The following is a 125,297-nucleotide window of genomic DNA, read 5'->3' on the forward strand; positions in this document are numbered from 1 at the left end:
ACCGACAGCCTTTTTTGCCAAAGGTTTAAGAGCGCTTTACTGGCATGATGAGACTTCAACACCATTAGTTAGAACACCTAATTCTCGTCAGCAAAGCAAGCATTATTCTACCTAGTACCTGACTTATGCCTTACGGTATATATATATATATATATATATATATATATATATATGGCGTCCTAGCTTCATCTCTTCTTCGTATATCAACTGACATATTTCTCTCTTGTGTCTCCCCTGATGATGCGATTATTACACGAAAGTGCACTTGTTTCATTTTCCCCGTGGACTCTTAGGTATATATATATATATATATATATATATATATATATATATATATATATATATATATATATATATTCAGCAGCAAAACACCGGAAGCTTAATGACATTGATGGCTTGAAAATCCAGCTAGTTTTCATTTGAGATGAATGCTCGCGACATGCATGTCCTCCAATCCAATCTGTAATCTGTTCAGGTGAGACACTGACAGCCTTCTCTACTCCAAATCAGGCACTAGCCAAAGTTATGACTTAAATATACATAATAATGTAATTCAGTATTCATACCAATTCAACTACGATTATGTTTGTAATCTGTCTGTTTAACCATACATTGTATTTCCACCTCCGTCAATCACAAAATAATAGGACCATACATTGTAACTCCGCCTCCGTCAATCACAAAAAGATAGAATTTGTAATCCACGATTTGGAAGAAAAAAAAAATTTCCCCAACCCCCTCATTTCGAAATAGGGTTTGCTTACCTGATACTGCGACGATGAACAGTAATACTGATATTCTCCAGATCCATGACACCCAGGGCCGCTCGTGGGCACTCATACTGACCAGCTAGTCCACGCTAACACTAGGTCTTATCATACTTCTGTCACATCCCATGGGATTGTGTATTCACATCTGGTAGCGTAGCCCAGGAGAGCCAGAACCGTAAGCTCTTACATTACGAACAATCTTTTAACTTTCCAAGCTAGCCATGTGGTCAACCACACTATCTACACTAAGACCTTATTCTTCCACTTTACTGAGCTGTATTCATTCGCTGTGGTCTTTTTATCTCAATGTATTAAATCACTGTGAACGCAAGAAAAAAAAAATCACACTTCAGACTTGTCGCACACAACCTCTCATCTTGGACTTTTCATCGGCACTGACGTCAAGGGGGCAGGCAAGTAGGAATGAGTAGGTTGCCAGCTCTCGTGAGAGACATATTTGCAGGTCGTAGAAAGTGAGCCCAGCGCCATAATGTCGTGTTACTCTATCTTTACTGACCTTTCTACGACATCCTTATCCAACTGTAGTGATAAGGATGTCACAGCTACTTTAGAATGCATTCTACTGTGATTTTTCAATCATAGAGGAAGAGGATTCTTGACACATGAGAATAGAATTTGACAGCATTCCCTAGGGATATATGTTAGACCTGCGATGTTTATATCTCTCAATCTTCCTCATGATATAGCTACCGTTCAACTCGTTGATGAAGAGTTATAGTAACAAACTACTTAAGGTGAAGGTTACTATGTGAAAATGTGAAATAACATCACTCCCCCCTTAAAGGTCAGAGCGTTAACAAAGGTGTTGCCGTGTGGACATGGCAAGCAGTGATCGGCGACTTCCAAATATCGCCAGCCATACAGCCAGGTGGGTAATGCTGTACCTGTTTGGCTGCGGAATATATATGAGGTTAGACGAAAAAGGCGGGAGGAAGGGTTCAGTAGACTCGAGTATGCGGTTGCCAATGAATGGAATGTTTCATAAAACCAATATCTATCATGTTTGTTTCAAATGATTTACCGTTTTCTGTAGGTGGACAGGAAACATGGGATTTCTTATAATGGATCCGTAATGGGATTTGTACGTGTGATTAGACTTTTTCCAATCGTTTTTAGCTCTTATAGCTGGTTCATAAGACTCAGAAGATATACGGGCTTACGAGGGCAAGTTTATGACGTGTTATTAATCACAGCTTAATAGAATTCCTCGTTACCCTTACAATTCCCCACATCACTGGACACGCTACAGTGTACAGGACTGCAAGGAAAAGAAAAACTTATCTTTGCCTAGCTACAGCCTATGTGAAATGCTCCGCTTTTGTATAACCACAAAAAAAGCGTCATTTGAGCTTCCCTAAGGTAAAGCGTAATTATAGCAGCCAGCAATAAACATCAGCATATCAAAACTGGACACAACTAGTGGTTTAATTATTTTCAGAACTGATACCTTGAGAATTCAGGAATAAAAAGTTCATGTTACATGAAACTCAGAGAGTTCTAACGTTCACAAGAAAACGTTACAAGAAAAAACAAATGAGATACAGAATAAAAAAATACCAAATGATTAATCTGAGGAAAACAAATCACAAGGAAAAGGAAAACACTGGATGAAAATTCTGAGGGGAAACGAGAGCCGTACGTGACCCCAGTAATGTGAGCAACACCACCATCTTGCACCAGCGAGGCGGTTTGCAAAGCCCGGTACCGCCCTAAGCCAGGGCCAGGTGCTCGGACGAGTATAATAACAGACTTGATAACTAACGCCCTGAGGGTCATATTTACAGCATTTTCATTGTCGTCTGCGGACGACATAATACTCTGAAGACTTCCCCTGAAAAGACATTTTCCTCGTGAGCAGAGAACATGGGGCAGGCGAGTTAGATGTGTATTTTCATATGAATTAGCAGCTTGTGTACCACAAACTCAAGAATTCTAGGTCAAGTCACTGAGTATCACAGGCTTTATACAGCTCCCTGGTGCACTGTGAGAGGAGGTTTTTAACTTTTCCCCCAACGAACAAGTGGCTAAAATACGGTGAAATGCGAAACACAAGCTGCCCCACCTGAAGACAGTTATCAAGACGCACTGTATTTTGCATATATATATATATATATATATGCCTTTGTACAATGGCACTATGCACGCATTCCGCCAATCCTCAGGCACCTCACCATGAGTCATACATACATTAAATAACCTTACCAACCAGTCAACAATACAGTCACCCCCTTTTTTAATAAATTCCACTGCAATACCATCCAAACCTGCTGCCTTGCCGGCTTTCATCTTCCGCAAAGCTTTCACTACCTCTTCTCTGTTTACCAAATCATTTTCCCTAACCCTCTCACTTTGCACACCACCTCGACCAAAACACCCTATATCTGCCACTCTATCATCAAACACATTCAACAAACCTTCAAAATACTCACTCCATCTCCTTCTCACATCACCACTACTTGTTATCACCTCCCCATTTGCGCCCTTCACTGAAGTTCCCATTTGCTCCCTTGTCTTACGCACTTTATTTACCTCCTTCCAGAACATCTTTTTATTCTCCCTAAAATTTAATGATACTCTCTCACCCCAACTCTCATTTGCCCCTTTTTTTCACCTCTTGCACCTTTCTCTTGACCTCCTGTCTCTTTCTTTTATACATCTCCCACTCAATTGCATTTTTTCCCTGCAAAAATCGTCCAAATGCCTCTCTCTTCTCTTTCACTAATACTCTTACTTCTTCATCCCACCACTCACTACCCTTTCTAATCAACCCACCTCCCAAAGGCAAAGGGGATAAGAGTGAGTGCTCAAATTACAGAGGTATAAGTTTGTTGAGTATTACTGGTAAATTATATGGGAGGGTATTGATTGAGAGGGTGAAGGCATGTACAGAGCATCAGATTGGGGAAGAGCAGTGTGGTTTCAGAAGTGGTAGAGGATGTGTGGATCAGGTGTTTGCTTTGAAGAATGTATGTGAGAAATACTTAGAAAAGCAAATGGATTTGTATGTAGCATTTATGGATCTGGAGAAGGCATATGATAGAGTTGATAGAGATGCTCTGTGGAAGGTATTGAGAATATATGGTGTGGGAGGAAAGTTGTTAGAAGCAGTGAAAAGTTTTTATCGAGGATGTAAGGCATGTGTACGTGTAGGAAGAGAGGAAAGTGATTGGTTCTCAGTGAATGTAGGTTTGCGGCAGGGGTGTGTGATGTCTCCATGGTTGTTTAATTTGTTTATGGATGGGGTTGTTAGGGAGGTAAATGCAAGAGTTTTGGAAAGAGGGGCAAGTATGAAGTCTGTTGGGGATGAGAGAGCTTGGGAAGTGAGTCAGTTGTTGTTCGCTGATGATACAGCGCTGGTGGCTGATTCATGTGAGAAACTGCAGAAGCTGGTGACGGAGTTTGGTAAAGTGTGTGGAAGAAGAAAGTTAAGAGTAAATGTGAATAAGAGCAAGGTTATTAGGTACAGTAGGGTTGAGGGTCAAGTCAATTGGGAGGTGAGTTTGAATGGAGAAAAACTGGAGGAAGTGAAGTGTTTTAGATATCTGGGAGTGGATCTGGCAGCGGATGGAACCATGGAAGCGGAAGTGGATCATAGGGTGGGGGAGGGGGCGAAAATTCTGGGGGCCTTGAAGAATGTGTGGAAGTCGAGAACATTATCTCGGAAAGCAAAAATGGGTATGTTTGAAGGAATAGTGGTTCCAACAATGTTGTATGGTTGCGAGGCGTGGGCTATGGATAGAGTTGTGCGCAGGAGGATGGATGTGCTGGAAATGAGATGTTTGAGGACAATGTGTGGTGTGAGGTGGTTTGATCGAGTGAGTAACGTAAGGGTAAGAGAGATGTGTGGAAATAAAAAGAGCGTGGTTGAGAGAGCAGAAGAGGGTGTTTTGAAGTGGTTTGGGCACATGGAGAGAATGAGTGAGGAAAGATTGACCAAGAGGATATATGTGTCGGAGGTGGAGGGAACGAGGAGAAGAGGGAGACCAAATTGGAGGTGGAAAGATGGAGTGAAAAAGATTTTGTGTGATCGGGGCCTGAACATGCAGGAGGGTGAAAGGAGGGCAAGGAATAGAGTGAATTGGAGCGATGTGGTATACCGGGGTTGACGTGCTGTCAGTGGATTGAATCAAGGCATGTGAAGCGTCTGGGGTAAACCATGGAAAGCTGTGTAGGTATGTATATTTGCGTGTGTGGACGTATGTATATACATGTGTATGGGGGGGGGGCATTTCTTTCGTCTGTTTCCTTGCGCTACCTCGCAAACGCGGGAGACAGCGACAAAGTATTAAAAAAAAAAAAAAATATATATATATATATATATATATATATATATATATATATATATATATATATATATATATATATATATATTTATTTATTTATTTATTTATTTATTTATTTTGCTTTGTCGCTGTCTCCCGCGTTTGCGAGGTAGCGCAAGGAAACAGACGAAAGAAATAGCCCAACCCACCCCCATACACAATGTATACACACACACACGTCCACACACGCAAATATACATACCTGTACATCTCAATGTACACATATATATACATACACAGACACATACATATATACCCATGCACACAATTCACACTGTCTGCCCCCATTCACTCCCACCTCGCCACACATGGAATACCATCCCCCTCCCCCCTCATGTGTGCGAGGTAGCACTAGGAAAAGACAACAAAGGCCCCATTAATTTGCTCTGCTTTTTCTAAGAATGTATAGTTGGCATACTGGCTCAAAATCTTATCTGTCAAGAAAAAATTTGCAGCTACCTGGCTGGCACATCTGGCAGTGCTATTCATCCATAATTCTTTTTTCACTTATTATACTTCTCTAGAGCATTCTAGTTTATAAAAACTCTCTACTTACATTATTTCTTGTGGCAGGATATCCTTTACAAAACAATATTTCAAACAGTTTTCAGATCTTCCTTCCTTCACTATCATTTCAATCCTCAATTTGCCACACTAAAATGATATTTACAAGAGATATTTAATTCAGGGATCCCTTGTCATTTCACTCCCCTCTTCCCTGACAGGCATTAAGTAGGTCTGGGAAGTTGAAGATCCTCAAAATCTTGGTACATCATGACAAGCTTGTCTGCTGCTGCTGCTGCTGTTGTTGTTGCTAAAACCTGTGTGTGCAAGAGTAATTACCTATTTTACTGTATGTTTGCAGTGTTAGCATGCATGTATATATGTAATGACTCATATTGCATTGAAACAAGAGAGCTTTACTCTCATGTTGCCCAATCTTTTAACCTTGTACATCTACCTTGTATACTCTTTTGTATATACACATACATCCACACACACACATGTTCAAGCTAAGTATCCATTCATCTACCAACCCTGAGGTGAGGATGAACAACTAGGTTGGCTGTGGGCCAATTGCCATGCTTACAATCTGAACCTATGTGGGCCTATGCATGATTCATGGTTGGCATCATAACCATTGTGTGTGCATGTAATTACCTATTTTCACTGTACAGGATCCCATTTTCTTATCCTTTATTACCATAAAACTTCTTGAATTTATGCCTTCAGTCACTTACTCCATTCATATACCGTTTTCATACCATAAAAGGACTTCCTTATATCTTTCTTAACAAGTTTTTAGCTAAATTCAAGCCATTCCTCTGGTTGTCATATCCCTAAACCATTCAAAGAACTTTTTACTGCACATCATCAATCCATTAAAAATCTTAAAAGTTGTGATCAGGTCACCTCTCAAATTTTTCTCTTCCAAAGTTGGCATGTTTAAAGCCTCTAGCTTTTCCCTGTAACTCAACTTTCTTAATTCTGGTGCTATTCTTTTTGCTTTTCCCCAAACCTTCTCTCCTAGTTCTTAGTGCTTCTTTGGGTGAAGTGAACAAACTCATGTTACATATTCCATCTATCTATCTATATCTCTGATGCCCATTCCATCTGGAAACTCCCATCAAGGGGTTGGCCATGGCAAAAGAGTCTCCACTTACCTCTGTCCTTACATACCTTCATCACATACACCATTTCATGCATTCTTCCATCTCTTTTCTCTCCAGTATGCTTCCACTCTATTTCCCAATGTCACAAGTGGTCTTCCTCTCACACCAACCCCTTTAATTGTACTATCATACGCTATCCTTGTAAACTCCCTTCTTTCACTCTTTCCATATCCCCAAACTACCTAAAAGTATAATGCTTCACCCACTCAACCACTCAACAATTCATTCCCTTTGCATTCCCTGCCATACCAAATCAGTCATACCTCAAGCTCCTCTCAGACATCTCATTTCCTCAGCCTGGATTCATGACCTCTGTGACTCATTCTATGTCCATGTTCCAACTGCATAGTTCAAAGTCTGGAGGACTATGCTGTCCCTTAATCCTTTCTGCATTTCCATACTTACACCTCTACTCTTCAAGAGACCCAATCACTCTTCTACCCTGTACTGTTCTCTCCCTTACCTTTCCTTCCATATCACCAAACTTGCCCAAGATAGCTCTAAACTACATTAATTCTCTCACTTCCAGTCTTTCTTCCCAAATATCTATAACACAGTTTAACACACTTTCCTCTTTCATTCTGTAGGGTTTTGCAAAGTCTATACTTGCACAGTGTTTCCTTTCAAACACCTCTACTTTACTTTTACTTATATTTACCTTCAACTTTCTAGGATTACACAATTCATAAAACACACTTACAACCTTCTGTAGCTCCCCTCTACTCTCAGCAAACAACACAGTATCATCCACAAACGGGCTTTTGACTAGCCATCAAACCTCACCACCACACTCCATCTCCGCACCCCTTTCCCTTAGTCTCACTTTCACCTCTCTTATCACTCCATCCACGTTGATAATAAAAAGCCACGGTGATATACGACAGCCCTGCCTTAAACCTGTTTTTATACCAAAATTGACGCTTAACTGTCCATCCACTCTTACACATGCATATGTCCCCCTACCCCATGTATCCTTAACACATCACATAAAGCATTCCATTCAACTTTGCCATATACTTTCTCTTGATCCATAAAAGCTGAAAGCAATTTTCTACCTTTTGCTAGATACTTTTCCAGGGTCATTTTCACCACAAAATTCTGATCCACACTTCCCTTACCTTTCCTAAAACCCCCATGCTCCTCACTTATTCTAAATTCCATCACTTAATCAACACTCATGCATACACTTTTTCCTGGTATACTTAACAGACTTATTCTCCTGTAATTGCGCCATACATCCTTTGCACCTTTCCCTTTGAATAAAGGAATAGAAAAAGCTTTCACCCAATTTTCAGACAATCTTCTGTTTTCAATCTAAATTATATATCAAATGCATCCACTTTATCACACTTTCTCCTCCATACTTCAGCATTTTAGTTGTAATCTCATCCACCTCAGGTGAATGGAATCCTTTCTCACCTTCAACCTCATTATTGCCCTTTTTACCTCCCTTTTTGTTATAGATGCATGCACTTACATCCTTTTCCTCCTGTCCTTCATACCCATGCACGTAAAACTGCTGCCTCATCTTCTCCCACATTCATCATTTCTTCAAAATACTCTTTCCATCTTCCTTTCATTCCTTCCTTTTGATTCAGAAACTCCCCTTCTTTACTTCCAGTACAATTTTCTATTTTTCCTAAACTTTTCACTCATATTCCCCCCAAAATCTTCATCTCCTCTTCCTTTGCTTTCCTCTATCACTATCTTAACATTCCACTTACACATCTTATATTCTTCCCTCTTCCTTTGCTGAACTTCCACTGGTACATTCCTTCTGGACTATCTACCATATGCCTTTTTCTTCTCTTCCACAGCATTTCTAATCTCATCTGACCACAATGCATTTCCCCTTTTATCCCTATATCTCATTACATTTTATCCAATCACTGATTCTACCTTTAACAGTCTTTCTCTAAACATTTCAAACACCTCATTCACAAATGACTGCATCCATCCATCCACATGCATGTAGGGATGCATAGCTTGTTGAGTTTCTTATCCACGAACTTGAATGTTATTCTGATATTTGCTGGCAGACAGTTGGTCTCCTTAACAATTCCCCTAAGGTGGAACTCTGGTGACGTGACAGGTTAGGGACTCTCTTTCACACACACATTCCTGCAGCTTGATTTCTGCTTTATAATGATTATATCGATGCCCTCTCCCACAGTGCATGATTCTCATTACTTTACATTTACTTGGATTGAATTCATCAACCATGTAGCAGAACACCTTTATGGTCTATCTGCATCCCATTGAAAGATGATGCAATCCTCCTTGTTTTTCACCTTCCTCATGACATTTACACCATCCGCAAACATATTCTGGTTGGAGTCCACACCTAGCAAATTATTCATAAACAAGAAAAGTAATGGTTCCAGAACAGAACCCTGCAGCACTCCAAAAGTGATCTCCATCTAATGTGTACTTGTATGTAATTATTTTTGGTGTTACTGGACTACATCTGCTTAGGGTAACACTGCAGTTGACATGTCACCTTTGTCGGGGCTGTATCACTGAGAGTAGAGTCTTGTCAGAAAACTTATCACACTGAAGAAGTCTACATTTCCCTGTAACTGAAAGTATCACAACCATGGGCTGTAGGAGCCTTTGGAATGTTCCTGGGTAACACCAGGACCCTTTCATGGCAATTGGCCCTGTGGTAATTACAGATAAATGAATTACCTATTTTTGTAATTACTTATTTGTAATGAATAGGGAAGGAGTTTTACACTTGTGATGCCCCATCCTTTGAACATTCTCTACTATCATGAAATTTCTTTACTTTCTATATGATGTCTGCATTTACTAGTCTTAAGTCATCTAAGCTCATTCATACACCATCTTATACAATAAAAGTACTTCTTCACATTTTTCTTAACTTATTTTTAGCTTACTTTTAGGCTATGTCCTCTTGAAAAACTGTTCACCGCCCATACCATCAATCTTTTGAAAATTTAAAGATTGTAAGCAGGTGATCACCTCACTCTTCTCTCCTTCAAGGTGTGCAAAATCAAGGCTTCCAGCCTTTCTCTTTAAGCCAGTTCCCATAATTCTGCTACTATTTGTGTTTCCCTTCTCTGGACCTTCTCTATTAGTGCAGTGACCAAAATTTTCTTAAGTTTGGTCGCTGCATATTCTAGTTTGTTTGTGTGAGTGTGCGTGTGTGTGTGTAATTATCTAGATCTATTGTATGGGGAGAGAGTTTTACACTCTCTTGAGCATTCTCTATCATATATTCTATCAAATTTCAGTATGCTGTTGGCATTCACCATTTCTTCAGTTATTTCATTCTGTACATCCACCACTCTTATACTATAAAAATGCTTTCTCAAATCTTTTTTTAATAGGTCTCTTGTATAACTTCAAGTTGTTCTCTGGTTGTTCTGTCCCCATGACTCTCAAAGAACTGTCTACCGTCTATGTCATCAATTTTTTTTTAAGAAATTAAAGGTTTTGATCAGGTTACCCTTTACTCTCTCTTCCAAGGTGGGCAAATTTGGAGCCTTAAGCATTTGTCTGCAATTCATCTCTTAATTCTTACACTATCTTTGTTCCTCTACTCTGGACCTTCTCTTTTAGTCCTTTGTGCTTCTTTAGATATTGTAATCAAACCTGAGAAGCACACTCTAATTCTATTGAATATTTCCTTCTCCATGACCTTAAATGCTATTCTAAGGTTTGCTAGCAGGGTTTTGTTCACTGTACTTGTCCCCATTACTTTACATTTACTCAGGGTGAATATCAAAAATGCATCAGACCAACTTTGAAGTTTGTGAAGGTCCCCTTGTATGCTGATGTAATCCTCCATGCTTTTTACTTCCCTCATGACCTTTGCATCATCTGCAAACATATTCAGGTGGGAAACCACACCTTCAGGCTAGTCATTTAGAATGAAGATCAATGGTCCCAAAACAGAACCCTGTGGCACTTAGCTAGTGACCTCAACCCATTTTGAGAAAGCTCCTCTGACATGCATTCGTTGTTTCCTTCCCCTTAGGCAATCTGACTTTTGAAGGAATTTCCCTTTTAGCTTCTTAATCAGCCTCCCATGCAGTACAATGTCAACTGCTTTTTAATTACCTATTTGTACTGTAGATGGAAAGAGTCTTATGGGGCCCAATCTCTTGAACATTCTCTATTATCACATAGCTTCTTAATTCTATGCATGCTGTCTCCATTAACTATGTCCTCGGCCATCTTATTCTAATCATCCACCACTCTTATACAATAAAGTACTTCTTTGCATACTTTTGATATAGATTTTTGCTTAACTTAATGTCTTCAAGTTGTTCTATCTATGCTCTCTTGAAGGACTACGTCAGTTTGTTTTGAGAACTTAAATGTTGCGATCAGGCCACACCTCAATTTTCTATCTTCTTAGGTTGGGAAATTTAAAGCTTCTAGCCTTTTTCTGTTTCTCAGCTCTCTTGATTCTGGTCCCATCTTTCTTGCCCTCTTCTAGAACTTTTCTATTAGTTCTTTGTGCTTATTTAGGTGCAGTGACCAAACTTGAGAAGTATCTTTTAGTTTTGGCCTTAGGTAGGACATGAAGAGCATGCTAAATATTTCCTTACCCATTTATTTGAAAGGTATATTAATATTTCCAAGGGCCTTAACCTTTCTCCTAATGTGGGACTCCGGCAAAAGGTTAGGGTTGATGTTTACTCCCAAGTCCTTCTCACAAACAGAATCCTGTTGCATGTTTCCTCCTTGATAATTATCATATTTAAGGCTTCTTTTTCTCTGTCCCATCCTCATTACTTTATATTTTCTTGGGATGCATTTCATCAATCATGTATCAGACCAACTTAATATCACCTGCAAACATGTTTATTCAGGTAAGAGTCCACACATTCAGGAACATCATTAACATGGATCAAGAAGACTAATGGTCCCAGAACAGAACCCTGTGGCACCCTGCTGGTCACCTTAACCCATTTGGGGAAGGCTCTTCTGACATGCTTTCTTTGTCCTCTGCCTCTGAGATTATCTTCTTTCCTTTGAAAAAGTTTCTCCCTTATTCCTGGTCCAGCTTCTTAATCAGCCTCTCATGTGGCATAATGTCAAATACCTTCTGGCAGTCCAGATATAAACGGTCCATTCAGCCTTCCCTTTTGTTTAAGACATATCTCATTTTCATAGAGAGCTAAGGTTATTACACATGACCTCCTACTTCTTTCCCCTAAAACTGTGCTGTCTCTCACTTAGGTACTTTCTCATTTGTTGAGATTCAACCATTTGCTTTTCAGTTATCCTTTTCAGAACCTTACAAACCACCCCTGTGAGTGTGTAATTACCTATTTGTAATGTATGGGGAAGAGATCTTACACTTGTGAGGCCCTCTTGAGCATTTTGTTCCATCACCTAACTTCTTTATGTATGCTGTCTGCATTAACTATCTTCTCATTCATTTCATTCCATTCATCCACCACAGTTATACAATAAAGTATTTCTTTACTTCTTTTTTTAGCAAATTTCTTGCCAAATTTCATACTGTGTCCTTTGGTTGTTCTGTCCTTACATCTCTTGAAGAAATGTTCTCTTTCTAAATCGTTAATCTGTTTTAATAACTTCTCTATACAAAGGAAAAATTTAAAGTGTTCAGCCTTTCCCTGTAAATCAGCCCTCCTAATTCTGGTACTACATCATCTTTGTTGCCCTTCTTTGGACCTTCTCTATCAGCTCATTATGCATCTTTAGGTGTGGAGGCCAAACCTGAGAAGCATATACTATCTTTGGCCTTATATAGGATATGAACACCATGCTAAATAATCTATTACCTTGGTACATGAAGGCTATTCTAATATTTGTTAGCCAGTAGTTTTTTTCCTTCACTATTCTCCTAATATGGAACTCTGGTGACAGTATGTAATAACCCATTTGTACTGTAAAGGTAGGGAGTTTTACACAAATGGAGCCCTATCTCTTGAACATTCTTTGCTATCATACAGCTTTTTAGATTCATATATAATGCCTGAGTAAACCATGTCCTTAATCATTCTTTTCCATTCATCTACCACTCTTATGCTATAAAAGTACTTCTTTATGTTTTTTTAATAAGCTTCTTGCTTAATTTCATGTTATATCCTCTGGTTACTCTGTTCCTACATCTCTCAAAGAACTATTTACTGTTCATGTCATCAATCTGTTCTAAAAAATTAAAGGTTGTGATCAGGTCACTCCTCACTCTTCTCTCTTCCACAGTGGGTAAACTCATAGCCTCTAGTTTCTCCCTTTGTGCCTCAGTTTCTTAACTCTGGCACCATTTTTGTTGCCCCTCTGTGTTTCTTTAGGTGCATTGACCAAACTTGGGAAGCATATCTTAGTCTTTGCCTATGTAGGATATGAACAGTTTGTTAAATATTTCTATTTCCATATACTTGAAAACTATTCTAATATTTGCCAGCAGATAGTATGTTTCCTTAACTATTCTCCTAATACGGGACTCTAGCAACAGGTTAGGAATGATGTTGACTCCCAAGTATTTTCACACTCAGAATCCTTACACTCATTTCTTGCAAGATACTAATCATATTCAGGCCTTACTTCACTTTGTGTGTGTGTGTGTGTGTGTGTGTGTGTGATGCATTTATATGTGTATCTACTATGGGAACATATCTAAAGGCCAGCAGGTGCTTCAGTGCTATAAGGAAAACCATTGCTGATAGTCATATAGCTGTAAAGAGTGAATAAGTAAAATAAAACTGTGGTATTATGTAAGCCTACTGCTAAGTAATGCATACATGAATAATTTAGTGCCTGGATGTCACAAGGAGTGACTGAACTGTAAGAACAATCAGGAGATAATGCCTTTTGTAAAAATAAACTAAAGGGCTGGACAGACAGTGGCAGATTACATAATCACATAACTAGTTGGCTCTAGCTTCATCAAAGACTGTAACAATCAGTTTCATGTAAAAATCACATGAGAAGAAAATAAGCTGAGTAAATGGGATAAAACATAAGTATAATTCAAGTCCGTGAAATTTACTTCATTCTTTCCATGCAAATTTTGCACTAAACACTGCCCAATCTTACTATATGAAAGGTTCTGTGAAAAGTACAGGTTGTACATCTCTAATCTGGTGCTCTGTGGTCTGGCAACCCCCATGGTCTGGTGCATTTTGAATCAACCACCATTAGTTATTAGTATGTGGATCTACTACCAGGGCAGTGCTGTGAGCAGTGCTAAGGAGCCAAAATCTGTTTACAGTGCAGCTTAGCAAATTAAATCCTGTTAATTTATATTCAGCTGTATTCTAGCCCTTCTGGATGTCACCCAAGAGACCAAGAGGTGTAAAAGATGGTGCTAGTGCTAATAAGCATAAGCATAGATCAATATCTATGCTTGAAAATATGGAGTTACTGAAAAAATTAGATAAAGGAACTTCTGTAAAGACTTTGTGGAAGTACTGAGATTGGATCATAATTGTGTATGATTTAGGGGTCACTTTCTGTTTTCTGGCATTTTCTGTGGTCTAGCAATGGCCAGGTCCCAAGGTTGTCAGATTAAAGAGGTACAACCTGTATTCTCGAACATGATTATTTACAAGTAGTGAAGAGAAATATATGGAATTGAAGTAAAACCCAGAAATTATAAAAATTACTTGACCTAGCTCAGCAGGAGGACAATCATATTTACTATGCAAAAAAATGACAAATATATACAAACACAAAGCTGAGACAAAATATTATGAAAACTTAAAAGACTAACCATGATCAATCAATCTTCGATTGCCCCCCCAAAATACAGATTTTTCAGTATCAAGAAATCATAAGTGGAGAACTGAAATATGTCAGTATGACTGAATTTCTAAACACCAGAAGTGATGCTTGACATGCGGAATATATTAACACATTAATATAATCAGGTTGTGATTAATCATGTACACAAAACAGAGAGTTGTTTAAGACAGTCTTTCCAAAACTTAGAACAAAAAGTGAAAAAAAAAAGTCTCAAAGAAAAATGATATACACAAAATTGCTCATTATGCAGTCATTAAAGAGACAAGTTCAATTACCCACACCATCTACAAATCCAACAGTTACATAGAAAACTTGTAAGTTTAAAGCTCTGTTGTGCCATTATATAACATTACTTACATTAACAACTGATTTCAAGTTCTGCAAAATTCTCTTCTAATTAAGATATCCTACCATCATATTCAGTGTACGAGATAACTGAATACTAACACACAACAAATAAGCATTCACACCAAAATATATGTTCCACTCATATTTACTTCTGCCAGATTTACAGAAAAAGGTACAGCATTGTCATCTATACAAACACTTATCTAATGGATCACACATCAAGAAAAGCTTAATTTTGCAATATTACCATTAACAGTGAAAAAAATCTTCCATAAGATTCAAATTTAGCTGCTTTAGACCTTCAAAGTAAAATCACTTAAGAGCTTTAACCAGATTTTCTGGTTAGATAGATTCAGTGGTTGGATTTCATAACTCTAATGCAGCAATTGATCTAAGAGCTAAAACATTATGTTTTTAGTATTCAAACAGTGCAATCATGTGTTCATTAAAGCTCAACTGCTTTTATCATTCAAACTTATTGGCCTTGAAATGCAAGGATATAGAAGCTACCGCATTTACTGTCTACAGTTCTAGACTTTATATATGACAGGTAGATTTTAACAATAGAATAGAAAGCTGAACTTTCTAGGATTAATAAATGAATTAAAAATACATGCAAAGAGAGAGAATATGAAAAGAGAGAAATGTTACTACAGACACAGAACACTTTGGCTTCTTTCAACTGATCTTTTATGCAAATAATCTTGGCCTTTTCTTTCTATCAAGGATGCAAAATAAACAAAGCAAACACAATTCATCAGTTTCCTTCAGTGTGAAGAACAGTAAGATGAATACAAAATCCTTCCCTCAACTACCACAAATTTGCTCACTTGTTTAATGTTTTGGTGCAAAACTGTCATCCTAGTCCTGTTACCTAAATTTGGAAAATTTAGTACAAAAGTACGTTTTGCTTATAACCACCTTCTGGGAGTCACTGGAGCTTTACAACAGATGATATCCCACACCACATTTTTTTTTCAAAGACCATTTCGCTCTGAAAAAATTCTGAGAAACTGATATAACCCCAAAGAAGAATAAATGAGTTTATCAATAGCTAAAGAAAGATAATTGATCTAAAAGTGACACAAAGTATCAATTCAAAAGAAATATAATATCTAAAATAGAGAGGGGCAAACAACTTTGGTTTACAAATTCCTATAACATTAAAATCGACTGACTTCCACCTGAAAGATTAAGAATCTTTTATCTGAGAACAGTCTTTGCTTCCTCAGCACTATGAGACAAACAGTAACTCTCACAGGGCAAGTGAATTAGTTGGTATCTTTGCAAAGCAAGCAATGACATTTCTGAGGTCTTTATTTAGTGACACCCAAAGTTACAAGGCCAAAATGATCCTTTGCTTTCAACTGGGAAATTTCTTTAATTTCTGGCAAGTAATTTTTATCTCTCTCAGAAATGTTCACTAGACAAGGGTATTTGCAAACCCCTTAATCTTCTTGCAAACTGTTATCAGAATGCTCTCTATCTGTCAATGAAATTCCACACTATGGTTACTGGGTAACTGATAAACTCCACACAAATCATAAAGAATACCCTTGTTATTTCTCAGGATAACACTATCCACACTGAATTCCTCAAACTGATGAGATATCATTAGCTTTCTTAGGTATGTTTAATATTAGGTTATAAATATATCAGTCCTAAGATGCACAGGCAGCACTTTTGGTTCAAAAGTACATGGTAAAATGTAGCTTCTTGTACTGATTTACTACTAACATTTTAGAATCTACTTTTAGAAGAGTTAAAATATAAGTGACTTTTCACAAACGTATTCCACATTCATAACTTTGAAGTGAAAAAATCAAAAAATGGCATTGTGGTTGAAATTTTTAATGTGCAGGACTTCCGTCTGAACAAGAGTTGAACACATTAACTCATGCAAACATGATGCAAAATTGCACATAACTTACAACACTGGGAAACATAAGATTGAAAAATATTTCATACAGCAATCTTAATGAAATTATCAATAATTTAAAGCTTCTGGGTGCATAAATTTGAGGTGGATCACATGTACCACTCAAAATAGCAGTAGTTTTATCATATAAAATTCACACACAACTTCATGCATAATAAAATATTTGTGCTATAATTCTTTTCAACAGGCACTGAATAGACAGGTAGAGTACAGCTCATAAAGAAAATTATATTATTTCAAATTTGTAAAGATATCTATCTTTTTAGCAAGACTAAGACTTACATAAGAACTTATTACATTACTCATGTTTTTAGTTGGATCATTATCAATAATCTCATACGCAGTAACTTGAAATATTCTCTATCCATCTTCATATAAAAGATAGAATCCATCCATTTACTTAGAGAAATTCATTTAGCAATAGTATCTCATTACATAAAGAAAAATTTGTCCTACAATTTTCATATTCTCTAGAAAGTTTGAAGTTCCACAAAGTATGTAAAGTTTATCTGCATAATAATTTTTAAAGGAAAAATGCAAAATGCCTTCACTACTCAATAGCTTCAATAATGTACAAAAAAAAATCTGCTATTTTGAAAGTAAGACCAATGATATGCAAAACCTCAAATTACACCCCATATTACCTTTGCAGTAGATACATCCCAATACTACAGGCAGAGGCACTTGCCTGATAAATATCATTAGATCCTCACATATTTAGTATACATTATAAGAACAGCATTAAAAGGACCATGGAAACAATATTTAACCATGGGAATATGCTTAGTACCAGCATACACTGCTTGGACTCTCAAAATTACTTATAAGGAGAAGTTTGAGGAACTGAGGATAGCCATAAACACATACACAGTAAACACAGACGATTTTTAATACATATTCTTATAAACTTCTACGAAGATTCATAACTAAGTTCATATAACACTGATGTATACAAGATGTGACACTGCTTTCAAGTTAAAGAAAAAATAATGCTGGTTTTAAAACATTTTCTCTTAACTTCAGTGGAAACAATCTCTGTAACACCACAAATTTCCCCATTTGTAACAAGAGGAGGTAATTTAGATTATATGTAAGTCTCTATATATATAGTCTATTTCCAATGAAATATTATCTATGTTATGAAGCCAGTAATAATCCTTCACCTCTGTAATTCATCACAGTGCTGTATGAATTTTGCTGAGAATTATGAAAAGCAGAAAATATGTAATATCAAGCTGGCACAAAATGAAGAGTGATGAGAAACACTGGGAATACCCAATCTGAAAAACTTACTATCACATTAAGCCTTCTTGCCATCGAATGTGTTGAGTGCATGGCACAGAATAATCAATTAATTATCAACATCTTAAGATTCAGGCACAAATAAACTTTTTTCTCTTTTTTTTACATTAAGAAATCTCAGTCTACAAAGTAAGTAGTTAGCAGTCTATCACCTTGACCTACAACACTGATCAACCACTTTTATGATTAGGCCAAGTTGATGCACAGCAGATAAAGCCTGCCAACATTGCCTGGCCAAGGGAATAGCAAGCATCTCATAAGCTGAGAGTGCAAAAAGCTACTAATGTGCAATAATATCATTTGAAACTTAACAGAACATAATATCATTATAATCTCAGGTCCAAAGAGTGGCTAACTAAAGAAAAGTACACATTTTGATGAAATTATCTATGATTTTGTATGGTCAGAACTTCGACTTTTGCTGCATTCTGCTATAACCAGGACACAATGTTCACAGCATTAACACAACCTTAAAGAGAATGTTTACAATGAAACAGGTGCTTCATGAACAAAATCAATAACAGGGTTAAGCAAGATTAAGAAAGAATCTAAATCTAAATTCTTTGAATCCATAAAAATAAGAGATAATATCTATACAATATCTATATCACAATAAGGTTTTATCATAATTACAAAATATTTTAAAAAATCATTCATATCTTTTATGCCTACATCAATACACCTAGAGCAAGATTTCAGTGTGTGACAATTAATAAATAACAACTAATGCGAGGATATGAAACCTCCACTATTCCCAGTCCCTCTGAAAATACATATACTAACAGAGAATAATTAATTACACTGGTTGACTGTGATAACACCATGCATAACTTTCACTGTTTATGGTTCATATTATATTCATGGTACAAAATGAATCTTACATAATGAATACTTAGAGAATGAACAAAAAGAACTTTCAGTATTCACACCTCGTTTAATCATAACCTTAAGTATTCACACCCACTAAACTTGGACCTTGATTACATTTATATGTAAGCAATGACTTTATTGTCTTAATCAACTGAATGAATAAATTGATTGTTTAAGAACCAGTCAGTTTACCATTTGATTACTGTTAACCAAATCCTGAATAACAAACATATCAAATCAAAACCTTGGCTAATATACCTATTTCAATCAGGATCTTAAGAAGATGCAATTGATAATCCATACTCTGATTACACAAGCCCAAATTCAATGAGAATATTCATGCGAGTGACCTATTACTATTATTCATTGCAACTTTGTAGAATATTCAATACAGCTTCTAATCGGTGTACTGTTTAACTAAAAGTTTTACCAGGAATGATTATGTTGGCAATAGTGCTCTAAAAGTGTGGATGAAGACATGCACACACCTAAGGTTCATCCTGGATGCAAGGCAGGGATGACAGAATTTACACATTTTTCCTGTGTACTGTGCTGGCTACTTTTATATCTAAACCACAGTCCAACTACTCTGTAAGTTTTTTGTCAGTATACTGATCAAAGAGTTCTGAAATACTGATCAATGACAGCTCACATATTTGTCATTAACTAATTTAAGTATCTATACAACCACAAGACCCCTTATGTATGGCTTTTGCAACTACAAGGCTGCACTCCAATTAAAAACAGGGAAATGATGGACACCTTTGGAGCTAGAAGTTTCTTGACAAGAATGAACTTTTTGTTCACTGACGATGATACAGCCTCGTCAAAGAAGACTTCTCACTCATGGTGTAACAACTTGAAGGATAAATCCAGTTACACAATTGACTTCTATGTGTCTTACTTGCATCGTTATCAATAAGTACAAGTACCAAAATTCTGTATGTCCAACCATTAAACTACTTTCTAGTTCTAAAGCAAGTGTTTGTATAGCATTTTCTCAAGACATTCATCAACTAACCTCCTAGCAAAGTCCCTTACACTCAAATCTCAACCACATCTCTGTCACCTGCATCCTGGACAATAAAGGTGAAGGTAATTCATGCAAACTGTAAACAAATAAATATCTTTGGCAGTGACTATTACAAGAGTTGCTGGGCCAGAGACTTCCTCTCTAGCTACTGACACACTATGCAGCTCCATGATTTCCGACAAAGCTTAACAGTTACTGTGAGTACAGAACCATCAAAAAAAATTTACATTAATGTTACAGATAAAATATTGATGTATATAAAATCACAGAGTTCATTTCAGTATATACAAAATAATATGCCCAACTGACGTTACATATCTCTCAAAGTCAGATATCTTATCTGGTTAGGTTCAAGAGTAAATTACTCATACTGAATAACCATGACAGCATATCCTAAGCATTAATCAATTGTATGTCATGTTCAAGCTCAAGGATTATACTGTCAGAATTGAAGAGAAATCACTCCAAAAATTGCCAATACTCACCTTCAGTTTCTTCTCAACATGGCAAAAAATATAGGCTTAGAGGATGCAACATACTGACAATTCCATCTCCCTTTACCTTTCCTATAATGAGAGTGAACCTACAAGATCTATTCTGGTGACTCTCATATCAATATGAAATTAAAGAAGGCACCTTACTTTTTCATACCGAGATCCCAACTCAGTTTCAGCAGTCTCTTCTAGTGTCTCCAAATTTTCAATCTTATGAAGTAGAGAATTCATTTTGTATTGGGACCATGCTTGCATAAGTTAAAGAAACTACTTTTTTCACTATACCAGGTTTCACTGGATATAAAATTACCAGATCTCAAAATTAGGCTAAAAGTGTCCACCAGCCATTGTGTGACAGGCCTCAGTGTTCAGCCTATCAGGAATTGCCACCTTCCATTGCACACGCTGATTTTTTTTTTTTTTTTTTTTTTTTTTATACTTTGTCGCTGTCTCCCGCGTTTGCGAGGTAGCGCAAGGAAACAGACGAAAGAAATGGCCCAACCCCCCCCCCCCATACACATGTACATACACACGTCCAGACACGCAAATATACATACCTACACAGCTTTCCATGGTTTACCCCAGACGCTTCACATGCCTTGCTTCAATCCACTGACAGCACGTCAACCCCTGTATACCACATGACTCCAATTCACTCTATTTCTTGCCCTCCTTTCACCCTCCTGCATGTTCAGGCCCCGATCACACAAAATCTTTTTCACTCCATCTTTCCACCTCCAATTTGGTCTCCCTCTTCTCCTCGTTCCCTCCACCTCCGACACATATATCCTCTTGGTCAATCTCTCCTCACTCATTCTCTCCATGTGCCCAAACCATTTCAAAACACCCTCTTCTGCTCTCTCGACCACGCTCTTTTTATTTCCACACATCTCTCTTACCCTTACGTTACTTACTCGATCAAACCACCTCACACCACACATTGTCCTCAAACATCTCATTTCCAGCACATCCATCCTCCTGCGCACATCTCTATCCATAGCCCACGCCTCGCAACCATACAGCATTGTTGGAACCACTATTCCCTCAAACATACCCATTTTTGCTTTCCGAGATAATGTTCTCGACTTCCACACATTTTTCAAGGCTCCCAAAATTTTCGCCCCCTCCCCCACCCTATGATCCACTTCCGCTTCCATGGTTCCATCCGCTGACAGATCCACTCCCAGATATCTAAAACACTTCACTTCCTCCAGTTTTTCTCCATTCAAACTCACCTCCCAATTGACTTGACCCTCACCCCTACTGTACCTAATAACCTTGCTCTTATTCACATTTACTCTCAACTTTCTTCTTCCACACACTTTACCAAACTCAGTCACCAGCTTCTGCAGTTTCTCACATGAATCAGCCACCAGCGCTGTATCATCAGCGAACAACAATTGACTCACTTCCCAAGCTCTCTCATCCCCAACAGACTTCATACTTGCCCCTCTTTCCAGGACTCTTGCATTCACCTCCTTTACAACCCCATCCATAAACAAATTAAACAACCATGGAGACATCACACACCCCTGCCGCAAACCTACATTCACTGAGAACCAATCACTTTCCTCTCTTCCTACACGTACACATGCCTTACATCCTCGATAAAAACTTTTCACTGCTTCTAACAACTTGCCTCCCACACCATATATTCTTAATACCTTCCACAGAGCATCTCTATCAACTCTATCATATGCCTTCTCCAGATCCATAAATGCTACATACAAATCCATTTGCTTTTCTAAGTATTTCTCACATACATTCTTCAAAGCAAACACCTGGTCCACACATCCTCTACCACTTCTGAAACCGCACTGCTCTTCCCCAATCTGATGCTCTGTACATGCCTTCACCCTCTCAATCAATACCCTCCCATATAATTTACCAGGAATACTCAACAAACTTATACCTCTGTAATTTACCAACCTAAATTTTCCTTAACTCACAAACTGTTACAACACAGAAAAAGTCTTCCTTCATCATATTACTTTTTTATACTGGACATAAAATGTAGGAAAATTGCTTGCCCTTGTAATCTTAAAATTTTATGCAAGTTGTTACCTTACAAAAAATTTCACCAAGGATCTAATTTGCCATAGACATAAAGGGTGAAGACTCAACAGACCGGTGAAAGATGGGACTGAAAGATGGAGATGTCCATACACATGAAAATACGTCGATGGAAAAGACCCAAAAGGAAGTACAGGACATTGTGAGGGACTTGGGAATATGTGTGTAAGGAAGAGGCTGAAAATATATGCTAACCAGGGAATGAGGATGATGATTAAACCAAATACTTCATATTGTATGACATGAACAGGCAGTGAAAAGCTGGAAAAGGATTAAAAATTTCCAGTATTAGTGGAATATTACTAGTGATAATGGAGGAATAAATGCAAAGATATCTGAATGATAAAAGAAAGGCAAGCTGGAAGCAGTCTCAAATTGGCCTTCTCACTGCAGCAGTCACACTATCCAGGAACACTGATATTCTTAAATATCCCCTTAATTTTGTTATTACAGCTAAAAAGTAATTCTCAAAATAAAATGATATCAACTAAATCCAGAAAGACAGTGTTTATGTCTGCAAAGCATTCTTTATGCTATTCCACTACCAGGAGTATGAGGTACTCCTGGAGTGTTTTCAGGCATATGTAATGAGATATGTGGTATCTTTTCAGCATTTTTGTCACAAACAAATATGATTACCATGAGTTTTCATTAGTAATATCTATTCTCTTGTAAGAGTGATGGAAAATGAAAATTATTACACAATGCAAAGGTGTAGATCCCCACCAAGCTTCTTTAATACTTCTGCATACCCAGATCAGTGTATGGGAAAAATTTAGGCTGTGGTGTCTGGAAAAAATGCATGGGACTCCAATATAAGCTTTAATGGCAATATATATATATATATATATATATATATATATATATATATATATATATATATATATATATATATATATATATGCCCTGACTGCTGTGAAAAAAATAATTACCATGGTGTACATACTCCAGCCGTAGTGAACAGGAAATAGTTTCTAAGGCATGTTTACCCCATCTGCAACGAATGGGTTGTGAAGGGTAAAATTTCAAGTCAAAAAGTGAGCAGAGCTTGTTCAAGGATACAATTCAAGCTACTTTTATGTGTGGAAGTGAAATATGGCTATGGAGTAACAACGCTGGTGCAGTTCAGACAACCATAATGAATACGAGTTAAACATAAATAGGAAGAAATAGAGCAATGGGAAGAAAGCAAGCCACAGAGATGGATTTCCTATGATTGGAACATAGAGTAATAAGAGTGGATACAGTAAGATGTGAATATGGGTAGATACAATGAGAAATGAACAAACAGTTGTGAAAGACAAAAATGGAATTTATGAGTGGTTAAGTTATACAGAAAAAAAGGTTGTGGAAAAAACGAACAAGAGAATATATCTGTGGGGAGACGGAGGGAGAAGCGGGTTACAAAGCAAGCCACATAGATGGACTTCCTATGATTGGAACACACAGTACTAAAGGTGGACACAGTAAGATGTGAGTACGTGCAGATACAATGAGAAATGAACAAGCAGTCGTGAAAGACAAAAATGGAATTATGAGTGGTTAAGTTATACAGAAAAAAAGGTTGTGAAAATGATGACTGAGAGAATATATCCAAGAGGAGAGGGAGAGAGAAGAAGGGTAAGACTAGGCAAGAGGTCCAAAGACAGAGTTTGAGAGTATGGAAGCGAAAAAGGCACAAGTAAGTCTAGGCTAGAAATCAAAAGACAGAGTTAGAGAGTATGGAAGAGAAAAAGGCACAAGAAAGGAGGGCACAGATTTGTAGAGGGACAAGTGTAAATGGAAAAGCCTGCATGTGCTACTATGCTTGATAATGAATAGACAAACAGACTGATAATCATGAGAAAATATTTTCAGATTATACAAAAAATTTGTTTTGAATATGACAGACATTGCTAAACTTTCACTGACACTTTTGAGATGATACTCCACCAGAGAAACTGATTGTGTCACAACTAGCTTCTTGCAAATACAGAGATCTGTAGCAAAGGCCAAATGTTGGATATCAAAGACTTGATTAAATTCATAAAAAATATCAGTCAAATTACAATATTACTTTTGGATGTACCAGAGGCATTATTACAGATTGTAGTTTTAAAGACAATTTTTTTTTCTTCTGTCACACTTATCCTAAACAGGATGTATAGAAAGTAAGAATGCATATCTTACCATTTTTTGGTTGAAACAATATGACACATACAATATTGTTTGAACTACTATTCCTTCACACATACCCATTCTTACTCCGAGATAATGTTCTATTCTTCCACACATTCTCTATCGCTCCCAGAACCTTCGCCCCCTCCCCCACTCTGTGACTCACTCACTCTTATCCTACCCCAAAAGTCTCTTCTATTTTTATGAGGCTGCTGCAGCTCTCAAGAAGCTGGCCATATCCGCTGACTGGGAACATAGATTATAAAGTGTTGTGATGTGTGTGCATATATGTACAGAGTGCAGCACAATTAAGAAGTAAGTGATCAATGTCTTCCTTATTGTAGCTGCATCATGGGCATGTATGATCTTAGGATACGTTGAAATGGGGTTTCTAATGTTGTAGAGACAGGTAATGTCCAGAGCTCAGATGTGATTATATGATTCATGTTTATCTGGGAAATATGGTTTCTGAGGAGTGCATGTCTGGTGGGTTGGAATTGAAGACTGAGTTTTCTAGTGCTTATTGGGTTACTTCATTGTTATAAACAAGGAGTAGGTTCCTGTGCAATGAGTCCTACATCCAATTTGGCTTTACCAGCATCACTCTAAAGGTTGGCATAAAACTTCAGGATGTTGATGCATGCCAATTCTGCCTGGAATGGCACCTGAAAACACATCCTGAACTGACAGATTAAGACACTGCATTTTTTGAGCCAAAAGAAGAGAACGTAAAGTGGCATTACTAACCAATAAAAGTTTAAAGCAAGTTAAAAGATCTGTCTTCAGGTGTAGAAAAAGAAGAAACATCAATGCAAAAGGGTTTAACGTTTATACAGCCAAAATTATGGTTTACAACATTCTTGGTGAGTGGGAAGCTCAGTTATTGGACCATGTCCATCAGAGCAATTTCACAGTAAGCCAACTGATCAAAGATATAAGAGGGGATATCAGGGAGTCAGTGATTCAGGAGGCCTATCCTGCTAAAGTATGGTGCATTCAATGTCTGCAATTCCTTTTGCACCAGGAACTATTGTGGAGAGAGTTTTACCTCATTCTCTAAAGACAATTTTGAACACGTTTATGAAGACTACAAACTGCACCACAAAGCATCCTTATTATTGCAGCTGTTTGGCCTGCTGGGAGATGAATATGAGACATTCCTCATCCACACAGCAATGTGCTGATTTTCATGATGCAAGGTTCTTGACTCCATTTTTGAGCTCCATGCTGAGGGAATGCACTTCCTGAAGGAGCAGAAGATGGAGTTGCTTTCAGACTTTGAGAACATGACATGGCAGTTGAAATTGATGTATCTCAGCAACATTCTTGGTAAATTCAACCTATTGAATATGATGCTGCAGGAATGAGAGATGACCATTCATGCTTTCAAAGAAAAGATTGATCTTTAGGTAATGAAAATGATGTCCCATTTTGCAACTTTCTCTACCGTGGTACAATTTACATTAGAGGCTGAGGTGGACCCAAGCAATATCTAAACTCATTTTTTTGTGTGTGTGTACTTTGGTAAACTTGGAATGGAATTGAAGTGCTTCTTTCTAGTGGCCTCCAAGTTTCAAAAACCTACTCTCTTATTCTAAACCCATTTCAAAGCTTAAACAATGCTGTGGAGGACAACAAAATGCAGCATGAATCTAGTGAAAGTTTGAGTTCAGACTGAAGGTGAGAAACAAATTTCTGCAAACTTGCAAGGTAGTTACTTAAAATCATAGTGTTGTTCCCAATTTACGTAACTGAAATAGCATTCTTAAGCTTAAAGCCAATTAAAATTAAAGCCTGAAATAGGCTGATCAATGTTGAAAGTGAGCTATATTGCTTGCAAAGAAAGATGAGACCCAACATTTACTTGTTCTGAGCAAAATGGAAGTACAAACGGCCAGATTCAATCTTTTAGTTTTCACCCCATAGTAGTTAGTTGTGGAAAAAAACTCATTCCTGTTCATTTACCTCTACAGGAATGAAAAGGGGTCATAACAACTATAGATCTCGGGACCATCAGGTAAATATGACTGAGAAACACTGCTGTAACCTTCCATCTCCCTCTTGACAATCCCCTCTTACTCACAAATTCAGCTTTCAGCAAAAAGATTCCCTTTGTCAGCTTCTCTTCACATATCTTTTCCATATGCTGACACCATTTCAGCATAACCTGGTTGGCCTTCTCATGCAGACTATGTTCACTAACATACTTCTCCCTGACACTCAATTTTCACATGATCAACCTGCCTCATATCACATATCAGGAATTTAATTTCCAGCATATCCAACCTCTCCCCTTCTTTTGCATTCAAGGCACATGACAATCCATACAACATTTTTGGGATTTCTATACTTTCAATCACACTTATCTCTGTCCTCATGGAAAATGATCTTTCATTTTACACACTCCTTAATGTCCCTAGAGCCTTAACCCTATCTTCCATCCGATAACTACTTCAGCCTCAACTGCTACATCTGCTCCTGTACCCACTCCAGGTACTTAAAGCATTTCACTTCTTCCAGGTCCTTCCCATTTACATTCATACTCAAACCATCCTGTCTCACACTTCTGTTTCACCTTATTACCTTATTTTTGTTTACATTAACTTTCTACATTCTTTTATACACCCTCCTGAACTCTAACTAACCTGTGATGTTTCTCTCTGGAGTCTGCCACCAGAGCCATATCATATGCAAACAGCAACTATCACTTATTCCTTTCTCCACTCTAACTTCCACTTCCAGCAAATGACACCAAAAGACTTCACCTTGCCACCTAGTCCATAAATAGATCAAACTAATATGGTAACATCACTTTGTTAACAAAGACTCTCCTTCATTGGGAAACCTTTCATCTTCCTTCCTTCCTACTAATCACTGCATAGGGCAACTATTCATTTGCCTTTCCATTATAAGCATTCTCCTGATCCATAAACACAGATTATATCACTCTCTTTCTTCAAATATTTCTCAAACACATAATTCTGAGCAAACACTCAATCCACACTTCACCTACATCTTTTCAAACTACAGTGCTGCAACCCAATCAGATGCTCTCTGCATAACACAATTCTCTTAATCACCACTTTCCCATTCTCTCTACAAAGTATATTTAACAGACTTTTACTTCTAAAATCTGAACACTCGTTTTTGCTCTTTGCTTGTGTATAATAGAGCTATACACATCCTTTGCCAGCCCTTGAGTACCTCTCCTTGGACCATATACACTTTAAACAGCTTGACTAACTCCCAACATGGCCAACTTTTTTCCCAGACAAGCAGAGTACCTTCTACTTCTGAAGTTTTTTCACCTTCCATCTAGCTCAAGGTTTCTTTTTACCATTCCAATCAACAAGGACTCTCACACTCCACATTCTACCTCATTCCAAACACAACACATCCACCTCCCGAGCATTCAACACATTCATCAGTCCTTCAAAACACTCACTCCACACATTCATCAGAGTTCTTCAAAATGTTCACTCCATCTTCTTTTCTTACCTTTGTTTGATCCCTTCTCCCCATTTATTTTCCAAAGTGTCACCTATGCTTGTCCAGCTGTTCTCACACTATTCAGCCAAACATTTTCTTAATCTCTCTGATTGTCAACAGTATCCTCTCTCCCTCTCTCTCTCACTCATTTGTCTACTTTTACAGCTCTTGTACCTTTCTCTTCTGAATGCTTTCTCTTGCACTCCTCTTAAATACTTCCTACTCTCCAGAAGATAATGACCATACACATCTCTCTTGATCCATTAGCAATTCAGCATCTTCAGTCCATCACTCAATATACTTTCCTGTATATCTATGTCCCAACACCTGGATACTACATATTTCACCTGAACACTTAAGCAATGCTTCCCTTAATACTTTCCACTCCTCTTTCTACTCTCCAAATCTCCTTTCCTTTCACTTTATGCCATTCTTCCCTCATAATTTCCTGGTTATCTCTGCATACAGGTCACATCACCAAGCTTCACATGAATATCATTAAAAGGTTTAGATTAAATCTAATCAGAAGAAATATCCAATGAATCCAATGAAGATAAAAAAAATTTGGAAACTACTATATTTCATATTTTAAGCCACATTTACACTGCATTGCCACTAATAGTCTTCCATGTCCTCTTAAGGTCTACACTCTCTTTCAAATACGTCATTGCAGTATTCTTACCGATCGGTCCTTTATTCATTGTTTCTTTCCCCCTTGGTATTCTAGGATCTCTAATGATTCAACAATAATTAGTTACTGTACATAATTAGTTATTTGAACCTCCTTTCAGCTGTGGGGTTCTCCCTAGAATGAAAAAAAATCCCACGAATTCTACAAAATTTAGCATGAAGGTATACATTAAATGTTAAAGGGTACCTAAAAATTATTTCTATCTATTCATATCTCTGATGCTCATTCTTTCTGGAACTCCCATCAAGGGGTGGCCACGGCAAGAGAGTCTCCACTTATTCTTGTCTTTACATGCCTCCCTCTCACACACCATTCCATGCATTCTTCCTCTTTCTCTACACCATTCCATGCATTCTTCCTCTATTTCTCTCCCTACAGTATTCCTCCACCCTATTTGCCCATATCACAGGTGGTCTTCCACTCACACTAACCCCTTCAAGTGTACTATCATACACTCTCCTTGAACACTTCCATTCTTGCATTTTTTTCCAATGGCCAAACCACCTCAAAGGATTACATTTTGCCCATTCTACCACTCCCTTTACATTCCTTTCATTTCTTTATTCCATCTAGTCACATCACGTGCTCTTCTCAAATAGCTCATTTCCAGAGCCTGGATTCTTAACCTCTCTGCCTCATTCCATGTCCAAGTTTTGGCTGTATAGGTCAGGGTTGGGAGGATTATGCTGTCCCTTAATCCTCTCTTCACTTCCATACTTACACCTCTACCCTTCATTATTCAATTAAGGGACCAATGACTCTTCTACCTTGTGACGCTCTTTCCCTCACCTCTCCTTCCATATCACCACAGTAACCCAAGACAGCTCCCAGATACTTAAATTCCCTCACTTCTTCCAGTCCCCCCCCCCATATCCATAGCACAATTTAGAACACTCTTCTTTCACTCTACATGGTTGTACAAAATCTATACTTTCACTGTGTTTCCTTTCAAACACCATTACTTTACCTTTACTTGCACTTACCTTCCATCTCCTATGCTCACATACATCATAAAAGTGAAATGAAGCTTAAGGGTAAAGGGGAAGAGTGGTTTGGAAATGTCTTAGGTGTAAAGTCAGGGGTTGGTGAGAGGACAAGAGCAAAGGAAGGAGTAGCACTACTTCTGAAGCAGGTGTTGTGGCAGTATGTGACAAAGTGTAAGAAAGTAAATTCTAGATTGATTTGGGTAAAACTGAAAGTGGATGGAGAAAGATGGGTGATTATTGGTGCCTATGCACCTAGTTATGAAAAGAAAGATCATGAGAGGCAAGTGTTTTGGGAGCAGCTGAGTGAGTGTGTTAGCAGCTCTGATGCACGAGACTGGGTTATTGTGATGGGTGATTTGAATGTAAAGGTGAGTAATGTGGCAGTTCAGGGGATAATTGGTGTACATGGGGTGTTCAGTGTTGTAAATGGAAATGGTAAAGAACTTGTGGATCTGTGTGCTGAAAAAGATCTGGCCTGGTGATTGGGAATACCTGGTTTAAAAAGAGATATACTAAGTATACGTATTTGAATACGAGAGATGGCCAAGGGGCATTATTGGACTACCTGTTAATTGATAGGCATGTAAAAGAGAGACTTGTGGATGTTAATGTGCAGAGAGGGGCAGCTGGAGGGATGTTTGATCACTATCTTGTGGGGGCAAAGGTGAAGACTTGTAGAGGTTTCCAGAACAGAAGAGAGAATGTTGGGGAGAAGAGAGTGGTGAGAGTAAGTGAGCTCGGAAAGGAGACTTGTGAAAGGAGGTACCAGGAGAGATTGAGTGCAGAATGGCAAAAGGTGAGAGCAAATGATGTGAGGGGAATGGGGGAGGAATGGGATGTATTTAGGGAAGCTGTGATGGCTTGCACAAAAGATGCATGTGGCATGAGAAAGGAGGGAGGTGGGCAGATTAGAAAGGGTAGTTCGTGGTGGAACGAAGAGGTAAGGTTGTTAGTGAAAGAGAAGAGAGGGGCATTTGGACGATTCTTGCAGGGAAGTAGTACAAATGACTGGGAGATGTATAAAAGAAAGTGGTAGGAGGTCAACAGATAGGTGCAAGAGGTGAAAAAGAGGGTAAATGAGAGTTGGAGTGAGAGAGAATCATTAAATTTTAGGGAGAATAAAAAGATGTTTTGGAAGGAGGTAAATAAAGTGTGTAAGACAAGAGAACAAATGGAACATTGGTGAAGCGGGCAATTGGAGAGGTAATAACTTGTAGTGATGAAGTGAGGAGGAGATGTAGTGAGTATTTTGAAGGTTTGTTGAATGTTTGATGATAGAGTGGCAGATATAGGGTGTTTTGGTTGGGGTGATGTGCAAATTGAGAGGGTCAGGAAGAATGGTTTGGTAAACAGAGAAGAGGCAGTGAAAGCTTTGTGGAAGACGAAAGCTGGTGGGAGGCTGGTTTAGACGGTACTGCAATGGAATTTATCAAAAAAGAGAGTGACTGTGTTGTTGATTGGTTGATAAGGATATTCAATGTATGTATGGATCATGGTGAAGTGCCTGAGGATTGGTGGAATACATGCATAGTGCCACTGTAAAAAGGCAAAGGGGATGAAGGTAAATGTTCAAATTACAGAGGCATATGTTTGTTAAGTATTCCTGGGAAATTAAATGGGAGGATATTGATTGAGAAGGTAAAGGCATGTACAAAGCATCAGAATGAGGAAGAGCAGTGTGGTTTCAGAAGTGGTCGAGGATGTGTGGATCACGTGTTTGCTTTGAAAAATTTACGAGAAATACTTGGAAAAACATGGATTTGTATGTAGCATTTATGGATCTGGAAAAGGCATGTGATAGGGTTGATAGAAATGCTTTGTGGAAGGTCTTAAGGATATATGGTGTGGGAGGTAAGTTGCTAGAAGTAGTGAAAAGTTTCTACCTAAGATGTAAAGCATGAGAACGAGCAGGAAGAGAGGAGAGTGATTGGTTTCCAGTGAATGTTGGTATGCGGTGGGGGTGTGTGATGTCCCAATGGTTGTTTAATTTGTTTATGGATGGGGTGGTTAGGGAGATGAATGCAAGAGTTTTGGAGAGAGGGGCAAGTATGCAGTCTGTTGTGGATGAGAGAGCCTGGGAAGCGAGTCAATTGTTGTTCACTGATGATAGAGCGCTAGTGGCTGATTCGGGTGAGAAACTGCAGAGGTTGGTAAAGTGTGTGAAAAGAGAAAGTTGAGAGTAAATGTAAATAAGAGCAAGGTTATTAGGTTCAGTACGGTTGAGGGACAAGTTAATTGGGAGGTAAGTTTGAACGTGGAGAAAAACTGGAGGAAGTGAAGTGTTTTAGATATCTGGGAGTGGACTTAGCAGCAAATGGAACCATAGAAGCAGAAGTGAGTCACAGGGAGGGGGGTCTAGGAGCACTGAAAAGTGTGTGGAAGGCAAGAATGTTATCTCGGAGAGCAAAAATGGGTATGTTTGAAGGAATAGTGGTTCCAACAATATTATATGGTTATGAGGCATGGGCTATCGATAGGGTTGTATGGTGGAGGGTGGATGTGTTGGAAATGAAATGTTTGAGGACAATGTGTGGTGTGAGGTGCTTTGAGCAAGTAAGTAATGAAAGGGTAAGAGAGATGTGTGGTGGTAAAAAGAGTGTGGTTGAGAGAGCAGAAGAGGGTGTTTTGAAATGGTTTGGTCACATGGAGAGAATGAGCGAGGAAAGATTGACAAAGAGGATATATGTGTCAGAGGTGGAGGGAACAAGAAGTGGGAAACCAAATTGGAGGTGGAAGGATGGAGTGAAAAAGATTTTGAGTGATTGGGGCCTGAACATGCAGGAGGATGAAAGGCGTGCAAGAAATAGAGTAAATTGGAATGATGTGGTATACCAGGGTCAATGAGCTGTCAATGGATTGAACCAGGGCATGTGAAGCATCTGAGGTAAACCATGGAATGTTTTGTGGGCCTGGATGTGGAAAGAGAGCTGTGGTTTCGTTGCATTATACATGACAGCTAGAGAATAAGTGTGAACGAATGTGGCCTTTGTTGTCTTTTCCTAGTGCTACCTTGCACGAGAGCAGGGGAGGAGGTTGTCATTTCATGTGTGGTAAGGTGGCAACGGGAATGAATAAGGGCAGCAAGTATGCATTATGTACATGTGTATATAAGTATATGTCTGTGTATGTATATATATGTATACCTTGAAATGTATAAATATGTATATGTGCATATGTGGACATGTATGTAAGTGCATGTGTATGTGGGTGGGTTGGGCCATTCTTTCGTCTGTTTCCTTGCGCTACCTTGCTAGCGCGGGAGACAGTGACAAAGTATAATGAGTAAATAATAAATATATATCCTTCACTCTCGTTTTTATGTTTTTTCTTTTTTAATTTTCCAAAAGAAGGAACAGAGAAGGGGGTCAGGTGAGGATATTGCCTCTAAGGCCCAGTCCTCTGTTCTTAACACTACCTCACTAATGCGGAAAATGGCGAATAGTATGAAAGAAAAGAATATATATATATATATATATACATACGTAATTCATACTTGCTGCCTTTATTCATTCCCATTGCCACCCCACCACACATGAAATGACAACCACCTCCCCCCACATGCGCACGAGGTAGTGCTGGGAAAAGACAATAAAGGCCACACTTGTTCAAACTCAGTCTCTAGCTGTCATATATAATGCACCGAAACCACAGCTCCCTTTCCACATCTAGGCCCAACAAAACTTTCCATGGTTTACCCCAGACGTTTCACATACCCTGGTTCAATCCATTGACAGCACGTTGACCCCAGTATATCCCATCATTCCAATTCACTCCATTCAAAAAATCTGGTCCACATGTCCCCTACCTTTCGTAAAGTTCCCTTGCTCTTTACAGCCTTCTGTTTCCATACTAAATCACATATAAGATGCAATCACTATATCATGCTTTCTCCTCCATGCTTCAACATTTCAGCCTTAAACCCATTAACCCCAGGTGCCTTTCCTACCTTCAAACTCATTATTGCCCTTCTCAACTCCCTTTTTGCTATAGGCTCATGCATTTGTATCCTCCTCCTTCCCTTCTCCATACCCATGCATGTAACAATTGCTGTATCCCCTTCTCCTATATTCATCTGCTCTTCAAATTGCTCTTTCCATCTTCCTACTTTTCATTCAGCAATTACCCTTCCTTACTTCTCACATAACCATTTCCACTCTCACATCCACCTCTTTCTTTTTTCACCTCCTTACAATATAATTTCATATTATCCAGAAACTTTTCGCTTCACTAACTTTCTTCTAAAATCTTTATCTACTCTTTCTTTGCTTTCTTCTATCAGCTTCTTAACATTCCGCTTACAAATTTTGCATTCTTCCTTCCTCCTTTGCTGAACTTCTACTGGTACATTCCTATTGAGCAATCTACCATATGCCTTTTTCTTCTCTTCCATAGCATTTCTAATCTCTTCTGTCCACAATGCATTGCCCTTTTAATTCCTGTATCTCACTACCTTGTATCCAACTACTGATTGTACAACCTTTACTAGTATTTCACTAAACATTTTAAACACCTCATTTCTGTGTAAAGTTGGGTTGAATTTCTGATATACATGTTCCTTCACCAGTGTTCCTCAGAGTGAGTCATGTAAGTCAGGCACTGCCTCTTCATCATTTATATCATTGAAGGACTCCCCATAATACTCCTGCAATAGGGCAAATCTCCACTAGATTCAAACAATATGTTTTTGCAACACAAGAATCCCAATCTACTCCATTTCTAATGACTGATGTAAGAGAATTTTTGGCAGCTTAAAGTAAGTGGCTGCTGATATATGGCAACTTATAAAACTAAGAGAACCATCCACATTTAAATTAGTGTGGGAGCTTCAAAGAAGTAGCTTTTAGCTTAATGCTGCTCATGGGTGAGTGTGGCAGATTAGGGTCAGTGTCAGTCACAACCATAAGGTTAAAGTTGTCTGATTCTACTGAAGAATGAGAAGCTTATGGGTCTAAAAGGATAAAGAAACCCTCGGCTAACTTATAAAGTAAAAGCTTTACAATTTATTTACGTTTTCTTAGGAGTTATGTTGTAAGCATTCATTCATCCTGAGAGATATCAATGAAATAATACAAAGTAACATTAAGGTGGTGTGGAGGCACTTAACCCTCTCACTGCACCCAGCACCTACCTCCTGTACAGTGGATTTTTGAAAATTAAAAAAAAAAATCACATTGTAACAGTGGCACCAAACAGATTATCTAACCCTGATTACAGAAATACAGAACTCATTTGGATGCAACTATTTATACTGCTGCTGTGTGGTGTCGAAGGGTGCAAATCAACTGGCATAGCAAATTTAGCACTGCCATGAATGCAAGTCTGATACTGCATTTTTCTTGCTTTTAGCACACCAGCTCAATAGTATATATCAGTGTTTAAGTTAACACATCAATTATCTTAATGACTATTATACATGAATAATCATAATGAAGATGTGTAATGAATCAATGAAATCATTTGTCTTTTTCTTCTACTGCTATGGCTGTGCAAAACTGTTATATTGCTCCCTTTAAAATTTTGAGGGCAACTAACCCAAATGTAAAAACAGATGATCTACTGTTTAGCAACAATGGTAGATTGTAGCAGACAACAGTAACAGTAATGTCTACATTCCAATACCTCGTGAAACATTTTTGAAAGCACAAATCCCTATTTGTACCACAAAAGTACATCAATGAAAATGAAAGATTGAATATGTATCATCTCCAGTATGAAGGTTTAAGATTGCATCAACAAAGGCTGCCAAACAGGAGTGCAGCAGAGTGATTAGAATATCAATATCATTCATGAAAGTCACACATTTCCCCTACTTGCTACATTATACTGTTGATTGTGTTTCTTCATAATACGTATATACAGTATCATGTATACAAATAATGACTTTCAAACATTCTAATTACATTAGTTGACTTCTTTAGATCTCACTCTGTAAAAGCACTAAAATATCTCATTTCTGGTAGATATGATGAATCAAATGGAATTAGTAATGAGCCACCTAAATCACAACATCCCTACTGTCTCAGAAAACAATGGGGGTAATATCTAGACTGTAATGGTCTTGGGCCAAGCTGACATATTTTTCTGAAGAATAAACATAAAACTCCTTTCAACCAGTAAACATATATGTTGCATATAGCACATGATAGCTAAAAACAGGTGGAAGCAATCTCTATGCATGAAAGTATTCTCCATGCAGTGGAGGAATTCACTGTGGCACGACATTACAAAAGTTAAAGACCCATCAAAAAATTCTAGGATGTTAATGCCATTTTACTGGAACTTACATAAACAGTCTTTTCATACTTTTTTAATTCTTTTTTTCTTCAAAAATAATGAAATCAATATATACACACCCCTAAATTAATCAAGGTGGCACGCAAAGTGTAAAAAGTGAGTATATGAACACAGAAACACATGTCTCAATAGAGGATTTGGCTTTCTAATCCTTTGAAATTTCTGGGTTTTCTGAAAAATAGGTATTTTTTCACAAAGAGGGATTCTTTTCTTCTTTTGCTTATGAAATACATGCACTTTAAATAAAAACAACAACATAAAAGTAAAATAGGCAACAACTTGTTTCTGGAGTAAAAAGAGATCTAGTGTGCAAGTACTGCTGAGGCTGTGCTAAGAACTACACAGACTGGTGTCAACATGACTGTCACCATCCTGCATAAACAACATTTAGATGCACTTGGTTCTTTTTATCATTATCAATTAGATTTCATCAATACACAGATTATCATTTGGATCGCTTGATTCCTTATCACTACTGAGCAATTACCATATAATGTCATCTCCATTTAGCAGTCTAATGTAATATCCTCACCATGCCATGGCTGAAGGGAAACTGAAGGACTCGTGTAGCTGCTGTATTAGGAGGCCTTTGGCATTTCATGCTACCGTCAAAGATCAGCTGAAATATGACTTGGCACAAAAGCATGAAATTAAATTTATGTGAGGCTCTTTACCCTGGCAATGTAGACTAAGTATGGTCTGGTTAAAGGCTAAGGATAATGATACATTATGAGTCAAAATTTGTTTCTCCTGAGTTAAATGAGTTACAAATGAGACTACCATGTATTTCATACAAATATGAAAAACAAACTTTTAAGTAGACCTATAAATGACACCAGAAACTTACATGAACCAACCAAGAGATATAAGAATTAATGAAAAAAAAAAAAGCGAATATAAAAACCCAATCATTGTAAGTCCATCAGCAGAAGACTGTTCAAATTTAGTTTTCTTAAATGTTTGTGACATCAGAAACTTTGTAGGAAAATCAATATTACAAGATATAAGAAAGTGAAGAAAGTGTACATTCCTAACACAAACTGTTTTTTCAGTCTTTCTATCGAAAAAAAAATTGATAATTCTAAAGGCTGTGGCTCTACAGATTCGTGAGAGCATTGCTAAGACTGTAATAAGCACTACACAACCTGGTACTGACATATCTTGACTGTCACCATCCTGCTTACAGAGTATTTTGGTTCCTTTTATCAAACAGATTTAATTATCACACAGGGTATCATCCGGATTGCTAGATTTCTTATCACTAATGAGCAAATACCATATGATGCCATTTCCTCTTAGCAGTCTAGTGTTATATCCTCCCCATGCCATGCCTTAAGGTAACGGAAGGACTCATGCAACTGCTATACAAGGAGGCGAAAAGCATTTCATGCTACCATCAAAGATTAGCTGAAACACTACTGTTAGCACAAAAGTATAAAACAGACCTATGTGAGGCCCCTTAACCCTGCAATGTAGATTTAAGTTAAAGGTTAAGGATAACGATACATTATATATCAAATTTCTTTTACCCAAGTTGCATGAGTTACAAATGAGATTCCAATGTAATTATGTACAAACGTGAAAAACAAACTTTTACTTGGTCCTTCAAATTAAAGTGGAAACTTACATGAACCAACTATGAGATTCAAAGACAGGCTAATGTAAAAACCTTACCAATGTAAATCTATCAGCAGAAGACTGTTCAAGCTTAGTCTCATCTTGTTAAATGTATGTGATATTAAAAACTTTGTAGGGAAACCAATTTCACAAGATACAAGAAAGTGCAGAATGAATGCATTCCTAACACAAGCTGTCTTTTCAGTCTCTGCATTCAAAATGAAAAGATAACTTCAAAGACTATGGCTCAACAGATTCCCTAATCTAAATAGTTACTTGCATGTTATGGTAAAAGCTGTTTTACTACTGTTTTTCAGCAATGTTTACAAAAAATGGAAGCATTTGATAGTCAACTTTTTTGAAATAAGGTAAAGGCAACTGCAAAGTCTAATGAGCACTTTCATAAAAACTGTCAAAAATAAGGTGTGAGGAACATGGACGTCATGTTCTGAAAGGCCAGAGCACACAGAGAAAACACGAACAGATGCATAAAAGTATGAACTTTGCCCTGTAAGACAGGGATACGTGGTTGAGTACCACTGTGGAGGCAAACCTTGTGTTGTGTGGAATAAACACTCCATTTCATGGGTACTGAGATGACAACAATTACTTTGCAAAACAAAATGTAAACACACTTTTATCCATGTTCATGCATTCATTAGTTATGTACCTGACGGTGTAAATGACATCCTAAACAGCATTTTGAAACAAAACCTAAAGTGCTACACACTTTTCAACTGAAAATGAACTGATCATCAATGGAGATCTTAATTAGCATCAGATAGTTATGAATGTTTAATGTAATTACCTATTTGTACAATCTGGACAGGGAGTTCAATACTTGTGGGGCTCTTTTTCTTAACTTTCTCTACAGTCTTATGGATTGTTTAACTTTTGTTCATTTAGCACACAATTTCATCACTACCTTTCTTCCTGTCCATACATATCTCATGACATCCATTCCCTTTGTGAACTCCCTCAAGGTGGTGGCATTGGCAAAAGTCTCAATAACTGGTGAACTCCGTTATTGCATTCATCCACTACTCCGGTACTACAGAAGCGCTTCTCAAATTTTTTTTGCAACAGGTATCTATGCTATAATCTATGGCTGCTCTGTCTCTGCACCTTTCAAGGAACTGTTCACTATCAACATCTTCAAACTTGAAGGTTGTGATCTTGTAACCCATTATTCACCTCTTCCCTGTTGGCAACTTTATGGATTTTTACTACTCACCATAATTTAGCTCTTTCAATTATGGTTACATTTCTGTTGAAAATCTTATTCCAGTTATGACTAACATGTGAACAATTTTCTAAACATTTCCATAACCATGTACTTAGATTTTATCATATGCAAGCAGACAGTCTATCTCCTATACTATCCTTCAGAGGGTCTGATGGCTAGTTTTCTTTGTTGCCAGGTAAGATAAAGGACAATGCCAACAATATGCAACTGGCAGATATAATTTGATTAAAAGATGGTCATAATTAGGGAGTTCATCTTATCATCAGTGAAAGTTCAACTGGGGAGAACCTTTCGAGACAATGTCTTTCATTTGTCAACTTGATTTGGACCAACAGAAGATGAAAAGACAGTATCACAATGCTGTACAGTATTTGGCTGGCAGGATTATTGGTATTGTTGTTAGACCTAAATCAGAACCAGTATGTGAAGGCACTTCCATTTTGTTTACCACATCAGGTAATAAGTGAACTGACCTACTCTAAAACAGGCCTCATCTCTCTTTTTTTTTTCTATATATCTATTTACTCTCTCTTCATGATGCTACCTCACTACAGCAGGAAACACTGAACAGGTGTTTTTTTCTGAGTACTCACCCAGAAAACACTTCATCTTTCTGGAAGAGATCAACAAAGAGAAAGACGATTTCCTATTTCAAACAGAGCTGAAAGAATAGCGTTAAACAAGGTGTGCAAACAGTTACGATGCTTTGGCCTAATTTTGGACTCTCTGCCTACCATTGTGGATAATTTGCAAGACTCTGCAGGCATCCAATCACTAGAGCAGTAGATAGAGACAATACATTATTACTGTCAAACTCAGTATCTGTTATACTCAGAATCTGCATATGACGTTCTGTATGTCCGATCACAATCCATTAGGCAAAAGAATCCACCAGATGTAAGGTAAAACATTCAAGACAGAAACTTTAACAAAAGTAGTTTATGCAAATTGCTTTGAAAAAAGTAAATGGCAAAAAATATGGATGGTGATTTAGAAAAATATGTATATGCATGAAACATACAGATCAAGAAAACATACAACCAAGATGGTCTGACAGTTTACTAACACAAGACAATTACGATACCACTGTCTGATCATTTACTCTCTAAACTGGCAAACAGATTTACCATCCTACTTTGCATGAATGTGCTTCTAATGTAATTCAGCTGATAACTACAATAATAATTCACCTGCCAGATGTGCATGATTTCTACATAGTAAAGGCTTACTTGTTGCATAGCTGTAAAATTGACACAAGCTATATTAAAATAAGATCAAAGCATGGATCCATAGATCATACAAGAAGCAATTAAGGAATGTGATGTGCATTATCTTCTGAAAGAATTCATAGAATTATATATCTGCACTATATTTCCTGTAACTAGTAATGAATGTGAATGGAGTACAGTATGCTAAGCCTGTGTAGTCCGACTCTTGCTTGTGGTTACACTGCAAGTGAAAAGTCACACCCTCAGCAAGGCTGTATCCTCATCAGTTGTCAAAAGGGAATACAATCTCATTGATAAACTGCTTCTGACTGTAGCACAGCCTCAAATCTGCATGAAGGCCTAAAAGAGGTCCTTGAATTACTATCATTTTTTTTCATACTTGATCGCTATTTCCCCAGATAAGTAAGGGACATAAAAAAAGAAAGGCTGCATTCATTCACATCCATTCTCTAGATGTTTGCGTGTAATGCACTGAAACCATAGCTCCCTATCCACAACCAGGACCACTGGACTTCTCCATGGTTTACCCAGGATGCTTCGCATACCCTAGTTCGGTCCACTAACAAAATATCATTCCAATTTACTCTATCCCAAGCATGCCTTTAAGTCTCCTGCATGTTATGGCACCAATCACTCAAAGACTTTTTCATTCCATCCTTCCATCTTCAATATCGTCTACCCCTTCTCCTTGTTCCTTCCACTTCTTACACATATATCCTCTTTATCAACTTCTCTCTCATCTCTCCATGTGTCCAAACCATTTCAGAACACCCTCTTCAGCTCTCTCAACAATTATTTTAACTACTACACTGCTCTCATTCCCTTTTATCACTTACTTGATCAAACCATCTTACACCACATACTGTCCTCAAACATTTCATTTCCAACACATCCACACCCATACATACTCTTTTCCACATATTCTTCAGGGCTCCCATAACCTTTGCCCCCTCACCCACCCTTTGACTTGCTTCCTCTTTAATGGTTCCATTTGCTGGCATGTCCACTCCCAGGAATCTAAAACCCTCATTTCTTCCAATTGTTCTTAATTCAAAATCACACTCCAACTAACCTGTCCCTTTGCCATCCTAAACTTTACTTATGTTCATATTTACTCAACTTCCTCCTTTCACACACACTTCCAAACTTAGTCACCAACTTCTGCAGTTTCCCATTCAAAACTACCATCAGTGCTGTATCATCAACAAACAACTGACTCGCTTCCCAAGCCCCTCATCCTGGAAATAAACAATGATAATACAACAATATGTTACAGCTTTTGAAGCCTTTATCTTAGATCTTCCATGGGAGAGGAAAAGATGACAGCATTTGTGCTCATTATTTACTTACCTCTTTAGTCAATTGAAGATGATGTAAGCCTTGCTTAAAATGCCTATTCACTCGCTGTACTCTCAAACAGGTGAAGTCCTTCATGCTTATGTAGATACAAATAACTGCAAAGTTGACATTTAAAGAGCTACATCAGAATTTGAAAAGAAAAAAAAACACACCAGATGCTTTGAATATAGACCTAAAATGAGTTTATGGTGTGCTAAGTTGGTCACTAATGATTTTTTCAATATAAAAATATAACAGTTAAAGTGTCCAGTCTGTACTTTGGGAAGTAGACCTCACCTGAAATTCTAGTATTATACTTTAAAGTATGAAGATTATAATCATGCAATTTAGGATAACAATACCTCAATATTCTAATGTCTTACTATACAAATCATCAATTTTCAGGAGCTTATTCTAGTCAGTATGGTTGAATATATTCTATGATCTACTGTGGATCTCTCAAGCATGTCTTAATTCTTGTTGCAACAGGGGAAGTAACTACTAACAATGAAACATCACAGCAGACAATTACATAATGTGCTTCTGGATCCACCTCTGATAGCTATACTAAAATCACAATAATACTCACATCTGTGAAGTCAAGAGTATGATCAGCTCTGCATTTCAGCACATTATGTCCCATATGTACTGAATGAAGCTAGGAACACAAATAGTTTGCAATATTATCTGATCAGCATTATCAGTGTTGGTGTTCTGCTGAACCTTGAAAATCAACCACTGCATTATCAACAGATGAAAGTATAAGCCAAGCTACCCATCATGAATGAGGCTCAGCTGCAAAAACCATAAGTCAAAATGAGATGGCTCTTGACTAAACAAGACAAGATATTTTCAGTTTCCAAGACTTGCTCACTTTTCCTCAAATTCTTAAACTTTGTTAAACTTTCCATATGCATTTAAGGTAATTTCAAATAGCATTCAAACCACACGGGCAATCAGGTTTTCATCATTTCCAAACATACGTTTTTTGCTTAATATCATATACTGCAATAACCAGTACTTGCCTAAGAGTTAGGATGAAACCTGAATGAAAAACTTGTCTCTTTACAAGAGAAATGAGAAGTTTGATGTGGCATGTGAAATCATCCCAAGGTGGTAACTCATGATAAGCTGAGTCCTGGAATAAGAGCAAATTCTTTAAGTCCAATGGATATGATGTCCAACTAAGCCTCCCTTAAGCAGTCAGGCATGCATTGCTTTGACTTATTTGTCAAGTACAAATATAGTACAAATTTTCCCTAATACAGAGTATAAACCAGTTGCCAAATATTGAGCAACTGCATACAATGGCACTAATCAAAGTCATGAGATTCCTATGACATGAGCAGCCAACTACCATCAGGAGCATAAAGTCAATAACAACAGCAGTATTATTACATCAAGTGAAGAAATAATAATATGGTGTACTTAACTTAAGTCATAAGCCTTCCATGTTACTGGCTGATCACCCTAACCAAAAGATATTTGTACAATTTCTACTTTTTGAAAATAAGTAGTTATTTACAAGACATAAATCCGTGCTATACAGTTGAAAATAAATATTTTGTACAAAAATGAGTTGTACACTCCTTCTATTAAAAATATTTACCAAGTTTATGAAATGGAAGAAAGCTGTATTTGAAAATACAGTTACCTGTGATATCAAAACTAATCTACATACAGTTGTCAACAAATTAAATATAAACACCACATATGGGCTGCCACAGAAGAATACATCACTGCAGCAATCAGGCAGACAGCACTGAGTGCAAACATCTTTGCTAAAGTATTTCATTCTGCAAAGAAATCCATACTCTTGACTACCAAGTTAGGGCACATGAGTTACACAGGCTAGAAATGTGCTGCTGCACCTTCAAGCAGCAAGAATAATTTTACATGCTGTAATCACTGTATGCATACATACATACATACACACACACATACACACACACACACACACACACACATACACACACACACACATATCGTACCTTGTTAATTCAATAAAAGAATCTATCATCATTCACGAAGTTCTGAAAAACTAGGTGAAGAAAATTAGTGACATACAGTTGATGCAATATTTCAGTACATATTTTCACTACCAGCTGCAACAGTATATATGTAAGCTATTGACAAATCTACCAAGGTAATCAACTCACTTTACCCATCAATACAGTAAGAAAATATATATTTTACACACAAGTCACCAGGTCCAAAGGTCCATATTACCAACTGTCAACTATGGAAAATATGAACACACATATATCTCTTGATATGCAAACATATATTTCCATGAAATCAGTTCGAGAATAAAATTTCAATAAAAAATATACCTATATGAATCCAAACAACATTCACTTGGAGGTAGTAATAGTGCACCAGATCAATGTGTAGGAACCCATTCCTCTCCTCGTCTCAACTGCCATCCAACCCATGACATATTCTATCTACCTCAAGGCCCTCAATGATGTGCCTACCACTTTATGAAAATGCTTAAGGTGCAGATAACTTTAAGCTACTCTGTCAGTGCCAGTAGGAGTTGAAGCTGGGTTGAAATGACAAATTATAAGGATGTGTTACATTGCACTAAAACTAGCAGTTGCCAACAACCACTTCATGTCAACACCACAATAGAGTTCTACAAGTTGAAATGTAGCAACAAAACTTTCCATTTATGTTACTCCACTTAAAATCATACATGGGATGTTTCAAACTATTCAATATTAAGCATTATATGCAAGTTATAATTTGAAGAGAATTCCTTAAATTCTGAGAAATCAACTGTATCATAGCAGATCTTTCATACAGGTACTTTGCGGAAAGAAAATGTAAATATAAATATATATATTTATAAAATGGGCTACACCTCTTTCACTTTCATTCTCCTTCTTAATTATATGAATCAGATTTGCAAACAGTTATTACCAGAATTTGAAAGAGACTGTGGTGTACCTCCTTAGATTATCATATCAGAGAGAGGAATGGGTGTAAATGGGTTGCAAGAAGAGAAATACAGTATCCTTGGGCAAAAAAGGTGATTATTCTTGTATCTCATTGTATCTTTAAAAATCAAATGACATGTTTATAAAATTCAATTTTATAGCTATGATTCACTAAGCTGATGTAAAGTACTATATCAACAATCCAGAGTACATGCCTCTTAGCCAAAAACATACAGCAATTATGAAATTTATTCAATTTAATTTAAACTGAGAAACTTCTTCTTGCAACAGACAACATATTCTAATGGATAGAAGGTAATGTTTCGTGCAGAATAAACATATTTTGTATATGCACCTACACAATACAAATATTGTGAGAACAACTAAATCTAGATCAGGTTTTCTTCATAATATCATTATTTATGTAAATAAAGCTCAGAGGATTTCTGGAAAATACTTCCTTTCGCTCTACATAAATCATTTATCGAAAAAATAAATCAACTAAATCAAGACACCAGATATTCCATTATGAACACTGACTCTCACTACTCTTATGATGACATATGAATGATAGCCTCACCTACTGTACTTCAGATTTTGGCAAACTAGATGATTAGCTCAAGTAACCATAGTACAGTCTTCATTAATATTTACAAAATAACCTGCATGGCATTTTCCAACAGCCAGTTTTTCCAATTTTTTGAGAAAATCACAAATAAATCTTTAAATATCAAAGGCACATCTATCCTCAACTTATGTTAGGATAAGTGCATTTTCACTTTCACCACAAGCATCACTGATTCCAACATATAACGGAATACATGGCACTATGACTAGATAAAAAATTTGCTCAAAATCTATCAAGGGGTTAAACACCAAAACTGTCAAAACTATAAACATTTAATGTTCAGCTTAAGCACACAAGAAATGGTTAATACCTACAATTGGACAGACTTAATCTGCTGCACCATAACACTCTTGGGGTTGATGCTGCTGTTTTCCTGGTAACACCGAGAGCAATATCCACTTGTTGAACAACTTCCATAAAACTTGCAGTCTCGTGTCAAGCACGGCTGGCAGGGACTCTCTGACCTGTCTTCTCCTTTGACACTAACATTCACATCATCTATAGCTACAGGTGTAAAATTTTCAGAGCTCTGGCTGGCCATTGTGGTTGTGGTAATTGATGAGGAAGAGAGCTGTAAGGAGGGATCTGTTCCTGGTAACTGATCACTGGCTTCTACTGAAGGATCATTTGTAGGAACAGAGGACTGCGATTTAACCAAGTTATAGCTTGGAACAGCAGAACTGTCACCATAAAATGTAGAGTTGGACAAAAACAGTGTGCTATCTTTTTTTGAAGATAGTGCTTGAATAACTGGGATTTTGGATGCATCTGATGCAGAGGTAGAATCTAACTCAGCATAAAATTTTGACCTCCCAGCCCCATACTGTGGTCCATCAGCCCTAAAATGCTGAGATTTTGGAGAACCAAGATTACTTGATGTTTGTCGCTTGTACTCTTGCTCTTGTTCTCTTTGTTTGGCAAAACACGCTGAACACATATATGATGTAAGGGCTGTGCCATACATATTACAGCCAGGATTGATACACTCCACTGGTCCCTCCATTTCTGCTTGATGTTCAAGCTGTTCCAATTCTAGCTGTTTCATCTCCTCCTCTTGCCGTTTTCTCAACTCTATATCTTTTTCAAACCTACGACGAGCAGTATTGAGATAGTTACGCACCATTTCTTCTTGGTATGCATGTCTCTTTTCACTGTGTATCATAGCTGCCAGGATATAATTTTGGTGTGTCGAAATCTTCAGCATGCGACTATTTTTTGCCATACTACAAGTTTTGATATATTCATCTTTTTTCTTAAATGAACCAGTTCGACCCAGTTTTGATAAAGTACCAAAATTCTTCTTAATCTTCTTTGACATTGTCTTACCAATGCTGCCAAACTGTTTTGCAACAGTCTGTAACTGCTTAGAAGCCTTGCTTTTGCTGGCAAAAATCCCAACTGTTCCATCAGTATAAGGAGGGCCTTCATCCGAATCAAAACTAGATTCAGATGATTTTTTTTCAATTTCTGGATGATAATTCTCTGGTGACTCTGCCTCATCTACTGCCTGACAAGCTTCTAGATAACCTGGAGGAATTGGCACCTGCAAAGAAAATTTTTCATGTAAGCAACATATTTTTCTACTTAAAATACACATGAGCTGTCAGGATATGAACAAAAACTAATTAAGAAATAAACATTCAATTAATAGAAATCAAATTACCAAAAGAAAGTGAGCAACATCTTAAGTGATGGGCTAACAAAACTTCAACCATGAGGGATATCAAGGCACACTTACTAAAAGTGTTGCAACAACCAGACCTGACAGATCAGGCGAAGGTGAATTTTGTGACCAATATTCAAACCCTTATGGAGTACACCAATCCAAGCTTAGACAGTCACACAATTGGCTTGCTATCAATAACTTGTCAAGTACTGGACACAAAAAAATTACAAAATGGGGTAGATGGGGTGGAGATAGGATGGTAACACCATGTCTCTTCACCTGATACAAGTTTAATTAAAAAAAAATCATGTTAGAAACATTAAATGTAATTTAACTAAAATCTAATTTCTTCCTAAATCCCCTCTGCCCAATTTCAAAATACAATTCATGCCTGCAATACCATAGCATGTTGGGTATATCTGTATCGTCAAATCTATCCTGGAAGCCCCCACATAATCAAAGCTGCACACATATTTGATATGGCTCTTCCATCCCATCTTTAAAGGCTAGAAAGAAATCAAAGCCTTAAATAGCAAAAGTGAAATCAAAAGCTTATACAATGACTGTCATAATAATAATACTAGATTTGTTTCTACCTGAAATTGGACTTCATAATGATAAAAATTTTCAATTTGGTCAAAATGCTTGAACTTCAAAAGGAAAAGCAGCAGAGAAAGTACTGAGGGGTTTTTTACTCAATCATTAGCCTCCCACCCCGCCATCCAAACACTTACTAGAGTAAACCCTTGATTTAATGGACCAATAGGGGGGAAGGGATGTCTGTTAATGCCAAAAGTCTGTTCAACCAAATGCAACCTATTTTTATGCCACATTTAAGTTCTGATGCTTTCTTTTAACTTTTCTATCTCTATAGGGTTTAGTCTGTGATATGATAGTTGGGCGGCAGCAACCATCAGCACGGAAATGCTCGCCGGGCAGTTGGGGGCACGAGTCAGATTAAGATAGATGTGATGCCACCCCTCTCCAAAGAAAGAATACTTTTTTCTAATAACAAACTCTTTTCTAATAAAGTAAGGACGGACTACCTCCTTTCACTGCACCTCTTACACATGAGAGATAGGGCGCACCCAAGGAAATCATCTTGGATGGGGGAACCAATCTAGACAGCATGGAGATGGAAGCTTTCTACAAAAAATGGGGAATCATGGCCTGCATCTCCTCAGCCCACTTACCCCAGTCCAATGGACATGCCAAAGCAGTAGTAAAGGCAGCAAATGGGTGTTGAGGGGCAACACAGGAGTCGGAGGTAGCCTGCACAACAGCAAAGTGACTCAGGCTCTGCTCCAATAACTCAACACCCCCCTAAGAGAGGAGGATAAGTCACCTGCACAGCTGGCAGCAGCAAGACATTTGTGAAATGGTGTCCCGGCACCCTGGCAACATTATCCGATAAACCAGCAATGGAGAACTGCTCTGTAAAACAGAGTGTGAGCAATAGCAGAGAGCCAGGCTCGTGTGTTAGGAGGCTCAGCAAGTGATGCCACTATGCTGCCCCAGCATGCAGGACATCGCTTCAAACGTGTGGGAAAGGCTGGATATGGTAGTGGAGATGAAGCTGCATAGATAATACTCAGTGAAGCTGGATGGCAGTGGCCATCTGTCTTAGTGAAACTGACGTCACCTACTCCCCCGGGTTTTGCCCATCCCCACAACACGTGGGTCAAAGGGAGTACCTACCAGCAGCGACATCACCCCAAGTTGTGGTGTCACCCAGCTTCAGGCAGTGGCACCCTCACCCTGTGCCATTTGCTAGATTATGTTTGTGGTGGCTCCTCTGAAGAGTGAACACACTAATTTATGTTATTTTTGTTCTACTCACATGTAAAGGACGTATATTGTTGCCAAGCAGTGACTTGTGAGCTTATTTGCCTAATGCCTTGTTGAATTTCAATTTCACTCTTTTTTTCTTGTTTTTAGTTTTGTTTTTGTTGAGACAAAATGTCACATTTAGTTACCAAAATCTCATGTGGGGATGCAGGGTTTAGTGTGTGGCATGATAGTTGGGCAGTGGGCACCTGGCAGCGTGGTAATGCTCACCAGCCTGCCGGGCTGTTGGAGGCAGGAGTGAGACTGAGACAGAGGTGATGCCACCCCTCTCCTGAGAAAGGATATGCCAATCCACCCACATACACATGTATATACATACACGTCCGCACACAGCACATATACATACCTATACATCTCAACGTATACATATATATATATATATATATTTCTTTTCTTTCTTTCAAACTATTCGCCATTTCCAGCATTAGCGAGGTAGCGTTAAGAACAGAGGACTGGGCCTTTGAGGGAATACCCTCACCTGGCCCAATTCACTGTTCCTTCTTTTGGAAAATTAAAAAAAAAAATGAGAGGGGAGGATTTCCAGCTCCCCGCTCCCTCCCCTTTTAGTTGCCTTCTACGACACGCAGGGAATACGTGGGAAGTATTCTTTTTCCCCTATCCTATATATATATATATATATATATATATATATATATATTTCCCTGGGGATAGGGGAGAAAGAATACTTCCCACGTATTCCCTGCGTGTCGTAGAAGGCGACTGAAAGGGGAGGGAGCGGGGGGCTGGAAATCCTCCCCTCTCGTATTTTTTTTAATTTTTCCAAAAGAAGGAACAGAGAATTGGGCCAGGTGAGGGTATTCCCTCAAAGGCCCAGTCCTCTGTTCTTAACGCTACCTCGCTAATGCGGGAAATGGCGAATAGTTTGAAAGAAAGAAAGAAATATATATATATATATATATATATATATATTTTTTTTTTTTTTTTTTCATACTATTCACTATTTCCCGCGATAGCGAGGTAGCGTTAAGAACAGAGGACTGGGCCTTTGAGGGAATATCCTCACCTGGATATATATATATATATATATATATATATATATTCTTTCTTTTCTTTCTTTCAAACTATTCGCCATTTCCCGCATTAGCGAGGTAGCGTTAAGAACAGAGGACTGGGCCTTGAGGGAATACCCTCACCTGGCCCAATTCTCTGTTCTTTCTTTTGGAAAATTAAAAAAAAAACGAGAGGGGAGGATTTCCAGCCCCCCGCTCCCTCCCCTTTTAGTCGCCTTCTACGACACGCAGGGAATACGTGGGAAGTATTCTTTCTCCCCTATCCCCAGGGATATATATATATATATATATATATATATATATATATATATATATATATATATCAGATTGGGGAAGAGCAGTGTGGTTTCAGAAATGGTAGAGGATGTGTGGATCAGGTGTTTGCTTTGAAGAATGTATGTGAGAAATACTTAGAAAAGCAAATGGATTTGTATGTAGCATTTATGGATCTGGAGAAGACATATTATAGAGTTGATAGCGATGCTCTGTGGAAGGTATTAAGAATATATGGTGTGGGAGGCAAGTTGTTAGAAGCAGTGAAAAGTTTTTATCGAGGATGTAAGGCATGTGTACGTGTAGGAAGAGAGGAAAGTGATTGGTTCTCAGTGAATGTAGGTTTGCGGCAGGGGGTGTGTGATGTCTCCATGGCTGTTTAATTTGTTTATGGATGGGGTTGGTAGGGAGGTGAATGCAAGAGTTTTGGAAAGAGGGGCAAGTATGAAGTCTGTTGGGGATGAGAGAGCTTGGGAAGTGAGTCAGTTGTTGTTCGCTGATGATACAGCGCTGGTGGCTGATTCATGTGAGAAACTGCAGAAGCTGGTGACTGAGTTTGGTAAAAAGTGTGAAAGAAGAAAGTTAAGAGTAAATGTGAATAAGAGCAAGGTAATTAGGTACAGTAGGGTTGAGGGTCAAGTCAATTGGGAGGCAAGTTTGAATGGAGAAAAACTGGAGGAAGTAAAGTGTTTTAGATATCTGGGAGTGGATCTGGCAGTGGATGGAACCATGGAAGCGGAAGTGGATCATAGGGTGGGGAGGGGGCGAAAATTCTGGGAGCCTTGAAGAATGTGTGGAAGTCGAGAACATTATCTCGGAAAGCAAAAATGGGTATGTTTGAAGGAATAGTGGCTCCAACAATCTTGTATGGTTGCGAGGCGTGGGCTATGGATAGAGTTGTGCGCAGGAGGATGGATGTGCTGGAAATGAGATGTTTGAGGACAATGTGTGGTGTGAGGTGGTTTGATCGAGTAAGTAACGTAAGGGTAAGAAGAGATGTGTGGAAATAAAAAGAGCATGGTTGAGAGAGCAGAAGAGGGTGTTTTGAAATGGTTTGGGCACATGGAGAGAATGAGTGAGGAGAGATTGACCAAGAGGATATATGTGTCGGAGGTGGAGGGAACGAGAAGCGGGAGACCAAATTGGAGGTGGAAAGATGGAGTGAAAAAGATTTTGTGTGATCGGGGCCTGAACATGCAGGAGGGTGAAAGGAGGTCAAGGAATAGAGTGAATTGGATTGATGTGGTATACCGGGGTTGATGTGCTGTCAGTGGACTGAATCAGGGCATATGAAGCGTCTGGGGTAAACCATGGAAAGCTGTGTAGGTATGTATATTTGCGTGTGTGGACGTATGTATATACATGTGTATGGGGGTGGGTTGGGCCATTTCTTTCGTCTGTTTAATTGCGCTACCTCGCAAACGCGGGAGACAGTGACAAAAAAAAAAAATATATATCTTTCTTTCTTTCAAACTATTCGCCATTTCCCGCGTTAGCGAGGTAGCGTTAAGAACAGAGGACTGGGCCTTTGAGGGAATATCCTCACCTGGCCCCCTTCTCCATTCCTTCTTTTGGAATATATATATATATATATATATATATATATATATATATATATATATAAGTGATTGGTTCTCAGTGAATGTAGGTTTGCGGCAGGGGTGTGTGATGTCTCCATGGTTGTTTAATTTGTTTATGGATGGGGTTGTTAGGGAGGTGAATGCAAGAGTTTTGGAAAGAGGGGCAAGTATGAAGTCTGTTGTGGATGAGAGAGCTTGGGAAGTGAGTCAGTTGTTGTTCACTGATGATACAGCGCTGGTGGCTGATTCATGTGAGAAACTGCAAAAGCTGGTGACTGAGTTTGGTAAAGTGTGTGAAAGAAGAAAGTTAAGAGTAAATGTGAATAAGAGCAAGGTTATTAGGTAAAGTAGGGTTGAGGGTCAAGTCAATTGGGAGGTAAGTTTGAATGGAGAAAAACTGGAGGAAGTAAAGTGTTTTAGATATCTGGGAGTGGATCTGGCAGCGGATGGAACCATGGAAACGGAAGTGAATCATAGGGTGGGGGAGGGGGCGAAAATCCTGGGAGCCTTGAAGAATATGTGGAAGTCGAGAACATTATCTCAGAAAGCAAAAATGGGTATGTTTGAAGGAATAGTGGTTCCAACAATGTTGTATGGTTGCGAGGCGTGGGCTATGGATAGAGTTGTGCGCAGGAGGGTGGATGTGCTGGAAATGAGATGTTTGAGGACAATGTGTGGTGTGAGGTGGTTTGATCGAGTAAGTAATGCAAGGGTAAGAGAGATGTGAGGAAATAAAAAGAGCGTGGTTGAGAGAGCAGAAGAGGGTGTTTTGAGATGGTTTGGGCACATGGAGAGAATGAGTGAGGAAAGATTGACCAAGAGGATATATGTGTCGGAGGTGGAGGGAACGAGGAGAAGTGGGAGACCAAATTGGAGGTGGAAAGATGGAGTGAAAAAGATTTTGAGTGATCGGGGCCTGAACATGCAGGAGGGTGAAAGGCGGGCAAGGAAAACTGTGAATAGGATCGATGTGGTATACCGGGGTTGACGTGCTGTCAGTGGATTGAATCAGGGCATGTGAAGCGTATGGGGTAAACCATGGAAAGTTGTGTGGGGCCTTGATGTGGAAAGGGAGATATGGTTTCGGGCATTATTGCATGACAGCTAGAGACTGAGTGTGAACGAATGGGGCCTTTGTTGTCTTTTCCTAGCGCTACCTCGCACACATGAGGGGGGAGGGGGATGGTATTCCATGTGTGGCGAGGTGGTTTTAACTTGAATTCAAGAACAACTATCAGAGTTAATTATATAAAAAAGCTGAATATGCATAACTGACCTCTATACCAGATACGAGAGGCCAGAGTGACCTGTTTGGTTTATTCGGATTTCTCAAATATACCTACAAGTATGCCAAATTTGAGCAAATTCTGGAAAAGGCAACATTCTTTTTTTCTTTTGTTGGAAATGCCCTAAAAAAAATGTGCAGAGATAACATATCAGAAGGCAGGATGCCTATGCCTCTTCAAAAAAACATAAATGAAAATCAACTTCTGTACAACACATAATACTCTAACCAAAAAAGCTGACCTGTGATACATCCAAATATTCATTTAGGAGCCCAATTTTATCATGAGTGGTTATAGTAAGCTTCTGTATGACAGCTGGATTTTGGTCATCATGCCCCCAAATGAAGTCTTCACCAGGATCAATCACAAACTGGATGGGCAGCAACTCATGGCAGCAGTCAGTCAGGGGAATCACGGCTGTATCACAAAGAGGATGCAGAAGTGAATATAACAAATCCATGTGAAATAATACTTTTATGGTTTAATGAGCATTATGGAGTCTAGGAAAACTATGATACAGGGATAACTTATTCATATACGAGAAAACCTTGGTATCTCATACGTAGGCAATGTTATATACTATAATGTGATTTGAATAACTCATACAATCAAAAGGTCTCTCCTACTAAGTAACTCATTTTCACTAAATAATTCACTTGAACTCAAGTGTGATATGAAAAAATAAGAAAAATCTAACAACAATGTTTACCATATCTATACAGTGCTTTCCTCATCAAATCTGTGTGGCATGTAAATGATCTTCCCTGAACGAGTACTCTTACCTTTATCTCCAGCAACAATGCAAGAAATATCAATTGAATTGCACTTAATCTTATTCAACTGTCTTTCCTGGCTTAATGAGGTATGACTTTCTAGATGCTGCGTATACTGCACTGAAACCAGAGCCTACCATCCACAGATAAGCCTTACAAGACTACTTCATGGTTCACCCTGCCCACTTCACATGCCCTTAAGTAACTGATATAAAAAGTTGTGCTTATAAAATTCACCTGGTAGTTGTGAGGCACAGCCATCAACTTGTGTTTCCATAACAACCAGAGCAGAGAAGTGAGCAGCATCATAAGTTAAGAGCAATGGAGATCGCTGACACTCACGTGGGGGGCACTCCAGGGGAAGGTAAACTCCACCAAAAGGGATAGGAGCTAAGGGCTCACCACTGACATCCTGATGGAAATGAGTTCAAAATTAAGCTATTAAATGATATCCTGCCAGAAGACAACATTATCTTCCTCTTCAAAAGAATGCTTGCAACAGAAGCTGTCTTTTATCTTTCAATTGTTTTAAAGAGAAATACCACTACTGAATGAATATCAGTATCAAAAATACATTTTAGATAAAACCAAAATACATTTTAGATAAATAAGAATAAAAATAATTTCAATTTATCAAGAAAGACAGAAAGCAGGTTGAAGTATTACATCAACACTGAAAGACTGGCAATTAGCTAATACATCTGTAGTTTCCATAACATTTAAGTTAATGGCTGTTTATCATGAAAATATTCTAAATAGAGGAAAATGTCCAAGCTTCACTAGGAGATAAGATCTTTCACAGAATGTACATGTGTCACCAGACGTTAATGGAAACTTAGTCCTGTCCTCAACAGCAGTGCTCATAAAGTATAGGGAGGACAGTTACAATCCATTTCTATACAAAAAAAATACCTGAAGTGAATGGAAAAGGTAAAGGGTCATCCATATTTTTTTCACAATTCTCTGTTTCAAACATTAGCAAGGGAGTGCCTGGAAAAGATGAATAAGGGCCCCCAACATGTTGACATTCACTCTAGCTGTCACATATAAAGAACCAAGCCTACAGCCCTGTATCCAGAGCCATGTGCAAAGACCTTTCTGTGGTTTTTCCTTAACAAAATCATATGCCATGTTTCAGCCTACTGACAGCATGTCCTCCAGTGTATATTACATCACCTCAGTTCTCTCTATCCCATGCACACCTTGCACCCCCTGCATGTTCAGACACTTATGTTAAAGCCTCTTTCACTTTATCCTTCCACCTTCTTCTTCTAGGTCTCCCCCTTCCCCCTGCTTCCTCCACTTCTTGCATCTATATCCACTTCCTCAGTCTCTTCCTTCATCCAACCCCATATGTCAAAATCATTTCAGCACACCCTCTTTATCTCTCTCCATCATTCTCTGCTAACTACAACACCTCTTTCTTACACTGTAATTCCTTATATGATAAACCCTCCTCACACCACTTACTGTCCTCTGGCATTTCATTTTCATGGCATCCAATCTCTTACATTCTTTTGTATTTAGGCCTAAGATTCACACTCACATAAAAATGATGGGAATGCTATACCAACAAACATGACCATCATTGTCCTCACAAACACTGACCTCACTCTCTACACATTCCTCAATGCACCTAACACTTATGAATCCAAAAACAGGTGTAATAGTCCAAAGACAACTAATTCAAAGATGACAAAGGTGTTGAGAAACGGCTATATCAAAAATTGAAGAATGGAACACTCTTTCTCTCCAGGGCCATCAATGATGTATTAGATGATTTCAGGACCCAAAAGCCAAAACTATTCTTGTTCCCCCTTTGGATGATTTTTGATAAGTTTTATTTTTATTTATAATTATTCCAGGACCCATTTCTAATCAAGAGACCTGGTGTTACTCAAGACCTTTCTATAGGCTCCCATGGCCCATATGGCCCATGCCTGTGCTACTTACAGTAACAGGAAAGTGAAGAATCTTTTACAGTGGGAAGTTCTATGACAAAACTGACTCCCAATGATACAGTCTTACTAAAGGTGACTTTTCACACTCAGGGTGCAGCCTCAAGCAGATGGAGTCCGTTTACAACAACTGTTATGAAGCCATATATAGTATACATCCATATAACCTTCTAATAAATACTTTACAAGCTTTAAACATTTAACCCTGACTGTGGCTTCTCTAAATATTTACTATACCCTCAGTGTGGCACTTTTCAATAAAATGAGAAAAAATTCCATCAGTTATTTATATTTACCATTCAAAAGACTTTTCAAACATGACTGCTGTTTACACACATTCAAGGTAGAGCTAAGAACTGATGAAGAATGGCCACATACACTAACATCCATGCTATGGCTGTCATGTGTAATGAACCCAAAACACAGGTCAATTGCTACGACCAGGCCCTACAGACCTTCCCAAGGTTTACTTCAGATACTTTACATGCTTGGTTCAGGCCACTAACAGCACATTGACCCCTGTATACAACTCATACAACACTGTTCCAATTCACTCTATCCTGTGCTCATGCATGTTAAGGTCCCGATCACTCAAAATCTTTATCACTCCATCCTTCAATCTCCAGTTTGATCTCCTGCTTCTCCTTGCTCCCTCCATTTCTGACAAATATATGCTCTCTGCCAACCTTTCCTCACTTATTCTCTCCATATGTCCAAACTATTTCAGCACACCCTCTTATACTCTTTCAACCTCACTCTTTTTATTACAACACATCTTTCTTACCCTTTTAATACATACTTGATCAAGCCACCTCACACCACAGACTGTCATCATACATTTCATTTCCAACACATCCATCCTTCTCCACACAGCCTTATCTACAGCCCATGCCCAACATCCATATAATATTGTTGACACTACTATTCCTCCAAAGATATCCAATTTTTGCTCTTCTGGATAATGTTCTCTCTTTCCATACATTCTTCAGCATTCCCAGGATCTTTGCCCCCTTCCCCACCCTATGACTCACTTCTTCCATGGTTTCAATACATGTGAAAATATTTCACATTGCACTAGCACTGCACTGCAGCAATTAGTGCACCGATCACCCAATGTTTTGAGGTGCTGATTATAGTCTATCATCTACCTCGTGCTTTCTGGTGTGGTATTTGTGTTGCTCTTACAAGTTTGTGTATTCTATGCATCAAGGATGGTAAACTATGGTGGACAAAGGCCTTTTCAAATGTCATCAGCAACTGCCTAATAGGTCCTCGAAGCCAATTATATATCAAACGAGGTGCAAGAGGAGCCAAATAGCGTCCTAGCTTCGTCTCTTCGATGTATATCAACTGACTGTTATATTTCTCTCTTGTGTCTCCCCTGATGATGTGATTATTACACGAAAGTGCACTTGGGAGCTTTTCATGTTTCATTTTCCCCGTGGACTCATAGGAGCACATGTACATATTCATACTTGCTTGCCTTCATCCATTCCTGTTGCTACCCTGTCCCACAGGAATGATGATTTCACTCACCATGAAAGTATCACATGGTTGTACCCACAATACACACCATGGCCATGTATTGCCTTTGAAAATACATGTATGGGGGAGACAGACAATGTTTCTTCTGAAAACTGTAAGCGCGAGGCAAATTACAGTAATGGTATTTGAAAGCAAACAGAATGAAAGTCTATATTTTGCAAAGCCTTATAGAATGAGTGAAGAAGTGTACTAAACTTTGTTATAGATTTTTTTTTTTTTTTTTTTTTTTTTTTATACTTTGTCGCTGTCTCCCGCGTTTGCGAGGTAGCGCAAGGAAACAGACGAAAGAAATGGCCCCCCCCCCCCCCATACACATGTACATACACACGTCCACACACGCAAATATACATACCTACACAGCTTTCCATGGTTTACCCCAGACGCTTCACATGCCTTGATTCACTCCACTGACAGCACGTCAACCCCTGTATACCACATCGCTCCAATTCACTCTATTCCTTGCCCTCCTTTCACCCTCCTGCATGTTCAGGCCCCGATCACACAAAATCTTTTTCACTCCATCTTTCCACCTCCAATTTGGTCTCCCTCTTCTCCTCGTTCCCTCCACCTCCAACACATATATCCTCTTGGTCAATCTTTCCTCACTCATTCTCTCCATGTGCCCAAACCATTTCAAAACACCCTCTTCTGCTCTCTCAACCACGCTCTTTTTATTTCCACACATCTCTCTTACCCTTACGTTACTTACTCGATCAAACCACCTCACACCACACATTGTCCTCAAACATCTCATTTCCAGCACATCCATCCTCCTGCGCACAACTCTATCCATAGCCCACGCCTCGCAACCATACAACATTGTTGGAACCACTATTCCTTCAAACATACCCATTTTTGCTTTCCGAGATAATGTTCTCGACTTCCACACATTTTTCAAGGCTCCCAAAATTTTCGCCCCCTCCCCCACCCTATGATCCACTTCCGCTTCCATGGTTCCATCCGCTGACAGATCCACTCCCAGATATCTAAAACACTTTACTTCCTCCAGTTTTTCTCCATTCAAACTCACCTCCCAATTGACTTGACCCTCAACCCTACTGTACCTAATAACCTTGCTCTTATTCACATTTACTCTTAACTTTCTTCTTCCACACACTTTACCAAACTCAGTCACTAGCTTCTGCAGTTTCTCACATGAATCAGCCACCAGCGCTGTATCATCAGCGAACAACAACTGACTCACTTCCCAAGCTCTCTCATCCCCAACAGACTTCATACTTGCCCCTCTTTCCAGGACTCTTGCATTTACCTCCCTAACAACCCCATCCATAAACAAATTAAACAACCATGGAGACATCACACACCCCTGCCGCAAACCTACATTCACTGAGAACCAATCACTTTCCTCTCTTCCTACACGTACACATGCCTTACATCCTCGATAAAAACTTTTCACTGCTTCTAACAACTTGCCTCCCACACCATATATTCTTAATACCTTCCACAGAGCATCTCTATCATCTCTATCATATGCCTTCTCCAGATCCATAAATGCTACATACAAATCCATTTGCTTTTCTAAGTATTTCTCACATACATTCTTCAAAGCAAACACCTGATCCACACATCCTCTACCACTTCTGAAACCGCACTGCTCTTCCCCAATCTGATGCTCTGTACATGCCTTCACCCTCTCAATCAATACCCTCCCATATAATTTACCAGGAATACTCAACAAACTTATACCTCTGTAATTTGAGCACTCACTCTTATCCCCTTTGCCTTTGTACAATGGCACTATGCACGCATTCCGCCAATCCTCAGGCACCTCACCATGAGTCATACATACATTAAATAACCTTACCAACCAGTCAAAAATACAGTCACCCCCTTTTTTAATAAATTCCACTGCAATACCATCCAAACCTGCTGCCTTGCCGGCTTTCATCTTCCGCAAAGCTTTTACTACCTCTTCTCTGTTTACCAAATCATTTTCCCTAACTTTCCCTAATTTCACTTTGCACACCACCTCGACCAAAACACCCTATATCTGCCACTCTGTCATCAGACACATTCAACAAACCTTCAAAATACTCATTCCATCTCCTTCTCACATCACCACTACTTGTTATCACCTCCCCATTTACGCCCTTCACTGAAGTTCCCATTTGCTCCCTTGTCTTACGCACCCTATTTACCTCCTTCCAGAACATCTTTTTATTCTCCCTAAAATTTACTGATAGTCTCTCACCCCAACTCTCATTTGCCCTTTTTTTCACCTCTTGCACCTTTCTCTTGACCTCCTGTCTCTTTCTTTTATACTTCTCCCACTCAATTGCATTTTTTCCCTGCAAAAATCGTCCAAATGCCTCTCTCTTCTCTTTCACTAATACTCTTACTTCTTCATCCCACCACTCACTACCCTTTCTAAACAGCCCACCTCCCACTCTTCTCATGTCACAAGCATCTTTTGCGCAATCCATCACTGATTCCCTAAATATATCCCATTCCTCCCCCACTCCCCTTACTTCCATTGTTCTCACCTTTTTCCATTCTGTACACAGTCTCTCCTGGTACTTCCCCACACAGGTCTCCTTCCCAAGCTCATATTTATTTATTTATTTACTTTGCTTTGTCGCTGTCTCCCGCATTTGCGAGGTAGCGTAAGGAAACAGACAAAAGAAATGGCCCAACCCACCCCCATACACATGTATATACATACACGTCCACACATGCAAATATACATACCTATACATCTCAATGTACACATATATATACACACACAGACACATACATATATACCCATGCACACAATTCACACTGTCTGCCTCTATTCATTCCCATCGCCACCTCGCCACACATGGAATACCATCCCCCTCCCCCATCATGTGTGCGAGGTAGCGCTAGGAAAAGACAACAAAGGCCCCATTTGTTCACACTCAGTCTCTAGCTGTCATGCAATAATGCCCGAAACCACAGCTCCCTTTCCACATCCAGGCCCCACACAACTTTCCATGGTTTACCCCAGACGCTTCACATGCCCTGGTTCAATCCACTAACAGCACGACAACCCCGGTATACCACATCGATCCAATTCACTCTACTCCTTGCCTGCCTTTCACCCTCCTGCATGTTCAGGCCCCGATCACTCAAAATCTTTTTCACTCCATCTTTCCACCTCCAATTTGGTCTCCCACTTCTCCTCGTTCCCTCCACCTCCGACACATATATCCTCTTGGTCAATCTTTCCTCACTCATTCTCTCCATGTGCCCAAACCACTTCAAAACACCCTCTTCTGCTCTCTCAACCACGCTCTTTTTATTTCCACACATCTCTCTTACCCTTACATTACTTACTCGATCAAACCACCTCACACCACACATTGTCCTCAAACATCTCATTTCCAGCACATCCACCCTCCTGTGCACAACTCTATCCATAGCCCACGCCTCGCAACCATACAACATTGTTGGAACCACTATTCCTTCAAACATACCCATTTTTGCTTTCCGAGATAATGTTCTCGACTTCCACACATTCTTCAAGGCTCCCAGGATTTTCGCCCCCTCCCCCACCCTATGATTCACATCTGCTTCCATGGTTCCATCCGCTGCCAGATCCACTCCCAGATATCTAAAACACTTTACTTCCTCCAGTTTTTCTCCATTCAAACTTACCTCCCAATTAACTTGACCCTCAACCCTACTGTACCTAATAACCTTGCTCTTATTCACATTTACTCTTAACTTTCTTCTTTCACACACTTTACCAAACTCGGTCACCAGCTTCTGCAGTTTCTCACATGAATCAGCCACCAGCGCTGTATCATCAGCGAACAACAACTGACTCACTTCCCAAGCTCTCTCATCCACAGCAGACTTCATACTTGCCCCTCTTTCCAAAACTCTTGCACTCACCTCCCTAACAACCCCATCCATAAACAAATTAAACAACCATGGAGACATCACACACCCCTGCTGCAAACCTACATTCACTGAGAACCAATCACTTTCCTCTCTTCCTACACGTACACATGCCTTACATCCTCGATAAAAACTTTTCACTGCTTCTAACAACTTGCCTCCCACACCATATATTCTTAATACCTTCCACAGAGCATCTCGATCAACTCTATCATATGGGGGAGAAAAAAATGAAAGAAGTGCTAGAATTTGAATAATTGGGAGCTGTCTTGGGTAACTTTGGTTATATGGAAGGAGGGATAAGCAAAAGAGCAGTAAAGGGTAGAAGAATTGTTGTGTCCCTTACTAAGTTAGAATAATGAAGGGTAAAGGTATAAGTGAAGAAAGGATTATGGGACAGCAAAGTCTTCCTGACCTTGACCTATCCTGCTAAAATATGGACTTGGAATGAGTCAAAGAGATCAAGAATCAAGGCTGTGGAAAAGAACTTTTTGAGAGGATCCAAGCTGTATCGCTAGATGGATATAAGAAACAAATGAAGGGATGTGTGTGAGATTTGATATAGCATGGAATGTAAACATAATGAACTGTGAAGTGGTAGAGTGGGTAACACATTATACTTCGATCCTGTCTGGGCTTGTGGAAAGAATGCAAGATGGGGAGTTTAAAAGGTGAAATTATGATAGTATGATTAAAGGGACTGGTTTGAAAGGAAGACCGCCTGTTACATGGAGAAATAGTGGAAGAGTACTGGAGGAATAGAAATGATGGAAGAATATTTGGAATGATGTATGTGAAAGGGGTTTGTAAGAACAGGGAAAATTGGAGACTCTTTTGCCATAGCCACTCCCTTGATGGGAGTATAGACAGATAAATAGGCACAGGTCCTAACTGATAGCTTCCTGAGGCAATGCTCTTTGAAGATCTCTGTTTGCTGACAAAGTTTTGTTTTCCAAGAATATCACTTTATAGGCCTCCAGCCTTACCCTATCAATGCACTCAAGTGTAAAGCTGAAATTTCCCTAATGAATTCTAGCTGAGGCCTAGGCAATATAGTCTGGGACTGAACATTTAAAAGTGTTTGTGTGGTCTAAGGCTTTGTCCCCTAAGAGAAACAGAGAGCCCATCTAGGACCACCAATTTTTTTCCAGGACAAGAAAAAAAAGGAACTCTGGCTCAGAATTAAACAAAAGTGTTCTGGTTATGATATGACCTTCTTCTCAAACAGTATCAAAAATTCCTTAAGGTAGCATCAACAAACAGACAATGGCTTTGTTTGCACATGTTAAATTTCTAGCTCTCATGTGCACTGTACTGAAACCAAAGCCAAGCCCCAAAGAATACTTCATGGTTTTTCTTGACCAAATCATATGTTCTTCTTCAGCCAATTGACAGCACGGTACCCCTAAACCATATCAATCTAACTCAATCTCTCCAATGCATGCTTGCCCTTCTGAATGCTCTGGCCCTAGTACTCCCAACCCTCCTGCACTAAAATTTGTTAACATATTATAAATAGATTCAGATGTCCCTATTTCAAGAAAACTTCAAATAGATGTTCTACATAAAAGTAAAATTCTTACCTGGTTCAAATACATTCACCCTCATGAGGGTTTATTGCATAAATGAGTGAGTGAGGAATTCAAAATAAGTCAAACGCAGTATAGTTAGGTGTTTCAAATACAGATATAGAGGTATGAGCATTATGGCATAACACAATGGAAAAGGGTTAGTAATGAGTACAGCTGGCCATATTAGAGGGTGTTCTACAGTTCATGTGGCCCTACACATACAAACCTCACTTTACCTTACTCAGTGGGATATCACATAAATCTTTCAGTATTTGAAGCTAAACTGGGACACACCAGTGTCCTGTGATGTACTCTTTACCTTGAGGGTAACATCTGCCACAACAATAATGGGGCGTCGAAGTACATGAGCCAATGCCAGTACATGTATTTCTTCTAAACTCTCATAAACTCGTCCTGTGCAGTCTTCACTTTCACTGGTTCGAAATCTGTAAATAAGCAGTCTTTGTCATAAAGTATCAAGGAACAAATCTTATTCTATAATTCACTTTTCATTGGTAAATAAGAGAAATAGTACTGCAAGAATACTTCCCATGTATTCCCTGCATGTTGTAAAAGGCGACTAAAAGGGGAAGGAGTAGGGGGCTGGAAATCCTCCCCTCCAGTTTCTACTATTCCAAAATAAGGAACAGAGAAGGGGGCCAAGTGAGGATTTTCCCTCTTAGACTCAGTCCTCTGTTCTTAATGTTATCTTACTAACATGGGAAATGGCAAACATGTATGGTATTACAGTGGAATTTATTAAAAAAGGAGTGACTGAGTTGTTGACTGTAACGTGGGAAATGGCGAACATGTATGGTATTACAGTGGAATTTATTAAAAAAGGAGTGACTGAGTTGTTGACTGGTTGGTGAGAATATTCAATGTATATATGGACCATAATGAAGTGCCTGAGGATTGGCATAATGCATGCATAGTATCACTGTACAGAGGCAAAGTGGATAAGGGTGAGTGTCCAAACTACAGAGGCATAAGTTTGTTGAGTATTCCTGGGAAATTACATGGGAGGGTATTGATTAAGAGGGTAAAAGCATGTACAGAGCATTAGATCGGGGAAGAGCAGTGTGGTTTTAGAAGTGTTAGAGAATGTGTGGATCAGACGTTTGCTTTGAAAAATGCGTGAGAAATACTTAGAAAAACAGATTCATTTGTATGCAGTATTTATGAATCTGGAGAAGACATATGATAGGGTTGCTAGAGATGCTTTGTGGATGGTATTATGAGTATATGGTGTGAAAGGTAAGTTGCTAGAAGCAGTAAAAAGTTTTTACCAAGGATGTAAGGCATGTATACAAGTGGGAAGAGAGGAGAGTGATTAGTTCTCAGTGAATGTCGGTCTGTGGCAGAGGTGTGTGATGCCCCTATGGTTGTTTGTTTATGGATGGAGTGGTTAGGGAGGTAAATGCAAGAGTTCTGAGGAGAAGGGCAAGTATGCAGTCTGTTCTGGATGAGAGGGCCTGGAAAGTGAATCAGTTTTTGTTCACTAAGGATACAGCTCCAGTGGCTGATTCAGGTGAGAAACTGCAGAAGTTGGTGACTGAGTTTGAGAAATTGTGTGAAAGGAGAAAGTTGAGAGTAAATATGAATAAGAGCAAGGATATTAGGTTCAGTGGAGTTGAGGGACAAGTTCATTGGGATGTAAGTCTGAATAGAGAAAAATTGGAGGAATTGAAGTGTTTTAGACAGTCTGGGAGTGGACTCAGCAGCAGATGAAACCATGGAAGCAGAAGTGAGTGTTCATTGGGATGTAAGTCTGAATAGAGAAAAATTGGAGGAATTGAAGTGTTTTAGATATCTGGGAGTGGACTCAGCAGCAGATGAGTCACAGGGTGGGGGAGGGGGTGAAGATTCTGGGGGCAATGAAGAATGTATGGAAGGGGAGAACATTATCTCATAGAGCAAAAATGGGTATGTTTGTAGGAATAGTAGTTCCAACAATGTCATAGGGTTGCAAGATGTATAGGGTTGTACGGAGGAGGGTGGATGTGTTGGAAACGAAATGTTTAAGGACAATATGTGGAGTGAGGTGGTTTGATTGAGTAAGTAATGAAAGGGTAAGAGAGATGTGTGGAAATATAAAGAGTGTGGTTGAGAGAGCAGAAGGTGTGTTGAAATGGTTTGGAAATATGGTGAAAATGAGTGAGGAAAGATTGACAAAGAGGATATATGTGTCAGAGGTGAAGGAAACAAGTAGAGCGGGAGACCAAACTGGAGGAGGAAGGATAGAGTAAAATAGATTTTGAGCGATCGGGGCCTGAACACACAGAAGGGTGAGAGGCATGCAAGGAATAGAGTGAATTGGAACGATGTGGCATACCAGTCGATGTGCTGTCAATGGACTGAACTGAGGCATGTGAAGCCTCTGGGATAAACCATAGAAAGGTCTGTGGGGCCTGGATGAGGATAGGGAGCTGTGGTTTTGGTGCATTACATATGACAGCTTGAGACTGAGTGTGAAGGAATGTGGCCTTTTTTGTCTCTTTCCCAAGCGCTACCTCGCTGAAGTAAGGGGTCATGATGCTGTTTCCTGTGGGGCATGGTAGCACCAGGATGGATGAAGGCAAGCAAGTATGAACTTGTAGGAAGGGGTTATATCAAGAGATAACATGGTAACGCTGACATTACTTAATGCACACCTTTGCACCATATAAAAATTGAAATTGTGTGAGAACATAGGGGTTGATTTTGTTTATATGCTGACCAAGTGGATTCTTATTCCAAATGGGCACTCAATGACGAAGTTTTGTTTTGTATAGTATAAAGGCCTGTACTTGTATTAATCATGGCAGATAAGAGTGTTATCAGAGCAGCATGTGGAAACACCTCAGCATAGCTGAAAAGCTTAAAATGATTGAGCATCATGAGTCTAGGGAGAGTAGTTTGCACTTCATGGACACCCAACTTCTGATGAGGAGGTGAATCAGGTGACTACAGGTGACCCTGGAACAAACATCTGCTGAGCTATAGCAGCCTTTGCTATTCCCTGAACACCTCATCTAAGATAAGTTTCCCTTACACATCTGAATACTTCATTTATCAATCTTCTTTGAAAAATTAAAGATGTATTGGAATTTGGCTAATAACAGAACACCCTATCCCCCAATCAGTACATTGGAAAAGGGATTTACAGTATTGAAGGACCATTTAAGAATCCCATGGAGATAAGCAAATAGTCAGATAGCTGTGTGTGTGCCTCCCACCATTTTAAGGGTATGGCAGGGAATGCAAAGAAAATGAATTGTGGAGTAGTACAGTGAGTGAAACATAGTATTTCAAGATTGTTTGTGTATGTGGAAAGAATGCAAGAACGAGAGTTTTATAAGAAGAGTGTATGACAGTATGATTAAAGGGGTTGGTGTGAAGGAAGACCACTTGTGACACAAGGAAATAGAGGGAAAGAGTACTTGAAGGAGAGAAATGGAAGAAGAATGCATGGGATGGGGTATGTGGGATAGACAGGGATAAGTGGAGACTTTTGCCGGGGTTAACCCCTTATTGGGAGTTCCAGGAGGGAATGGGCATTAGACATATAGATGGACAGATAGACAGAACTACATTAAGATAGGGCCTTAAGTAGGAAACAATAACAGGTTTTTTAGGTAACAACATTGGGCATGCTTTCGAAGAAGAAATACTGTTTCGGATATTTCAAAAGTAGGTATATAAGATACACGACTTAGATTAGGAATAGAGAAATATGAGACACTGAGGGGACTATGATGAGAAATACCCAATGACTGAAAGGAAAATGGACAGGAAACCTGAGACTGATGAGATACATATCATTAAACACAAAACTACTGAAAGGCAAAAGACATCGTCTTAACCATAAAACATATTTACACGTGTTGTTTCATTTTCTCTAAATGTAAAATCAACTCCACTTGTACAAAGGGTACCATATTTGTTTGAAACCTCTAAAATGGAATTATTTTTGTAATGTAGTTAATCATATTTTTTTGTCTCTCTCTCTCTCTCTCTCTCTCTCTCTCTCTCTCTCTCTCTCTCTCTCTCTCTCTCTCTCTCTCTCTCTCTCTCTGAATTATCTCTCACTCACTGAAACTGAACAAAGTCCAATTTCTATACATGTCTCTTGGGGACCATAGGGATGGTTACCAATGCTAAGCTTTGTTGGATCAACCTACATATATATGGAGGCTGGCTGCAACAGATCTATCCAAGTCCAAAACTGAAAAATACGTTAAACAAAATCTAATATTTTACTATTCATAGCACCTTAACTTCAGCTCATAGGTAAGGTTTAAGATTCAAAACATCTTCAAGTAACCACTTAAGTAATCAATCTCCTATAATGGGTCTAAAGTCTTATTACTTTGCTTCCTCTACCCAGCACTTATTCCACTCTATTCCAACTTCTAATTCAGTTGTACTTATGGCTACATCTCTTATACAGTACCATAATCTCCAATCAGTTATTCATTATTATTTCATCTCTTACAAAATTCATCCTACGTCACAAGTAGTCTCGCAGACTTGTCTAACACATTCTCAAACCACACACACATACCTTCCTTCTACATCTCTCAACTGCCTTAACCACCTTGTTATTCTCCTTTAAGTCATCATTCAATACTCTGAACTCTAAATTTGTTTTTCTTGTATTCATGTGCATATTTTTTCTAACTTTTCAAATTTTAGGACATCATATTCCACACTCTTTGCTCTCTATTCAACACCATTTTCTGAAATACTCAACTTTAAACTCTCTTTTTCTAAACAAACTTTTAAAAATTTTCATTCCACCTTGCTATTGCTCACTTCTCATGACCAATAATTACAATACTGCAAACCTCTCAGGCAACATCTTTTAATAAAATGTTTCATGTTATCTCTCATCTTCTCACTCATATGTTAAGAGTTACATTTTCATTCCTCATTTTTTACTTTCATCCTATGCATTGTTAGTTTTGTTTACTAAAATAAGACAATACATTCAGAATTTGTTTTTCTTGTATTCATGTGCATCTTCTTCCTAACTTTTCAAATTTTAGGACATCACATTCCATGCTCTTTGCTCTCTATTCAACACCATTTTCTGAAACATTTAACTTTAAACTTTTTTTTTCTTAACAAACTTTTTAAAATTTTCATTCCACCATGCTATTACTCACTTTCCATAACCAATAATTACAGTACTGCAAACCTCTCAGGTAACATTTTTTAATAAAATGTTTCATGTTATCTCATATTCTCATTCATCTTGGATTTTAAGAGTTGCATTTTCAGGCCCCATTTTTTACTTTCATCCTATACATTGTTAGTTTTGCTTACTAAAATAAGACAATACATTCAGAATTCAGAGTGCTATGATGTTTAAAAACTGTTTTAATGATTGCACAATTTATATCATCCGTGACCAAAAATAAACACATTTACATATCCAGTAAGCTACAATGTAACTTTCACCTTTGTTTAATAAACCTTTTTTCTATTATTATCATTATTATACTTTGTCACTGTCTCCCGCGTTAGTGAGGTAGTGCAAGGAAACAGACGAAAGAATGGCCCAACCCACCCACATACACATGTATAAATGCCCACACACGCATATATACATACCTATACATTTCAACATATACATACAATGTTATATGGTTGCAAGGAGTGGGCTATAGATAGAGCTGTGTGGGGAAGGGTGGATGTGTTGGAAATGAGATGTTTGACGACAATATGTGGTGTCAGGTGGTTTGATCAAGTAAGTAATGAAAGGGTAAGAGAGATGTGTGGTAATAAAAAGAGTGTGTTTGAGAGAGCAGAAGAGGGTGTTTTGAAATGGTCTGGTCACATGGAGAGAATGAGTGAGGAAAGATTGACAAAGAGGCTATATGTGTCAGAGGTGGAGGGAACGAGAAGTGGGAGACCAACCTGAAGGTGGAAAGATGGAGTGAAAAAGATTTTGAGCAATCAGGGCCCTGAACATGCAGGAGAGTGAAAGGCATGCAAGGAATAGAGTGAATTGGAACGATGTGGTATACCGGGGTCGACGTGCTGTCAATGGATTGAACCAGGGCATGTGAAGCATCTGGGGTAAACCATGGAAAGTTCTGTGGGGCCCGGACGTGGAAAGGGAGCTGTGGTTTCAGTGCATTATACATGACAGCTAGAGACTGAATGTGAATGAATGTGGCCTTTGTTGTCTTTTCCTAGCACTACCTCGTGCACATGCGGGGGGAGGGGGTTGTCATTTCATGTGTGGCAGGATGGTGACCGGAATGAATAAAGGAAGCAAGTATGAATTATGTACATGTGTATATATGTGTATGTCTGTGTATGTATATATATGTATACATTGAAATGTATAGGTATGTATATGTGAGTGTGTGGACGTGTATGTATATACATGTGTATGTGGGCAGGTTGGGCAATTCTTTTGTCTGTTTCCTTGCGCTACCTTGCCTACGCGGGAGACAGTCACAAAGTATAATAAATAAATAAATAAATACATACACAGACGTATACATATATACACATGTACATATTCATACTTGCTGCCTTCATCCATTCCCGCTGCCATCCCACCAAACATGAAATGGCACCCTCCTCTCTCCGCGTGCATGCAAGGTAGCGCTAGGAAAAGACAACTAAGGCCACATTCCTCCACACTCAGTCTCTAGTTGTCATGTGTAATGCATCAAAACCACAGCTCCCTTTCCACATCCAGGCCCTACAAAACTTTCCATGTTTTTTCTTATAAACTCAAAAACTTACAGCAAAATTTTAGTTTTTCAGGTCTGTCAATTAATTATGATGCTAGCACTTTTTTCTAAGGAAACATTAATATTCTTACCCATTGCTTAGTCTCTTGCTTTCATGTGAAGAATCAGTCATAGATTTCGAGTTGGTCTGGCCTTTACTTTTTTGGCTGGTGTCTGAACACACTTCTTTACTAAAGTCTTGGCCACCTCGTGGAGCACTTGAGGCTAAACGAAGAACATTTGCCCACTCTGTTTCCCATTCTTCATCATTATACACTAAGCCTGAGACAGAGAGAGAAAAGAAAGAACTTCTTAAATACAGAATATGCAAGAAAATATGATATCAAAACAATAGTAAATCATGAGAAATTACTGTTAACCCAACAACCATTAATAACTGCATATTACCCCTGGCCAGGAAGAATGGACAGGATACTATCTAATATGGTATATACTCCATTTCATTAGGGGAGGATTGTGTGAGAGTGTAAGAAAGTGAGCTCTGGACTGACGTGGGAAAAAATAAATAGATAATGGGAGATGAGTGGTCATTAGTGCTTATGCATCTGGCAACAAGAAAGATGAAAAGAAACAAGTGTTTTGGAGGTAGCAGAGTAAGTGTGACAGTAGTTTTGATGCAAGATACTAGGTATTAATGATGGGTGATTTAAATGCAAAATTAATAATGAGGGTATAACTGGAGGGAGGTATGGAATATCTAGTATGGTGAATATGAATGGCAAACAGCTTATGGAATTGTGTGCTAAAAATGACTAATGACTGAGAATACCTAGTTTATCAAAGAGAGGGGCATACATAAGTATATGTGGGTGAGATAGAAAGATGGTTAGTGGGGATTACTGGATTACATACTAAATGAGAGGCATGAAAAAGAAAGACTCTATGATGTAAACATGCTGAGGAGTTGCTGGTGGGCTATCTGATAATTACCCGTTGGAAGCAATTGTGAAGATTTATAGACACTTATAGTGAACATGCATGACAAAATAACTTTTCTTTTTCATACCTGATGGCCATTTCCCACATTAGTGAGGCAGTGCCATGAACATATGAAGAAAAGCCTCATTTGCTCACATCCATTCTCCAGCTGTCATGTGCAATGCACTGAAACCATAGCTCTCTATCCACAACCAGGCCTATAGACCTTTCCATGGCTTATCACATCCACTTCTTGTGCCCTGGTTCTGTCCATTGACAGCACGTCTATCTCTGTATACCACTTCATTCCAATTCACTCCATCCCAGGCATGCCTTTCATCTTCCTACACGTTCAGGCCTCAATCACTCGAAACTTTTTTCACTCCATCCTTTCATCTTCAATTTGGTCTCCCCTTCTTGTTCCCTTCGCTCCTGACACATACAGATGCTCCATGACATACGATGGGGTTACATTCCGATAAACCCATTGTAAGCTGAAAATACATTTAATACAGCACATGTAATCTACTGAACATCATAGCTTAACCTAGCTTACCTCAAACGTTCTCAGAACACTTACATTTCTCATCCACAATTATCCTATTCAGTTCTTCCTTAAAAGTTTCGGCACCCTCAGTATCGGCACTTGCTGCCTCAGCAAACCTTTACATTATGAGAATTATGACCCCTTTTGAAGTGTTGGAACCACCCATGACCTGCAGTAAACATCTGCGTACACATAGGATCATCAGCACACCATTTTAGAGTATTGAAAAGACTTTCTGCCTTAGCGTGGATCTTTACGAGGGTTAGTGACATCTGCTTAGTGAGCCAGCACTTTAGTGGTTTTCAAGTTGCACTCCTGTGACCAAGGTAGCTGTCTTTTCTTTCTACCTCACTAACATGTGGACTACTGGCATTCTGTCTACAAACATACAATCTCTCCTTATCATATGTAACACTTGACAATACTTAACTCAAACAGCTAATTCTTCATAACTAGATTATCCTGAGGTTAGCACTGTGTGCTAGCCCTGCCTTTTGGCAAAATGGTAGGAGCAGTAGAGAGAAGTAGTTGGTAGGAATATTTAAGCAGGAGCATTAGGTAGAAACATCAGGTAGAAGTAGTGGGTAGGAGCATTAGACAGAAGTAGTCATTAGGAACATTAGGTAGGAGCTTCTGCAAACACTGCACTAGACGTGCCCCCTGCCAGTGGTCTATCAGGGGTGAGACACTTAACGCTAAGCAGCAGCACAGGAGTTCTTTAGTTAAGGAGAGTCTGTTGCCACGGCCACCCCTCTGAGAGAGTTCTAACTGGAACAGGCATCAGAGATATAGGGAGATAGATAGATAGCCTGGATCATTAGTAGCCTAAGAGGTATGTGCTTCTGTATCTGGTCTTCCATCCACGCAACAAGTGAATTTTCCATATCATCAATTAGCCCAACTCTTTTCTTCGTGATGACAGTGAATCTAATTGATGCTGAAGATTTCATTGTATCACTGATTCACTTTTTATCCTTTAAGGTGGTCAAGATCATCAATTGCAAAAGTCCTAACTCAAGTGCAATGGCCATTACTGGCTTGCTACCTTAATGCAGGGCAATTACCACTTTCATCTCAAGAGTAATTGCCTTCCTCTTACTCTTCTCACCAGAGGCAGGATATTCAGTTAGGCTTTTTGTAAACATGAAGGGATGCAAAAGCACAAAACACAAAACCCATGAAATGCTGGCAACACAGTACACTATAGAGTAATGGTTGTATACACTCATGAACGTGTAGCTGACTGGAAGCTGTGGCTCGCTGCTGCTATGCAACATCACGAGAGAGTATTGTAACACATATCAACAACCCGGAAAAGATCAAAATTCGAAGAACAATTTCTATGGAATGCATATCACTATCACACCATCCTAAGTTGAAAATTCATAAGTCGAACCATTGTAAATCAGGAAGCATCTGTATTTCCTCTCTGTCAACCTCTCCTAACTCATTCTCCCCATATGTTCAAACGATTTCAGCAAACCCTCTTCAGCTCTCTCAACCACACCTCTCTCTTACCCTTTTATTACCTACTTGATCGAATCATCTCACACTACATATTGTCCTCAAACCTTTCATTTCCAACACCTCCACTCTTCTCCATTACTTCTAAAATACCCATTTCTGCCCATCTATATAATGATCTCTCTTTCCACACATTCCTGAGTTCTTCCATGCTGCCATGTTCACTCCCAGGTATTTAACACTTCACTTCCAATTTTTCTCTAATCAAACACAGCCCCAAACTAACCTGTCCTAATACTTTTCTAAACCTAATAAACTTGATTCTATACACATTCACTCTCAACTTCCTCATTTCGCACACACTTCCACCCTCAGACACCAACTTTTACAATTTCTCACTTGAATCTACCACCAGTGCTGTGTCATCAGCAAGAACTGACTCAACTCCCATGCCCTGTCATCCGCTATAGTCTGCATACTCACTCCTCTCTCCAACTCTTGCATTTACCTCCCTCATCACCCCATTCATAAACAAATTACACAACCATGTAGATACCACACATCCCTGACACAGACCAGCCTTCACTTGGAACCACTCACTCTCCTCTCTCCCTACTTGTAAACATGCCTTACACCCTTGATAAAAACTTCTCATTACTGTATTCTTTCCAATCACTACCCTTTCTCACTTGCCCACCTTCCATTTTCCAGATGCCATGCACTTCTCTTGCATATGCCAACAATGTTTCCCAAAATACCTCCAATTCTTCACCTACTCCCCTAGCTTCATTCACTCTCACTTTTCTACATTCTTCATGCAATCTTTCCTGGTATTTCTTCAAACAAGTCTCTTTTTCATGCTCACTTACTCTTACCACTTTCATTTCATCCAAAAATTTCCTCTTTTCAAAAAAATAATATCTATATATTCATTTATTATACTTAGTCAGTGTCTCCCGCGTTAGGGAGGTAGCACAAGGAAACAGATGAAAGAATGGCCCAACCCATCCACATGTATATACATAAACGCCCACACATGCACATATACATACCTATACATTTCAAAATATACATACACAGATATATACATATATACACATGTATACATCCATGTTTGCTGCCTTCATCCATTCCTGCCACCACCCCGCAACACATGAAATGGCACGCCCCTCCCCCCGCATGCATGCGAGGTAGCACTAGGAAAAGACAACAAAGGCCACATTTGTTCACACTCAGTCTCTAGTTATCATGTGTAATGCACTGAAACCACAGCTCCCTTTCCACATCCAGGCCCCACAGAACTTTCCATGGTTTACCCCAGACGCTTCACATGCCCTAGTTCAATCCATTAACAGCATGTCAACCCTGGCATACCACATTGTTCTAATTCACTTTATTCCCTGCATGCCTTTCACCCTCCTGTATGTTCAGGCCCTGGCTAATGCTTCCCTGGCTAATGCTTTTGATTTTGTACCTACAAAGGGAAACTCAAAATAAAACAACTAAGTAAAATCCATTTTCCTATGTGAATCCATGTAAAAATGCTAGTTAAATTATGCAAGACCTACTTCAGTAACATTTTCTATAACAAAAGACAAATATATGTACTACATATATGTACTACATGTAAAGGTTATTTCAACCCTAAAATTGCAACTACCAAAGTATGGGGAGGATCTTTGTTTCATTGTGAATGTGTTGAGTGTTTGTGATTGCAAAGCAGCCAGTGATTGTTATGAATGCAAACTTGTGTGGTTACCTGGCAACCTGGTTACCACTGTATGCACAAAAGACAGAAAAAAAGCTCTTAAAGTCATAATATAGTCAAATTAAAGATATGCATGCTTAATTAAGAAAAATGAAAAATTGAATCCTTAATCTACCTTAGTTTAGCTGTGATGAAGTGGCACAGATAAAATAATTGTATTCTTATGAAATTAGACATGCATGTAATGGTATGGAAAACATAAAATCAAATCCTTTACCCAACCTTGTTTTACTCTGGTGAGATGATGTTTACGAATGATTTGAAGAATGCTACCTCTAGAGAGCAAATTCAAACAATGGAGCAGAAATATTTTCTCAGGTGATGATGTGGTACTATCAAAAGATATATGTCCCTAGGGATAATGGAGAAAGAATACTGCCCACATATTCCCTGTGTGTTGACGAAGGTGACTGAAAGGGGTTGGAGTTGGGGGGTGGAAATCCTCCCCCAATCCTCAATTTCACTTTTCCTAGAGAAGGAATAGAGAAAGGGACCAGTGAAGATTTTTCCCTCTTAGGCTCAGTCATCTGTTCTTGACGCTACCTCGCTAACACGGGAAATGGCGAATATGTATGAGAAAAAATCAAGTGCAAATAACATGAACATTTACCAAACAGTCATCCAAAAACTTGTAGAAATAAGTGGGTGGTTTAAGTTGATAGGGTAGCGGTAGAGTATGGCTGATGAAGTGGTAAGATCTGGAGCACCTAACCACAAAACTTGTGCTGGATCCAAGCTGCTGAGTTGGGACAATTGTTAACCCGACCAATGGCAGCCATAGTCCACTTGGCATTCATCTATTAAAGCTTGGATGGTCTTGTCCTTCTTGTAAATACTTATCTAAGACCTTGTCAAAATTCTCCACTGTCATCCCATAGGGTTCCTGATGTCCACAAGCAATAAGCAGAACAGCCTTAGGACCTGAAGTTTAAAGTATTTTCTTTTTGTTCCTACTTCACCTTTTAATTTTTGTGGTGATATTATATCGAGTCTTTCAAGCCTGTCACGTCAACTGGAAAAAATTCTTAAATATTTTTTGGACCATGCTTTACAAGGTTTTCCAAGCATAAAAGATGATATATATTAATCTCCTGTTTGCATTCCAGAAAGTAGAGCCTCAGATAATTTCAGTCATTCCCAATATTAAGCTCCTTCATTGCATCAATACAGGCTGATTCCCAATAGTTAGCTCCTTCACTGCATCAATATGGGTTGTGAAGGATATCTGAATGCTTTCTAATCCTGCAATTTTGGCCACCATGCACGGTAATGTCAGAACATAGCAGCATTCTATTTGTAAGAGTATCAGCACTTTGAACAGCACCCTTAGTGATTTTTCTTCTCTTCTTGAAATCCAAGAGATTCATCCAGCAATCTTCCCTCATTTTCTTCACTGAAGGCAAAGTAATCCAAGCTCTTTCTTGCAGTTCAATCACGGCATGAAAGAACCTGTGTCCATCTAGCATTGTGTACTGTTCTAAATTTCTTCATTCTCCTCTTACCAGAGAAGTCAGAACTTATCCACATTTAAAAGTTTTGTCTTCATATGCCCAGTGGAAGATACTGTTTATGTTAGTTGATTGGTTGGTGAGGATTTCAATGTATGTATGGTTCGTGGTGAAGTGCCTGAGGATTGGCGGAATGCATGTATAGTGCCATTGTACAAAGGTATAGAGGATAAAGTTGAGTGTTCAAATTACAGAGGTATAACTTTGTTGAGTATTCCTGAGAAATCTTATGGGAGGGTATTGATTGAGAGGGTCAAGGCATGTACAGAACATCAGATTGGGCAGGAGCAGTGTGGTTTCAGAAATGGTAGAGGATGTGTGGATCAGGTCTTTGCTTTGAAGAATGTATGTGAGAAATACCTAGAAAAGCAAATGGATTTGTATGTAGCATTTATGAATCTGGAGAAAGTATATGATAGAGTTGATAGAGATGCTCTGTGGAAGGTATCAAGAGTATATGGTGTAGGAGGTAAGTTGCTAGAAGCAGTGAAAAGTTTTTATCGAGGATGTAAGGTACGCGTACGAGTAAGAAGAGAGGAAAGTGAGAGGTTCCCAGTGAATGTCAGTTTGCAGCAGGGGTGTATGATGTCCCTATGGCTGTTTAATTTGTTTATGGATGGGGTTGTTAGGGAGGTGAATGTAAGAGTTTTGGATAGGAGCAAGTATGCAGTCTGTTGTGGATGAGAGGGCTTGGGAAGCGAGTCAGTTGCTGTTCGTTGATGATACAGCGCTGGTGGCTGATTCGGGTGAGAAATTGCAGTTTGGTAAAGAGTGTGAAAGAAAAAAAGCTGAGAGTAAATGTGAATATGAGCAAGGTTATTAGGTTCAGTAGGATTGTGGGACAAGTCAACTGGGAGGTAAGTTTGAATGGAGAAAAAATGGAGGAAGTGAAGTGTTTTAGATATCTAGGAAAAGATTTGGCAGCAGATAGAACCATGAAAGCAGAAGTGAGTCACAGGGTGGGGGGGAGGGGGCAAAGGTTCTGGGAGCATTGAAGAATGTGTGGAAGGTGAGAACATTATCTCAGAGAGCAAAACTGGGTATGTTTGAAGGAATAGTGGTTCCAACAATGTTACATGGTTGTGAGGCATGGGCGACAGATAGGATTGTGTGGAGAAGGGTGGATGTGTTGGAAATGAGATGTTTGACAACAATATGTGGTGTGAGTAAGTAATGAAAGGGTAAGAGAGATGTGTGGGAATAAAAAGAGTGCGATTGAGAGAACAGAAGAGGGTGCATTGAAATGGTTTGGTCACATGGAGAGAATGAGTGAGGAAAGATTGACAAAGAGGATATATGTGTCAGAGGTGGAGGGAACGAGGTGAGGTGGGAGACCAAACTGGAGGTGGAAGGATGGAGCGAAAAAGATTTTGAGCATTCAGGGCCTGAACATGCAGGAGGGTGAAAGGCGTGTAAGGAATAGAGTGAATTGGAATGATGTGGTATACCAGGGGTCAACGTGCTGTCAATGGATTGAACCAGGGCATGTGAAGAGTCTGGGGTAAACCATGTAAAGTTTTGTGGGGCTTGGATGTGGAAAGCGAGCTGTGGTTTCGGTGCATTACACATGACAGCTAGAGACTGAGTGTGAACAAATGTGGCCTTTGTTGTCTTTTCCTAGCACTACCTCATGCACACGCAGGGTGAGGGGGTGTCATTTCATGTGTGGCGGGGTGGCGGTGGGAATGGATGAAGCCAGCATGTATGAATATGTACATGTGTATATATGTATATGTCTGTGTATGTATATGTATATATATGTTGAAATGTATAGGTATGTATATATGTGTGTGTGGGTGTTTATGTATATACATGTGTATGTGGGTGGGTTGGGCCATTCTTTCATCTGTTTCCTTGTGCTACCTCGCTAATGTGGGAGACAGCGCCAAAGTATGATAAAAAAAAAAATAATGTACCTTCTATTAATGAGATTTTCATACCTGCTCTAATATCAATTGCAAAAGATGATATGACACTGTGATTCATATGTGTCCATGTCAGATGGCAGACTGAGAAACAGAAGGGGAGCATGTACTGTTCCTTTGGAGACTGAAACTATTCCCATGGAGACACTGGATATAACCTGGTTTAAAATAATGGGTTGAGATCTATTAGTTAGGAATTTGTATGCCTAATTGATATACAAAATAGGGGGATGGATATCATCATTCATAAAACTTTATAGGTTAACCCATCTTTTTGATCTTGTATGCTATGACAGCACAGTAACACTTATTGTATGAGATCCGAGTGTATCATGCTTACATTTTCTCTGTTCTTCATTCATTCTACATTCTCATCATAATGGTCAAATACAAGAGGCAGGATCTTCTCACTGTAAACATTCTTTTCCTGACTTATGTAGACTGATTCCATTAAGTCAGTCAGTTTACACTTTAGGACACTGAAAATTTTTAATAATATGCAATGTCAGTCAGCAGTCTTGGAACTGCTTTGCCTGCTTCTTCCTTTGAGAAGTGGGGTTGTCAGTCAGTTTCAAACTCTCAGGGATGATTCCAGAGTCAAGACTTTTTCCACAGGATATTCAGAGCTTTTGCCAGTGGTATTTGGCATTTCTTTAAAAAACTAAGATCTAGGAGTCTGGTTCTGAGAAGAGTGCATATGCATAATCTCAATGGCCCTCTTGAAATCCTGTGGCAAGGAAATGAGATCCACTAAGTGTGACATGGTGATCTACTGTTTAGGAAGAAGTTGGTTGGAATTTTTATCTTAAGAGAGTTTACTGGCTCAGTGAACACCAATATTCATTGCTTTCTTTTTCAATATCTCACTCATCTCCCAGCAATCATTCATGTAAGTACCCTTACCGCTTTCTGTGGGTCAATGGACTTTGATATCCTTGATGTGCATTTTGTATACGAATAAAAGTGGAGCGTATTTTTGTTTTTTTCCTATTTCAATGATGCCCAGTGGCATATCCAAAGTTGTAGGGATAGAAGACTACCAAAGAGTTCACCAGGTATTACAAGGTATCTCCAATATAATTTGGGACATCTGAAACCTTCATGTTTATGCTGTATATATTTCAATGGGAAATTAATTCAAATATCTTACAAAGATCGATGTGACATTTTCTGAGTGTTTCTATTAACTCTGTGATCTGTATAATCATCAGTCATTTCATGGGTGGCAGGGTGGAGACGGGATTGAGAGGGGGCAGTGGGTATGAATTGTGTACATGTGTATATGTCTGTGTGTGTATATGTGTGTATGCATTGAAGTGTATAGGTGTGTATATGTGCGTATGTGGATGTGTATGTATATACATGTGTATGTGGGTGGGTTGGGCCATTCTTTCGTCTGTTTACTTGCGCTACCTTGCTAATGTGGGAGACAGCGACAAATATATATTTACTGTCACTTACCTGTTTCTCTGTTTTGCTGTGTAACTTGCCATCTCCAACGCCGCCAAAGAGGCCGACTAAATTGACTACGAGTTAAAAATTCATGAAGGGCTTTACGAAGAGTTAGTAAGCGGTCATGAAACCCCCACATTCCTGTAAATTTAAAAAGACCATAAATTTTTCATCATGGAAAATCAGGGAGAGTAATAACTCACAATCATTATTCCACTGTCCTTTTGCCTAAATCAAAGCAAGTTCTTACATGTAAAATCATTCCTAAACAATATGGTCAATAAACATCCCCATACCTATTAAGGTAAAAAAAAAAGCAATACTGCTTAAACTTATGATGAAAAATGTTATTAGCTAGATTTATCCTTACATATGTGAATCAGATACCAACTTCTTCCACTTTTCTAAGTAAGTGGGGCAACCCAAAAACAAGAAGAAAATCAGTAGTACAAAAGCAAGATAAATAATCCGCCAGACAGTGAGATGGGTAAGGAATGAAACCGAAATAGGTAGGCACTTAAGAAGTGATCTAACATCCATGATTGTCAAAATGATGAATGTGCTTTATTGAAGCATACAGAAAGCATCAATGGAAACACTGTACTTACACAGAGGTTTATCTCTCCAATGTCATGAGGTATGTGCTATCAAACATACTTCTGACTATTCTTGAAGGACTGACATGTCATGCCACATAGTTTGTTAAGGTTAATCAGAATCCATTAATCACTATGTAACTGTTGAAACACCAAACTGACCACTGTGTATATCTATCCATCTATGGAGGAGAGAGTGACTGAGAGGGTGGTGGCATGCATAGAAAACCTTTTAAGGGGTAGCAGTGTGGTTTCAGAGGTGAAGAAAGAAAGCCTTAAATGTTTGCTTTGAAGAATTTGCAGGAGAAATTCTTGAAGAAACAGTAAATTGTTTATGTCATTTATGGAAATGGAAACATCACATGATAGGTCTGATATAGAGGCTTTGATAAAGGTGCCACAATTACATGGGGTATATGAAAAGTTGGCAAATGCAGTGAGTTTTTACCAGAACAATAAAACATGTGTGTGAGAAGGAAGGGAGGAGGGTAAGTGACACAGTCTTGGTGACTGTCCATGTTTCAGCTGAATACAGCCAAAACATGGACATGGAATGAGTCACACAGGTCAAGAATCCAGTCTGTGGAAATGAATTATTTAAGAACAGCATGTGGTGTGACTAGATGGAGTGAAGAAAGAAATGAAAGGGTGTATGAGAGATATGGCATGGCAGGGAATGCAAGGGGAATGAACTGTGGAGTGGAAGAATGGGTTAAATGTGATACTTCAAGGGCATGTGAAAAGAATGCAAAACTGGGAGTTTATGGTAAGAGAGTGTGATAATACAATTAAATGGGTTGGTGCGAGAGGAAGACCACCTGTGACATAGGCAAATTGGGTGGAGGAATACTGGAGGGAGAGATATGGTGGAAGAATGCATGGAATGGTGTATGCAAGGGAGGCATGTAAGGACAGGGATAAGTGGAGACTCTTTTGCTGTTCCCACCCATTGATGGGAGTTCCCAGAGGGAACAGGCATCACTGGTATAGATAGATAGATAGATAGATAGATAGATAGATAGAGACAGACAGATATATAGATATATGGCATGGACTTCCAAGATAGACAGATGTTATAGTGATAACATGAATGTCAACTTTTCTGAGTAACAATCATACCATCATCAAAAGAGAAAGTTTTGATGAGTTTTATACAGCAAAATAGGAAGAAAATAGATTCTAAAGGTATTAAACTTGGCTAGGTTACTACCCTACTGAGACAATCCATCCATATTTAAATTCATTGAAGCAGTTTTCATGAAATGATGTGAAGAATGAGTAAAAGAATTTTGATGATTATTTGAAACCATAAGCTACATCAACAGTGAGGGGCATTTGTGAATAAAAGATGAAGTGGACCACAGAGAAGTGGAGGAATGAAAAGCTAAGTCATCAGTGTATGAGTGAATTTTGTATTTGTTAAGACAAAATATCAGTAACAAAAAAAAAAGAAGGTAAGATATAAATTCTGAGCGGCACTGCTACTGATCCAACAAAAACTGTGGAAATAGATTGACCAAATAGGAGGCTGGATATGAAGGCCAAGAGAGGGGAGCTTAGAAATCAGAAAAAACCTATAAAGAGCTTCCAGCTCTCAAGGGATATAATAACACAGAATTCCAAGTCCTTTAGATAGGATAACCAGACAAAAGTCACCACTAAATTCTGTCTCACAAAAATCACACATGATCAGAATACTCTGAGATTCAAGATGCATAAGGCAAAGGGAGCTGAGATTCAAAGATATAAAAGCACAAGCAGCAAAACCATAGTTGGGTGAGAGTGGTCATCCTTGTTTGGGCTTAACTGTGCCAATGTACATTTCCAATAAATAATAATTTTCGAATCTAGGCAAAAGCAAATCAGATGTGCAAGCATGTGTGCACATTCTGAGGCACACTCCTTCCCAAGTTGGGCAGGTGGCAGACCAACACTCACTTGATGCATTGCTGAATACTACAGTATGACTTGCTTCACCAAAAAGGTGAGAAACAGCCAAACTAAGTGAGTCAGAAATGTTCTCATCACCAGCAGCAGATCCATGTGTATTTGTATCTGTTGAAGATTCAATTAAAGAAGACACTGGTACTAAGGAAAATACAGCACAAGAAGCTTCTTTGTCTTGCTTTGTTTATGTGTGTTCCTATCCATTTTCATACAAGACATAACTTAAGACACATTTTATGTAAAATACAAAAAATGTAGGTATATCTTAGGTTGTTAGGGAGGTAAATGCAAGAGTTTTGGAAAGAGGGGCAAGTATGAAGTCTGTTGGGGATGAGAGAGCTTGGGAAGTGAGTCAGTTGTTGTTCGCTGATGATACAGCGCTGGTGGCTGATTCATGTGAGAAACTGCAGAAGCTGGTGACTGAGTTTGGTAAAGTGTGTGGAAGAAGAAAGTTAAGAGTAAATGTGAATAAGAGCAAGGTTATTAGGTACAGTAGGGTTGAGGGTCAAGTCAATTGGGAGGTGAGTTTGAATGGAGAAAAACTGGAGAAGTGAAGTGTTTTAGATATCTGGGAGTGGATCTGGCAGCGGATGGAACCATGGAAGCGGAAGTGGATCATAGGGAGGGGGAGGGGGCGAAAATTCTGGGGGCCTTGAAGAATGTGTGGAAGTCGAGAACATTATCTCGGAAAGCAAAAATGGGTATGTTTGAAGGAATAGTGGTTCCAACAATGTTGTATGGTTGCGAGGCGTGGGCTATGGATAGAGTTGTGCGCAGGAGGATGGATGTGCTGGAAATGAGATGTTTGAGGACAATGTGTGGTGTGAGGTGGTTTGATCGAGTGAGTAACGTAAGGGTAAGAGAGATGTGTGGAAATAAAAAGAGCATGGTTGAGAGAGCAGAAGAGGGTGTTTTGAAGTGGTTTGGGCACATGGAGAGAATGAGTGAGGAAAGATTGACCAAGAGGATATATGTGTCGGAGGTGGAGGGAACGAGGAGAAGAGGGAGACCAAATTGGAGGTGGAAAGATGGAGTGAAAAAGATTTTGTGTGATCGGGGCCTGAACATGCAGGAGGGTGTAAGGAGGGCAAGGAATAGAGTGAATTGGAGCGATGTGGTATACTGGGGTTGACGTGCTGTCAGTGGATTGAATCAAGGCATGTGAAGCGTCTGGGGTACACCATGGAAAGCTGTGTAGGTATGTATATTTGCGTGTGTGGACGTATGTATATACATGTGTATGGGGGGGGTTGGGCCATTTCTTTCGTCTGTTTCCTTGCGCTACCTCGCAAACGCGGGAGACAGCGACAAAGTATAATAAAAAATATAAAATATCTTTAGGCTATAAGCTTCTCATATAAACCAACAATAGTCTCCCCATTAAATGTGAAAATGGCAATGGCTGCCTGTTTGCAAGATGGGCATAATGAATTTTCCACAGACCTTTGCATTTGTTAACTGAAAACAGTCTGTATAGTAAAATTTGTGTAGGTATTGTACATGCATGGTGGCAATCTGATTGTTCTATGATTACCTGCAGAGTTTGGGAGCCCAGTACTACTGAGACTGTTTTCTTGGTACATTTTGGTTTGGCTGATGCCCAACCTGTGGCTTCATGTATATGCTTGCAGATATCAGTTTGGCAGCTCAGGTATGTCCGATGGAGAAAATTGTATTACATAAGAAAAGGCAGTTGTAGGAAGTACAAGAAGATGTCATATTTTCTTACCCAGTGAAGCAGCATGCAGGAGACAGTTGCCATCCCCAGTAGTTGCCAAAGGCCACAATCTCTGTGATGCTCCAACCAAAGCCCACCAATTCAATCGTCCAGCACCCTCCAGAGATACTAATGTTGATGTCTCTATCAGATCTTTCTCCAAAAATAAACGAAATTCATCTGAAAGCAAGATAAAATTCATCATAAATCATAACTGAACATATATAAAAAAATGATGCTTACATACATATAACAAATAATTAGATTCAAATGCTAATCTTTTCAACCAATACATAAGTTGTATCATGACTACAATCAGCAAAGGAATCACTTCAAAACTAAATAAAAAATGAAGCCTACAGGTATGCCGGAAGAACAGCTAATTCTTTAACTATATACATACAGTTCTCTAATTCTGATTCCATATAAAATCAGTTCTCAACTGAAAACATGCTTGATCATATCATGTACACTGCCAAAACTAGAATATGTTTTTCAGGTTCTGTCACTGCACCTCATGAGGCACAAAAAGCTTGAGGGTCCAGAGGAAGGCAACAAAGGCTGGAGGCTTTAATCTTACCCTCCTTGGAAGAGAGAGGACTGAGGGGTGGCCTAATCATAACCTTGAAGTTTCTAATAAGAGATTGATGAAGTGGGCAGTGGACAGTTCTCTGAGAGATTAGGGATACATTAACTACAGGACATAACATGAAATCAAGAAGGAAACTTGTCAAAAAGGATGTACAGAAATACTTTTATAGTATAAGTGTGGTGGATGAACAGCACTGTGGACTTGGTTTTTGCAGACAGCATATATATCTTTAGGAGGTTACATGATAGAAGAGAGTGTTCAAGAGATGGGGCCCCCCAAGTATAAAACTCCCTCCCTGTACATTACAAATGTGTAGCCAAAAACAAGAAATTGCATGCAAACACACACACCATAGAAGATAATAGAGTGAGGGGTGACCTGATTACAATCTTTAAGATTTTAATCAGCTTTATGGTATGGATGGTGTGCAGTTGTTAAAAAAGGTGCAGGAATAGAACAACTACAGGCCAAAACATAAAATCATAGAGGGGGCAAAGGCTCTGGAAGCGATGAAAAATGTGAGGAAAGAGAGAACATTATCTCGGAGAGCAAAAATGGGTATGTTTGAAGGAATATTTGTTCCAACAATGTTATATGGTTGTGAGGCATGGGCTGGGAATAGAAGGAATTGGAACAATGTGGTACACCGGGGGCGATGTGCTGTCAAAGGACTGAACCAGGGCATGTGAAATGTCTGAGGTAAACCACGGAAAGGTCTGTGTGGCCTGGATGTGAACAAAGAGCTGTGGTTTTGGTGCATTACACGTGACGGCTAGAGACTGAGTGTGAACGAATGTGGCCTTTTTGTCTGTTTTTGTCTGTTTCCTTGCGCTACCTTGCTAATGCAGGAGACAGTGACAAAGAGAGTCAGTTGCTGTTCGCTGATGATACAGGGCTGGTGGCTGATTCGGGTCAGAAACTGCAGAAGTTGGTGACTGAGTTTGGTAAAGTGTGTGAAAGGAGAAGGCTGAGAGTAAATGTGAATAAGAGCAAGGTTATTAGATTCAGTAGGGTTGAGGGACAAGATAACTGGGAGGATAGTTTGATTGGAGAAAAAATGGAGGAAGTGAAGTGTTAAAGATATCAGGGAGTGGATCTAGCAGCGGATGGTACTATGGAAGCGGAAGTAAGTCACAGGGTGGGGGAAGGGCGAAGGTTCTGGGAGCATTGAAGAATGTGTGGAAGGCAAGAACGTTATCTTAGAGAGCAAAAATGGGTGTCTGAAGAAATAGTTGTACCAACAATGTTATATGGTTGCGGGGCATGGGCTATAGATAGGGTTGTGCGGAGGAGGGCGGATGTGTTGGAAATGAGATGTTTGAGGACAATATGTGGTGTGAGATGGTTTGATCGAGTAAGTATGAAAGGGTAAGAGAGATGTGTGGTAATAAAAAGAGTGTGGTTGAGAGAGCAGAAGAGGGTGTATTGAAATGGTTTGGTCACATGGAGAGAATGAGTGAGGAAAGACTGACAAAGACGATATATGTGTCAGAGGTGGAGGGAATGAGGAGAAGTGGGAGATTAAATTGGAGGTGGAAGGATGGAGTGAAAAAGATTTTGAGTGATCAGGGCCTGATATACTGGAGGGTGAAAGGCGTGCAAGGAATAGAGTGAACTGGAACGATGTGGAAGAGGGTAGATGTGTTGGAAATGAGATGTTTGAGGACTATATGTGATGTGAGGTGGTTTGATCGAGTAAGCAATGAAAGGGTAAGAGAGATGTGAGGAAATAAAAAAAGAGTGTGGTTGAGAGAGCAGAAGAGGGTGTATTGAAATGGTTTGGTCACATGGAGAGAATGAGTGAGGAAAGATTGACAAAGAGGATACATGTGTCAGGGGGGAAGACGACAACGACGATGACGACGACAAGGAGAAGTGAGAGAGCAAATTGGAGGAGGAGGGATGGAGTGAAAAAGATTTTGAGCGATTGGGGCCTGAACATACAAGGAATAGAGTGAATTGGAACAACATGGTATACCGGAGTGGACGTGCTGTCAATGGATTGAACCAGGGCATGTGAAGTGTCTGGGGTAAACCATGGAAAGTTTTGTGGGATCTGGATGTGGAAAGGGAGCTGTGGTTTCAGTGTGTTATACATGACAGACAGAGAATGAGTGTGAACAAATGTGGACTTTGCTGTCTTTTCCTAGCAATACCTAGCACACGTGCGGGGGGAGGGGGTTGTCATTCCATATATGGCGGGGTGGCGAGTGGAATGAATAAAGGCAGCAAGTATGAATTATGTACATGTGCATACATGTATATGTCTGTGTATGTATATATATATGTATACAATGAAATGTATAGGTATGTATATGTGCACGTGTGGACGTGTATGTATATACATGTGTATGTGGGTGGGTTGGGCCATTCTTTTGTCTGTTTCTTTGCGCTACCTCGCTAACACAGGAGACAGCAACAAAGTATAACAATAAATAAATAAATAATAAAGTACTTTTATAATACAGGTGTAGTGAATGAATAGAATAAAGTGAATGAAAATATAGTAACCATAGACTGCATATAGAAGTACAAAATGCTGTTGCTGACAGAAGAGATGGTTCAAGAGTTGGAGCCCCACAAGCATAAAACTCCTTCCCCGTACAGTACAAATAGGTAACTAAGTGCACATACAAATACACAAAGATGTGAGGAAGCACTTTTACAGTATAAAAGTGGTCGATGCATGTTAAAAAAAAAATCTAACAGTTGATGCAGAATGCACATATAATTCTAAGAATGTTCAAGAGATGGGGCCCTACAAGTATAAAATTCCCTCCCTGTAAAATACAAATGGGTAATCATAAAAAATAATTATAACTAAAATGCAGTAATAATAAATGAGAGCTCAAGAAACTTCATGAATAGATTCTATTTGTATGTCAACATGATATATTACTGTTATTGTGCTATATGAGGGGATCAAGTCAAGACCTTTAAAAATGAATTCAGATATGGAGAAGCCTTGGAACCAGGCAGTTGTAGTGACAGCCATAAGAAGAAAACATGGGGATAGCCAAGCATGAAGCAACTGAGATCAATGGCTTAGTTTTAAATAATCAAGAAACAGAATTGGAAGTTAACACAACTAGAGGTGGAAATACAGAAACTCTAGTATCAAAAAGATCATGAAAGGTGTCATGTGATGAGAGAGGAGCTTTGGGATCTGAAAAATATAGTCAATGGGTATGAACAAAGATTCATATCCATTTAGGTGGTACATAATGAGAGGAATGAAGAATTCATTAAAAAGAATATAGGGTATAATGGATCTTTTCTTAGTGTCCTTGAGCCTGTTCCATTACTGGAAATGTTACAAACAGAATATACCAGCTGGCATGGAAGTGCAGAGAGAACATCCTCACGAGATGGAGAACCAAGAGCGTAAAACTCCCTCCCAGCACAGTACAAGTAGTTCATTCCAATGGATACTTATTACAAAAAACAACAGTAACAGCTAAGTCCTCATAATACCGTATATACTCGTTTCTAAGTCTACCTCGTGTATAAGTTGATCCCTGATATTTGGCCAAGAAATTAAATCTATGATATGTCTCGTGTATAGGTCGACCCAAGCTTCTGAGGGTAATGGAACAACAAATTAGGGTAATGAAGCACCATATTTCATGACATATAAAACTCATTTCAGAAAATCCTCACAAAAAACACTCAATGTCCTATAACCTGAAGTTCACTGAGCCTGAAAGAATGAGTGCCAAAGGCAAATTGTTTACCATTCATCATTATGGCACTTTACTCTGAAACGTGGGTGGTTTCAGCAAAAATATTACATGCTTCCATTCAAGTATATATTCAAGTAAATCAGGATAGAATATCATTGTAACAACAGTTTTTTTAACTGAAAATCATTCAAAACGTGATTACAATAACATCTTTTGAACAACTATAGTAACTGAGGTTACAGAAACTGTTACAGATTTGATTACCAGGAGGATGCCATTAGAACCAACTTACCCTACATACAGTGTTTTAAGTCAGACACAGCATTTCATTTACATTTTTGGTGTGTCTGTGTGTTTAATTTTTTTCCTGTGGGGTTTGCACAATATTTCTTGCTATAGTAAACTGTTTTACCCACAGGATTGTAAAACAATTTGGGAAAAGACATACTTGGTAACATAGAATTTTAAATGGAAAATCTAGAAACTGGCAACTGTGTAGATGACCTGACTCGCATCATCACGAGTGACCAACATGCAATAGCTATTTCAAATTGTCTTGTTATTGTGTACACATGCTTGACCCATATTCTTTTAAGCATGGATTCAAAAGGAAACAAGTTCACAGCAAACTTAAAGCTCTGAGTAATAAAATAAGCAGAACAGACTAACAACTGTGAGGCAGCAAGAGAATTCAAGGTATCTGAAAAATATTCTAAAGACAGGAATTTAAGGTATCTGAAAAATATTCTAAAGACAGGAATTTAAGGTATCCAAATTTTTTTTAGAGACTGGAGAAAGCTCTCTGCACTACTGAAACATATGCTGAAAAACAAATGTGTTAACAGAGGGAAGTGTAACAAGTGCCCACACTTGGAAGATGAAGTGGCAAAGTAGGTCGGTGAAAACCAACAGAATGGATATAGCGTTTCCCAAGGATCAATTTGGATCTTTGCCTTGAAATTAGCATGAAAATTAGACATCACAGATTCTGAAGTGAGCCATGGTTGGTGCATAAGATTTATGAAAAGAAATGATTTTGTACCGAGATGGAGAACGAAAATATAACATCATCTTCCACAAAAACTTGACGACAATGTTATTGAATTTCACTGGCTGATAATCCACCTCCTAGCCCTTTCCATCATGCAAGGATTTCAACCTAACAAAAGAATTACCCATGTATAGGTCGACCCCCTACTTTTTTGCCTAAATATTTGGTGTTAAAATCTCGAACTATACATGAGCATATACAATACTTCCTGGATAGATCCTATTCATTTGCCAACAAGATAATTCTCTTATTGTGCTATTTAGGGGGATCAAGTTAAGACCTTTAGAAATGTATGAAGATATGGAGAAGCACTAAATCCAGGAAGCTGTGACTCATTCCCTAAGAAAAACCTAGAGGATACCTATGCAAGGATCATCAGAGAACAATAGCTTGGAGAACATTTCAAATGACAGCAAAACAGAATCCGAGATGAACACATTTAGAGGTGGGAATACAAAAACTGAGGGATCAAGTTAAAAATCTTGAAGTGTCATATGATGAAAGAGGATCTTTAGAACTTGAAAAATAGTCAATGGGTGTGAAAAATTATCCATACCCATTCAATAGAAACATAATCAGATGAAAAAAGAAAAATTCATTGAAAAGCAAATCAGTTCTACTGGATTTTCTATATGTCCTGGAGGCTGTTCTGTTAGATGAAATGACAAGAAAAATCTACTGAAAATAATTGGCAGGGAGGTGTAAAATGAGCATTTTCAGCAGGTGATCAACAGATGAACAGATGTAAAGCATGAAGAGTAATGCAGTGGGACACATACGTGGGGCCATATAAATGAAGAAAGTTAAGTGTAGCTGAAGAAAGAATAATATGCAATGTATGAGATGAAGCAATCAAGAAAATTTGTGGCCTAATCAATAAAATTTTTTAGAAAGTGCAGAGCATCAGGACCAGTGCTTGTTAGCTAAAAGGGAAATTTTACAAATAGTCAGAAACAAAGAGGCTTACAATTCAACACTGAGGAATCTAGCAGAAAAATGGGTTGTATCAAAACCAGAAAGAATTGAAAAGAGGAGGTTGATAGGCATAATTCACTTATGAGTTTTGGTCTAGAGGGAAATCATACACCAAAGAAAGAAGGAATGCTCATCAAAAGATTAATGGAAACTACAGCACTGCCAAATGCAATTTTGGTGATAAAAGAAGAATTGGTGGTTATAATAAAAATGTAAGCAAAAATATAGTTATAATTATATTTGACTTGGAGACATCCATATAGGAGGAGATAAGGCAGGCCAAAAAACTTAAAATCAAGGTGAAATTTAATGAGGTAGTCATCGAATGTGATAAAAGAAATGTGAGAGAAAAGCTAAGAATACAGTCAGAAGGCAAAAAACTGGAGATGCCAAATGATGCTAGAGGGGAAAGCAGTCCTGTCGGCATTGCAGAAATGATAGAAGATGCTGATGTAAGACTGAAAGTATTGTACAGAAATAAAGATGGATTAGTAGTCTATGGTGAAGAGCTGGAGTTGTGAAAACTAAGCTCACCAAAGAGATGATATCTCACCTGTTCTCTGAAGAGGGGTACATGATAGTAAAGAGTGACAGAGAAGGCAAAGGAGGGGGAGACTTGGCCCTCTTAATAAAATATAGCCATAAGTACCAGGATAAAGAGGAAGATGGCTCATTCAGACAATGCACACAGGGAAGAGGAACTGTAGGAAAGAAAAGCACAGTAGTGCCGATATCATATAATCCTCGAAGGAATTTTATCAATCCAGAACAAATACGCAATGATGATACTAAAGGAAAAATCAGGACAGTTCAGAAAGCAGTATAAAATGCATATCTCAGAAAGGGTATGAAGTACTGATAAAGGGAGATTTAAATACAGAGAGATAGATTGGGGAAAGTTGGATTCCCATGGTGACAAGGAGTCATGGAAAAAATATTCAAGTGTGTATACAAGAAAATTTTCTATATAAACATATCAATGAACACATTACAATGAGAAGGAACGATACACCAACAATACTAGATATTTTCACACATACTAGCATCGATACTGCAATTATCATATTTGATAGACCCACTGGAAAAAAGTGATAATGTACTGTTCAAGTTTGACTAAGTGGTAAATAATGATGTTAAAAGAACAGGTAAAACAAGACATAAAGAAGAGGTATAATCATGGAAACTACACAAACCTTAACATTTTCCATGGTAACATTAGAAAATGAAGTTCAGCATCCAACTAGTGCACTGTGGAGAGAGGAATAAGAATATGGGTATCTCTAACCTCAAATAAAGAAGGGAGGTTGAGAGAGGAGGAAGAATGACATATCAAAAAGTTAAGGAACTTAGTGATGTGCAGAACATATTGGTGGCATTCCAGCCAGGCTTGCACCAAGGCGTAGGAGTGTAAGAAATAAGTATAGCAGGATAAGAAAGGAGGATCAAAGAAACTTTGAAGAGAACACTGTGGACAAGAAAAGAGAAAATCTAAAAGTTTTCCATAAATACATCTGGAACAAACTGTCAGTTTCTGAGCAGCTAATCAGGCTAAGGGTTTCACTGGAAAGAACTGTAAAGGATGATATATAGATATGTAAGTAAATAAATTCAAAAGTATCTGCACAGTGGTAGACACTAGAGCTCCAATATCAGTGGGCTGAAATAGGGGGAGGGTTTTAGGAAACATTTAGGTGTCTAGAAAAGGTATCAACAGAATACTAAAAGGTCTTGACCCATACAAGGCTCAAAGTCCGAACAAAGTTTTACCATATATCGTGAAGATGTGTGTAATGCTGTTCAAGATGAAAATATAAGTGCCAAGGGAGTGGAAAGGGGGAAAAATCATACTTATCTATAAGGAAGGGGACCAGGAAAATGAGTTAAACTCTGAGCCAATGTCTGTAAGGTTCTGGAAAAAATAATAAAAAAGTAAAGGGACAAACTAATACAAAACAGAAAGTATACAAGTGTGAGACAGCATGGTTTTAGGGAAAGGAGGTCACGTGTAATGAACCTCTTGGATTAGATAAAAAAAAGCACTTGACGCTGTACTGCATGGGAGGCTGATTATGAAGCTGGATCACCAGGCAAAACAAAATATAGGGGAGATTCCTCCAATGAAAAGAGAATTATCTCAGTGGAAAGGAACTAATAATGCATGTCAGAGGAACCTTCTCAAAATGAGATGTCATTCAGCACAGTGCTTTGTGGTTCTTTTGGGATCATTTCTCTTCTTGATTTAAGTAAATGACTTGCATAAGGTATACACTTACCAGCAGTAAAAAGTGTGGAGGACTACATCAACTTACAGGGGGATGTACAGACTCTATAAAGTTGGTTGATGTATGGTTGATGAAGCTCAACCTGAGCATGTGTAATGTAATGAAGAGGGTTGCAGAGAAAGAAGGCCTCAATATGATACTCATCTAGCATGATACGAGTTGCAGAAATTTGTGCATGAGAAAGCCTTGAGAGTCGACACTGTCCTTAACCTGTTGCCAGAGTCCCACCTTAGGAGAATAGGTAAGAAGACCAACTGTAGGCACAGATATACTAAAACTGCTTCTAAGCTTCCAAGTTCATAAATAAATAAATATTCAGAAAGCTTTCCACATCACACATAAAGCCAAAACTAGAACATGCTTGTCAAAGTTAGTCACTGCATCTAATGTAACATGAAGAGCTAATACAGAATGTTCAGAGGGCAAAGATGGATATGTATCATGGTACAGAAGTCACAATGGTGTTTTATGGAGGTGAGGCACAGCCTTAGATATAAAGGTAAGTAAGGAAATGAAATGTTGGAGGAAAATATGTGGAGAAAGGAGGATTGATTAAATAAATGATAACACGAGAGAGGTGTGGTAGTACGAAGAACATGTACGAAAAGGCTGTGGAGGGTGTGCTGAAATGGCCAAGACACATGGAGAGGGTGAAGAAGACTAAGAGGGTATACATGTCAAAAAACAGGAGAGGAGGGAACCACAGAGGAGGTAGAAGGATGGAGAGAGAGATGCTTTGAGTGAGCACTGTCTAAACATAAAGGAGTGTGTAAGGCATGCATGAGATAGAGCTAACTTGAGAAATCTGGTACAGGACAACATGCTCTCTATGGGTTGAACCAGGACATGAAACAGTCAGGGATAACCACAGAAAGGTCTGTGGGGCTTGGCAATGGATAAAGTGGCTCTGGCTTTGGTGCATTATACATGACCGAAAGAGAATGGATGATAGCAAAGAGGGTTGCTTTTTGTCTACTCCTGGCACTACCTCACTGCACAGGAAATGACAAACAAGTACGAAAAATAAAATCTACCTTAACTGATTACTGTAAATGAACCTAAAACAATGCCACCATTTGTGATGACTTGACTATAAAGCATCTTCATTTTCAACTCAAAAGATATCCTTTGAATATGACTAATAATAAATATATATCATAAAATTTCTTATCTTTCACTTTATAAACAATGACAATGGATGACATCAGTCAAAATATTCAAAAATCCAACTTCAAAATCACTTTCTGATGACACACAAAAGTACTGGATACTCACAAATAATACTGGCTGGGGGCATTCACAATTCAAAAGTACAAAAGTATTTCACTTACCTGAGTATATACTGAGGTCTGGTAATGTAAAGGTAAAAATTGGAGTTTCTATAAAAAATGGAGTGCGGCTGGAATCAATTGCTTCCCATATCTCTTGTGCAAATTCTGACCGAGCCTTGGATACTATGTTGACGTTGTCTGTTGCTTTAGATATTCCTCGACTCAATTTCTTATCTGAAAAGTGTCATATAATCAGACATAAAATGGCTTCAAACAGTTCTTCCTTGGCATTAAAAATAAAATTTCTTTACTCATAAGAGAAATGGCCCCTCCAAAATCCTCTATACATCATTTTTTCTCTATCATCCCTAAATGTTTTTGCTTAACCCTGTGGCTTTTCATCATAATTCCCTTTAACAAAAGCTCTTACAGATATCTGTCTTTTATGAAATGTTGTAAACCCTTTACCAAGCTTTTAATAATATAGAAAATTCAGAAACACTGAATCAACCACTCTACTATCTTACACTTTGATCTGAACATCATCCTGCACCATATTACGTCACAAAATTATGCATAATCACGTCTCAAAGTCAAAGTGTATCTTTTTAGATATCATGTATAAAAAATTAAGGAGTATTCAAACAACATGAAAACACTGAAAACCTAGAGTCAAACATTCTTTCCATTAGATTTCAGCAAGCCACAAATCAAGAGTGGTGAGAGAGAAGGATTTGGATACTAAAAATGCCTTTCTGACCCACTCTAAATACAGTGAACCATACACTACAATGCTTTAATACCCTTTGTCTAAAATGGTTAGGATAATAAACTGAATATGAAGTCTTTCTATTACTATTTACATTTTTTTTTCTATGCCTAATGGATTTCCCACTTTAGCATGAAAGCATCAGGAACACTGATCTAACAACCTTAATTGCACAAATTCACTCTCAAGTTGGCATGTATAATATATTGCAACCACAGCATATCATCCATAGCTAAGTTTCAGACTATTCCATGGTTAGCTTGACAGCTTCATAAGCCCTGGTTCAACCCATTTGCAACAAATTACTCCCATATACCATGGTAATCCAATTCATTCTATTCCTTGCATGCCTCTTTACTGAATACTCAGGCCCTAATACCCCTATGTCTTTTCTCTATCATTCACCACCTCCTCAGTCTAACTCTCCCCCCTGCTCCCTTAACTTTTGATATAAAGATTATTTTTTTCATATGTCCAAAACAGTTCAGCACACCCTGGTCAGCTGCTCTTAATAAGAATGCACTTAGTATCATACCTTGCTTGTGCACTTGACCTTTCCTACCACGTGCTCCATAATGTACAAGGAACTTAGCCCCCCACTCTCCAACCCTATGAATAACTTCGACCCCACCCCTAAGGTTCTACTGGTTTCCATATCCACTCCCAGGTGCCCAAGGTAGTCCACTTGCTCTACATCCTTCCCATTCAACCTCACACTCAACCCACCTTCTCTCTCTCCCATCCCACTACATCTGATCACCTTTCTTTTCCTCACATAATTGGTGAATACTTGGTAAACTCTTCAGGGGTGTTCATCCACATACCCTAGACTGAGCACAAGGTGCTGGGTTGGGCTGTTAATCAGCCAAGCTAATGGAAGATGCAGCATGCAGGCCCACATAGCTCCCACAGCCTGGTTGGTCAAGTGCACTTTGCAGGTACTTGTCCAGGGCACTCTTTGATTTCTCTACTGTGAATCCCATGGTGTATCTAAAGAAAGCAGGCAAGATGTTGAGGACTCACGGGCCCCAGATGTTTAAGACATTTTCTCTTTTTGTGTATATTACACATTTGGATTTCAATGGTACTCTTACAAAATCTTTCATGTCTGTCATGCCAGTAAGATGTCATTACCAATTGTAAGCTGGGAACCATAACTTCAAGGATTTTCCAGCATAGATGATGATATACCTCTTCAAACTGCACTCCAAGGAGTATAGCCTCAAAAATCAATTTAGTTCCTGTGCCACCATGAATAATATAATAATTAATCTTTCTTCCCTTGAAGACAGGTCTGTGAGATCCAGCCTACCAACCATCTGCAGGAGCCTACTGCTGTCCTGTTGTGTTCACTGAAGGTTAAGTCATTAGACATTATTACTCTGAGGTCCTTCACATTATTCAACTGGTTTACAATTGCATCTGTGTCTGACCAGTATTCTGTATTGCTTTTGATCACTGTCCATAACCTTCCAATTCATCTGTCTGCTACTAAATGGAGAGCAATGATAACACCTCCATTGTTACATGTATTCTATCCATATGATTCAGCATTTAAAAGTGCTTTTATTTCAATTAGGTTGTAGCCAGAGTATAGGGTGTTTGAGACGGTAATGTCATATATTAGGGCCACATTATTTGTAAAAAATACGCCTAGAGTGTTATTTTTTCTGGATGGTTTTGTTATCAGTTGCATGAAGGAGAATTTTCCACTTTGAATAACTCCTCTTTTCAGCTGTATGTCTGAGATACTTCCAGTGTCAACAGATTCTGCTATGCTGTTATTTCCTGCCTGTCTCCATTTAACATGAGGAAGGTTGAAGTCTCCTAAGACAGAGCATTTAGGATTAGTTTCGAAGGAGGTCTAGACATGATTCTATGTTTCTTAATTGTTCTGTAAATTCTTAAGGCTTTGCATCTGGTGGTCTATATCTATCTATCTATCTACCTATATCTCTAATGCTCATCAAGGAGGTGGCCATGGCAAAAGTCTCCTCATATCCCTGTACTTACAAGCCTCACCTGCATATACCATTCCAGGCATTTTTCCACCATTTCTCTACCTTCAGTACTCATCCACTCTATTACCCCATGTCACATGTGGTCTTCCTCTCACGTCAACCCCTTTAATCATACAGTACTATCTTAAACTCTCCTTGTAAACTCCTCATCTTGTATTCTTTCCACATGCCTAAACCACCTTGAAGTACCTTTCATCCACTCTACTATTCCACAATTTGTTCCCTTTGCATTCCCTGCTATACCAAATTTCTCATACACCCCATCACTTTTTCTTCATTCTTCCTAGCTGTACAACATGCCCCTTTCTAATGGCTCATTTCCACAGCCTAGATTCTTGACCTCTATGATCTGTAGTGTAATACAATGACCAGATTTGGGTTTTCAGCTTTGAATGAGAGCGCTTGTACAACAACACTTGAGAAGTTGGGGATTGTTGTATGAGCATCTATTACATGCAGTCCAACTCTGCATCTGCACAGACTGTAGTTTGGGAACAGTGTGTGTTTAAGTGATGACTGCAAATACTGCATCTGACTCATTTGTTTTATGTGATTAAGTCCTTAAGTCCCTGTACATTGGCATGCATTAACGATGTTACATTGCCAGTCCCTCTTTTTTTGTTTTGTTTATATGTTCTGTTCTGCTGAACTTGGTAGAGTGCCTCCAGTTTTTTTCAACATTCGGAAGAGGGAAATCAGTACCATTTTCTCTTCTGATAGTTCTTCTCTGCCTCTGTTTGGTCTTGCGTCTATGACTAAAACAGGACATGCATTGTGATGTGCTTGAGGGATATGTCTTATTGTCCTTGATATATTTTTTCTAAGCTGGAAGCTCCAGTCACAGAGGAAAGTTCACATTAAGGCCAAGTCTTACTTGAAATATACAGAGGATTATGAAAGGGAAAAAGAAGAGACAAAGGGAGAGTATTTACAAATTTTAGAAGTGAAAAACCTGTCTTTTAAAAGTGCTAGTTCATAGTTATTGGGAAAGACATGAGAAGGTAGAAAGTTCCAAAGCTTTGACATGTACAGAAAGAAACAGTTTCAAAACCGCTCACACTTGAGTTACCAATGGCCACACAGTAAACATGTGATGCTGCAGCTAGCCAAGTATTGCATGGTCTAGCTTGCAGTGGGTGCACAAAAGCAGCCAGCTCTCAGATGCAAAAACCAAAGTAATACCTATAGAAGAGGGAAAGTGAACCAACATTGGTGATGACCCTCAAAGTACTCACTCAAGCAGCATCTAATCTCTTAAGTGATGATTTGCACATTTCTGGATGTACAATCTACAGCTTTCCACATATCGGAATGTATCCCTCTTACCCAAGTCCAAACATTTCTACGGTATATCTAAACTTATATTTTCCTCAGTCTTGCATGCAATTTTCCTTCCTCTCTTATCTACAGAGTAAATGTATCCTCGGACCTGTTGTTCTTTCACTGCGTCATGTCTCACACTCTTCATATCCACGGCCAGGCCGAGAGAGTTTCTGGCTCCCACTTTCTTCCCCCTCCACTCTTTCCATATTTTAGCCACCACCTCTGTCTCCTTCTGCACCCACACGTGTGCTAAAAGTTTCCTGGCCTCCACTCTCACCCTCTACTTCTATACCTGAGTTTGTGTTTCTCTTTCTATAATTATGTCCGTGCTTTCCATTTCCTGGCTTCCACTTTCTCTCTCTCCTTTCATACCTAAATGGAATTGTCTCCTGTGCTCTGTCTGTGGTTGAAATTCCTGACTTCCACTTTCAACACAAAATTCCATATTGAACTCTCCCTCAACAGCTATGTCAGAGCCTTGGAGCCTTCAGATCACTCTATTACAGCATTTCCCATTTCTGAATTTTTGTCTGAGCCTACATTCCAAGTGAAGTCCCAGTGATGACTCAGCACACTTTTCCTTATCCACCTTAGACTCCCAATTAGTATCTTCAAATGCAACAAGATGTGAGTTTGCAGAATGTAATGAACACACACCATCTGCCTGTAAAGCATTTCTGACATTTTTGATCATGTTACAATTCATGTTCACACAGTTGATGTGATAGGTTTTCTTATACGATAAACAAGTTTCCTGTTTAGGGTGTTCTTAGTATTTCTTTTAATATACTTACCTTCCCATGTTTATACCTCAACAACTATATACACATAAACAAATTCTACCTAAAGTGGGAGATATGGCGAGCCAATGTCCCCACAGAGATTTTAATTTACATTATTCTTTAATCTTTTTAATACAATTTTATCATGATCATCTTTACTACCACTACTGTTATCAAAACTATTGTGTTTTCTCCCAGTATGGCTTACTTGTACATCAACATTTACACTCTGTTCACTGAAAGTCATCTTCCTCCTTTTCAGCAACAAAGTGTATCAATATTTTTCTGAGTATTCCATTGGTCAGTTTTCACCATTTATATATTTCCTCCTTTATTTTTTCTCTTGTGGTTCAATCATTTCTCTTTCTTCTTTCTCTGTTATCATACAATTCATTCTCCTTTGTTTATCTACAGTCCCAGGTTGAAGCATGCTGTTATATATGTTCCCCCCCGACCAGAGACCCGAGGGGGAAGGGATAACTCTCAAGTTTTCTTCTCTCTTTACACATGTTCATTATACATTTCTAATCCCAAATGGTTATTCAAAACAAATCAATTCATCATACATATTTTCCTGACTTGGCTTTAAGTTCATGATTTACAAAAAATACCTGTTGCAGATACCAATGTCTTGGTCCTGTGTGTCACAGGCATTCAAGTTTATGGCTCATCTGTGGTATAGTTCTGCTGAAAGATTTTCTTTACTCACTTTGTTCAATGCTTCAATAAAATCACTGTGTACTATCAGTTCACACTTTTCCTTCTCTTTCACGGTACTATGAGGACCCAAGAGTAGAGAAATTATTTCTCGGTGGCATCATTTCAAGAAGCACGTGAAAGATTTTCCAGTCAACTCACTGGCACTGTTCGCTGGCACTTATTTCAGAAATACAAGAACACTATATATCATAGTGGAACCAGACCAACCGGCTGCAGAGGAAATTTAGGCATAGGTTTTGAATGACATGAGTTATTTGATGTATTTTCGTGTAATGAACTCCCACACGGTCAACATCAAAACCACCCCCAACTTCCTCCTTTCACTCATTCACCTACTTTAGATACTGGCTTCTTCAGTTTCTCTTTCAAGTCTGCCACCAGATTCACTTTATTTGCAAACAGCAACTGAATCATCTTTCAGGTTTCTCCTATCCCTAGCACACTGTAGACCTACCCCTGACTCCAAGACCCTCCCATTTACCTCCTTAACTACCTTGTCCATAAACATATCAAACAGCCATTGTGACATCACCCATATTAACACAGATCCAACTTAACTGGGAATCAATAACCCTCCTTTTCACACATTTAAATCCTGGAAAAAACTTCTTATAGCACAGAGTAACTTTCCTCCCATACAAAATCATCATAACACCTTCCACATGGCCTCTTTGTCAACCCTATCATATCCTTTCTCAATGTACACACATACAACTTACAGATCCCTCTCTTTCTCCAAGTATTTCTCACATAATTCTTCAAAGCAAACACCTGGTTCACACATGCTGTACCACTCCAGAAGTTACACTGCTCCTCCCCAGTCATATACTCGGTGTACGTCATCATCCTTTGAACCACCACTCTCCCATATACCTCACCATGTATACTCAACAAACTTATTCCTCTGCAATTTGAGTATTTACTTTCATCCCCATGTGTTATGCTAAGACACTATAGAAGTATTCTGAAAGTCCCCAGACACCTTCCCTTGGGCCATACAAACAGTGAAAAGCCTGACTAACCAAACAACAAATGTTGTCCACTTTCTAAAGAAACTCAACAGCAATCCTATTCACTCCTGTTGCTTTGCCACGCTTCATCTTATGCAAGGCTTTCACAACCATCTCTCTTTTCACATAAGTATTCATATGTACTTTCACTTCACATAAAACTTCATCTCATACTTCACATGCACCACCCTATCATCTAACAAATTCAGAGCAACCTAATGACCTGAAGAGGGAAAAGTAGCATTTGTATGATTCCAAACCATTTTGGTGATTGGACAGAGGACATGAGAATATATGGGAAGGATAGATAACAAGGGATCTAATGGTCTAAGATGAAGTTATCTGTAGACATAATCTTAGTTGTGGGAGAAAAAGGTTAATAAATCAAAGATACCTCCTTAACCAAATCCCCCTCCAGCTGAACTGCAAGCAGGAAATAAAGCTGAAGAGAAATACCATGTAGTATGGAGAAAGTATACTCTCATGATTTTATGTGAAAGTGAGAAAGAGTAGAACAAAATACAAGATACAAAGAAATAACGTAAAAGGAGATAAAGGAATGGAAAGGAAGATGTATTGGACAGAAATAGCCATGGTCTAAAGGAAAATTTCAATATAATAAAAGAGCTGACATACAGTATGGCCAAAAGCTACAAGAGCATGGGATGGTGCAGATCACTATAAAAAATGTAGGTTCTGACGTATGAAAAATATTTTCTCGAGGTAGTGTCCCATGAGCAATGAGACAGCTCTTGGTTATCTATGGGTTAGGACCTTCTAATGACTGGAGGAGCACTAGTTCTCTCCCTGCATGCTGGTAATCACTAACCCATGGAATCCTCAATTCACTTGCCTTAGGCCCACCTTCAACTAATAAGGTCTGTTATAATCATGACATCACTGATACACTCGCTTCAAGGAAATAATCTATCAAGCAGCTCAGCATTCAGAAATCACATGCATCAACCTAAAACTGATCATCACTGGAAAAGGTATGGGTAAAGAAAGGAAGGAAGGTGGGTTTAAAGCTCACTTTTCTCTTCTCTACTGGTTTGACCCACTAGCAATGAGTGCATACCTCAAGATTGAGGAAGAGTTAAGAGAAAAGTCCTTCATGTGAGAAGACAACACTCGAAGATGGAAATAAATACCTTCTAAACATGATCCAGCAGCACGACAGTAATAGACTCTCTTGAAAGAGGAATTCTGCACCATACAAGGTAGATCTATTGTGTCTACCCCAAGGAACCACATGATGAAGGTGTTTGATGAATGCTAAAGACCTCTTCTGCTGATTTCCTCTAATGTCAGGTTTCAAAGAAAAGCTAGGGTACAGATAATCCTCCTTACATCATGGGTTATAATAAAATATAGACCTGGATGAGCCATCATGTTGAGTTTCTTAATTAAAGTTGATATGCCCTTACCGAAAAAAGTGATGATAGGACAGAGAAAAATAACAGGAGAGGAAGTACAACAATCTTCGATGTCTATGAAAAATAATAGGAACCATGTTTCATCCCAACAAAAGGTACTATAGAAGCCAGTGGAGTGGCTGCTTAGGATTTGATATTTGCTCAAAGATTGGAGGAAGTAGCAAAAAATGAATCACTGATTTCCTAAGCCAATGAAAAGAAAGGTGATTGAAAATATGTCCAAATCACAGTTCTCCAAAAATCACCCTGAAGTTATCCACACATAATAGCGATTTAGAAAAGCACTGGAGAGACATTTATAACTGGAGGAAGGATGGACTGTCCAAAAAGGTTTACCCTGAAGTTCTCCACACAAAATTGTGGTTTAGAAAAGCACTGGAGACATTTATAATTGGAGAAGGATGGATCGTCCAAAAATGTTTATCATGTTTTGTCCTGAAAACAGAGTTAAAGAACAAATTTCAGCACTGAGGATGTATCTAGAGAGAAGCAGAATATGAGTGCCAGTAGTATGAAAGCTATCTGGACTGGAAAAAGGCATATGACTCCATCCAAAGGAAATCAAGCAGGAAGCTGTCAGAGAATTTAAATTATCAGACAAATTGATATACGCCATCAAGAGCACACACCAGAATCTATGCAGTGGGGTAGGATGGTCTGACAGGAAGTTTGAGGGAGATAAAGATAATGCCAGAATTAAGATAGCTTAATTACATGAAAAGGCTAGGGGGCTTAATTTTGCCCACCATGGAGGAAAAAGAGCAACCTGATCACAATCTTTACGTTTTCAACCTAACTTAATGATGAAGTTAAGAGTATAGCTCTTTAAAAGACACAGGGCTAGAACAACCACAGGCAATAACATAAAATCAAGCAAGAAGCTTGTTAGAAAAGGTGCAAAATGTAATTTCATTGTATAATAGTGGATAAATTAAATAAACCGAATGGTGAAATTATAGATGCAGACTGTACACCTGTTTAAAAAGTTATGTGATAAAAAGAATAACACTCAAGGGATAGGGTTTGACTAGTGAAGAACTCCCTTCCCATACAGTACAAATAGGGACTGTAATTACAAATAGGTATATATATGTGTTAGACAGGGAAGTGTACCTTCACCACTGCTTTTATTTCATATACGAACAAGCTTTTCAAAGAGAGGACAATTGATAGCAGAATGGAATGTTTTACACATGGAGATGATGTTGCAAAGGTTACAAATACTAAAGAAAGATTTCTATACTTTAGGCAACAATGGGATGAGCTGATGAACATGAATGGTATGGAATTGAGCTATTTCAAAACTGAACATTATGCAGTAAAAGTTTTATAGAAAAGGAAGTGTAAAACATTATGGATAAACATCAGACACAAAAAACATTCAAATGCCTGAGAAGCAATGCAACTGCTGACTACAACTGAACCAGAGATTAATCATAAGACCAGATCACAACCTTTAAGCTTCTAAACCAGCTTGATGATGTAGACTCAAAACAGTTCTCTGAAAGGTGCAAAGTTAGAACAACTACAGGCCACGATATGCATTACATACACACCCACTCACACATATTGTAAGATGGCCCACTGAAACAGTCCATAATGGAAAGAGTTACTACAGGAAAAAAAATAGTGCAACAGTGGAGATCATTCATAATTCTTCTCTAAAGAATTTCAAAGAACCTGAGCTTTCAAAGAACCAGATCAAATATACAAACGTAAAAAAATGAAAATAAACAATCAGAATGGTATATGATACAGTAAAATACACACTCCTCAAAAATTGTTAAGGTGTAATAATGGGGGATTCAAGTTATAGAAAGAATGAAAGAATTTAGTTTCCCATGTCACTGTGCTTGCTAGAATCAAGAGGATCTGGTACACCATCATTACTAAATCTTTTGTTCATGCATAAGGAAATTGATGACATCAGATGTGATATGTCAGTTCAAAAAATTGATCATGTAAAGCATGAGTTTGAATGTGAAATAAATGATGATATAAAACAAAGATGAAATACTTTCTTGGAAAAATGAATAAGGAAATAAGAGTTCTGTAGCCATGATGAATATCATTACCATGGATGATTCCATGATGTTTATAATAAGGAACATGAACAAGGGTACCATTAACTGCTACTACAGATAGAAAGTTAAAAAGGGGATGTGGTTCAATGAAGACATCAAAAGGCAAACTAGTTTACGAATATACTGTGAAGGAAATATAAGTAGTATTCCAGCCAGCCAGCATTTGAAGAGTATTTAAGATAAAGAGATGAGGACTGCTTGATAAGAAATGAGGAACAGTGAAGCATTGAAAAAAATGTTGTGGACTAGCAAGATGATAACTGAAAGCATTTCTATTAATTCATCAGGAGAAAACTGTAAGTGAAAGAGCAACTAATCAGGCTGTGGGATTCAAAGGAAAGACTTAGAGAGAATGACAAAAGATATGCAAGGAGGTCAATGATGAGAACAAAAGCATTTTCAAAGTGGAAGACATTATACCCATAACAAAAATGAAAAAGAATAGCTCCCATAGGAGGTCTCAGAAAGTACTAAAATATCCAGAAAAGACAGACTGCTACACTTGGCTAAAATAACCAGCCCTTAATATATTTACCAGTACATAAAGTTAAAACTAGTATATCACTGAAAATGTTTAAAATATCAAAGGACACATGAAAATAAAATTGTCATAACTATCAAAAGTGATAATCCCATATCTAACACTAAATTACTTAACAGAAGGACGGGACATAAAAAGAATATTCAAATAAAAAAGTGATTATATAATATCTAACTTGTTGAGTGTAAAAAAGGAAATACTCACAATAATCATATTCTTCCAAATCAACTGCTTCAGTTTTCCGTAGAAGTGGCTTGGCAGGTGAGCATGGGGCAGAAAGTGAAGGTCCTGATCCTGAGGCGGTAAGACTGGCTACCTCAGGCCTCAATATCTTATCTACTTCATCATCACCTATAGATTTCTTTCCTATCTTTAAACTTTTTAGAACATCACCATCAATTAATTCAGGTTCTTTATTAGCATTTTGCTCTGGCAAACGAGATTCTTGACAGTCACATATACAGTTAGTCTCCCGATCACTTATTTCATTAGAGCCAGGAGGACAAAGGTAATCCTTTGGAGCATCTACACCTATTATTCGTACTACCTTTGAGTCTTTCTTATACGTGTCAATGCTATTAGTGTTTGAGGATATAATCACACTCGACGGACCAGTGGCAGAAGGCACAGCTGATGATGGGTATGGCGACGAGTCTTTGGAAGCAGCCTGCATAGTTGAGAAAGGTGGTGATGAGTAAAGCGAAGCATTATAAACACTGTTCGTTGTCTGGCTTGCAGAGGAAAGAGTTCCTGAGTCATTCACAGATGATGGTGAGTAATCATCTAAATATATGTTATTGTTTTTATTGGCATTATTATTGGGATTATTGACACTTATTATACATCTACTATTAATGGTTATTTGCGAAGGATTGGCAGAGTTGTGTGGCATGGAGGAAGCCCTGGTGGTGCCCTCATGTGCAGAGTTCTTTTGGCTCTCCAGAAGGCTTGCTGACGTGCCACGAACTTTTTCAATAAGAAGGGCATTCTTTGCACTTCCACTTTGCGGTTTTGACGGATATTTATTTATACTAGGCACTATAGCTGTTGCCACTGAGGTCATACAGAGAGAAGAGCAGAAATCTGATCCGTGACAAGAGTTTTCAGAATGGTTCACACTGCTGGAACTTTTTTGTATAGGTGGTAAACTACTGACCCGTGCACTGTTGGTGCTTTTCTGATGATAAGGATCAACCAGAATATTTGCTACAGGAAGCATATTTGGATCCACTGGAGGCAGAACATGTGATGAGACTGGTGCCGCAGACTGTCCATCATGATGTAGCTTAGGTTGACCAACTTTTCTCACTCTAGGGGGTGGGAGAGGAGCCAACTTAGAACCACATGAGGTTCTTCCATCAGCTATATGTCTAAGATCAGATATAGGCTTATGGTCAAAGACAGGCTTGGGAGCTACAGGAGGTTTAACTGAAGATTTGAAGTTGGGGGGAGCAGATCGCACCAGCCCTGAGTGATGGAAGGGACTGGCCCCTCTTAGCACCGAAAATTGCTGTACAGCGGCCTTCACATCCCAGTTCTCACCTGAAAGTTAATTAATGCTGATAAATCTACTTGTTCACGAAAGCCATTTTTTCAAAATATCAGAAAATGGTATAACTTGAAAAGTGAAAATGCCTATACTAATACATCTCTGAAATATTCACTTGTTTTTCAGTCTAAAAAATGAATATCATGTGAGGCCGAATACAATGAATATGTATCATCAAATCAAATATCTAATCACTACCATCTATCTGGAAAAAATAAGAATACCAAATCTTTCTCTTACTGTTGCCCACTATCAAAGCAGGGCAGTACAAGCAAAAATATTCAATCAATAACACATGTTCAAACATCAAAAATTCATCAACAAAAATTAGATCATTTTCTGAAGCATACTGTATGTTGGTTTGACTGTCAAACAAATGAAACACTGACTAACTCTAAATTTTCATGAACTACATCATGAATGAAAAGATAAATGCCATCTCAGGTACCTATTACAACAACATAACTTACTCTGCAGAATGTGTCGAGCAAGGACTGGGTCAGCTTGAGTGTGGGAGATGAACTCCATTACTTTCTCTGCCTCCATCCTGCACCTGTAAATTGGTTAAAACCAATGTCAATAATTTCTAAAGTGCTTTGTACTGTACTGTAAAACTGATTGTGTGCCTTTCGAAACCATGTTTGGCATCCGGCACAGAAAATAATCTACATACTAACTTGTATCCACAAAAGTTAATTTTGCATATTGTTACTATATGCAAAGTTGATCATTTGATCTAGAACACCTTTCTTCAAAATTTCTTGAATGTTTACTCCTTGTATAGCTAGACTTATGCATGCTCAATAATCTTGGAGAGATAACAGTAAAATCCAAGATGCTAAATCAATTTTCAATAAATGAGATTCATGGGTTCATCAGTATCTCAAAATTATATGCAACTCATTCTCCAGCCCTATAGAGCAACATGGCTCATGCTGAACACATGTATTCCAAAATTATGGCATAATTTTCTAAAACATGCTCCCCTCCCTGGGTGTAATAAATTGATAAAACAAAACAAAACCCTTGTACTGTGTTTCCAAATAACAATCTGCCTTTCATTTTCTTAAATGATACTCATTCTACTCATACATATTCTTTGTCATTTCCCACTGTATTCCCAACTTAATCTGTTGTCTAAAAACTCACTGATAATCCTGAAGTGCCTTTATCACTTCTGATAGCTATCTATGATTGGACGATCAAACTGAGTTGCAGTATATCTCTGGGAAATAAGCTTCCATCCCTGGGGAATGCTCTTTAGTAACTGTTCATCTGCAGTTCACACACATCAAACTGAATTGTGGTATACCTCTAGTAAATAGGCTTACTTCCCAGAAGAATTCTTAGTAATTGTTCATCTGCATTTCATGCCACTTCTATCAGTATCTACGATACTTTTACAGGTAACAACAGACAAGTTGGTTACGTATTCTAGGTTCATTCCACAAAATATAAATGTTATTTTTTTCTTTTAAATTTTTAGAGTAATTCTCACTACCTCCACAGAATTTCTTAAATGTATTCCTGCCAACATAGTGGCAACACAGACAACAAACAGCACTTTGGCTGAGTCCCTTGCATTTACCTTCATAATTCTCCATGGTATATTCCATAGTATCTCTAATCTACTATATCCTGATCCTTCATCTCTCTGCACTTTGCAGAATCCCCTGTCTTGAAGCACTACTAAGAACTCTCTCCTTGCTTAACCAAAGACTCGACTGCATTACTCTTTAGGTCAGTCTACATTATATTCAATCATCAATAAATCTAGGGTCTTGACCATTACTGGCTGGGATAATGTTACTTTTAATCTTACTCCTAATAAAATACATTTTCATCATCTTGACCATTACTGGCTGGGATAATGTTACTTTTAATCTTACTCCTAACAAAATACATTTTCATCATCAACATGCTCTTCAGATTCTACTATCCTTGTAACTAGGTTTACAGTCTATAATTCCCTAACGTGCTATAAATACCTACTACCTTTGCAATAGTTCCAAGAGATTCCCAGTAAAATTTCAAAACTCTCCCATGTACCTACTATTGTTTATGTCAAAAGCTCTACTCATGGACAGAGATTCTCTTCAAAGCCATGCAGAAAGGGTAAAAGGAAAAAGAAAAGTCTAAAAAGGAAATGGAAACAAATGAAAACATGAGGAAAAAAAGATAGGTGTTTGGTGTATACAAAAAAAAAAAAAAAAAGGTCTATACTGAAAACTTAGTCTTCATGAGTCAAGAGATTTTTTTTTTTTTTTTTTTTTTTTTTTTTTTTTTGTCGCTGTCTCCCGCGTCTGCGAGGTAGCGATATATAAACAATTTCAGCCTTTCCAAAATGGTGTTGCAAAAATTTCCTTTACTCATTATCTCCTCCCTCTCAAAATACAAAGAAGGCTCCAATCTCAACAGGTCGAGAGTTTAAAAATTCCTTAATGAATTCCATCAAACAACCTAAGCTAAGGAAGCATGGAACCTGAACCATGATGTGAAAATATTTACTCGTGAAACTAGGTCTGACCTGACAGATTGGCTGAAGGTAAGATCAGGATGTCTTACCTCGAAGTGGAAGACTTTAGTAATGTATAAGCTTAAAGACACCACAAAATTAACTATGAATTCGGAAAATATGTATATCAATGGACTTTAAACTTAGTAGAAGTGATTTAGACTGGTGCTACATTATTTTGAGCTTAATTCTTGTATTGTGATGATACATAAGGTGATGGTGTGGAGGGATATGAAGATCAGGGTACATGCGGGGTTCGTCTAAAACTAGGTAAAACCCTTGTAGAGATCAACAGAACCTATTGAGACCTCATCTAGCACCAAACATTTAAAGAAGAAATATGGCAATGTTAATCTGGTGTGCAGAAGACAGCAGAGGCCATTAACCACCAAGTGACACCTGCAATGTTTATATTTTTTGGGGGATGATTTGGGGCAATCATGGTTGTGTAGGGTATATCTGGACTATAAAATGAAAACAAAGAAAAATTTCACCTACAGGGGGAATCTACGTGAAGTCTCATTAAAGTTCTGCTGAATTCTACAAATGTTTCATCCACTTTTGCATTAATTCACCCCACATTTGCCCTGATCTTCATAACCCTTTCCCATCACTAATCTATTTAAGCAGCATACAATAAATATATCTATCATTATTAGTAAATAATGAAAGTGATGACTTAAACTAGTCCTGAGCGAGCAATACATGGGAAGAAACATAATGAAAGATTCAAATTCAACTAAATGTTGGTAACTACAAACTTTTAATCAACGTCAAATATAAGATATAAGTAGCATTATTTTGATATACTCTCATTATGATAATGAGCATTTGAGTAATGTCAAAGCTCAAAATGTCTACCTACTTCAACTTAATTAGGAAGAAAAAAATCCTCAACATACAGGTCTGAAACTTCAGACTAGTTGGCAGTTCATGGCACGGTACTAATGTAACATATCCCCTCCCAGGAAATAAAGAAAAGGCCATCATTCCTCCCTGAACACAAATTTCCATAAGCTACCATCAAACATAAGTTCAGGGATACAATGGAGCAGAGGCAAGGGGTAGTTTAAATAATGTTTGGTTTCACCAGAATCCATTAAACATACACCTAAGAAAAAGTAAATGTTTTCTGATTTGCAATACCTAATGTAGTTGTATCTAATCATGTTTTCAAAAGCACTTCTATCCTGAAAACTTGGTCTGTGACCGAGTTATCACATTCCTACGCTCAGCAAAGTTGTTTAAGGATAGTGCCTGTTAGCCTATGTATTTACCACAACCTGGCCAATCTGACACATGTTGCATATACTTGTCCACATCCTTTTTTGATTTTATTGCTAAGGAGTTTACAATGTTCCTAATGGATGCAAGCAATATATCTAAAATCTACAAGATGTAGGTTATGATTATCATACTTGATTGCTGCTTCCTGCATCAGCGAGGTAGCACCAGGAAACAAGACAAAGAAAGACCCACTCAAATATATAAACACATATACAAATACACTCGTATACATATGTATGCAGGTAAAAATAACTTCATCTGTATCTGGTGAGCCAATGGAGCCTTAACAGGAGGGATCCCCTATCAACACACTTTTCTCAGTTACAGACAATTCTGTTCATTTTACCACATAACGTGATCTTTACAAAAAACAAAATATTAATGTTAGAATTCTTGTAAAAAAAAGTGTAAGCAGTGCTGGGTAAATGCTAAAATTAAAGCCAAATGACATGAAAATGTATTGCTTTATTTTTTCATGGAAATAATGATACAGATAATGTCTTCACTAATATGACTGTTTAAATGCAACAATGATAAAAAGAAGTCATGAGAGAGATGGCCTGATAAACGTTTAAAAATTTACAAAATGATTAAAGAATATTCAAGACATCTGACATTAGGCCAAATCCAATAAGACCTGATCCAGTTTAGATATGTGAAACGTATGACAACAGGCAGTATCTTCATTACCCGATTCATTTATCATAATGATGATGTTGAAGTAAAAAAAATTTGGAATTTGTGATGAAAGGCCTGAAGATGCTAACTTCTACCAATGTTTGTTTAATTCAATACTGTTCATAAATCATTTGCAGTATCTTCATACTACATAAAGCCAATACTTCATTGCTGTCATGGCAAAGCTATTAAAATATAATCCAAGTGCAGATGCCACAATAATACCTGCATTATTACTGTAATGCTATGATTCCTGTTTGATATTCATTTCAACTGTATCTCTTCCAAGTCTTCTTACATAAATTTTTCATTATCATCAGTATTTACTGGAAACGGTAATATCCTTTACCAATCTATCCTCTTCACAAGATTTTCACACTTCTCCAGTAAAAAATTAACACCCTTGACTTTATCGTAACATGTTGAAACACAATTCCATGGGCAAGTTAACCAGTAACCATTCACTGAATCAACAGCTATTCATTCCCTAAACACATCTACAATCAATGACCACCTGGAGTGCTGGAAGACAAGGACTGGGCTCCATAACCAGAAGAGCAGGTCCTGCAGGAGGCTACACAACTGACAACCGGTCATGCTGTCACTCCACTTGTCAAAACTGTCCCACACAGAGACTTGTTCAAATTCCCAGCCAGACTGTAATGTCAGTGGCGACAGACTTCCTCCAGTGTACTTCTCCAGTGGTATCCCTGAGCTTAAGACTGGATGAGGATACTCCCCAACAGTGTCTATAACCTTGGACTTTTAATTCTGGCCATGACATCGACAGATCTCGAATAATTTCAATTACCACATCAGAAATCTCTTACATCACGCCCACTGTCTCTGCATAACTGATGACAAGAATAAATACATCACACAAACGGTATATGATCGAAAGTGAGAGATTTGCCACTGAGAAATGTGGTCATGTCGACCACAGTATACTGAGAACTAATACGTATTAAACAATATTCCAGCTATGACACTCAGTATCCTGGCTTCCAGGTTTACTTTCCTTTGAGAAGAATCACACAGCACCACAAGTAAGGGATAATTACCAGGTATTATCCTTAAATTGTCCCTACTAGTTCACCTTGGTACACAAACATTTTACATTTCAGCCCTACATTTTGATGCCATTGCCATGCCACCAAACTGATATAGCAGTCATGATGGCACTCTACCTTCACTTATGAGTAAGGTAAGGCTTGGAGCACCCAGTGAAGAAGATCTAGGTCATTATTGCAGAAGACAGACGATGTTGACGCCTCAGTCGCCTCCATCAGCTGATTCGCGTCTGTCAGCCATATTATAGTTAGGACACTTTGTTTTCGATTTACTGTTTTCTTATATCTGAACAATCGTATTTACTTGGTTTTAACTATGAAGGTATATGTGAATATAATATTTACGAAATACTATAATGTTATAATACATAGTATGTAAAATTTTGTTGTGAAAAACAATAGATTGAATGTGAGTAAAAGACAACTGAGTTCGTTCCAATAACAAAATTACTACGCGATAATACACACATCAAGTTACATGTTGAGTTCAACACGATTGTATTTGTTTCATTACTGATAGTATATAAAATGACATACAAAATGATTGTCTTTGCATTACACATGCATGTGCGTATGTGTGCAAATAAACTGAACCTGAGTATGAATAGGATGCTTACAATCATGGTACTCATCTCAAAATCTTGTAGTCATAAATGTAAAAAGTTTTCATTACCTTTAACATTATTTCCTTTATAAATTTCCATGCGTCTTCTTACCTACTTTTACATAATTATATCTTTAACTTCTCTTGCTGTTCATTTGCAGTTTCTCGTAGTCTGCTATAGGAGCTGTGGAACATAAAAGGTGAGCGGCTAAAATTTGGTAGTCATGCTCCCAGGATGAGTGGTGGATGCTTAAGATTACATTTTCTTCCCCGGCGATTTCCTTTTCGATAATAATATATCAAACTGGTGGCATTATAAAAAAAAAAACAATAATATTCTTACATATCTAGGTTACAATTCAGTAAATTCACTTCCAAGGAAACGCCCCTAATTGTATGTAAATAAGTATTATGTATATTAAGAGCGGCTGAAGGTTAATCCCTCCCTCTTCCGCTGTATTGTAATGCAGCAGCCGGAAGTCTGTGATTTCCCGTGAAGAAAACTTGAGTATAGTAAGCTACGACGATGAGGCTGGAGATACCGTCATCTATTTCCCTGATGAACTATGATTATATACGGTAATTTTCTATTTTCTATAAAATTCAGTTCTATTATATACAATGTTGAATGAACACCGGACTGATTGCATTAGACCTGCACAAACATTTTCTTGTTCCAAAAGACTTATGACACAAGAGAAGGAAGAACAACGTAACATTAACTTCCTTTACACATTGAATGATCTCTTCGTCTTTCCGCACTTCCTCTTTTCCTGTATGATTCATCAAGATCACTTTCTCCGTGTGGAGGTCCAGGGAGACCCAGCTTTGATAGTAACATGAACTTAGTTTTTTATATTTTCCCTGTGCATCTAAGGTGTTCAGGTACATATCCTAATACTTGAACTGTTTGAGTGTAAATTGTGACTGTGATTACGATCGCAGGCTTTTGATTTTTTCAATTACAAAGCTTTTGAAAATACTGAATGGCTATGGCATTCTTGTTCTATTTCTTCACCACATTATCGATTAAGACAATTCTTATGTGATACCTTATTATTCTCTTCAGGAACTTCCTGCTATGCCTTATAGATGATCTGCTCATCACAAAGAAATGCTAATATCAGAATCAAGTTTATTGTAGAATTCAATGCTAGTAACCACGTCCCCTCACTGCTATACTTTTTTTTTTTTCTAAGTGTAATGAGTACATTAAAGTGACTATATTTCCTTGAGTTAAAAGCGGGATATATCTTCAATGATGTAAAAATGATCTCTCTTACATCTAAAACCTGTATAATTCTTATAGGTTGTAACGTAAAATCATATTGACCTAATGCGTACTCCGCTCCTTTACCTGTCAATTAATCGTACCTTCACAGGGAATTCTTTTCTTGAATATCTTATTAGATTTTCAGAAACTTGCAGACTTTCAAACAAATCTTTAAGATTCACTTTTGTGTCTTTCAAAGCCTTGAAAGTCTGGCACATTTAAATTGTATTATTTCAAATGTACGTAACATCAATTTTAGAGTGTATTATCCGGGGAGACATAACATGAAGTGAATAGTTTCTGACATTAGCGATTGCTTTCATTTCTCTTTTTAGAAAGTCTGAATAATCCTACCCACATTTAGTCAGTTGGTATTTAAGATTCATTCCACTGGGATACTTTCCCAGTATTTTTATAACAGAATGGTAATGTGGATTACAATTCTGCACTGAAATTTCACTTCCTGGGATCAAGTGAAAAAGGCGAAGACTTTGAGGGAAATAAAATACTCCCTCTCCTGGTGAACGCACCTTGGCAGCACCTCAGGACTGAGACTCAAGCAATGGGACAATTTCTGCCAAGGAAGATCAAGAGATATCTAGTAAATACTAGACTTACTGGATAATCCTTGGTCAACAACTAAAGAGTTGCCGGAACTGTACTTCCAGAATAAATATGAATTTCGACATTTTCGTGAAAATAGTTTTCAAAAATGATGTTTGCAATTAACTACGTACTAATAAACTTCAAGACAATTACATGTTGTGTATTGTGTTGATAAGTATAACTCAAAAATATAAGGTAAGAAGTGGAAAAAAATAAAAATGGCAACGATGTTGATGTTATTCCAGCATTTTTTTTATATTAGTCAAAGTTCATATTGTTTCGCCTCTTCTGGCAATTTAAACATTGAATACGATTTCTAATAGTGTCGTGTACGGAGCATCAATAACCTACAATATATATATGGGACCGGCTAATCACCTTTTTGAGTTAAGGTTAACAAACTTATTTCATTAATCATAAATACATCTTTAGGTAGACCAATATGAACGTACATATTCTAACCTTAAGGATATAAAAATGAAAGTATTATGTAATAGTACGACTTTGCTACGATGTTGCTCTCTTTAGCATACTCAACAAAAATATTGTTGATTTGTTAAACTCGTGTGTACCTTTACCATTTACGTGTATATGAATTATGATATTAGTTCATCACGTGGTTTTAAGCAGTAATTTAGGTAAATCGTGTCACTGAGTTTAAAATCAGGAATGTTACACTGATGTCGGTACTTTTTGGTCACTTATAAACGTATTATGAAACCCCGGCCAACACACGAGTTGATTAAGAGGTAAATATGTTACTTACCTTCCGCCGCCCAGTAAGTTGTAGAGCTATGACAGTCATCCCTCACTTATGATCACACTTTTAGGGAAGTAATCACATAAAAATGTTCTCGATAATTTCACCAGATTCACGTGCTCAATATCAAACGCATATTGCACTTATTACCGTCATTCTAAATAACAATATTTTTATTATACTGTTCTCCATGACCAAAACACTAATTCCATCCTTTACCACTTGTTTAGTCTCATTTTTTTTTCGGGAGTTCATTCTCATTGTACACATTTTCCCCATCTCTTCAAGTTATGAATCGGTATTCATCGTTTGGTATATATGTACGTACAGGTGACGTTACCCAGTGATGGAACAGATCACACTGACCTGACCCACAGAGGACTGGATGTTGCACTCAATTTTTGGACCACTACTTCCTGACCCACCCGTATGAATTCACAAGCTGAATCACTGTATTCTTTTATAATATCATCTCGTATCACGTGAAATGTAACAAGCACACTTCATTTGTTTTCCTTTTTTTTTTTTTTTTTTTTTACAATCATGCACTATGAATAAATTGCCCGTGAATTGTTGACATTTTGCTTACTCTCGTGCGTGACCTATTACACAATATAGAAGTCCGAGTTTATAACATGGGCACACATAAACATTGTCGTTGTTTTCAAAGGGCGTTCACGTTCACTTTTCAACATAGACGCATTAAAGAAATGATGAACACACACCAGCCACACGGAACTGTATGCGTCTCACCACACGGCAGGTGCTGGCGAGTGCTGACCTGTTCTTGGAGTGAGGGCGACGCCAAGTAGTAAAAGGCCATTACCAGCAATTTGATCATGGAAATGGCAATTTGTCTGGTTCGATGTAAAGAAAAAGAAAAAAAAATGTGCCGAACACCTCGTTTTTCTATTCTAATTGAGAGGCAGTTATTAAAGCTTACAAAGAATGATAATTTTTCAATCACTAGATAGTTGAGTCATGTTTGTAACTGAGGACCCCTACGGAGGCAAGGGTTTCTGCCCATTCAACAGCATCATGGCCGGTGTACAGGCTCTTCGTGATCCTGACTTGCTGGGTCAAATGAAATAATGTTGTCAATACTGTACAGATCCCTGGTGTGACATGATGAACCGTTCTTACCCATGTCTCCATCTCTTTCCTGAGGTATGAAATTGTTACCAACCCTATCATTTGCTCGGCTCCACGATCACAACTTTACCTTACCTTACCTTACCTTCCTAACCCCAGGAGTCCCTTTTTCTCCGTACGAAGCTCCTGCAGCTCCCGGGAAGCTGACCACGTCCACTGGTCGGGACCACACATCGTGAAAAGTGTTGTTATGTGTGTGGGTCTATGTAGGAAAGTGCAGATCAACCCAAATGACTAAATGAGCGATATATACTCTGGCTTTGATACGCTACTGAAGTTCTGTGCACACTTTGATTATGTATTAACAGACATTTATTTTTCAATATCCCACAGGGCTTTGGTGCCTATATACAGATCGGGTCTAGTATAGTCATCAACTGGGCGGGAGACTCCAGCAATCAGCCGAGCTATCCCGCCAAGGAGCACAAATCTCCCGCATCGTCACCACTTCAGCGCTTACAAAGCGAACGCTTTCGCATTCGGCGTCGTCGTCGGACATTTTTACTGAGATTCTCTCTTACACTTGTAGTCTTTGCTTGTTGTACTTGAACTGACAATTCATTTAAATATGAAAGCAGTTTAACTGTTAAGTATTCTTAGCGACATTTTTTCTCTACGATCGTTTGTTTTTTTCGGCTTTTTTCATACACGTTTTCCTTCAACGGATAAAGAGTGAACTAAATGTACATTATCAATTTTCACTTATCCTTGAAATACATGAACAGGTTCAGGTTGTTTTTGTTGTTGGGTGTGATTATATACTTGAGTTTCAAAGAACACACTTGTTATCAATGACTCTACTAAAAAAAAAATTGCTAACTCAAATTTGCTTAACTCTGGTACAAACCTGTAGGCTCACACCTGACACAGTCCGTTTTAATCCAGAATCTTACACATGACCCGTGCGGACCCTAGTGAGTCACACTACTATTCCTGTAGCCAGTGTACCCTTCCGGCATAACTGTACGACCCTTGAGCATGACGTTACGACCTTTGAGCACGACCTCTGGGGTACGATAGCTAGGCCTTGGACCTGTCCATATAGAATGCGACCAAAGACCATACTCACCACCACACCTACAGAATCGTATCGTCGTGCTCAAGAAGTAAAAACGTCCCACATTTGCGACCCTCGCTATTGCCACACACCTCAGGTCGGGTCCTGACCACCTTATCTATATACTACAGTAACCTCCTCCAAAAGCATCGTTCAGTATCTGCCTCACACTGTTGGAACGTTGAGTTGGATGAGCAATCACAGCAAATACCATTCGTCTGCTGATACTTTTTCCGCCATTGTACGTCATTAAAAAAGGTCATTATTTACCTATGCCTTATAGAATTTGCTTTTTGTTTTTCTTTTTGAAAGAGTAAATCCCCATCTTCCTGACCTCTCCTTCCTTATCACCATGTACCCTCTGTGGGGATACTACATTTGGATTCCCCTCTATATCATTAGTTTTGTTTCGGTAACACTTTATATCTGGTTTGGATGCTCCATAATCTCTGAACTCCAGCAATGACTTATCTTTAAACAGTTGTCATGCGCTATAATCCTTGCTAGTTTTCTATTTACTTTTGTTTCTACATTAACTTTACATTTTTTTTCTTTCCATCTCCCTTTCGTCCGCCCGCTCTCCCTTTCGTACAGCCTGCCTCACCACCGCTCCATTCATAAACCAACCCTCATAAGTGCTGCAATTCACGTCACTCTAGCGTTTAGCAATCTTTCTTGACCACTTCACCCACATCCATGACCGACCTTGCCAAGGATATTCCCTCTAGTACCTCTATCTTTTATCTTTATATATATATATATATATATATATATATATATATATATATATATATATATATATATATATATATATATATATATTGGAAAGGATCACAATTTTGCGCGTGATCAAGATATTCCTGTGTCCACGGGGAAAACGAAACACTAGAAAGTGCTATGTAGAAATTGTGGTAAGTTTTACGTTGGGCAGACTGGTAAGGATCTTTCTGTTAGACTTAAGCAACATGACTATAGTATAAGAACAGGACAAGAATCAAATGCCTTGTTTAATTACGTTAAAAACTACGAGCATTGTATTGACTGGAGTAATGCCCTCTCAGTTATTAACTCTATTACCACGAGAAATATCATTGAATCTTCAATCATTGACACAAAGAATCATGATCTTAATATTAGCGATGGTCTATAGAAATTGAATATCTTTATTGTTGATAGAATTTGTAAAATGATAAGTTTATGAACGCTCGTTGTCTGTCTTGGACAATTGCATGTTTACCAAATGGCGTCCTAGCTTCGTCTCTTCGATGTATATCAACTGACTGTTATATTTCTCTCTTGTATCTCCCCTGATGATGTGATTATTACACGAAAGTGTTAGCGAGGAAGCGCAAGGAAACAGACGAAAGAATGGCCCAACCCACCCCCATACACATGTATATACATACACGTCCACACACGCAAATATACATACCTATACATCACAACGTATACATATATATATACACACAGACATATACATATATACACATGTACATAATTCATACTGTCTGCCTTTATTCATTCCCATCGCCACCCCGTCACACATGAAATAACACCCCCCCCGCATGTGCGCGAGGTAGCGCTAGGAAAAGAAAACAAAGGCCACATTCGTTCACACTCAGTCTCTAGCTGTCATGTACAATGCACCGAAACCACAGCTCCCTTTCCACATCCAGGCCCCACAGAACTTTCCATAGTTTACCCCAGACGCTTCACATGCCCTTGTTCAATCCACTGACAGCACGTCAATATATATATATATATATATATATATATATATATATATATATATATATATATATATATATATATATATATATATATATATATATTGGAAAGGATCACAATTTTGCGCGTGATCAAGATATTCCTACGAGTCCACGAGGAAAATGAAACACGAAAAGTTCCCAAGTGCACTTTCGTGTAATAATCACATCATCAGGGGAGACACAAGAGAGGAATATAACAGTCAATTGATATACATCGAAGAGACGAAGCTAGGACGCCATTTGGTAAACATGTTTACCAAATGTATATCAATTGACTTATATTCCTCTCTTGTGTCTCCCCTGATGATGTGATTATTACACGAAAGTGCACTTGGGAACTTTTCGTGTTTCATTTTCCTCGTGGACTCGTAGGAATATATATATATATATATATATATATATATATATATATATATATATATATATATATATATATATATAAAAGTCACCTTCGGCGAAGCTGAATCATGTCATTGCACAAAAAGGACTACAGTCTCGTCGAGAATTTTATCAACCCATAGGATTCCATCATCATATCGTTGCTACTGATTAAGATGCAGCCTAGAAGCTGCAGGAACCTCGGAAAAGGAGTTCTGGAATTGTATCATAGCAGTAATAATGATAATAATACTAATTCTACTAGTACTAGCAATAATGATAACAACAACAACAATAATAATAATAATAATAATAATAATAATAATAATAATAATAATAATAATAATAATTAAGTGCACAACAGCACGATTTTAGGGAAAGGTAACAAACTCCAAGAACTTTGTCTCAAACAAAAGTAAAAGTGGGTAACTGTACGTCAATTTCCGGAAAGCATTTGTGAGTACGCTACATAGATGCTGGTAAAGATGGATCTGTAGGCGAGAATAATGGGTAGGACTCTTCGATGGACCGAAGATTATCTTGGTGGAAGGGAGCAGAGTCCGCGTGCCACAGGGAGGAGTCCTGGGACTATTGTTCCTCTTGATGTGTTGATGATTTGCCAGAAGGACTGGACGCCTACCTGGATGTGTTCAGCGGCTGATGCCAAGGTTACGAGGAAGTAAAATATGAGGAGGATCTCATCATGTTACTGGGGGAACTAGGCAGTACAGATGGGCTGATAAATAGTTGGTATAATTCAACCTAAATAAATGTTATGGAATGAGGATGGGGCACGAAAAATGATCTTGATACGAATGTTATGTAAAAGGAAGTAAGCTGCGGGAATGTATACGTGATAGGGACCTGGAAGTCGACAGTGTGCTTTACCAGACCTGTCGCCAGAGTCTCACTTAAAGAGAGCATCGAACGACACAAACCGTCTGTTTGCTAGAAGGTATTGGAACTGAATTCAAATATATGGGTAAGAATATATTCAGGAAATTTTTCATAATCTTCGTCTGGCCAAAGCTAAAATTTTACTTCTCAAGTTTGACCACTGCACTTACAGAGGGACAAAGTACTAATAGCGAAAGTCCAGAGGACAGCAATGAAATGGTTCCAATATTAAAAGAAATGAGTTACAGTGAGAGGTTAGAGGCCATATATCTCTCCTCGAAGACCGGAGGATGGGCCTTTAAGACTGTAAAGCATTTGATGAAGTCAACAGCGAAGAATTCTTCGAAAGAAGCAAAGGTAGAACAACCAGGGCCCATGCAATCAAGCAAAATACCTTGTTATAAAAGATGTATAGACGACGAGTAGTGGTGGATGAATGGGATGAACTGTGTGGTGAAATTGTGAATGCTCACAAAACATTAAAAAGTTTTAAAGATAAGTATGATAGTAGAAAAAGTTTAAGAGATGGGGTCCCACGAGTGTAAAACTCCCTCCCTGTATCGTGCAAATAGATTATCAACACACACACACACACACACACACACACACACACACACACACACACACACATGTATCTTTATAGATTCATAATTTTTTCAGGACTAATTTCTATGAAAGAGATCTGGTATTACCCAGGTCCCTTTTCTAAGGCTTCTGCGGCCAAGGCTGCTCTACTTCCAGTATTAGGGAAATATGGACTTCTTTGGATTGAGAAGTTCTTTGAATAGACCCTTGAGCAGGGGGAGTCCGAAAACACACACACACACACACACACATATATATATATATATATATATATATATATATATATTCTTTTCTTTCATACTATTCGCCATTTCCCATGTTAGCGAGGTTGCGTTAAGAACAGAGGACTTGGCCTTTGAGGGAATATCCTCCTCTGGCCCCCTTCTCTGTTCCTTCTTTTGGAAAAAAAAAAAAAAAAAAAGAGAGAGAGAGGAGGATTTCCAGCCACCCGCTCCCTTCCCCTTTAGTCGCCTTCTACGACACGCAGGGAATACGTGGGAAGTATTCTTTCTCCCTATCCCCAGGGACAGATATAAAGATATTCAGACAGCAACAAATCACTGGGACCTTTCGAGGGTGTTTATGATAGCTGAATATATCAAAAACAGATTATTGTTGGTAAAAGTCAGACAGCATACAGATAATTCAAAGGAAATAAATCATAAATCGTCAGTGTAACTAAGGAGGCGCAAATAAGTCGTGGACTTGAAGCGAAATATTCACCAAGGTTATTCTTGTATCTATAGTACTGCTTTCAACCACGCTAATTGGCAAATCGTTGCACATATCAATAATCCTGTTGAAGAAAATGTACTTCTACTTATTCGATCGAGGTAAAACGTTTGCCCACGAGTTTGTATCCATTATTACGAGTACAATCACATGACTGAATTCTTAAGCAACATCATAGATCAAGATTATCAAAGCCTTTGATCATTCTGAATACTTTTATGGATCACCTCTTAACATGCTCTTTTCTAAGCTAAATAGATTCAAGTCGTTTAATCTGCTCCGTAGGATTTGTATCAGCCCGGAAATCATTTTTCCTGCTCGATGCTGCCCTCTCTCATTTAATTCTTGCTTAGGTAGGTTGACCAAAACTGAACACTGTTCAAGATGGGGAGAACCAATGAATCATAAAGACTAAGAATGATTTCCTAAACTTGAATTCGAAGGCCATATAGATCCAAGAACCGTTTCGTTCTTTTCACTGTTTCTGGGCACTGCTTACTTATTTTTACATCACCAGAGAATATCACACCCAAGTCATATTCCTATTATATATATGTATATATATATATATATATATATATATATATATATATATATATATATATATATATATATATACAGATTACACCCTATCTAAAATACGCAGCACCAATCTGTCCAGCTTAGTTAAGGAGACTATATACAGTCTAGTGGCCATAAGACGTGTACCCGCAAGAAGACAACTGAATTGCGGTGACATGTCAGTAGCTACAGCTATGACCACGTTCGTGGAAATGTGGACATTACACTACGCTACAGCTTCTAGAATCTTCATCGGATTTTAGGATCCTATGTTCTTTGAATTCGGCAGAAACCAGACCATAAGAGTGCATAACAGGAAACTGATTAAGGATGGATGTTGGTTAGTTGGTTAGGTGAGTGGGTGGCTGGTTGGTTAGGTAGTTGGGCTTTAATCAAAGCCTATCAACCAGAAGGGTCGTTAAGGCCATCACCGTCAAACTACTACATCCATCAACTGAAACATCTCGTAACACCTTCTGCAGGTGTTAAGGATGATTCTAAAGACGACATACACACTCACTAGGTATGTGGTCTTTTAGAAGACTGAGGGAGTGATCCCCGAGGAAAAGGACGATGGTACGAGATGAGGGTGCTGAGTGCAGGGAATATAAAGACATTAAAATGATCCCATGTTGGAAAAGAAAGGTTATGAGACGGGCATCACGAACGTATAACTACCTCATTGGCACAAATAGATAATTAGAAGTAGATTATATAACACTTTATGGTATGAGAAATGTAACGGCAAGTAGGAGAGCGTTGTGGGCAGCATAAGCCCCAGGGGGGAAATTCCCTCATTTCCCTTCCCTCCCCACTACCACATCCTTTGCAAGAGTTGCCCAACGATGGTCTTCGAAGCTTTTTTCTCTAGTTCTTAACTTTTTTTTTAAAGATATTATGAAAGAAAGTTCCTACATTAAGACAGCAACGAACTCGTAAACAAAGCTATATTCATATAGTGTATTATGTAACGATAACGAAGTGAGGATGTTTTCGTTCTGTGTCCAATATGGGATTAAGTGGGGGAAGAAAAGTGAAGCTCAAGCCCTGGCCCTCAACGAACCCAGGGGCAACGATCGTCTCCCATCAGCCAGACGATAAGACGACCCTACCTTATTGTTTCCGCGGTAACACAGTCTTCGAAATCGGTTTGATGAAACGGAGCAAAGGTGGACTAGAGATAATAAAAATGTGGCGGGAGGCAGCGAGACACGTACATCAGGTGATGAAGAAGGTGCAACAATGGAGGATTCTTAAAAACTGAAAATATCTGGATACGGGGACATAGATTTTTGTTATATACAGGGAAGCTCTGTGTACCAGCATGTTACTTGACACACTAGCAGTAGCAAAGGCGCAGATATACATCACTCCTAGATCTCATAAGATCTCACAATCCCCAAGTTCGAGGAAGTAATTAAGGAGCTAGAAACAAAGAAATTACAAAGACTCTAAGGCCAAGAGAACACACAATACAGCACACTCACTCTACATACCTCAGCAACTTTTTGTGAACTATGGTGCGGGACACAGAGTTCCACAGCCAGAGCCTGAGGCAATACTTCAAGGAGTTCCGTGAAGTATGTAATGAGGGAGGCGGGAGATGGGTGCCGGTCGTGGGGGCGTCACGGGGGAGAGAAGGGGAGAGACGAGGTTTAATAAACGCCAGGAAAATCGAAAAGAGTAAAAAATGTCCTCTGGAAGATGTAGCATCCGACCACCACTTGAAAGACAAAAGAGCAAGTAAAGCGCACACTAGAAAAAAAAAGTAATATCATTGGAACCGAAAAAAAGGTAAAATCGCTAAATGGTGGGAAAAGGCCATCCAAAAATGCCATTCCGAAATTCTACCAGTTTCATATAGTCGGTTGAATAACTACTACTAAGATGAAGGACTCAGAGGGAAGGGAGAGACGTGTGTCAAGCTAAAAGCTTAATTTCTAAAGCATATTCCCAGTGGAGGATACATTACCACCAACATTAACTAAGTGGTGATCATGGAATGCATTAGCAGTTAGACAAACTATAAGTAGGTGACTGAAGGTAATTCATCCAAAGGAAGCGCACGAACCAGACAGGTCTCGTCTTATATACCAAAAAAAGAGAAAGCAAAAGGACTCGACAGGCCACTGTAAGATATCATTTCGTCGGAAACTGGACAGAAGAGACATCAGCGCAAAGGAACTGGGAGGGGTTCAAATGTTGTGCGTACCAGAGAGAGAGAGAGAGAGAGAGAGAGAGAGAGAGAGAGAGAGAGAGAGAGAGAGAGAGAACGCGACGCACCCACTCAGCCACAGACCAGCATCTTTATCGTCTACGGCTTCTAAAATACTAAGAGAGATTAATATCAAGATGATAATCAACTGCAAAGAAATAAGTTGCCTTCGTGTGCTATAGGGGAGTATTGCGACGAATTCCCTGTGTCGCACAGTCGCAGCGGAGCCCTTCTTTACCTTTTTTTGTTAATTGAGATTGCACGAGCAACTGAATGCCCTAATCGCCATTTCATTAACGCTATATATATATATATATATATATATATATATATATATATATATATATATATATATATATATATATATATATATATATATAACTAGTTTTGTATATGTTCTCTTGTTCAAACTACCTCTTTAACTGAAAATCGCTCGAAGTACAATAGAAAACTTGGAGCTTCTGCGTCTATTTTTCTAGCGAGTTTACTGATACACTTCAGCTAAAGCTTGGTACATCGACAAAGCCCTGGGGAAGGATGAACATCTGGGTTGACTGTAGACCGACTTCCGCATGTGATTCGAACCGATGCGCTCGACTCCAGTAATGGCACACATGAAGTTGCTGCAATAGGCGCATCACTGGTGTTTACTGCTCGAGCTCACACCCCAGATGTTTCGAATGATGCTGATGCAAGGCGCGCAAACCTTAGGATCGCTCAGCAGTCTTGCCCTCAGTCATGATACGAATTCCAGATGGTGTAACGGACGCGACACACCACAGCTTTTCTTGTCTGTGGTTACAATGCACATCTTAGATGCCGTGAACGACCCCAGCGCCTTACGCAATCTCAGGGGCAGCGCCCACACGCCTTACACGCTGGTCACCACTAGCACCACCGCCGTGTCGTGGCTATGGACATTAAAGGCGCACATAGTGCGTGGAAATGTCCTAAAAAGCCATGTGACCCTAGCAACGCCCCGTACCTTCCTGCAGCACAACCAGAAGCCTCAGCAACGCCTCCTCCATTCTGAACATATACGAGACCTCGGCAACGCCTCCTCCATTCTGAACATACACGAGACCTCGGCAACGCCTCCTCCAGTCTGGACATATACGAGACCTCGGCAACGCCTCCTCCATTCTGAACATACACGAGACCTCGGCAACGCCTCCTCCATTCTGAACATACACGAGACCTCGGCAACGCCTCTTTACGCCTGCAGTAGAACGACGAGACTCAGGCGACGACTCACCTCTCTTGCAGGAGCATCTCTGGACTCGTACCTCACCTCCCTGCTTCAGCACCAGCAGTAGTAGTCAACTGTCTTCATAGCTTGACGTCCACTTGAAAGGACACTGTTGAGGTACCTGTGTTTATACGTCCCTCCCTAAGTCCTCACATTCCTAAAGTGTTCGACACGCATCCTACAACGCAAGAGATTAAGTATAACGAATCTCCTGGACTTTTCGAACAGAGTAAGGTTTAGCACAGAGAAGAGACAGGAGGGTGGGGGCCTTTTGTTCTTGGACTGCCAGAGTGCACTTTTCTAATGTCTGCTATTTGCTCTTGTTAGCCAGTGGTGTCCTGGATGGGTCATGAGAGAAATGCCGCTATTCCTCATTTTGGTAAATGACTTATCAGAATGTACAAACATACACATATAACATCCCCTATAGAAGAAGATGAACAGCTGGGTTGGCTGTGAGATAGCTACCCTGTCTGGGACTCGAACTTGTCCCTGTGAGACTGTTGGGTTATAAAACTAGTCACTGCACAACGAATGTTCTATGTACAATTGTGTACTTGTACAGTATGATTGGGAGTTCTACACTGTGTGTG

At 38.6% G+C, this 125,297-nt stretch overlaps 2 protein-coding genes across 3 annotated transcripts in view; both read right to left on the minus strand.

Annotated features, from left to right (window-relative positions):
- Positions 1–1,170, minus strand: part of LOC139750157 (uncharacterized) — a 223,209-nt gene extending 222,039 nt beyond the window's left edge. The window contains exon 1 of the mRNA XM_071664504.1: positions 765–1,170. Within this exon, the coding sequence (XP_071520605.1) occupies positions 765–840 (76 nt within the window). The 5' untranslated portion in view covers positions 841–1,170. The remainder of the gene's footprint in view (positions 1–764) is intronic.
- Positions 1,171–34,893: 33,723 nt separating this feature from the next.
- Positions 34,894–114,883, minus strand: LOC139750174 (uncharacterized). Of its 2 annotated transcripts, none has more exons than XM_071664551.1 (11): positions 114,116–114,883; positions 105,787–105,869; positions 103,972–105,309; positions 93,142–93,315; positions 83,240–83,407; positions 78,977–79,108; positions 69,457–69,646; positions 62,950–63,076; positions 53,909–54,083; positions 53,140–53,315; positions 34,894–46,757 (listed from the first exon to the last, which is right to left on the minus strand). In XM_071664551.1, exons 2-11 carry the CDS (start codon positions 105,860–105,862, stop codon positions 45,525–45,527), a joined length of 3,789 nt encoding a protein of 1,262 aa, XP_071520652.1. In that variant the 5' UTR covers positions 105,863–105,869; positions 114,116–114,883; the 3' UTR covers positions 34,894–45,524. The 2 variants fall into 2 exon arrangements, with proteins under 2 accessions (XP_071520652.1, XP_071520662.1); XM_071664561.1 differs by lacking the exon at positions 114,116–114,883 and adding an exon at positions 110,984–111,119.
- Positions 114,884–125,297: the final 10,414 nt, after the last annotated feature.

The sequence above is a fragment of the Panulirus ornatus genome, chromosome 1 (genome assembly GCF_036320965.1).
Source record: "Panulirus ornatus isolate Po-2019 chromosome 1, ASM3632096v1, whole genome shotgun sequence".
Classification (NCBI taxonomy): Eukaryota; Metazoa; Arthropoda; class Malacostraca; order Decapoda; family Palinuridae; genus Panulirus; species Panulirus ornatus.

Bases quoted from the DNA above. Each gene is read 5' to 3' on its own strand.
- LOC139750174 (XM_071664551.1), bottom strand. From the start codon at position 105,862: ATGGAGGCAGAGAAAGTAATGGAGTTCATCTCCCACACTCAAGCTGAC. The intron at 69,647-78,976 runs GTAAGTGACAGT...TCTCTGTCTCAG, and splicing joins ACAGCAAAACAGAGAAACAG to GCTTAGTGTATAATGATGAA. The intron at 53,316-53,908 runs GTGAATTTTATA...TTTGTGATACAG, and splicing joins CTGTGCCTCACAACTACCAG to CCGTGATTCCCCTGACTGAC.